Source organism: Lepisma saccharinum, chromosome 3 (genome assembly GCF_977018435.1).
Source record: "Lepisma saccharinum chromosome 3, izLepSacc3.1, whole genome shotgun sequence".
Taxonomy (NCBI): domain Eukaryota; kingdom Metazoa; phylum Arthropoda; class Insecta; order Zygentoma; family Lepismatidae; genus Lepisma; species Lepisma saccharinum.
Window position 1 is genome coordinate 1,916,062 of NC_139231.1, and position 140,553 is coordinate 2,056,614.

At 38.2% G+C, this 140,553-nt stretch overlaps 1 protein-coding gene across 1 annotated transcript; it reads right to left on the bottom strand.

The window, feature by feature from the left end:
- Positions 1 to 41,003: 41,003 nt before the first annotated feature.
- On the bottom strand, positions 41,004 to 116,006 carry LOC145984900 (sodium/potassium-transporting ATPase subunit beta-2-like). Its single transcript, XM_083118273.1, has 7 exons — positions 115,774 to 116,006; positions 66,938 to 67,078; positions 63,333 to 63,452; positions 58,320 to 58,504; positions 53,329 to 53,433; positions 45,966 to 46,143; positions 41,004 to 43,036 (listed from the first exon to the last, which is right to left on the bottom strand). Exons 1-7 carry the CDS (start codon positions 115,904 to 115,906, stop codon positions 42,933 to 42,935), a joined length of 966 nt encoding a protein of 321 aa, XP_082974399.1. The 5' UTR covers positions 115,907 to 116,006; the 3' UTR covers positions 41,004 to 42,932.
- Positions 116,007 to 140,553: the final 24,547 nt, after the last annotated feature.

Genomic DNA, 140,553 nt, shown 5'->3' on the forward strand with positions numbered 1-140,553 from the left:
AGAGTGTGCGTACCTTCACATCTAATTGGAAACATGTTAATTCACTTCCATGACAAATCAGGACACTTTGGAACCACCAAAACAATTAACCAATTATTTAGACATTTCTGGTGGAAAAATATGAAATCTGACGTAAAAGCGTACATCTCGGATTGTGAGATTTGCATCCGTAACAAACCGAATAGGCATCCTGTGAAATGTCTCATGTACATACATTCCAGTCTAAAACCAGGAAAATTGATCTTCGTAGATCTCCAAGGTCCATTTCTTCCAGGTCCAAATAGAGAGAGATTCCTGTTGACCATTTTAGATTCTTTTACACGGTACTTAATGGCATATCCAATACCCAATAGTGATACCAAGTCAATTTTGAAAAAACTAGTGAACATTTACATGCCACATCTAGGAATACCAGACGTCATCATATGTGACAATGGACCACAGTTTAGATCAGCTCAGTTCAGAGAGACTTTAAATCAGTACCACATAAAACTATATTTCACTCCACCTTACCACCCAAGCTCAAATCTGGTGGAAAGGTACCATGCTGAACTAAATCGATTGATGCGAGTTTTATGTCGAGAAAATCATGCAAAGTGGCCACGCTATGTAAATGATGCATTGTCGTTGTTGAACAACTCTATCTCAGACCAGTTTGACTTCACGCCTTCGGAACTACGTCTGAACAGCACCACCCAAGTGGATTATGGAAAGTTGCTAGGCATTACTTCCACAACTTCAGAACCTCCCTGGGAAAATAAGTTGTTGATGGCTAGTTCAAAAAATAAGCAGAAGAGGAGCAAGAAATTAGCCAAGTTGAATGCACTTCAATCCAGCAGGCAAGTGGTAAACATAGGTGATCTTGTGTTCATGAAAAACCATCAGCAGACCACTCCTTGGCATACAAGCATAAAAAAGTACTGCAACTTATATGTGGGCCCTTACTTTTGTATTGCAAGAATAAAGAGTCCACCATAAGTGTAGTCAATTGTCACACTGGGGAAACCATACACAATCAGTCCCTTGATCACATAAAGTTGTGGAGATGTTCGAAGCTAAAGAGAGAGGAGTATCTCTCAAGACTTAAAACTATAAATGAAGATGTATATCAACTACTAACTACATCCATAGGCAACAATACAGACAATCTTGGATCTGAAAACATACACACAAAATTTTTAGTATTGCCTTAATGTCAATAGTGTGGTGCTTTGTGAAATTAACCAGATGTATATATTGTAATTCTTTCAAAAGTGATTTATAGTGAAACATGTTGTTGTCTTGTTCTTTCATATGTCTTTGATAAAAAAAAATAATAATAAAAAAAAATAAAAAGTTAAGTGCAAGGTAATAGGTTAGAAGCTTATGTATATTAACTTAACTACTTTTGTTTTCTCATAAGTGTACCATGAATTATGTTTTAATAATAAGTTGAGTGGTAGGTAGTACTTTTAAAATATTAGAGATGATAAGTGTGTATGCATGTTCATGTATATCTTTATATGTGCATACATCTAGATATGTTGATGTAATGAAAACTGCTTTGCTGGCAAAACCTAAATCAAGTATTTAGAGAATTGAAAAGTATCAGTTTTTAAATATCACTATTTAGTACAGTCAGCTGAAAAATAAATACATTATTTTTATATTCTTCATGTCTGAAAAGAACATTATTATTCATGATGCTAGTCCAGCATTTGTATACCGATGTCTTTGCATTTTATGTTTAATTCTTGAACTCCGAATAATAACAAATAAGTAAATATGGCGAAGTGCAATGTACTTCGTGATACATTTGCAGCCAGCTGTTCACTTTATGCTATTAATCGATCGCAAAGTTCTTCATAACATGACACTAGGAGAACTCTTACCTGAAATTGTATTGGCATTGTAACAACAAAAATTTGTAGAGATCAATTTGGTATCCACACCTCCACTAAAAACAAATATTTCAAAGGCATTATAGTAATTAGGGTAGCATTTGACTTCTAGATAGTGAGTTATATTTACAGTATTCCATTACTTTGGTCAGTATCTCATTCACATGCAAGGTATTTTAGTAGTCTGTCTCATGTGATGTACTGTACTTTGAATATTCAATCTTGAAATTGAGTGGTCAATTAGTTCTAAGTTTTCATTCATGGTTCATGCTCAATTAATACCATATAGATACATGCATATACCGTGCGTCCATTTCGATCTGCAGCCGAGAGATCGGGAGAAGCGTGGCGGGCGGCACTGACGTAGATGCCGACATTTGCGGCCTGAAATGCCCGCTTATTTTTATGGACATATGCAGACATTTATATAAATATTGCAAAACGAGCACTAACCTGTGTTATAAGAGTATGGTTTTAATTTTAGTAGCTTAGTGACTGTATGTGCCGATGATTTTGACACGCCCACCTCTTGTGAAACACGGCGTAGAGGTTTGTTTGGAGAACGTTCTAACGCTGCACCAATATCATCGAGTTTTGCTTCGGTTAGAATCCGTCGTTTTTGCTTAGGTGTTTTAAAATTTAACGATACAGTTTCTCGTAATTTAAGGACAAGATGTCTAACCGTATCTCTGTGTGGAGTTGAAACGCATGGGAATTTCTGTACAAATTACCTACACACGTCTCGACACGAGTTTGTTTTCACGTACGTGTCATACATAAAAAATCTTTGTTCTAACGTGAATCTTGCGGCTGGCATTCCAATCGTCTCACTGACACGTCACACATACACACTACAATAACACAAACAAGTAACTGCAAGTAACCAAGAATAACACTCTTGCGCACAGTACGAAATTAACACGCTCTTGGTTTACATTGCTCGCCACTATATTTACAACTCTGTCTTCATCTAGTCGCGAAGGAACAAAAAACTCGAGCTCGGAGATTTCGGATTGCAAGGAAGCTCACGAACACTATTGACTTTTAACGGTTTCTTCTACAGCGTAATCTTGATACAGTGTTGCACATTCAAAACCTCCAAACGATCCCCATCGGCACAAAACTCTTTCAAGGATATAAACTTAAGCAGGACGTTACTGGTCAAAACTATGATTAAAATGTTTTATTATCTGTGGCTCTTAACATCGTTTCTAAAGCGTATTTTTTTGTGTATATAAGAGCAGAACTTGGATGAATTACAGAAGAACTTTTGCGTGTTATAACACAGGTTACTGATCGTTTTGCAATATTTATATAAATGTCTGCATATGTCTATAAAAATAAGCGGGCATTACAGGCCGCAAATGTCGGCATCTCCGTCAGCGCCGCCCGCCACGCTTCTCCCGATCTCTCGGCTGCAGATCGAAATGAACGCACGGTATATAAAAATTCGATTTTTATAAAGTTGCTGTGGCAGTATTGTAGATACACGGCATTTTACGTAACAAAGTTTATGGTGTAAAAAAAAAAATTGTATTTCTTATTTAGATGGTAATTTGTCTGGTTCATTGAAATAATCACTTTAATCAATGCAATCCCATTTTAGCTTAAGTATACTGACTGTTTAATTTTTCTAATTATTCAGACATAAGTGCATGGTAAAATATATATATATATATTTAATAGTTAAAAAATAGTAAAGTACAAGGTATGCAATATTTTCTCAGTAATGTAAATTTGGTAATATTTTGTAACTTGATATACACATAGACGCGTAAGCTCTGTAGAGTGATATATTAAATGTGATGTAAGTGTATATGTGATACCCTTAGATTTCTCAAGGTAATGTTATAAAATCACATAATATTTATTTTCCAGTATAATGTAAGTTGTACCTAGCTCATCGGAGATAGATTTTCCTTAAATGTTTTGTTCTTTGTGAATAGTTAAGGTATGCAACCTTAATTTTTGAATATTCAATCTTGGTATGCAATGAGCATAAACACTGATGGTATGTGAATAGTCGGAATAACCAGTTAACAAATTTTGTGCTTTCACTCATAGTTAATACTCAGCATAATATATGCAAGAGCAAATAACCAAAATTTTAAATTTGCAAGATTAATAAGGTGGTATTGCGCCGATATGGCATTCCACACACTTACATGTAAAAGAATATGCCCAGTGTTTAATTAGTTACTGCTGAAGGTAAAATTTGTATGCTCCTTCAATATGCTTCTTTTGTCCATGTTCAGGTATAATTGGCATTTGAAGGACATGTGGTGTACACTCGCTCAGTTGAAAATATATTTCATACATAATATTCATTCCTTAAACTTATTTTATTCATGTTGACAATGTGAGGTCAGCAAAAATAAATATATTTATATATATATATATATGCATCTTGCTCACAAATGAAGAGTTTGTACTATTTCTTGTATTGCATTAAGATTGGAAGTAGCAAAGTGCTTCCTGCTGAATTTCGTTAAAAATTTCTTGTAGAACTTACTACTATTTTGTAACATGATTGTTGCATATTGTCATTGCAAATTAGTCATTCACTCAGGTATTATACCATATTTGCTATTCTTGTTTTTATAGCATTATGCTATTAAGCTAGCATATATAAAAAATAAAAAAATATGGGTTCATTTCATAATTTCACATCAAATATCATTTTGCCTTTGTATGTTTCCATATAAACATAGTAAAACTAAAAAATCATTGTGAAATAAATTTATTTAGGTAAATGTTTCAAAACAAAACAGAAAAGTTCAGGATATTCAAAAAACAAATTTTAATTATATCATTTGTACAAGAAAAATTTCATACTTATGTACATTTTAAAATTTCATGTAAAATATCTTGGTTGAGTTGTGCAGTGGATGGTTTGGGACATTCAGGTTCGTGTAGTTCAAACCCTTGTTGAGCGCCATATATCAATATCATCATAATATTGATATAAAAGCCATTCGGCAAGAAAAATTTAGCTTTCTTATTACTTCTATAAAAAGAAATTACATACATTTTTCTTTATGACAATTAGAAATTAAACTTTGTTATCTTCCTACATGTGGTTTATCTTCTTAATTTCAAATAAAATTCTAAATTCTGTAAAAAAAGATCAAGATATTAACTCATTTCCACCACAGTAAAACATTCAGAAACAATAAAGAAAAATGTTATAAAATACTCATAAGTCCAGAGCCATCTATTGTTCACCATAGCAAACATATCCCAACATAGTAGCGATTTTTTTAAAAAACCTATTTTATTTCAAATTATTCAATAATAAGTTATTATCAGACAATATTGTCAAAAAACTATTGAAATTTGTTAATATAAAACTTTGTAGAAATTATGTCCACTTGTATTCAATTCTGGAAAGAAAAAATATCAATAAAGAATGAGGTAAAAAAATTATCATGAGCACTACTAGAAAAAAGATGGTTGAAGCTGAAATCAAAAATTTGTAAGTATCTTATTTCTTTATCCCAGGTTGTGTTTTACCGAAGCAAAGTGACGTGTATTATTGTTGTATTACGCCTAGAGTGCTTAAAAACGTCATAAGACAAATAACAGTTGAGATGAAATGCTTCCGTAGAATAGTTGTAAAACGATAAGAGATAGAGTACGAAATGAAAGAATCAGAGAAGAATTAAATCAGAAGCCAATAGAAGAGAAACTGTGTAACGATCGGATTGATCTTGACTGGTTTATTTGGTATTGTATTAATTAACCGCTGGCCAGCTACAAGGTGTATAAAGTTAATTAATATGTTTTCATATGTGTATTTTTCTATATTAGTGCATGAATGTATATGTACTTGTTTGATTATGCTTTTGCTGGATATTAGATTCCTCTGTTCTTAGCTGCCCAGTTGGGGGAGCTGTCTTTTAAAAAAGACTGTTGCAGTGGAAAATTCCAGTTCTACGGGGTGAACTTCCACGGACTCCCACCCCGACTATGGAAAGGCCAGTTTTGCGCAAAAAAAAAAAGAAGTTTTTTCCCCACTTTTACAAAGACGAGGAACTTCTTGTCCGGGGACAACCGGTATCCCACGGATAGCCCAGTTTGTCTCTACTTTCTTCGGAAGTTTAGTCCACATATGGTGGCTAGACTCATGATGGAAAATAAATGTAGCATTTGGTAAAGTCAACTCCTGTTTGAAATCCCCAAGTTCCCCATTAGCAAAGATTTACATATTTAAGATATTTCCGAGTCGCATCATAATGGCCTAGAGGGATGAGATAAAGATGCTGCGTATGGAAACGCAAATACTCTCTCCCTACTACAGTCCCTACCAAAGGTTTAAGACCACCTTGTCATATGTTTTTCAGACAAACATAAAAAGTACATATGCGAGTGCTTTTCTTTAAATAAACACTTTAATACAAAATTGGAATTATTATGTAATGTTATTGAAAGGTACATCAAGATCAAGATAAGGGCTTATTAATGCTCTTATAACTAATAGATGCAACTAAAGGTACAATTTGTAAAATCATTAAATCTGAACTTTGAAAATATACTTGGAAATAAACATTTCTTCTGAAATTTGATGAATGAAGTGTGAAATTTTAATAGTCAACAGGTCCACCTTTAAGTTTCAAGCACATTTGCACACGTTTTCTCATGCTGCGGACCAATTTCTGTCCTTCTTGGGGCGTAATCTCATTCTATACTTGGGAGATCTGTTAACGAAGTTCCTGGACATTCCTTGGCTGGCGTATGGCTACACGAAGACCAATGGTATTCCATAGGTTTTCTATAGGTTTCAGGTCCGGACTTCGTGCTGGCCAAGGCAACAATCGGATTTACCTCGCTTCAATCCAAGCTATTGTTGCTGCTGACGTGTGGTAAGTCGCGTTGTCCTGCTGGAAGACGAAGTACCCGTTGTGGAGCTTCCGGGCGGACGGGAGCATGTTATCTTTTATTGTTTCGATGTATTCTCGTGAATCCATGGAGCCAGGGATGAATCTCAAAATCCCGATCTCTGCAGCAGACATGCATCCCCAGATCATGACTGATTGACCCCCAACCTGAACAGCTTGCACGAGACATTCGGGGAGAAATTTCTCGGTTTCTGCCCTCCGAACTCTCACTTTTCGGGAGCTGTACAGCACGAATCTCGATTCATCACTGAAAAGGACCTTACCCCAATGTTCCATGGACCAGTTTCTTTTATTTTTGCACCACTTCACACGATTTCTCTTATGTACTACATTGTTGAGCAATGGCTTTTTGAGAGGAGCGTAAAACGGACGTCCACATTCCCCCAGACGACGCGAAATGATCATCTTTGAGACCTTTTATTTGTGAAATCTTCAAATTCCCTCATTATCGATGTAAGAGTGGCTTTACGGTTATTCTTTGCCACTCTCGCGATAATCCGGTCCTCGCGTGCAGACGTTAGCCTGGGGCGGCCGCAGCGTGGTTTATCAACCACTGTACCTTGCGGCTTCAATTTGTTTATTGTGTTCGCCACGCAGGTTTTACTCACATTCAATGCGACTGCAATTTCTCTATGAGACCTATTACATCTGTACATACCAATTATTTGCTATTTCACGGCCACGGGCACAGATTTTTTCCCCATTATCACGTAGCTTGCGATTCAAACAGCCTGTTTATTATAAAGCGTAACGAAAACAGGTTTGGACTTGCACAATGCTGCTACTCGAGATATGTCTTTCTGCGCCATCTATTGACACACATTTCAACCAATGACTGATAACATTTGTTCACTCCAGCGCAGTCACTGAGGAAGACATTGTTATCTGAAGACCTCTCAGTTTTCGCTATATTTTTTTATTTTGCGAATTTAAAATATATATATATATAAAACACGAGACAATTTTTATGGATTCTTTTGCGCCAAAACCTTCGTTCATGTTCCACAATACTGGAAAAAAATTCAGTACTGTCATAACGACGGCGGTTACGTGTATACACGTTCATCTGTACTTCAAAATGCTGGATTTTTCAGTTAAGAAATTTGATTTTACACTTTCGTATCTCAAGAACTACAAGACGTATGCCAATATTTTTTCGGCAATATATGCCTCACACACTATATTACTTCCATACAATTTCACTCCATATTTGTACCAAAAACTTTCGGTCAGGATTCGTTTATATGAAAAAAGTTGGTGATCTCAAACTTTTGGTAGGGACTGTAGTTTGGCTAGAAGGTTGCGTTACGAGCTGGAATATCATCAAGTCGAGGGTAAGCCACAGAGATAGTTAAGCTAACTATGCAATGCACATATGGAAACGCTATGTAAATATGTATATAAAAATAGCGTATAATAAACCCATGTAATCCTTAATCTTTTGTTTTGACGAATTAACTCCAAGAACTATAGTACTGATATTTTTTATGAGTTGTTTATTTACTCTCTGTACATGTTGCATTATATTAAAACCTAGGGACTGAAATATAAATGTTTTCGTTATTATACATCTGCTCTCGAGACACCCAGGAAGAGGTGTGGAAGGAGAGAAATTGGATGAATGCAAGGAAGTAATCAAGGGCCGGATTAAATAAGGGAATCGGGGGTTCACCACAACTGACACAAAGACAATTAAAATGGTTCGGACATGTGGTAAGAATGGACGAAGATAGAAAAGCAAAACAATTAATAAAAACTAGAACAGAGGGAAGGAGAATAAGAAATTCGGGAAAGGAATAGAAGAAATAGGACAAAAGAAAGGCAAAGGAATAAGAGAATTGAAGAGGATGGCAAAGGAACGGGAGAGATGCAAGGAGTGGATAGAGGCAAAAGGAGGAAGAAGAAGAAGAAGACGAAGTAAAAACTCAACTTGTCAGGCCCGTACCCAGGATTTTTTTGAGGGAGGGGCCAGATCCGTACATACAGTAGCGGCTATTTGGGGGGACCTGGGGGCAGTTGTCCTCGACTTTTTTTTTGCCACTTTTGCCCCGGTTTTATGGTCTCTTAATGCTTGTCTACCAAGAGAAAATAACTGTCCTTGCCCTTCTCCTCTTCCCCAGTTTTGACAGTCAGAAGTATTCGGATAGTTCTGAGTTTCGCAAATTAAAGATGTTTTCAAAATTCCTTCATTTTCTTATAAGAGAAAATAATATATTTTTAATTTAAATTATTCGTTTTTGAAATTCTTATTACAATAAATAATTCTAAATGTGATTTAACCTATAGCCCGCTGCAACGATAGCCCTCCCCCAAAAATTGAGAAGAGAGACATTTTTACCTGGTAGAAATTAGCGGCGATTGGGTGCCAAAACTTGGGTGCAAGGACAATTTACTTTCTCTTAGTAGGCAAGTTTTGAGTTTTTGTTTTAGGTCCAATTTTATGCACAGATAGACTAATTGGGACTGGACCTACAGTTTTAAGTGGGATCCGAACCACTGTGCCTCCACCGGGTCTGGGTAGACAAGGCATAGCATTAGGAGGCCACAGTGCAGGAGCAAAGTGGAAATAGTGGGGTGGGGTGTAACTGCACCCCGTGCCCTCCAATCGCAGCCACTGCTGGTAGCCTTGCATCAATGATTATAAAACTAAAAGTACCCAATACCGCAGACTGCAGACTTCTGGAGACTGCCTCTCTACACAAGAAACACATTCATTTATGCAAGGACAAAATTGAAATTTTTACGAGTTTGAAATATCGTCGATGATATTTTCTTACATTTTTATAGGTTCTCATTTAAAAGTATCATGGCTCGAGAAATTTGGGCCATCTTAACTACATGATAAGCTAAATAGTGAGTAAATGCTGTTAGATCTCTATTCCAATACTGTCTTTTTACCAATCTACTAATAACAATACAATATTGGCCTCACCGATGGCACAGTGGTAGCGTCGTCGCCTTGTAATCAAGGGGTCCCGGTGGGGGGCGCATAGTGGTTCGGATCCCACTTTAAACTGTAGGTCCAGTCCTGATTAGCCTTAGGCCCGCTTTAGACGAAAGCATTTCCTTTAACAAATTTGCTAGCATAAATGCTACGAAAATGCTTCCAAAAATCTCACAACAGATAGTACTTTACACGGAAGTATTTTATGTAAAATTTCGGTAAACTTAAACAGCACGAAAGGCACGTCGAGTTACACCATCTATATTGAGTTCACGTTGTTTACAATAGAAACAACTAAATATTCTTCCATAGGTGTACAGTAAATGATATAAAGCATGTATTTAAGCAGCGCCATTGTTTTGTACCTAATACCCTTTTATAGGAAACGTTATTCCTCTCGGTTGAATAGTTATCGTGTCTTAAAAATGTGAAGTGATACATTGTTTACATCTCACGCGGCCGCCATTACTTCACTCGTGACCTAGAGGTCGCTTCTGATTGGTTATGCTACGAAAATAGGACCGACCCTATCCTTGAGAAATGCCATGAAATATGCCATGGCATCTGAAGAGCCATAAGATTTTTCACTTTACACGGTAGTATTTTGGTCATGGCGTAAATATTAAGAAATACGCTAAGGAAAATGCTTTCGGCTAAAGCGGGTCTTACTGTGCATAAAGTGGACTTACAACACCAAATCAATCAATGAATACAATATTAATTGATTTACATATTTAATAAATATTATTTTCAGTTAATTTAATATAATTATTTTAATTTAAACATTATTAATACTATTTCTGAGACAGTTGGTTCGGATCCCCTCGAAATATATTTCTAGATAGACACGTGACTGACCAAAATCTCTAGTCAGGTAACAACCACGTATGCAGCCGTTTGTATTCTGCGAAGGAAAAAATACTATATACTACGTATTATTAAGGATTTTTCTTTGGAATTATTTGGATGTTGTGCAACAATATCTGCAGCCAATACTGGATTAAATACTCAGTGGCGTAGCAACATATCGCGAGGCCCTGGACGAGATTAGAATGCGAGGCCCCTCGGTTCTTTACATTTGAAATCTCAATGTGAATCGATACAAAATATTCAGGGATTCGTCAGCAATTTGTCATATTTAAATTATAATAATAAATTGCCGACGAAAATTGTATTTAATAGTTTTACTCGCCTTAAAAATACCAATGCAACAGCATTTCGGTTCTACAATTTGTTCCACACCCCCCTCCCCAAAAAAATCCTGGGTATGAGGAAGGAAGGAAACAACGCAAGCATTTAAGTGCCTCACACTTGCTTCGTGGTGGTTGGAGGTGCTTTATTCTTAACTTATTAAAAACGGGAGTGGAAGGTGGAGAGAAAGAAGGAAATACAAGACAAAGTGTTTCTTATTGAAGAAAAGATTAAATGGGTAAAATGTCCAAGCAAGCTATCGTGAATATTGCGTAAATGTTTCTCATGAGAATTACGACGATAATTTTACCTTTTTTCGAGCACCTATAGTCTTATGTTAAGTCCGTGATTTCACGCAACGATTCAAATTAGGCAGTGTCTGCTGCCACGTTCTTTTTCTGCTGGAACCTCAAAAAAGATGCGCCTGGCAGTAGACTCGGTCTATGTCTTATCGTGATTTCATCATGCTATGTTTGCAATTACGTATGTAACACATACTGTGAAGTTGTGGCGATTACTTTCACAAAAATGTTTCAAGATTATGTCCCTTAGCATTCTTCTAACCTAAATGCTCTCGTAGTTAGGTTATGTTCTGTTAGCATTAAAAAAATATCGCTAAATGCTTTCTAAAGAAAAAGGTTCTAAATTACCTGTACATTCATTCGCACTAATCATAAACTTGCATTTATCTCGTTTCAATCTGTTCTTAAGATTTGTAACATCCTCTTAGGAGACGAATTACGTGGCAGGAGCAAATTTGAAGCTTATTGTTACTGCTGACACGTGCGTGGCAGCAGACTCGGCCTTCAAATTGTAACGTTTGACTAGAATTTAAAATCAGATAAAAACAGAATGTATTAATCCCATTGCCTTTTCCATATTTTTCTCACTTCTATTGATTACATTTTTCGTATTAACCTCATGGGACGTGAGGCCCCTTTAGGCGCGAGGCCCCGGGCGGTCGCCCACTTCAACTACCCTTTGCTACGCCACTGTATATCACTGCCCACAAGTTGAAGCCTAAGACACATGTGAACGCGGAACTGATAAGTCACGGTATATTACGTAGAATGTATAACTGATAAGATATATGGAATACACTACCTAAAGTCAAGGAGCTCAATGCTCGTCAAGTGCATACGGAAGGAATAGTAGAGACGAGACGAGACTTGACCCTATCTCGGTCCTGTCTCGAGTTGAAAACGCACAGGGATATTCAGTACGATTGGGTTCAAAAATTGGGGGGAGGGGCAAAGTGCCAAAACTGGGGGCAAGGACAGTTTACTTTCTCTTGGTAGAAAAAGTTTAGCAAAGTGCTGGGGCAAAAGGTGAGGGGGCAACTGCCTCCCTCGCCCCCACTGGTATTATAAGTACAGTTCATTTGCCCGTTCGGCAGAAATTAATAGTGTGTATATATACGTCTCTCTCCGACACAGACATTCACGTCGATCAAATGGCGCAAAGGATATATCCTGTGAAGTAATATATGTATACACATAAAAAAAAGTTCCATAAAAAGTCCAAAAGCCACGACCTTGTCCATATTGCAACACAGGAAAGTTACAGATCAGATTACACGTAAAACCTAACGTGACGTCGAAATATTTCACTCGCTTTTTCAAGCAGGATAGATTTTTTTTTAAAGATATAAATCCATGCGAATTAAAGTTGGAGATTCCTTCGATCCAAACGATACAGTTAAGACAATTTATGTACACATAGCGATAGTACATGAATCTCAAGCAAAGAAAGGAAGCAACGACCTTTTTTTTGTTTTCGTATCAACTGGGCGTCATGAATCTCAAGGTCACACGACGTCTGTGTCAGTGTTTCCAGCCGCTAAATCCTTAAAATTTCCCTTAAGTACGTGAAACAATATCCCCTTTTTCACATAATTTTCTTACCGCCATAATCAAGTTATAAGTGACATAAGTTGCTTTAATTCGTTGGTATTATTTTCATATGACATTTTTATTACATGCTGCCTATTAGCGTTATTTTATTTTCTATTTTTTTCTATTTCCATCTAGTTTTGTTTTTTAACTGGCGAAGTCGATGATAGAAAACACACATAGAATAAAATACTTGATAAGAAGAATATTGGCTACATTGTGTAATATGCTAACCACTACAACAGAACTGGCTCCAGTTTTATTTATTTTTATCATTTTTAATTAAAAAATACTAGAAATATGAAAATTGAGAGGCAGTAACCACATATTTAATAATAATAATAATAATAATCCGTTGCGCAACAGCTCATGAAGGGCCTAGCCATACCTACCGACTGCCGGTCTCCCTCCCACACTTCATTTCGTCACCTCTAAGCGTGGAGATCTTCAACCAGTATTGGAATAGTCGGGGGGTCAGCCCGACGTATCCCCAGCCGTTATAGTAGGTCTTCTCGACCGGATTACGCTCACTCACTCGGAGCTCCCCAATTTCCTCACGATGGTGGGTTGCCACCGGCCCTATACGCAGGCCGAATAATTTCCGACCAGAGCCGGATTGGAACCTACGCCGTCCCGCAGCGAACGATCTCAAGACGAGTGAACGCCTTAACCCGCTCGACTACGGAGGAGGACAACCACATATTTAATCAGATGAAATTAACAATAATAATAACAACAACAACAACAATAATAATAATAATAATAATAAATAACAGTATAATAACAAATATAATTATTATTATTATTATTATTGAATAATGTGGGACAAGAAGGACGCACACTTATAATCGGTAAAAATAAATTATGGATATGTAAATAGAAATGAAGAAAGCAACCTTCCAAAATCGTTGTGTTTTAAGCAAGTCAAAAGTCAAAAGTAAAAAGAAAATGTTAATACCGTAACTGCATCACATTCAATGACTTTTGATTGATTGGTTGATTTGCTTTATTTTACTTCGCTTCTTGCGCCACTTTTGGCTAATTTGCGAAGATGAGGATGAGTGATGATATGATGAAATTGATAAATGGACACTCACAAACATCCATGCCCAGACCGAGATTCGAACCCAGGACCTCTGGCGTCGTAGCGTTCAATGACTTTTGTAAATGAGTAGTTGATGTGTGGGGAAAAAATAGTCTGTGGTGTCATAAACGAACAATGGGCGATGTACGTTCAAACAAGCCTAATGAAAAATCACTATTTTATCCCTTTCACAAGAGAAATCCCTCCAGTAGTCTGCTTTGGTCTCTGTTTACAGCCAACGCGCAGGAGTTCTAACGGTTAGCATACATTATTCAACAACCTCATCGATTTTCACTTACGGAAGCCTATGTAGTCGCCCTTCTAGATGTCACGTTGAACATACGTGTGTTTGTTCTGTGGGAGTAGACGTAGGCAAACGTTGACTAATATTGGACACACATGATAGTAGCGACATCTGTTGAGAAATTCAGCTACTAAGTTTGAGACGAGATTTGGAGTCACGGTTTGAATATCAATGTCTGTCTGCAAATTACCAATGGAATGGATGTAGGTCAATCATGTACGTATATTTTATAGTATATACAAACAAGCTCCGCACCTTGTGGCTACTATTGATTAAACTGAAGACGTAGAACATTAAAAAAATGCATTTTCTTCTGTTGAAAGATTCTTACTTTTTTATTTTGGCTATTGGAAGTCGTTTTTGTACCTTCATTGTTAATCGTGATGATGAGTATGGATGAAGAACTAATGAATGGGTGATGGGACAAACGGAATGTCTTAACCACGGTTCGAACCTGGGACCTCTGGCCACGTAGCGCTTTCGCTGACCACTCGGTCCCCCACGAATGATGACGCAAGATTGTAGAAAAGTGGTGCCGTATTTAGAACCTTATAATGCGCGGTGGTCTAGCCGGTGGGGCGTCTGACTGCCACGCGGAAGACCCGGGTTCAATTCCCGGGGTGTGTGATCTAAGATCGGAATTTTTCCGGCCTTGTCTTCTCAAATCAATGGGCACCACCTGGTGGCTACCCTGGGAGGTAAAGGCGGCCGGAGCGTGGTGCTGATCAAATCACCTCCAAAATGGCCGAGATCGAGAATGGGTGTGACCCTACCTCCACATCAAGGGGTCCCGGGTTCGATATCCGGTGGAGGCACATAGTGGTTCGGATTTTACTTTAAACTGTAGGTCCAGTCCCGATTAGCCTTACTGTGCATAAAGTGGACTTAAAACACTAAATCAACCAGCCAACCTACCTACCTACCACATTCTCTACATGTCCCTTCATGACACGGTGCTATATGCACGGGGAACTTTACCTTACCTTCAGCTGCGGCGCCAGGCTTAATCATCTAGGGGTGCTGAGGGTGGTGCGGAAAGAAATTTAGGCGGTGCGATGCTGAAAATAAAGAAAACAACCATAAAACACGCACGCAACCTTTCAAAACTGACGGAGCAAGGTGCCAAAAGGGGGAGGAGGGGCAAGGAGAGTTTACTTCCCCATGGCAGAGAAGATTTAGCGTAGTGCTGGGGCAAACATAGCAAAAAACCGTGGTCAACTGCACCCTAATAGCCGCCACTGATTAGCATAAATTACTGACTGAAATAAAATTATATGTGTGAAATACTTTAGATTAACATTCATTCTCCAGGGAGGCTGTGCCCCGCTTACCCTCCCCCTGGACATCCATGATTAAGTCTTATTAAGTATTATACTTCAAGAAAGTGTTCGTACAATGTAAACATTCAGATACACTTTGCAGTCACCACTATGTAGTGAAATACAAAATTAAATTATCCTTGTCTTTAATAACACAATTTTTGAACCTTTTCAATGTAACCCATGGAGGTGAAAAAAAAAAGGCAGCCACTTCAGAACAAAACGCGAAGCCCACATCAACTTCGCCCTCGTTAAAATACCTTCTGCTTCACTATCCCCAACAACGAACTGTAAAATCTATTCTAGAACATTGGACCTCTTTCTAACAGTTTTTGAAAAAGCCTGAAATCGTACGTTTACTAGACATATTATTTGGAACCAATACACAGAACGTATTATCAACAAAAATACCCTTCACGTTACAACTCGCAGCGTAGCATGGACATTTCGGGTGGGAACGCCAAGTCCGAAGGAAGGGTCGGCCCTTTCTTGCTTAATAATTTACTTAAAGTATTAGTCACCACAGGTATTGTTCATTTGCCTGAAGTCAGCTGGGCTTTCAATAAAACATCATCCATGCATGTTTTAGCTAAAAAATTAGATCCCTCACTATGCCACAAATGTTTTGAACTCTGGTGTTTTATACCTTTTTTATTCCTTTCTGCACGACGCAAGTCATTAAAAACCTACCTCAATCACAAGCGCCTCTGCACAACAGTAGACGTCATTGTTGTGGATGATCCAACTACTGACTGATTTGGTTTATTTTATTTCGCCTTTCTAAAACTTTGGTTAATTGCGAATATGAATATGAGTGATGATATTGATGAAGGGACACTGACAAAGAACACCCGTGTTCACGCCGGGATTCGAACCAGGGACCTCTGTCGTCTTGGTGCACTGTGCAAAGCAGAGTGGATGATCCAAATATCGTACACTCTACTGACGTAACAGTGCCGATTAGTAATTCAGACCACTGTTTATTACATCTTGAGAATGCTGATAAACATTTTAAAATAATTTTCTCCAGAGACCATTCGATGTTAAGAGTTTTCAAATGAATGCTAAACATTTCCATTCACACAATATTATGTAGTTAGATAATAACGAAAAAAAATACAATAAAAAAAATTTAATAGTTTTGCGGGTTAAGTGGTAGAGCAGCCACAGGCTGAATTTCTACCACGATTACTTCACCAACTTACTTGACAAAAACTGTGTTGATATTTTAGTTTCTAATGCACATCGCTGTTTGTGCGATAAATCATACAATGCAGTGGCCATTAAGAAGCAGTATATTTGAGATTGGTAAAGTTACGTCAGTCAATATTGCGTATTGTAGCACCACATAGCACGAGTTGCATGAGCGCGAAGAGCGAAGAACCGGGTAGGAATGCTACCGCTGTCGTCTGCTTCAGAAGGCAGGAAGGGTCACATGAACCAATCACGGTAGACCTCTCTTCTCCGTACGCTGGCGTAAGAGAGAGCATTTACGCGCTTGCTGTAGTAATCGAAGCTTTCCCTCCAGAAAGGCAGCAAGGAATATAGAGTCCTGTACGCCGAACCTGGTCGGCGTCCGGCCGGGAAAGGCATTGAAACGAGGTGCTAGAACGAGTGTTGAGAGTGGAGCGTTGCAAGCGGATCGCGAAAAATAGCTATTATAATGTCATGAAGGTCAAACATATATGAAATTAGTCACGTTTTACTTTATAATCACAGCATTTAAGCATTTTTGAAATTTTAAATCTGGGAACGCCGGGCGTACGGGCGTACTATAACGCTACGCCACTGTCTCTAGCACGACTTGGTGATACCTTGAAAGCAGCTGAAATTTTTGCTCCAGTGTGAGGGAGAACAAGTAGGCGGATAATAAACCGTTTATCAAAAATGCAAAAGAGGAAAAAAACCAGCATAACTCACATTAAGTTGTAGGCAATTATCGAAAACTACAAACAGACCACTTGAAGAAACAAAAGAAGAAAAAATCATAAGAACAATGCTGACGAAAGAAAAAAACAGCCGCTGATCTCTACAGAGGCTTCCGCCAGTACAGGAATGTATATCGGCACCTCATTAAGTGCTTACCTGTTGCATACAATAATAACTGTCTTATTTCAGTACCTAACAATATAACAGTGCTCAATATGACGACATAGCATAATATGACAATCTAAGTAAGGGTTAGTGTTTTCAGTTGAACGTAGGGGGTACTGAAGGGGGTGCGGAAGAAAATTAAGGGGTGCGCAAGCACCCCCTCGCGTCCCCCTGGCGCCGTCCCTGCTTACCTTATCTATAATGGTTTTCTAGTCAGAGGTCATGGGTTCGTCATGGTCAATTTGAATCCAGTCCCGGTCGCACTTTTCACTGCTGTGCACGGCAATAAAATGATAGAACGAACAACACAATGTGAGCCGTCAAATTGGAGCCCAACTACTTTGGCGTGTATCACCGACCAGGCACGTATCCATGAATTCCTTTCGGAGGGGGGGGGGGGGGGCTGAACATCATATCTTTAAGGGGTATAGATAGAACCTCACAATTGTATGTTTAAGGCCTGTGGTGGCGATTGGGTTCCAAAACGGGGAGGAGGGTGCAAGGTAAGTTTACTATCTCTTGGTAGACAAGGCCTAGGATTAAGAGGACATTAATGTTCCATGCATTAACATCGTGTGCCAGAATCATCACAGTGTGTGTTTGTTTGTCCATTTCTTCTCATCCGGCATCAACACATCTATGGTGTCTGAGTGTTTTTACGAAGCCGTTACATATACACGGGATGGACAATTCACTCGACAACGCAAGCTTCGAACTGTGGGCTGCGAGGTGGACGCAGACAGTTCTCGAATATTTATCTGATTCAAGCCTGAACACCACTACTGCATCTTGTCCTCCCATGTTTGCAGCTCTTATAAAAGCCGAAACCCACTAAATTGTTCATATTCAGTCCTCTGAAAACCCTTCCGTTCCCAACACATCTAATGTTTCGTCTCCCAATATATCAAATGCTTACTTATTTATTTCTAGTGACGTGCCCAAGGGAGGATTGGTGGGGTCATAACCCCATTTGATCCAGTATTCCTTAAAAAAGGAACGTCAAACACAGGAAAATATGGTAAAATGAGGACTGACTACCAAAAATAGTATTCATTATCCGTCTCCCTACCGATAATCCTGGGCACGCCATTCTTTATCTCGGGCACATTTTTTAAAAATCAACTCACCAGAAGTTTTTATCATTTCGTATTCGAGACTTAGGTAAAGTGCGTTCTTCCTGCAGGTTTGGATATTATCCTTTAGGGTGCTTTCGCCTGCCTTCGCACCTAACCTTAACAAAGCCCTAATTTTCCATCCTTGTGACTTGGATCTTCAAGACTTAAGTAGATTTCAGACCGAAGGGATACGCGATACATGACGTATGAAATGAGCCAATCAACAAAAACGTTTCACACCGTAGCGACACAAAAGGCCTCACAAACCAACGTTCGACTTGTGAAATCGTCAGGCAATACAGAGTGAAATTCCCCTCAGTAGGCCACGAGCGGCAGCTCGTGTTGACCACCGAAGGAAAATGTCTCCTCAACCGGTGGGAATACCCCTCAGTTTTCTTCTTTCTCCTTTATTTTCTGTGCTTGTTAATAAAACTGGTAACATCTTACAATTTGGCATACACAGAACATGTACTATGTAGCCTATACATTTTAGCGCAAACTCAGTCGAAGTCAATGGTGGCTCGGTGGCTCAGTTGGTAGAGCAATGGCATGGTATGCCAGAGCCCTGATTCGGGTCCTGGTAGAGCCTGCAATTTCCGTTAAAATAACTACATATGCAACATCTTCTTGCTTTCTCTTCTCGACATTCATAAAATTTTCGGCTGTCCCTTCATGGTAGTTAAGTATTTGTGTGTGTGCGAACCCAGTAGGCTTAAACAAAATTATTTCTTTTATGCCATGAAATTCTCGGACTGCATACATGACACACATTTTGTTCGGGCACAACTAAATCATCACTCAAAACTTTGATTTTCAGTTGATTGTGAAGCTTATTTCTGTTTTAATAAACCGCTGAAATATTCACTTTAGAGAGAGATACCTTCGATCTCTTCGGCCCTCGACCTGAACTAGCTGCACTACACTGAGGCTCCGGAAATTCCGCTGTCGTCAATGTCTTCAGCTTTGGACCCGGACTATTAGACTTCTTTACTTTACGATACTCAGTCCTTTTTATTTTCGAATCACTAGATCTTACAGTTTCCAAATTCAAATACTTAGGAGTAATATTAACAAATGAAAATTATATTAAAGAAGAAATAAAAAGTAGGCTTAATTCAGGAAATGCATGTTACTTCTCTCTTCATAAACTTTTGTCTTCTCGTTTAATATCTAAGAAACTAAAAGTTGAAATATACAAAACAGTAATTTTGCCTGTAGTATTATATGGATGTGAAACTTGGTCCCTTACATTGAAAGAGGAACATAAATTGAGAGTATTTGAAAATAAGATCCTTAGGAAAATCTTTGGACCTAAAAGGGATGAGGAAACAGGTGAGTGGAGAAGGTTACATAATTTAGAACTACATAATTTGTACTCATGTCCAGATATTATTAGAATAATTAAATCAAGAAGACTTAGGTGGGCAGGCCATGTGGCACGAATGGGAGAGGAAAGAGGAGTTTACAGGATTCTTGTTGGGAAACCTGATGGTAAGAGACCTGTAGGAAGGCCAAGACGAAGATGGAGGGACAACGTTGAGATGGACCTAAGGGAAATCGGTAGGGATGGAAAAGAGTATATAGAACTTGCTCAAGATAGGGAAAGATGGAAGGCCTGTGTTGCTGCAGCCATGAACCTTCGGGTTTAAGAAGGCTAGGGAGTTAGTTAGTTAGTTAGCTAGATCTTACAAAGCAAGCAATGGACACTCACAGATCACTAATCGACTGTATGAATTGCCATACTCTGAAAATTCTGAAGTCTCATTACCCGATTCTGTTGTACAGATCAACCGGTAAATTGAAGCCGCATATTTATATCCTCATTATATTCTAGAACGTTCCACAGATAAAACGATTCGTTAATATTGCCAGTAGTTCGACTCCTTCTCTTATTCAAGAACGTTCCCTCTCGCGCTTTTCAGAGATTAAAAATTACAATGAATCGTCCTACTTGTGGCGCTACCTTTGTTGTGCAGTTTCCAAAAGGTTCGCTGCGACAACACCGAAAGCGCAACAAAAGTTTACGTGCAATATTATCAACAACATGGTTATATAGAACATTCTCTGTCTTTATAACTATGAATCTCCTTAAATTATCGTCACAGTAATTCAAGTAGACAAAACATAATTTTATGTAGTGGAATCTGAAAATTTCCTGTTTGTGTGTGTGTGTGGGGGGGGGGGGGTGCTCAAGCACCCTGATCCCCACCTTGGATACATGCTATTGACAATAACAGGGCTGTGGAACATTCTCCGTCTTGTCTTTATAATTATGTATCTCCTTAAATTATCGTCACATTGTTCAAGAAGACATAAACATAATTTTATGCAGTGTTAACTGAAAAATTTCCTGAAGGGGCGGTTCGAGCTCTCTGATCCCCACCTTGGATACATGCTATTAACAATAATGAAGTTATAGAACATTCTCCGTCTTGCCTCTATAATTATTACTCTCACATTATCATCATATTATTCAAGCACCAATAACCTAATGTTATCTAACGTAATCTGAAAATTTTCCTGAAGGGGGCTCGAGCCCCCTGATTACCATCTTGGATACGTGCTATTAACAATAACAAGGTTATAGAACATTCTCCGTCTTGCCTCGATAATTATTTATCTCCATAAATCATCGTCACATTATTCAAGAAGCCAAAAGCCTAATTTTATATACTGTAAACTGAAAAATTTCCTGGGGAGGGGGCTCGAGCCCCTGATCCCCACCTTGGATGCGCGCTATTAACAGTAACATGGTTATTGAATATTCCCCGTCTTTCCTCGATAATTATTTATCTACTTAAATTATCCCCATTTTATTTTATTTCACACCACAAGGAACCAAAAACCTCATTTTATCTAGTGTAAAGTGAAAACTTTCGGGGGGCTCGAGCCCCCTAGGCCCCCCTTCGATACGTGGCTGTCACCGACCTTGTATCAATATCCGTCCTCGTACTTGCTCCCCCCGCCCTCCCTCCGTGAAATATCTGGAAATTTTTCATGTAATAGAAATGGTGAAATTGTAGCGATATTTTATTTCATACAATAGTTTTCTGTATATTACACGCTGTAAGTTACAGCTGCAATATCCAACAAAATAACGAGAAAACGTTTTCACCAGAGATATTATGAATCGTGCGGGACGGAAAATTTTTGGTCAGGACGGAATTGGGAAGAGCATATTGTTTTTACTTTTGCGGCGTTCGGGACATAAACAATTCAACAATTCCCAATCAAAATTTCCCGATACGGTGAATTCTACACATTATTATCCCCCCCCCCTCAAGTGGTTGTTTTTAAACTTCTATAGTAAAAACTGTTAATTTCAAAACTTAAGACACTTATAGTACAGAAAATACCAAAACGTAACCACTTTTTAATACGATCCTTTGTAATTCGTTTGGTCGACTGTTCGGGATTCGTCAAAGTCGGGAAATTATTTCTCTGACCTTCTCAACTCACTCGTCGTCATTTTGAATTACTTTTATCAGAGGTATCACGAAGAACAGCAGATTATGTGAACTCTGATATTTGTAATTGATTGATTTGCTTCATTTTACTTCGCTTCTTGTGCCACTTTTGGTTAATTGCGAAGATGAGGATGAGTGATGACAGGAACCTCTGATATTGGTGCATCATGAAAACGTTCAAGAAGTTTCTATGACTGAAGGGCAAGAAATTAAATCTTACTCTGTCTCCAATAGTGAACAAGAGAAAGTTTATTGACTTGTTTTACGAACGTACAGCATTAGACACACACGATTTGTTTGATTGGTTTATTTTACTTCGCTTTTTGTGACACTTTTGGCTAATTTGCGAAGATGAGGATGTTTGATGACATGATGAAATTGATGATAGGGCACTCACAAACATCCATGCCCAAGCCGGGATTCGAACCCAGGACCCCTCGCGTCGTTGGTCAAACGAATTATCACAATCCTAAGCCAGCAAACTTAGGCTTAAAATTACAGGACAACTGCATGGCAAACTACAATTTTTCGTCAATAAAATCAGGCAAAAATTAAAAATTCTTCCAAAATCTCATTAACCCACTCCGTTCACCCTCACCAATAAGGGGGTTTTCGTTGGCCGCATTTCGGTACATTCCGCACACGAAACTCTACCGCCACACTGGCTATTTTCTTAATGCAATATGACCACCACGAGGCCAGAACGTTCGTCAAACACGACAGAACAAGGAAGAATAAAGGTTAGGCCCAGGCCCGTAGCCAGGCAGGGGCCAGGGGGGCCTCCTGCCGTCAACCTCCCCACCGCGGCACCGCCTTCAGCCCCCTGGATATTATTTAAAACTATTTTCTGTAATTCGTTTGCAGTGAAGATTAAAACGTATACAGCAGATATTATTTTGTTCACAACTTTCGTGAAGGATAAATTCACAGAACATGGACAACAGCTAAGACATTTGTTCATCTTATTTATAAGAAGAAGTATAAGTAGCGGCAAGTATTTAGAAGATTCTCTTCTCTAGACTCAAATTCCCTCCGCATCTGCGTCAAAGGTCAACCAACAGTTTCATTGCTTCCCCCGGGGGTGGAAAGTATTGTAGGCAATTCTGTATTTATCTTGTGTGATATAAATATCTGTATCATCAAAAGTAGTATGGGGTGTGGAGTGAGGGATGATGTCAGTAGCAGTCAACACTTCAAAAAAACGATGTTTTAAAAGATATAGGATAAAATGTAGTATTTGTATGATATTTCTAAAATTCATATAACTGAATGACCCCCCCCCCCACACACACACACATAATTTACCTTTATTTAATACTGTTAAACTTTTGAAAATTGGACTTGGTTTACAAAGCCCGCCCCCTATAACCCGTGAGTCCCCCCTGGAGATCAATTCTAGCTACGGGCCTGGTTAGGCCGCAACCGGATCCAAACAAAATGATCACGAGACGAAACATGGATGTTTATGTTTAAATGTTCAACATTGAAGCATAAAAAGTGAAACTTTGATAAACGAGAATAAAGAAAAATAAGAAATAGAAATTAAGTGTTTTAAAATGGCGTCTAACTGTCACGCGGCAGACCCGGTTTCGATTCCTGAGATGGGTGGAATTGTTTCTCCGACCGTACCTCTGCATAGAGGGACAACCAAGCAACTGCTATCATGAGAAGTAAAAGCGGTGGAGCGTGTCTCCTTCCTACATGCCATCGTGGTCACAGTAAGCACCGTGCAATGCACAGGGGAAAGCTTTACTTTTTACTTTTGGTCTTCTACAGGGCGAGCGAAAAGTCACCAGAATGAAAGTTTAAAAAATCATTTTCAGTTTGGTTCCGTTCCGTTGGGCCAAAAAGCGCACGGCTTGTTTGGACAACCCTTGGGAAGGGGAGGAGCCTATTTTGAAAACGAGGCTGGCGTTGTAAAGCTGAAGTCCTGAACGTAACGTAGTGCCAGTTCGCCATCTTTGACACAACCCCAGAGGAAGCTGACAAGAACCGTATCTGGTTTCGAGCCACCACCTGTTTTTCTGTAAAGCGACGTTGTCACTTTTGCCTGCAGTGTTTACACGTCAATTCATTCACTGCCAGGTTATACTCCCAAGGTCTTTATATTGTATAAAAAAGTAGCACAATACGATAACACAACCGCAACTTCGCGTTCAAAAATCTGTAAAGAAACTGAATTAGCAACATCTCATTTAGTCCACGTGGACTTGACGAGAGCTGTCATTTCTTGGACGAACGCTATTGGTGTGAAAGGTTTCAAGGGACGATTTATTGGACTCCACGTGGACCTGACATGTGGTTGTTAGGGGGAAAACTGATCTTTCGGAACTTTCTTTGAAGTAAAGTGAGGTTGGAATTCGGACGAGGAGTATAACTGCAGCAGTGGCTCAAATCAAAGAGAATGGGATTTTTGCAGTGGCTGTTCGTTGACCGCGCAGTGCAAGATGGTTTTTAATCGCAAGAAGCGTGTTGCTTTGTTGGAGGCTTACTTTGAGCTGAAGACCTATACCTTGTGTGTGGAAAATTGGAGAAAACTGTATCCCGATGATCCTGTACAGGATTTCATTTTGTGAATTTGTTTTCTTTATTATCTTATATATTTTAATATCGAACTAAGATCTATGTTAATAATAGTAATAATAAAAAAACAATAAATAGCAAATTTCAGGAAGAAGACATATTATTGAATACAGGAAGATACACCCTACATTGTGCATATTTCAATCTGTTGAATTTATAAATAAATAGCTATGAACACAAAATTCTCAGTTGAGTCCAGCGACTTTTCGCTTGCCCTATAATATGCATACACAGTCGTTTTAGGAATTTTAGTAATAAAAATGTAAGAATTTCTAAGTTTGAAGAAATTATTCAGCACAGCAAATACTAACTCTAAATAACAAATCACTAATACAGCGGGCCCCCGTGGCGGAGTGGTTCTCACATCGCGCTACGACGCCAGGGGTCCCGGGTTCGAATCCCGGCCTGGGCATGGATGTTTGTGAGTTTCCATTCATAAATTTCATCATATCTTCGCAAATTAGCCAAAAAGTGGCACAAAAGGCGAAGTTTAATAAAGCAAATCAATCAATCAATAACTATCACAGTACTTAGGAGTAATATTAACAAATAAAAATTATATTAAAGAGGAAAAAAGCAGACTTCATTCAGGAAATGCGTGTTACTTTTCTCTCCATAAACTTTTATCTTCTCGTATAATATCTAAGAAACTACTCGTAAAAGTTAAAATGCGTATACAAAACCGTAATTTTGCCTGTAGTATTATTGGATGTGAGACTTGGTCCCTTACATTAAAAGAGGATCATAAATTAAGAGTATTTGAAAATAAAATCCTTAGAAAAATATTTGAACCTAGAAGGTATGAGGAGACAGGTGAGTGGAGAAGGTTACATAATTTAGAACTACATAATTTGTATTCATGTCCAGATATTATTAGAATGATTAAATGAAGAAGACTTAGGTGGGCAGGCCATGTGGTACGAAAGGGAGAGGAAAGAAGAGTTTACAGGATTCTTGTTGGGAAACCTGATGGCAAGAGACCTGTAGGAAGGCCAAGACGAAGATGGAGGGATAACGTTGAGATGGACCTAAAGGAAATCGGTAGGGATTGAAAAGATTGGATTAATCTTGCCCAGGATAGGGACAGATGGAAGGCTTGTATTGCTGCAGCCATAAACCTTCGGGTTTAAGAAGGCTAGAGAGTTAGTTAGTTATAATAGTATTATTCAGGGCGTGTGGGGCTCAAGCATTAGAGAACCATCAGTACGTCACTAATATTTTGTTCTAACTTTCTTCTTCTTCGATGCTGCACTACATAATAGAGCCATGGCCTCCATCATGTAGCCCCTCCATACTTCCCTAAAGTCTTGGATCAATATTTAATCCCTACTTCAAACTGTGGGGTGCAAATTAACGGGAGAGGGCTGCCAGCGTTCCCTTATCACTAGACCCAACGTTTCCTGGCAATATGAGTAAATTTCATTTCTGACATCCGTACTTCCAAAACATGAAAAAAGTCACTTTTATAACGCAAATATTTCTTAAATGTAAAGTTGTTCACGAGTTTTAAGTCCACTTTATGCACAGATCAGTTAATCGGGACTGGATGTACAGTGTAAAGTGGGATCCGAACCACTATATAGTTGCCACTAAATTTAAGTTAATAATAATAATAATAATAATAGCAGCAGCAGCAGCAGCAACAACAACAACAACACTAATTGGAGCCGCGGAGTCTCCAGTCGGCTTCGATCTCTGTGGCGAAGAGTTTACCACAGCGCGTTACAACGCGTCCCAGGTAGAGGGAGATTATTTCCGTAACATCTTTGGTAGTAATGCATTTGAAGCTTCGGAACGAGTCACAACTGTCGAAGCAGCCAATTAACAAGCGAGCCACTGACGTCATCTCAACCCAGAACTTATCGCTAAGCCCATTGCTCAGGTTCTATACGCCCATTAGGCTCGCTAGACAGACTCGCGCAGTCCGCTGGAGATGTTCCGAAAGTAATTTGACTTCTAAGTCGTTGATATTTGTGTTTGCTGTGAACGAGGAAATGCAAATTGAGTGATACTGATATGCGAAAACAGAGCGGGAGAATGGCAGGGGGAAAGTACCGCCTAGGGATTTTCCTTTCAATATTTGAAATAGACTGCCGCGCAGGAGACCCAGGTTCGATCAAGGGCACCCGCAGGGGACACTTGCCCCTGAAATTTCTGGAAACGTTTCATATAATTATAGAATGGTGAAAACATGGACGACGGGTGCTCTGAAAGACAGCAGATTAAGTGCCTATGCAAATTATTCTAGTGGTGGGAATGCTTAATGAGAATTTTCTTCACTGGAGGAAAGCATCACTCCACGTTTCTCCCACTTTGAACACTGCTGACCCCAGTGGCGTTGCTAGGTCATATGCTTTGGGGGGGGGGGGGGGGCTGCAACCAGATACATGACTTACTACTATTGTAAATATTTTTTATGTTTGAAAATAGCAAAGTGATTAATAAGACAATAATATATAACAAGCATAAGGAATTAAAACTAACATAGACTTACTGCATTAATTTTTATGAAAACAGATGGATATTCTTGTCCTGTTTTCTAATGCTGGTGAACTATGTCTTTATGTATCAGCTGTACTCTGCGGTTCGAATTTCTTGCAAAATTATCAATAACACAATCCACACACAATTCATGACACTCTTCCTTTTCTATGGCCAGAATTGCAAGTGAGGAAAGTCTGTCTTGGCCCATACTATTACGCAAAAATGTCTTGATTCTCTTCAAACAGCTAAAACTCCTCTCACACGATGCTGATGTCACAGGAATTGTCACTGCAATTTGCAACATTCTGCATAAGTTCGGAAACATGTCTTTTGGAATGGCGTTCATTAAATGTACTATGGATGTGATGGTGTATGTCAAGTTCTTTAGGTAATTTTTTGCAACCATGATTTCAGCGATCGGCACTTGTAATTGAAAATAGTCACAAAAACCACTCAAGAATTGAGGGTTCAAAAATAAGTCAAAATTTGTTGTAAGTAAAGAAGGTGACATTGCTAAATTCCAACCAGAACACTGGAAGTTGCTTTATCTTTGAAACGACTTTCCATCTAATTTATCATTCGATCAACGATAGTGTAAAAAAAAGTCCGCAGAATGCAGGTTTATCGGTATCAGTTTTGTGCCCCAGGGTTTCATTTACAACGTGGTCTTTCAGTGATGATGGTAATGTGTGAACACGTTTCTGAACTTTTGAATAATATTCTACACTTGTTTCATTGAGAGTTACCTTCTGTTTCGCAAATGACTCTGCCTCTTTGTATACAGAGTTAAAATATTCTTCATTTCGCATACCGCGTAAAGTGTCAAGCACTGCATTAACACCTGCAATTGCCTCCGCAATATCAAGGCTTGGTGACTGCAACTTGTTATTGAGAATTTCTGTTAAGGACAGAAGCTCAATGAAAATAAACAGAGACGTCATGGTTGAGAATTTTCTCAAAAATTCATAAAGGCCTAGGGCTGTACATTTATCTGCTGAATCTGATGGTTTCCTCAGATATTTCAAAAGAGCATCATAAGTTTTTCTCACCGCAAGTACAGACCTTATTTGGCAAGCCCATCTAGTGCTACTTAGATTTTTTAGTTCTGCACGAACATTTAACTCTGTCTGCATTTCCACAAACCGGTATGAGCTATTCCGGAAGTAGAAAAGTAGGTATTCAAGCACTTGAGGATATAAAAAAAAATTCCAACTTCAGGAATATCTGTACAAAGGTTAACTACAACCAAATTTAACCTGTGAGCATAGCAATGAACATATAGTGCAAAGGGATGTTCTTCCCTAAATAGCCGTTGAACACCACTATTTTGGCCCCTCATGACAGCGGCACCATCATACCTCTGACCAACACATATTGCATTTTTTATATCATATTCAGACAGCTTTTCACAAAGTCGTGCTTAGCGACGCCACTGGCTGACCCCCCTGAGAAAAATCCTGCGGGCGGCCCTGGGTTCGATTCTCTGGATTGGTGATCCTGTGTAAAGCGGCTCTGGGGCCCATAACATTATAAGGGATTGGAATTAACTGTAAATAGCTGCAATAGTCATGGTAAGAAAACACAAATAGAGGGCATGGATTCGAATTCTGGACAAAATATATGGATATATTGGCAAGGGTAGTGAGGGAGGCACTGTCCGATGGAAGATGAATGTGTCTTAAATTTATATATTTCACACACGTAGTTTCATTTCAGTTATAGAAATTTGTGTTAATTTAAGAGTCTGATCATTGGAAGATATAGAAATTTGTGTTAATTTAAGAGTGATCATTGGAATATATAGAAATTTGTGTTAATTTAAGAGACTGATCATTGGAAGATATAGAAATTTGTGTTAATTTAAGAGACTGATCATTGGAAGATATAGAAATTTGTGTTAATTTAAGAGACTGATCATTGGAAGAAAGATCTATACAGGTTTTTTTTTAAGGATTTTTTTTTTTTTTTTTTGAGAGGGCAGCACTGCGTAAGGAAAAAGCCTCCATTTAACCAAGCGTTAGAAGAGCGTGACTTAACCAATTAAAGAAATAACATTGGAATGACAACTAAACGCAATGAGGGTAATTTCAACTCTAGCCTTCCAAAAGGAAAAAAAAAAGGGAACGTTGATCTTTGCTACAACAATTAGTTTTCTATTGACGCATTACTTGCGTAATATGCTATGTGTTCTAAAAACAAAGACGCTAGAATGTAAAAAAGTGAAAGTTTTCTGTCTTAATTTAACTGTCTACGAATGTTATTTCGCTCATATTCCACATTATTATGTTATGGCAATAATTAACCCACAGCCAATGTACCGTACGCAGTCATTATTTAGCGCCAACACCGCTGCACAGCAAGCCACGCACCAAGCATTTCAAAACACTAAAATAAATATGCATGATTTCCAGCAAAACATAACGGAACCTATTTCGTATCATTTACAGAGGAGAGCATTAACACCAAATGTGTTTTCTCTTCCACCTGTGACTCAGATGTATCTGGCCTTGCTTTCGTGCTTCCTTCAATAGTTCTCCTGGTAGGAAATTTCACTCATAACTCAGGATATGATTACGTCATACGTTTTGTGGAATGTTGTACACACACGTTATTTTACCTTTCCTTAGAATGTGAAAGCAGGCAACTCACAGCGTCTCGTGAAATTATTAAGTGCTGTAGAGAGCTGATAACATTTTTTAAATAATGAACCCATTCACGCGTATCAATCAGTAAGGTTGTTTACATCGTGTATTGTTCATGAATATTCACAAGGGGGGGGGGGGCTGATTTTGAATCCCGTGTGGATGTTTGTCTCTGTGCCCCCTTCATAGTCCGATTTCATTGCCCAGTGGCCTTTCTAGCTGTCACGAACAACTTACAACGGTAGAGTCATTGTGCGAATTAAGCTTTTTGATTTTGGGGGGGATGCCCACTCAGTGGCGTATTTGTGATTTCATTTTGGGAGGCAGTATTGATTTTGGACATGCAAATTTGTCCCTATATAAGATACCAGTCAGTAAACTAAACTATTGCCTTGCTGTTCTAAGCAGGGTTGTTTAAGGCCCAGGAATTTTAAGGAACATTTTGTCCGGACCAATTTCAATACGGTGCGCCTCCCCGATGGCGAAGTGGTAGCTTCATTGCCTTGTAATCAAGGGGTTCCGGGTTCGAACCCGGTGGAGGCACATAGTGGTTCGGATTCCACTTTAAACTGTAGGTCCAGTCCCGATATGCCTTATTGTGCATACAATGGACTTAAAACACCAAATCAATCAATCAATCAATTTAAATACTGTCCAGGAACCTTTTTTTCCGGATCAGTTTAAATAGGATCAAAGTTCCGTACTGAAATGAAACAATACGCAACTTGGACCGAATTTAAACTGTGCGAGATAAAACGTTCCGGTCCTGTTACGGAACGCAATAGAAACAATTAGAATGCACGTGGTCCTGGACCTTTGACAACCCTGGTTCTAAGTCCTGTAGAAAATTGGTTCTAACCTAGGTAATTAAATCTTATGATAACATTTACACGTAATTTAGAAACACTTATTGCGCGACGACGCCAGGGGTCCCGTGTTCGAATCCCGGCCTGGGCATGAGTGTTCTTTGTGATTGTCCCTTAATCAATTTCATCTTGTCACAAGGCCTCTCCGATGGCGCAGTGGTAGCGTCGTCGCCTTGTAATCGAGGGGTCCCGGGTTTGATACTCGGTGTAACATGGTGGTTCAGTAGTATGTAGGTCCAGTCCCGATTAGCCTTACTGTGCATAAAGTTGACTTAAAACACCAAATCAATCAATCAATCATCTTGTCATCACTCATTCTTATCTTCGGGATTAGCCAAAAGTGATAGAAGTGTGAAGTAAAATAAACCAAATCAATCAATCAAAGAAACACTTAGCTACTTACTACTAAGAAACCGAAACTCGTGCACAAAAAGAGCTATCGAACTAAAAAAACCGAAAGCTTGACCTAATTACTATTGCCAAGTTCAAACGTAACGTCCATTTAACCTACCTACAAGTTTCTTGCTAATACACGTGAAATATCAGCACTACGCCATGGAAACTTGAGTGGAAAACAACCTGCTGTTATCTCGACTCGGTGAGGTTCATCAGTTGCATAATGGTGTCCCTCTTTAATCCACAAAGCTGCAGACTTTCCGGCAGGGAGGTCATTGATGACTAGGGCATTAATAGACAAGAATGATTTTTCAATTGTGTTTGTTATATAGTTACGAAATGACGATATGCTTTCAATTCAATTTTCTTTGAGCGGTGACACAGCACTTCCATAAATCGCCTTGCATTTCTAATTCTTGTGGGTGCGGTTTCGATTGCTGCTGCAACCTTCTTGATATACGATACCGGGTGATCCGTTTGAGATGTCAGAAAAGTAAACCGTTGTGTACAATAGGTTAATGTACGTATCTCTAAGCAGTTTGTTGTAATATATGCAGAAAGGATGTAAGTTTTGAGTGTAGTGCAGGTTTACAGATTTCAGCCATGTGGCTGTACTAGTGTGCATAAAACACTCGAAAATTCCACATCCCATACGATACATTGTGCGCTGTTGTGGCGTGACCACTATCTTTATCTACCATGAACGCTAGCGCCACGCGGCTGAAGTCTAAACTTACATCCTTTCTGCACATATTACAACAAACTGCTCAGAGATACGTACCTTTACTCGTATTTTGGTCGATTTTTCGACCATCGAATATAAAGTGCTACTCGTAATACGGTTCAAAAATCGACCATGCAGCTGAATACAAAATTCCTGTTCTTTTATTACCTTGATACCTTTCTGTTATGTCGGAAACACTTACCCCCGACTCCAAAGGTACGTATGGCAGTTGGAGCGAATTTTAAATTCGTACACTTATTTGACAAAAAATGTTATAACACGTACACTATTTGACCAATCTACTTCGGGTAACTTTTGTTTTGCAGCTAGAACATCACGGCATGCAACCGTGCAGAAATCAAAACGCCAAAGCCAATAAGAGGGGTTGGGTGGGCCGCGGCCCCAACTTTCAATGAAAAAATCATAAAATGGGGAGTTTGCCCCCTCTTCCCCCGCTATTTTGAGAAGGGGACGCAAACTTTAGCCTTATTTTCAAAGAATGGTCCTTTCTCAACCGAATGAAAGTCATATCATGTTCCTGGGTGCATTACATTATCGAATATGTGAAACAAACTCCCCATTTTTATGATTTTTGTCATTGAAAGTTGGGGGCCGCGGAACACCTAACCCCTCTTATTGGCTTTGGCGTTTTGATTTCTGCACGGTTGCATGCCCTGATGTTCTAGCTGCAAAACAAAAAGTTACCCGAAGTAGATTGGTCAAATAGTCTAAGAGTTATACCATTTTTTGTCAAATAAGTGTACGAATTTAAAATTCGCGCCGAAGGCCTCTGCGAAACCAGGGTTACTTTCCGAAGACCCCCTCGGCAGAGTAAAGGTTAACCTATTTTACGTACACAACGGTTTACTTTTCTGACATCTCAAACGGATCACCCGATAAATATAAATAAACAAATAAGCCTTGTGAGTTGAAGAAGGTTACTAGCAATCGAGGCTGTGCTCGAGAGAGGGAGAAATGCCCCGCTGTAGCCGAACATGGAAAATGTTCCGCGGTCCGGTGCAGTACATGGGCGGACTTCACCCGGAATGGTACATGAGAATTTTCCACTTGGAGGTTCGGGGTGGCGCGTTTCAGGCGTCTCAGTGGGCGATAACCTAAAGACGTCTCAGGGGGAGGGGGGCCGATCACCCAACGCCGCCTTCCCTCTTAGGTAAAGGTAAAGTTCTCCGTGCATATAGCACCATATGACATGAAGGCACATGTAGGGAATGTGGGGGTAGCGCCCCACACATTACGATCTCGGACATTTTGGAGGTAATGTGATCAGCACTACGTTCAGGGTTGCGCCGGTGCCCATTGATTTCAGGCTGGGTGAGCCCCAGAGCAGCTTTATGCGGGGACAAGGGCAGTGATGTGCCGTAGACTATAAGTTTACGTCTACATGCGTTGTCTACGCGTAATCTATACGAAGATTAGATTGGCTTATAGTTTACATAGTGTACTGTAGACAATGCAAACAACAGGGAAGAAGGAAATCCCAGTGGTCCTTGAAAGAGAAAGTATTTTTTTCTTCAAACATGTCGATAATATGGGCCTATAACCAACTTTAGATCATCCGACGTAATCAAAGTTATCGAATTTTCACTAACGAGGGGAAAACGGACTACTGCAAGAAAAACAAATGACAACTATAGTGAAAACTGACATTATTTTTTACACTGACAAAAGGGAAGGCTAAAAATATTTTTTTGTCTTATTACTGCTTAGGATGGACAGTGGAATACTTCACGCTCTATATATGTCCAATTGCTGACTTCTAGAACGATGCGAGTGTCTTGCACGGAGAACGCCGACCACCATGTTGTCTACGTTGATTACATACGTAGTTTACATTGTCTACACGGACAATGTAGACAATCGTTGCTTACGCGTAGACGCACTTCCAGTGGCGTGCCCAGGATTTTTTAAAGGGAGGGGTTATGTACACTTTTTTTGGTAGTCGGCTCTCATTTTGCCATCTTTTCCTACCTTTCTTTTTTTTTAGGAATACTGGGCTAAAGGGGGGGTTATAACCCCCAACCCCCCTTGGGCACGCCACTGCGCACATCAATGGACAAGGGCCTTCCCTCTTAGCTTCTCATAAAATACTTCTATCATATCTGAAATATCTGAGTGAAGGGTCATTGATCTGTAAAGTTAACAGGGGTGAAAAACACCACCAAATTTTGTTGCATCAACAAATATTCGTTGATAGAAAGTGACAGGTAAATACGTACGTGCCCAATAACATGGAGAGCAAACTATGTGAATGATGATGCATGACTAGAAAGTGTCTTACCAGAGATAGATAAAACTATCCGGAGTTTGATAGAAATTTCATATTTTTCACATCTGTCACCTTCTCGACAATGACAGAGTGCATATCCCTTACCAAAGTACGCCTATAGCATTAACATTTCATATGCTTCGCACGCGTGGTTCGTGCATTCTTTCCCGAGGGTTCACCTGTCATATGACAGATTTTCAGTTTTTTCAAAATTTGAATCAACAAACATATATAATATCTGTCTATAATCGCTTGCCTCCTACGTCAGTCCGCGCTTCGCTACTGATTTATAGTTTTCAATATTTAGTTTATATATATCTAAGCTGTTTTGGGGAAAAGTACTCAAGTCAAAAAAATGCAGTTTTACAAAATATTTTTTCTTTGTTGATTCCTTTAAACGGAAACATTACAGAGATGATATATGTGTTGGATCATCACTGTTTAGAATCTTTACACATGCCCAGCATGAAATTTTAGTTATATTTTCTTTAATCGATTCAAAGCAACAGAAAATCGCAGTTAGTGACTTACATGCACTTAATTTAGCCCGAGACTTGTTCACAGTACCGGATCTACAAGCCGCAAAACCCCGCAGTGCGGGGGGGAGAGACAAGCAAGCCTTTAGGGAGACCTCAGTCATTAACCATTGGCATAGTACAGGTTTCGTATATGCGTATGTAAAAAATAAACTTGCTTACTCATGGGTACAGAACGAATACAATATATACAGGTAAAGGTAAAGTTAAAAGTCCCAGTGCATATAGGTAGTACCCTGCCATGAAGGCACATTTAGGGTATGTGGGGGTAGGGCCATACATATTTTCGATGTCGACCATCTTGGAGGTGATGTGATCAGTACCAAGCTGCGGCTGCCTTTAGTCCCCCCTCCGGGGAGGGGGTACCATTTGATTTGAGGCTGAGTGGGCCCTAGAGCCACTTTATGCTGGAACAAGGCGGGAAAAATCAGACCTTTGATCACCCACCCCGGGTTTCCCACGTTCCAGTCAGACTAGAATTTCACGAGAAATGCAGTGGTGAAGGTTTCTTCAACTTATCTTTAATCAGAAAAAAAAGTTACGACTGCATGATTGTAACAAATGTATAATTTTTCAGGTGTGAGAAAACATGTCCACATCATTCCCCTCCCATTTCAAAATTTTAAGTTGAATTCAATATGGCGGACGTCAGCTTGGAACACATGCATGTGGTTTCTATCATTAAAAATTGTGCCTAACCACTCCTCTTTACATTTTATAAGGGGTGCTAAAGGACTTTTGAATCGCCCTTTAGGCCCTTATATGCGACTTTGTCAACATGAGATCAAGAATTACACATATATATGTGTGTGTAAAGGTAGGTAGGTAGAGTGGGGGGTTTAGTAATATTTTGTGCCTGTTCATTTCCTTTGAAGTCATTTGCCGAGGATACTGATCTAAAGATTTAGTTACTCGTTCAGATATAAGATGGCGAGATAGAAAAGTTGTTATGTCTATAATTACACCATTAGCACAGCAATCGATTCTTTGAGTTTGTTATCCAAAGTCTGTTCTATATAACTTTTCTCGTCCTTTCGATTTGAGTTATCAAACAAACATTTGGTATTAATGTTACATCACCTAATCAAACAAAGAAATGGAAGCTTACCAATTGCTTCACTCTTCTAAAGTAAAGAGCAGATCCACGATTTGAGTCATTTTGTCAAATTGTGATTTAGATACAGCATCTGACATTAGTAAGCCAGAAAGGGATTTGGATTACATGTGGTTTCTCTCGCAATTGCTTAATTCTTTTAGTGTATCTCAGCTTGACTTCCCTGAAGCAGTAGACATACCATCAAGACATTCCTTTATGAGTGCATTGTTGAATCATCCATATCGAATGGACAATCACTGGATTCACTCCAATCCTTCCATACACAGCAACAAAATATGATTACATACATTCAACCATGGTCAACTTGCAAGATGTGTCAGTTGAATCAAGAGGATTTATTATGGCGTGATGAAGAACTATCGCATAGTTGAGGAAATTCAGCTTCTTCACCCGGAAAAAAGTTTTATAATATTTCTCTTGGCCTAGGAGATTTAATTTGCAAAAAGTAGTAACCTCGTTATCAGACTGCATCTCAAAACCAGCGGAAGTTTTGAAATTCTTGTAGAAAATGGAACGATGGGTCCACGTTCAGCTTAAGGAGCTGTAAATGGACATCATTATGTTCAGGTAGTTAGAAACACTTCAGCGGAAAATATTTTTCGATAATTTTCAAGATCAAAATATTCAGGGATTTTTTCAATTATTCACGTGTGTAGTTCTTCCTCAATGCACGAAGAAAAGCAGTTATTGTCCGAAACAAAATATTGTCTATATTCTGGTCAGTAGCACAATAATTTTAGGGACTTCATTCTCAAGCACTTTGTCCTTAGGACCTGTTTGTCTGTATTAGCACCGCTTCTTTGAGACCTCCCTTGAGCAGACAAGACAATAATCGGGACTTCCGTGTATGCAGTATAAAAAGTGCTTACCACTTTTCTTTGCATTTGATAGAATTATGCACATTAGTGTACTACATATTATGATTGCTTAAAACTCAAAGAGGAGCACCCTTTGATCAGTGGCGTAGCATGGACATTTCGGGTGGGAACAACAAGTCCGAAGGAAGGGTCGGCCCTTTTTTGCTTAATAATTTACTTATGGTATTAGTCGCCACAGGTATTGTTTATTTGCCTGAAGTCAGCTGGGTTTTCAATAAAACATCATCCATGCATGTTTTAGCTAGAAAATGAGATGCCTCACTATGCAACAAATGTTTTGAACTCTGTTTTATACTTTTTGGTACAACGCAAATCATTATAAAACCTACCCGAATCACAAGTGCCTCTGAACAACAGTAGCTGTCATTGTTGTGGATGATCCAACTACTGATTGATTTGGTTTATTTTACTTCGCTTTTCTACCACTTTTGGTTAATCGCAAATATGAATATGATTGATGATATTGAAGGGACACTCTCAAAGAACACCCGTGCTCACGCCGGGATTCGAACCAGGGGCCTGTCATCTTTGCGCGCTGTGCAAAATACTCTGACACTGAGGTGGGTGGATGATCCAACTACCGTACACTCTACTGACGTAACAGCGCTGATTAGTAATTCAGACCACTGTTTATTGCATCTTGGAATGGTGATAAACATTTTAAAATAATTTTGTCCACAGACCATTCGATGTTAAGAGTTTTCAAATGAATGCTAAACATTTCCATTGACACAATATTCAATATTAAGCAGTTAGATACTAACGAAAAATAATAATAAAAAAAAGAATAGTTTTGCGGTTTAAGTGGTAGAGCAGCCACAGGCTGAACTTCTACCACGGGGACTTCAACTTATTTAACAAAAACTGTGTTGATCTTTTAGTTTTTAATACACATCGCTGTTTGTGCGATAAATTATACAATGCAATGGTCATTAAGAAATGGTATATTTGAGTTTGGTAAAGTTACGTCAGTCAATATTGCGTATTGTAGCATCACATACCACGAGTGTCACGAGCACGAAGAACCGGGTAGGAATTCTACGGCTGTAGTCAGTTTCAGAAGGCAGGAAGGGTCACCGTAGCCCTCTGCTCCATACGTTGGCGTAAGAGAGAGCATTTGCGTGCGTGCTGTAGAGATCCAAACTTTCCCTCCAGAAAGGCAGCAAGGAATATAGAGTTCTTTACGCCGAACCTGCCCGGCATCCAGGCAGGAAAGGCATTGAAAAGAATGCTGGAACGAGTGTTAGTGGAGCGTTGCACGCGGATCGCGAAAAATAGCTATTATAATGCCATGAAGGTCACACATACATGAAATTAGTCAATATTTACAGATTTTTGAAATTTTAAATCTGGGAACGCCGGGCATATGGGTGTACTATAACGCTACTCCACTGCCTGTGATACATGAAGACTTCAAGACTAAGTCATTTTACTGTTCATTGCAATAAGATATTCAGCAGTATTGCCTTAGGTCAAACAAGAGCAACATTACAAGTCCCAGTTAAGGGACAAGGATGCATAATTGAAATTGGATGATGGTTCAACGTGTAGAACAATTCATTGCAAAGATACTTGCCTCATCTAGATAAACTAGTGACGAAGTGCACTTCCAACAATACATACAACCAAGCAAAAATGTTAACTTTTTGAAATGTTGTCCCCTGTTTTCAAACATGCTCTTCCACACAAAGTGTTCCTACTTTCAGTGCCCTATATAGCTGAATGTACTGGAAAAGAGCCCAACATTGGATCCTTTAATTATGATTATGTAGATAAGACAGTACTTACAATCCTATTATAACAACATTTAAAACCTACTGATTTTAGTCCACCCTGTACATGCCAGAAGTGCCTACGAGCTATGGTATGTCCTTACAGAGTTTGAAACTTCAATTGCTGTAAATTTTTGAAATGCAAAAGAAACCATTTTTGTTTAAAGGTTTGATTGATATGAAAAATAAAGCATGGGGAAACATTACATTTCTCTTCAGTCTTATGTCCCCTCCTTGCTTTTTTTTTTTAAGGTCAGCGTGCTTGAAAACCCATAAAATGACATACTACTCCCCCATATTTCTGCACAAAAAATTAAAAGAAAAACTTTCGAAAAATCAAAATGGCAGAAATTTCTAGAAAATGACAAGTCAGATCATGTGACTTCTTTTTTTTAATGTCTACATGTAGTACAAATCATAAACAAACTTTCTGGCTCTCAAAATTCAAACAGAACTCTTGTAGCTCCTAGACTACTCCCTCAACATACATCACTAATCTACCGAAGTAAATCCAAAATCCTAGTTTTTCTTGACCCCTTTTTTGTTTTTCTTAACCTTAATTTCATTTAGGTATACTTGGAAGAAATTAGCAATTAAGAAAGTAAATATTTTGTATTTAATGAAAAAGCCCCTACCAAAAGGCCGGTTATGATGAAATCTGAAGCTATACTTTAACAACAGAATTAGACTTGATTTATCTGTTAATACATGTAAAATAATGCTTCAGACTTCATCCTGGATGAGGAATGGCTCACTTTATTTAATATTTTTACAAAACCTCACAATACAAGAATGCAATTCTTAAGAAACAAATATGAACAAATCTTAACCACAACTCAATACAGTTTTAAATTTCCAAATATTTATAAATAACAGCCAGGGAAAGCTTGCATGTGATGGGAAAGGTGTAGATCTGAAAAAATAATAAAATCAAAGTAGTCATCACTCAGTCCAATGCTCAAATTATCATCATAAATTAAGAATAAGAGCAATGGTCATTATTGTGATGGTGGGGTTTGAGGGACGGCGACCCCTTCTAAAGACACCCATTTGGGAGAATAGTGAAGCTCTGATATCTGGACGAACAGCCAGTGCAATCGGCTGTGGGGTTCGTATTGTGTCATCAACATAATAATTCGTCCCTTCATCTTACCACCAATAATCCTCATCTTTACGATTAGCCAAAAAGTGGCCGAAAAGCAAATTAAAATACACTAAATCAATAATTCATTGTGATAGCAAAAATTCTTGACCACAAGTATAATTTATTAACTTTCATGATGTACTCATTGATTTCTTTAGTTTTCTGGACTGATAAGATACACTGGAATGACTCCTGAAGTGTGCTATGGAAATTTAAACCACTCTTGGCAGTCAAAATGAGTGGACGTGAGCTGAAAGAGGCTGAACAGGGTATGATTGACACCCACCGATTCGGGCATTCCATTTACAGGATTTCGGACAGATTCCAGATGCAACACACAACAGTCAGTGATGTAGTGGAAACATGAGGCTGTGATAAAACCACAACTGCGACCCTGGAATTCCACAAGAGAGCTGTAGCACATAAGCCAACGATTGCTACCTGGAACATGGCATGACAATTACAGTGGTGGAAAGAAAGTCGCCAATGGTTCTTAGAACAATGGCAAAACATCCTGTGGAATGACGAATCACGCTACACATTGTGGCGGTTTGATGGATGTGGTGAGAGCCTGGGGAGCGGTTCGGTTCTTACCAGTGTGTATTGTCCCCACAGTGAAATTCAGCATGGGTGGAATCATGGTATGGGGCTGCTTTCTGTGGTATGGTGTTGGTACATGAAACCCTGAATGCGGATGCCAATCGTGCAATATCAGACAACTCCGTTGCTCCCCACCTTCTGGCAACAGTTCAGATGTGGCTCTTTCACTTCCAGCATCACAACGCACCTGTCCATAAAGCAAGGGTTATAACTGAGCCGAATACAATTTTTTGTAAAATTTCAATTTTCTTCTTCCTCCTTTAACTTCATTATTGGAAGATACAATTTTTATAAATTTTAACTCCACTAAAAGCCCAGTTATTCAAAAAAAAGAAAGAAAAAGGACCTTCCCGATGGCGCAGTGGTTGCATCGCCACCTTGGTCCCGTGTTCGATACCCGGTGGAGGCACATAGTGGTTAGGATCACACTTTAAACTGGAGGTCCAGTCCCGATTAACTTTACTGTGCATAAAGTGAACTTAAAACACCAACTCAATCAATCAAGAAAGAAAAAAATATTCCATATCTGTATGGCAATTAGTTCTGCTACAATTTTTTTTTCTTCACAGCAAGAAAAGCATGTACCTAAAACGTTTCCGTCCACTAAAGGTTAAAGAGCCAGCAGGGGGAGGCATTCCTTGTTAATTACATGATGGAAGCAGGAAGTATGTATGGCTCGTTAATAAAATTCTAATAAAACATGTATTTTAAGATAAGAACAGCACTGGAAAAAATGCAGGCTTACCTGTACTACTGCAACTGGTGAACGCAATAAAAAATTGAAAATTGGGAAAATTTTCAACTTTATTTTAGCTAAAAGAGCAACACAATGCCTTTTCATAAAAGGACTTTGTATCCAAACAGCATCAATATTTTTTATTTACATTACACGTGAAACTGTGAAACAATGCCACATTAAAACATTTATGAAAAATGGTAAAATTATGAATGAAAAATGACATGTGGAAGCTAACACATTATTGTACAAAACAAAGTCCTAAATTCCTTCATGTGAATAATTAAAGAACTGGTCAAATGCATGAATATTTTGATTCGTTCATTTTTCTTCTTGTCTTTTGAGTTCTTGCAATTCTGTAAATTCAGAGAGAAATACAAATTTGCAACTAAAAGTAAATAATTCACTCCAACAGTCCCAGCACATAAATATATTTCTATCAAGTTTGTTGTTTCCTATTACCTCAAAAAGAAAAATGACAAATTGTTCCATAATCTCTATCAAGGCAACTTTTATTTAGCCAAAATTTAATATTTGACCATAACAGCTATCATATAACATGCCGACGGCATTCCTTCCTTAAAATACACACCCAATGTGTTCTTGGCATATACCTATGTACAGAGCTCAACAGATAAAGACATGTTTATGAAACAATTGTACCACCCGAATAAACCATTACTGATATTTTTAATTGAAGTTAACTGAAGGGAAAGGATATTAATACTTATTGCTTACTTTAATGGGGGGGAGGGGGGACAATAACTGATCTTAAGACCTTAACCCGTCTCAATACCCTTATTGAAGAATATAATACTGAATCCAGCACTAGTGGTGCACTTGAAACACACTGATTCTATCTCCCATGTAGGTTTTTGGAGGAAAATTAAAAAATAGTGCAGAAAGCAAAATTTTAACATTTAAATCCCTTACTCTGCCAGACTCAGACTGATTATATATATTGCACTACTATGTCCCCAGAATTGCCACAATAGAAAATGGCCAATCCCTTATCATGCTTCAAAGATAGTACATCTATATTCATGAAATACACGACTTTCTAATTCTCTTAATGGTTTGATGTATAAACTGTAAGTGTGGCAATACAAAATAAAATGTAGATGATGTTACTATCTTTTATATATACGAGACATTACAATGAAGGTTTCTATCGTTTGCATACCAAAATTAAGGTACAAAGCTACACGATTCATATGAAGAAAATGTGTTAACATGATATACCATACCTGAAAGAAAAAGGGGAAAAAAATGTTAAGTAAAAATTATTGGCATGTTTATTCTAGTCCCATTATTTTTTGGTCACGAACTAACCACTGCTTCTATAAACTGGTTAACGTTAAGTTGGTTACTTCCTTTTTTTTTTGAAAACCACTCAGAAAATGTGACAGCTGCTGTACCCTAAAAATCTACTAACAGTGAATTTTCAATTAGTTTATACAGCACATGTTACAATTTTTTTTTTCTTTTACGCCAGGCCTACCAACAAAGTGTATTGATCGATGCTATAAAATTAACAAGTTTCTCACATAAATGTATCTACAATTTGATATGACAGGAAAAATTGTGTACATATGCAAGATCTAAATGAGGAATACTACCAAATATGTTCGATTAGCTGACTTTTTTTTTTCTCGCGTATGTGTCCATGTGTAGCAGACCTACTACATAACAATCTAGAAAACATGCTGCTACATATCCACAAGCATAATCTTCCAATCAGAGTTCAAGGACAGTGTAGCATGAAAAAAAAAAATATAAACAATCTCATTTTCATTGAAAAGAGGAAGCAAACAGTCACTATTTTTACACTAACAGTTTTTTCTATAGGAAATTCACACCCAACATGTGCAGATGGAAGTAAACAAGATGCATTCTACCCTGTCCCTGTTAGGACCACTTATTGGTTGCCGACTCTTACAACTCTCTTTCAGGTCTTTTAAAATTTCCTATCAACACATTTAGTCGATCATTAGCTCAAAGTGAACTGAACCTCGCCGCTCCATACGGTCATGTTTAATGTTGTGTGCCCAAGCCTTGCACTCAATGTTGATCAATACTCCAACTGGAAGAAAGAAATATTTGTTCTTAATCCCATCATGTAATTCTCTGCTATAGAAACAAACCTGGTAAACAAAAGCACTCGTGCACATAAATGGTACTCTTCTCCAATTGCTTAGTTGTAAAACATTAGGGAATGAATGGACAGGCTCTATTGGTATCAACTAATGTAGACATATCAATGTATCTATAAAATTACTGAAATACAGGATGTACATAAAGTCTGGTAACACACTAAAAAAATTATTGTAAAGAAACTATTAGTATTAAAGTGACAGTACATTAGTTGAATTAGTTCCATTTTTTGCCGCTAGGTGGTGGCAAATTCAATATGGCACATTTTGGAGCTAAAAAAATTGTTTTACATTTTGATAAAACAAAGTGTGCTACAGAAATGTCCAACTGATGGAAATCTAGGAGCAAACGCAGGTAAAGAAGCACCAAGCAGGAAGGTATCTACAATTGGCATCGAAAATTTGTTACAACTGGGTGCTTGTGTACAAAAGAAAGAAGAGGTTGGCCAGGCGTGGCGTGAGTGAAGGTGACATTGAACGACTGAGGGAAGCCTTAACAAGGAGCCCTGGGAAACCTACACACAGAGCTTCATGTGAGCAGGGTGTGTCACTAATGACTGTGTGGAGTGTTTTGCTTACAAATGTGTATGAAACCATTCAGACTGCAGATTGTGTTGGGGATATGACTTTTGCACTAAGAAAGGCAGTAACAGTGTGGCTGTGAATTGCAACAGAGAAAAGATTAATTCGTAGATTTGTTAATTTTCAGTGATGAAGCAACATTAGATTGCCTTCCTTCTTAATGTTTCTTTCCTATATTTGCTCCTAAATTTTCATTGGCCATCTGTAGCACACTTTGTTTTACTAAAACTTAGCACACACATTTTTAGCTCCAGAAAGCACCATCTTGAATTTGCCACCATCTAGCGGCGAGAAATTGAACTACAGGGAACAACTGGAAAGAAAAAAAAAGCACTACGACTTTACTAATTTAACTTATGTGCTGTGTCACTTAGTAATGCTAATAGTTTCTTTACAATAGCATTTTGAAAGTGTTACAGGACATTATGTACAACTTGTATACTATTCTAAGACCTAAATAAATATTCTGCCATTTTGTTATTATTTTACTGAATGTAAATATCTAGGGCCACATATGGTGATTAAAAGATCAAGATTTCGATACAAAAAATAGGCATATTTCAGGATCAAAAATGGTATACAAAATTACATTTCGGTGCTGAAATATGTGTGCCTACTAATTTCGCTTACATGTATTTATTATACAATCTCATCTTTTGTTTCCAAAACATGAATGAATTAATTCATATAACCGACTTTGTAAAGTGAATGTCTAAACATACACAAAGGGAAAAGTTTGTTACATATATTATTCATAAAGTTGAAACTAACTATTCAGGTACTATTTAATTTTATATCATACTGGTTAATATTGTCTTTGTACTTCATGGTACATATTTTAAAAGTTTCACAATAGTCCACATTTTCCAAATATCTTATCAAAAATATTCCCTTTTCTAACTCTAGCTTTCAGAATTCAAATATTTTCAGTTCAGTTACTACCAACCAGTAGTAACCTTGTTCAAATGATATTTTGCAGTGAAAGAGTCTAGGATTCAAAAATATATATTTACAGCTTTAACTACACTAACTATGCTAACACTAATTTTAGCTGCCACCGACATCCTCAAGGATCACTGTGACTACAAAGGAGTACATGTTTAATACAATATATATATAAAGTGTTCGGGGCACGGCACACAGGTCACAAACTGCAATTTTCTTTTGCTTTCATCTAAGTCACACTGAATCAAAGAAAATATTATAAATATAATTTTATATTGGGTGTGTGTAAAGAATCTCAACAGTGATGATCAAACGTGTATTTCATGTCTGTAAGGTTTCATATTGTAAGATTAAACATACAAAACTGCTGTAAAATTTCATATTTTGACTCAAGTGCTTCTTCCAGAACGCCTAGATATACCAGGGTTATACAAAATTTTGATTATCCAAAACTGTGCAGTTTCCTCGAATTCAGATAAACTAGTTTATATGTAAATATTAGTGCTGAGCCAATACAGATGCATCAGTATTGGTCCATAGCAGCAGATACTTTTCTGCAAAATTAGCACCAGGTACTTTCACAGGATGTCTACCAATATTCTAGACTTTTTTCTTGACCTTTTTTTCTATTTTTCATAACATATTTAATCGCCCCCTACTTAGGTATAGTTGCAAAATTATAGATATTTATTCAATGAAAAACCTCCTACCACAAGGCTGGTTAGGATAAAAACAGAAGGTGTACTTTAACAAGAGATTTAGACTTGCTTTATTTTAATAAAATAATTAATAATGCATGTAAAAATTAATGCTTCAAACTTCATCCTGGATGGGGAATGGCTACATTATTTAACATTTTTACAAAAACTTCAAGTGGGCATACAAGAATTTAATTCTTAAGAAACAAAGAGAACAAATCTTAACCACAATTCAATATAAATTTTAGATTTCCAATTATTCAAATTTAACAATCCCAGTACAGGTATATAACAATGTAAGTTCACTATACTGTAAAAAATAGTAAAAATTCTTGACCAAAAGCATAATTTCTTGACTTTTTCTTCACTGGTAGACACCCTGCTTCAGTGTCTCATTATCCTGGAAATTATGCAAAATTGCAAGTTTGCATTAATTGTGCACCAAAACTGATAAATCTATGATAATTGAAAATAGTCTGTTATACACTAATATTAATCAATATTTGGATCAACTTTTAATTATTACAATTTCCGAACATCAGTATCCGAGAATCTGTAAGCATATCCGTTCGGCCCTAGTAAATACAATCCAATCCAATCCAGGTTTTGCATTAGATTTCGATGCCAAGCTTACCTTGAGGTCGTTCGAAATGCACTGCCACCAGAGGGCTCAGGTATCCTTCTGCATTCATGAATGGGAAAAAGTATGAGGGGAATCCTCGCTGGGGAAAGTACTGGATTGGGCCGATGTTCTCAATGTCTGCTGGACTCTCTCCCTCGCAGCTCACCCATGTCACGTCCATCTCGGCAATCTGAAGACAAATGTACCATTTACAGAATGCTCTCTGCCACAGGGTGATAAAATCACTCACATGTGCATAGAATTTGAAGATGCACTACACCAAAAAATGCTGAATAGTTATTATTTATAATACATAAACTGATTATATATACACCTAGGTACGTACAGGGTGGTGCAGAGGTAGTGGGGCAGCCACACACATTTGTGAATTTTAAATTTTCCTGGTTTTTACACTTCACCCTGCTTACCTGAAAAACATAAAATCAGCAATTGCATTGTAGGATCTAGTATTACATTATCTGTATCTGGCCAAATTTTTAGTGTGGGATTATTGATTATCATCTTGTCATTCCATTAAATATGTATTTTAATTTTATTAAATGCGATTCCAACGCTACTACATTACAACATTGTTGCATGCTAACTGACACTAACTGACCGACAAACATTTTACTGAACATAGGACTGGGTAATGAGGACAGACAGTTTTTTAACAAAGTAGAAAATTAAGCAAAATTTCAGTCTCGAACAGGACTTGGACCTGGGCATCTGTTCTACCACAGCATTGCTATACCAACTGAGCTACTAGAGTCAACTTTGGTAATATACAGTACCATGCTCCGAAATTCTAGGTACTGTCAACATTAGAGGGCTGCATGGGACCACTTTCACTTCATTATACTCGTTCAGAGTCTCCCACGTTCGAGTGTAAAGAATCAAATATCATTTGAATGTGACAATAATCGTAGAAATATATGTGTAAAAAGGCACCGTGTTAGTTTGAGCCCATAATAATCTATTCATTTTCATATGTAGCTATGTAATAATTGCTATGTAATGGTAAAATAAACTACACAGATGTTGACTATCTTCACTTAAATGGACCATATTAGCAGTGACTTGACAGCAGGTGGCCGATAATGATTTGAGTCCAAACAAAATGGACACATGGTTTTCTCCTTTGAATTTTCCATAGCATGGGGTAGTATTGTGACAGCAGTTATGATGTGTATCATACATCCATGTAAATATGAGATTTCAGAGAATAAGTCGCTATATAACATATACCTTACAGAGAATAAGGTAAAAAATAACTGGAAAATGGAAATCATGCATTTTTAAACAAAATCCAGCTGTTCTGCTTTCAAACCACTTCTGTACGCAGGCAAGCACAACTCGTAGCCAACAGGAGATGCTGCCCCTAGAGACGATGGGAGTTCAGGAGTCTCACATGACTGCAGCGACGCAGCCTTTTGGCTACCATTTTGGATCGGAAGCCGGTAAGAGCATTTGCTTTACTTGACTTCCGATTCATTTAGTCTTTTTATTATCCTCTGTAACGTACGTGAAATATATTGACTTTTCTCTGAAACATCATATATTGCTGTATGATACATCGCAATTTTGTTTTATAACTTAAAGTTACCCTTTGCAATGGTAAACTCAATGGTTTTGAATAGGCTACAACCATGTCTGGTTTGTTTGTACTCAAGTCTTCAAGCATGACATCACACTAATATGGTCCATTTCAATTACACTTCATCTTTCACTTCACGATCAATATTTGAGGGCCCAATACTGGAGACAAATTATGTTATTCGTTAACTACTGGGGTTCGAGCGAATACTGATCGTTGCGACTGAGCATTCGCTCGAGCAAAGAAGTTGTCAATTCTGTATGCTATCTAGCGTTGTTTGTGTGAATGGTCATGAACTATTTGCCACTCGAGCGAAAACATTTATTGCAGCACTCTAGTCAACATCAACGTTCCACAGGCAACAGATCCCACTGCATATCTGACTGACAATTCCACACAGGTTAAACAGTGAAAGCGAAAAATCAGGCAAAACAGCTCAGTGGCTGTTAGTAGAGCAATGGCACGGTATGACTGACCCAGGTTCCAAACCTTGATGAGCTTGCAATTTTTGATTAAATTTCTACAAAGTACATCTCGTGTGTGTACAAATCATTTCTTTTAACAAATTCTTTCCACCATTAGTAGCTGTCACAACATTACTTGAAAACAGATAGCTGTTTGAAATGCAACACTAGGTGGCGGTAAAGGAATCTGTTGTACAGTCTGCTACTGTTAGCAGGCATCCACGTTTTATGTAACCAAAATGAATTTCTGGGCTTACAAATATTTCAGATCAGTCTGTTCATTTTTTTAGAATTGTTTAACTTTCCCCTCTTATCTTTTGGACAACCACTGACAGGTCAAGTGTGATAACACTTCGACAATAAGCAAGGTGCATAAATAGCCTTTTAGTCACGAAAGGACTTTGATTAAAAAATACTAAAACAGCAACTACAAAAAAAGGGAACAGTGTGTCTCGAATTTTGTAACATCAAAATTCCCTAATTTTTTCTGTTAAGCAAAATTTTTCAGACTAAAGCCATAGGGTAATTTGTGTGATTAAACATGTAATAAGGTCACTATACTTTAGCTACAACAGGGTGGCTATTCTAGGACCATGATAAAATTCCTGGTTTCCAAGGTAAATTTTCAAAAAATTCAAGGCCACAAGTGGATGTTTTCTCTATTTCAACCTTGCGTATTACCGCCTCAACACCCACACACATGCACCAGAGGCGCAACCACGAACTTGTCTGAAGGGGGGGGGGGGGTGCAAGTACCAGGATAAACGTACCAATAATATTAATGACATAATTATGACATTATTATTATTATTAGTAGTAGTAGTAGTAGTGTACAAGATGTTATCATCCTTGTAAATTACACAAAAAGGGGGTAGAAGTTGGTGTTGAAGCATTTGTGTTGGAACAAAAAATTTTAAACAGTTTTTTTTTTAAAAAAACTGTTCAATTTTACATTAATTAATAATGGGAAGCAAGTACACAAACTGTATTTTTGAATGGCAGAAAATGCATGATAAATGCATTTTGAATATTATTCTTTTTGTACATACAACTTGTACAACATATGTTTTACACATTAAAATGGAGTGATGTAAAATAATAAAATACATGCCAACACTAAATTCTGTACGTATTTAAAGTTTCTTTAATACAATTTATATAATTTATATAATTTTTGCAAAAATTATATAAATTGTCTCACATGTGCACACTCCTTTTCCTCCCAACAATTGTTCACACATTTAAGACAAAATCCATTAACAGAAGTCTATTTCCCTCTCTGGTAATTTACAGTGCATTACAGAAAACAATCACATTGAGAGTGGAGCAAACAAGAAAATTTTTAATCCATTTCTTTGCAAACTAAAAACAATATTTGATTTAATAGGGTGCAAATAATTTCACGAGACACCATGGCATTCTCTCTTTTACAACTTTTATCATTTAGATTGTTCGGCGGCCAGGGCAGAATCCTGCCACTCCCAAGCTATGGCTCTGAACTTGAAGAGACTAAGAGAAGCAGGTATTGTGAGCGAAGCGACCAAGAAAATTTTATGGAATTTATTTTTATTTGCATAAAACTTGAAATCAAGGGGGATAATTGCACCTCTGTGCCCTCTGGAGGTGCCCTTGGCCATCAATGTTTGCCCCTTGCCCTCCTTAGAATTGATTTCCATTCAAGGTTGGGGGACAGGGCAATGAACCCCTGCCCCACTGATATGCACACACAAATATAGTAACAATATGAAGGGTCTGTGAGATTCCAATGTATCCAAAATTTCTAATTTAATTTAATTAAATGGTGAAGTACACACAGCAGAACCTTTAGTTCCAGAACCTAACTTGACTGAAGTTATAGATGCTATTAAAAGGATAAAGAATAACAAAGCATCTGGCATTGATTTAATACCAGCTGAGTTAATTAAATATGGTGGAAATTCATTAATATGTCAAATTCATAAATTAATTTGTTTAATATGGAATAAAGAAGAAATCCCTCAACAGTGGAAAGAATCCATAATTGTTCCTGTGTTTAAAAAAGGTGATAAAATGAACTGCAATAATTACTTATTAGGGGATGATATAAATACAATTAAGAATAATGCTAAAATATTTTTCAAAGCAGCTAAAGAGAGAGATTTGGAAGTTAGCAAAGAGAAAACTAAATATATGCTTAGAGGCCGAAACCAAGTGATAGGTAATAATCAAAATCTAATTATTGATAACTCGTTTGAACCAGTTTCCAAATTCAAGTACTTAGGAGTAATACTAACAAATGAAAATGATATTAAAGAGGAAATAAAAAGTAGGCTTAATTCAGGAAATTCATGTTACTTCTCTCTTCATAAACTTTTGTCTTCTCGTTTAATATCTAAGAAACTAAATGTTAAAATATACAAAACAGTAATTTTGCCTGTATTATTATATGGATGCGAAACTTGGTTCCTTACATTGAAAGAGGAACATAAATTGAGAGTATTTGAAAATAAGATCCTTAGAAAAATATTTGGATCTAAAAGGAATGAGGAGACAGGTGAGTGGAGAAGGCTACATAATTTAGAACTACATAATTTGTATTAATGTCCAGATATTATTAGAATGATTAAATCAAGAAGACTTAGGTGGGCAGGCCATGTGGCACGAATGGGAGAGTTTACAGGATTCTTGTTGGGAAACCTGATGGTAAGAGACCTGTAGGAAGGCCAAGACTAAGATGGACAAAGGAAATCGGTAGGGATGGAAAAGAGTATATAGTCTTGCTCAGGATAGGGACAGATGGAAGGCCTGTGTTGCTGCAGCCATGAACCTTCAGGTTTAAGAAGGCTAGAGAGTTAGTTAAGTAGGTAGGTAGGTATATTTAAAACATTTAATTTGTGGTTCTTAGTTTACATTTGCCATTTCACATACTCAGACTCGAAATACATCTACAAACACAAGTCACGCAAATGTTATGGTATATATTCTAACCTGCGAAAAATTGTTAATTGTGTAAAAATTTCAAACTCAAATCTACCTAATCATCTTCAAGAAATCTTATCTTGCAATAATCTTCCGTCTGTCAGATTGCCTTCCTCGATAAAAATAAAAACTCAACTGTGAAAATCTCACCTCAGGGCATTTATCAATATGTATTCAATAGGATTTGGATTAATAAAATTTGCAATTTTTCACGTCTACGGAGAAAAATTCAAGCAGAATTCACGCATAATTACTGGATTCCGTCCAGGAATTCCCGGTGAGTAGCTGCCCTGAACAAGAAAGTGGGAAATTCCAATATTCACCTAATGTTGTATATTTCTTAGGGATGGGACTGATTGATCAGTACTCTATCGGTATCGGCCGATATAGGCATATCGGTGTATCGGTAAAATTACCGATTATTTTACCGATCCGATATATCGATAAATATCGGATAATTTAGTGCAAAATTCTGCCATTTTCTTGTAATTTTTATGAATAATCTCCATACCCTACTTTCTAAAAAGTAAATGTTTAAATATTCAACATCTTTTGCACTGCAGTCACCGAGAAACACACATTTATTAAGGAGGTCAATGAACCTTTCAGGTACTTCCAAGGACCATTTCTAATTTTATATCGGATCTGTAGAATATCGGTTATCGGTAAATTTTATATCGGTACTTTATCGGTATCGGCCAAAATTTCATATCGGCACATCCCTAATATTTCTACATAAATAGTTCAAAACATGACCTTTCCTAGAGTATTTAATTTATACTGTACCTATTTATGCCCCCTCTCCCCCCTCTTGGTAATAATCAGTACAATCAAACTGAAGTATTCTTTGATCACAAGAAATTAAATTTCTTGCTTGTCCTTTTTTATTATTAATTCAAAAACATATTTTTAGTGCACTACCACAAAACTTTGGTTTTTCCAGAAACAGTAAATTTCCTGACATTTACATGACTTTTCCTGAAAAAGAAAATTTTCTGTCTTTTCCAGGTTTTCCAGACTGACAGACATTAAATTATGTGCCCTACCATTGCATTCATACACCCATCAACATTTGTGTGGACTTCACAAAGTGTTTAGTCCAGGTGCAAATCAGTAAATTCACATCCACAACCCCAATTTTACGTTCCCCGGTTTTACATCTTGCCCACATTATACAGGGTGACTGACTCACCTAAAATTATCACTGGAAGTATTTCATGAACAAAAAAAAAATATATTGAAAAACTACTTTTGCAGATATAGAGGTATGAGAGGAGCTCATCAAATTAGTACGATTTTCAACACAAACTTACATTTTTTTAAAATGGAAACCCCATATTATTTTTAGAGCAATTGAAAGTAGGGAAAAATTAAGAATGGTGTTTATCACATTGTAATACATCAAGTAGTTCTCAAGTAATTGTAACGTGAACTTGACACTTGAAACAAACATCTCAGAAGTAGTGTGATATGTCGATATTGTAAAAATATCAATATCGATAATATCAATATCAACATATCTAATATGTAGTTTAAGGTGTGGAGTCCATTTCACATGCTCAGACTCTGAATATATCTGCAAACACAAGTCACAAATGTCACGGGATATACTAATCTACGAGAAATTGTTAATTGTATAAAAATTTCACACTCAAATTTACCTTAACTTCGCGATATATCTTGCAAATATTTTCCGTCTGTCAGATTGTTCTGCAAAGGATACTAGCGAAGTCAACGAATTGAGAGAACTCTCTTATTTTCCATGCAGCTCTCTTCAATCCTCAGTAAAAATGAAAACTAAACTGAAATTCTTGCCTCAGGGCATTTATAAATATGTATAAATTTAATGGGACTTGAATTAATAAAAGGTGCAATTTTTCACATCTATGGAGAAAAATTCGCTCAGAATTCCTGGTGAGTAGCCACCCTGATATCGCTCATGTGCATTAGGGCTTGACCAACAATGACCTTCAGAAATGAAAATGTTTTTTTAAAAACATACTTTTAGATTTTGCATGTAAGGTTCAATGTGACGATTGCTTTCTCATGTCCTTTTTTTATTTTTTACAGATCATATTCCTCGAATAAAATTTACATTTATTTACATCAAAAATATATTTTGCAACATATTTTAAGTATTAATCATGAATACTGAAACTAGAGGCAATATAAATCATATAACTGCCTACTGTATCCCCTATGGTCACCATATGTCCTATTCTTTGAGAATTTTGAGGGCCATATGACGGCAACTGTAAGGAAATAAATATTAGGGCAGGCACAGTTTAGGGTTAAAATCTGGTGAAAACTATCACATGGTCTGCATGTGCCAAGATAAAAAATATTCTTAAATTACCTTTGAACTGTTTTTAAGTGATTTTATGTGTTCTACCAAGTCGTCTGGCATCGAATCAGGCAGGTCTTTGGGATCCTTGTAGTTAACTGGTTTCCAGTCAAAGATCTACAAGAAGAAAACAATTGATGAGTAATAAAAAAATAATTTTAAGTATGAACATTCAGGAAATCTTGAAATTTCTCGCAACATTTGATGCACTGAACATGTACTTACCAGAAGAACAAAAAACAAATTACAATAATATGACAGCAAGTGTGGTTAATGTACGTACGTCGTACATAAGTAATTTTCTCAGACAATGGTTCAATTATTTTTACAATAAAAGCACATTGGATAATCTACTATCAGATGTATTTTGGTGCAGCATCAAGAAATATTATTCCATAGTTATCACAGCACATGGTCAGAATGAACTACTTTTTTGTCAGTTCATATACAAGAGACTTGCTCCTCAACTTAGTAAAAGCATGACTTGCATCTTGTCTCAACAAAATTTGATTGATTTGCTTTATTTTACTTTGCTTTGCTTTTTGTGCCATATTTTGGCTAATTTGCGAAGATGGGGATGAATGATGACGTGATGAAATTAATGAATGGACACTTAAACATCCATGCCTAGGCCAGGATTCAGACCCGGGACCTGTGGCATCATAGCACAATGGGCTAACCACTCATCCACGGTGGGCGGCTCAACAAAATTTGAGTTTTGTTTTTAGTCCAATTTTATGCACAGATAGGCTAATTGGCAGTGGACTGGACTGGACCTAAAGTTGAAAGTGGGATATGAACCACTATGTGCTTCCAGTGGGTTCCGAACCCAGGACCCCTTGATTTCATGGCGACTACATTACCACTATGCCATCGGGGAGGCAACGATTTCAGTTATTTTGTTTTATTGATTTTTCTGGTACATTCCTATTTTGCCCACAAATATTCAAAAACTCTTCATAGTTTCATTTCAATTTCTTATTTTTGCATTCGGAGTGTAATGTTTCACACATTCCAAACATGAAACAGGCATACACCACCCTTCACTATACACTAATATTGTGAATGAACAACAGGCTATATTTGCACTGCATCTCTTGTGCACACGTTTTGTAATAAGTTGTATCAAACTCCAGCAGCTGGATAACATGTGTGTATTGTTTTCATTGCTGCTGAGTTTTACCGGTATTTGTGTTAATTACATTGCATATGCTCTTGAGAATTGCATTGAGCAATTTGTGTGTGCATTGTGGAAATTTGTCACATGTGAGAAAATTAATAAAAAAATTAACTTTTATATATATCTGTGGAAAGAGGACATCATTTACATTAAATAAGTTTGGAAAATAATAACACACTTAGAAACATGCTTTTTGAAATACAGCAAAAGAAGTCTACATGGCAAAACAATATTTTCAAGCCAGTCTGCTACGTGATAAATAAAAATTGAAAGGGATAAATTTATTATTTATTCAATTTTCATGTCAAGTAATGAAGTGTTACTGCTTTTCTCTCCTGTGAATAAGTAATAAATAAGTCACTATTTTATTTCTACTTTTACAGTTTGTTACAGTTTATTCCTATCATATAATAAAAGTTTTTCTTGTATGTACGCATTGCTTGCATTATAGAATTATTTTCCTGTAGTTTACGGTTATTACAATCATAAGAAAACAGTTTTTCTTTGTGACGTTTCAGGAGAACACACGCTCCTTTCATCAGACATTTATTTTCATTTTGATGAAAGACACAGTTATAAGAATGGTTAGTAATTTTTTTTTTAAACAAAAAGAATCTGTTATATAATGGATGTTGTCAATGGTTTTTTTTTTTTTTTAAATTATGAATCCAAAATATCATTAGGTAATTCAAATTCATGTTCAAAAGATTATGTGGGACAAATAGCAAGGAAAATGGCAATAAGATGGCACGAACACGATTTGGACATTATAAATCTAAACCCAAGAACAGGTTTGTCAACTCATATCATCGAAGAGAAGCATTCTATTAAAAAGAGAAGGGTTTTAAAAAGATTAACGGGAAACACAGAGTTGAATGTCGTTCATTGCAGAAGAACACTGGAATAAATTAAATAATGAAAAAGGTAACATAGATCCAGTATGGAGTTTTCTTTTTCACAAATGAAGTAAGCCACCATCTTTAAAATTTAATGTAACAGAAAAATCAAGAGACTTTGTGAAAACAATGATGAATTTGAATTACCTGATGATATTTTGGATTCATAATTTTTTTTAAAAAAAAAACAAACAAAAAAAACTGACAACATCCATTATATAACAGATTCTTTTTGTTTAAAAAAAAAATACTAACCATTGTTATAACTGTCTTTTTAATCAAAATGAAAATAAATGTCTGATGAAAGGAGCGTGTGTTCTCCTGAAACGTCACAAAGAAAAACTGTTTTCTTATGCTTGTAATAACCGTAAACCACAGGAAAATAATCATATAATAAAGCAACAATTGAATTTACATCCATTTTCCACAAAAAAAACTACAAGCAATAATGGAATAAACTTCTATGAAATTAGAGCTGCTGAAAATACTACAGTATACTCACATAAGTTTATACAATCAGGAGCTAAGATAACATTAGGTAAGTTGTCCATTGCTATTATTGATCGTTTTTATGTTGTTTTCGGGAAATGGAATTATGCTGATGCTGCAGTAGACATTGTCATCTGCTTATTGGGTGTGTTCATTTCAATTCATGACCTTCACATTGCAGAAAACAGGGCGATTAACATGGTGATGGGCCATTCATCGTGAACTGCCTCTGATATCAGCTATGTGTTTGGTATTACCTATACGGCGTATGGTTTTTAGAAGCAATATCAGCTGAGCCTGTCCGTGGTGATCAGCAAGTGCAACTTTGTACAGATAGAAAAATACAGAACACTGCATTTATCTTCAGTGCTGCAGTATCCTCACGCGCAAGAAGTTTTCATAAAACTCAACTTTAATGTCCATCATAAGATGGGACAAGAGACATTTTGAACCTGACTATCCAAGTTCCATAAATTTCAGTCGCCCACAGCCAGAGTTATCATTTCTCGAAGAAACGCTGGGAAACAACACATCTCAAAACAAACCGATATTTATTTTTCCTTTCCTTTAATTGCAACCGTGTTGACACAACCGAGTTGTTGTGTCTTGGGAAAACGAGGCATGATAATTTCATCTCAATATGCACAATGACGCCTCATTGTCATGGGCCTTCTCGAACATTGCGAGTCTGTTGCATGTGAGACCAACTCCACTGAAAACCACCCTATGAACTATTCACGAGGCTACAGGACGAATGGAAAAAAAAAATCCATCAGCAATATACCAGAAGTTAGTGGAAAGCCTGCCCCAAAGAATAAATTCTGTAATAAAAGCGACACCTTACTAGTTACCTGGCTATTGTCTTTGGAATGAACGGCACTGGGCATCTGGTGACTTTTGGTTATATAACGTATATCTGTAGTTAGCATGGTAAAAGTAAAACACTACAGGGTGAGTCAGAAATATGGCTACACGTTTGAAGTAAATGATGTGTGTTACTGTACAACGTAGAGGGAAATTGTGAATGATATATTAAAACTTGAAGCTTTCTTTTCTTTCATTTCAGATAAGTGGCAGATTCCAGAGTTTTACGTCATGTCACGATGGCACTGGACATGCGGCAAGCAAGCTACAGTTGCAGCGTGGGCAACTGCATACCAGAATGATCATCAGAGCCGTGAGCACGGCAATAGACAAACTAAACAATTTGATGTAAGCAGTAGTTTACTCCACTTTCCCACACTCATTCAGGTATAGAAGTCCTCACTCTGTAACTATAACTTGCTGCTGCATGTTTAGGACCATCTTGGCTAATGGCATAAGCTCTGGTGCATGACTCTTATATGAAATGAAAAAAATGAAGTTTCAAGTTTAATATACCATTCACCATTTTCCTCTACATTGTAGTTAACACACTACTTCAGACGTGTAGCCATATTTCTGACTCACACTGTACATTGTATACTATGCTCGATTGTTTGCACTTTGAGTACGCATTAGTGAATGACGATCTGTTATGGTCTTTTCATTATGTTTTAACTTGGCAATTCCCTCGAAAGTGGAGAAATTCCACTCACGCATGATGGACATGTGTTCGTGGATATTATATGCCAGGGTTTCTCAAAAAGTAACAGTAAAAGAGGGATGTGTTCATTACTGATTATGTAGAAAATTTTGTGGCTTTGAATGATTGTAAGTTAGGTGTAGGGTATTTGTCTGTTCACCAAAAACTATTTGCAGTGAGCATGTGAACCATGGACATTCAGTCTAAGGCATCATGCTTTGGGCTTTGGCTATGAAGTGCATGCAGATTCGAGTCTCCTGGGTGAAGTGTAACAACTTTTCTCCTGAGATTTCGGCCTGTGTATGGGACCGGTGGCCAGCCCCCATTGTGAGGAAATTGGAGAGCTACGAATGAATAGCCTGTGTATGGGACCGGTGGCCAGCCCCCATTGTGAGGAAATTGGAGAGCTACGAATGAATAGCCTAACCCGGTCACAGAAAACCTACAACAATAACTGGGGGTTCGTCATGCTGACCACATGCCACCCTGTAATTGGTTGAATGATCTCCCACCTCGGTAATTGGATGATGCTGGCAGTTAGTAGGTGGGCCCTGACCCTCAAGGACTGTGGCTGTGCGGGTGATTATTGTTATATTCCTTGGGCTCTGGCAGGTGGTTGTAAAAAAACATTGGTTTGGAAAAAGTGGAGATTTTTAAAGTTTACGATTAGGCTTTTTTGTTGTTGTTGTTTTGTTCTTTTGTGGCAACCATGCCTGAGGCGTTTCCTATAAAGTATAAATGAAACGGTTCCGAAATGTTCTATTATTTTGGTATGATATACTAAAGCACTTCTACCTGCCATTAAGACAGGCAATGGTAGAACAAAATACAAATCTATGAATAATGTTAAAACAAACCACTCCAAGATACAGACCTTATTCAGCTTCAGGAAGATACATGGTGTCCGCAGCTTGAAACCATAATCATTGTCCGATATACAGTTTTCACCGAAGTCTCGAATATTCACGTTGCACACTTTGCCCTCTTCTGGTGGGTTATCGAAGCTGCAGTCGGCAATATTTTGGCCACTGCCAGCAGTCTGTCCACGTGTCCTGTAGTCTGAAAGAAAACATGTGTATAAAATAGCTACAATACACAATCTATAATAGGATTGCATTGCAAAAGCTTGGTCCAATTTAGTACAGGTAAAGTTCCACGTGGCACATTTGGGGTAATGTGGGGGTAGGGACCCCACTCATTCTTGGTCTCTTGCCATTTTGGAGGTGATGTGACCAGCACCATGCTCCAGCTACCTTTTACATCAACCACAGTGACAAATTTTTGCCGATTATGACAGTATATACAGAATGGGTATTGTGGACAGTTACCATGAAGGCTCTTTGGAAACTCAAAATTTGAAATCGAAGAACGTTCACAGTTTAAATTAAGGCTGTGTCCAAAAGGTACAAAGTACAGACTTGAAGTATGGTCTTGACAGAAGTGACTAATCTAGTCCAGTTTAAAAATGTTGAATACACAAGCAATCGAGACCACATCCTGGAGCACGGATCATTGCAGACTTGGTCACATGATTTACACAATTAAGGAGGTAGAAAGCCAGCAACACAGGGTTAAATATATGTTATAGGTCAGCAAGTTGGTTGGAGTTCTAATGTGTGGAAATGTATGAATAATAACATTTCAAAATGTTTTGGGATTTCTATGGTGAAAAATAAGTGTATAAAATGTGGGGGGCAGGGGGAGAGGGGAACAACGTGTCCTCAGTTTTATCTACTGATCGTATTTGGCGCTGCAGTCGAAGTGCAATTCGAAAGACTTTCACTTCCATTCCAAGACTTGAAGACCACACTTCAAAACCATTCTCGGAGGATGCTCACTTCAAGTATGGTCTTGCAAATTTTGGACATTGCCAAATTGAAGAATTTGCTAAAACATGAGAGTGTGACACCAAGCTTAGACCAATTTCTTTCTTAAAGGTTGTCAAGATGAGATTGGAAACAGTTTTGACATTACATTGCCTGCTGCATCTAAGATACTGAAATGTGTCTGCTCTGCAAGCGACATTTACAAAATTAGCATCATCTCCATGTTAAAATGCAGTTTTGTATATCTTACCGATATATATGAAAATGAAATAGAATATTATGGACTGAAAGTACCTAGGCTGACATTTTATGTTTCTACGATTATTGTCACATTGAAATGAAGTTTAATTGAATGTTATAACTGCATTTTATTATTTCGCAGAATATGATCGTCCTTTTCGGTAAGTGAACAATCTGTTGCATTGTGATAAGATATTTGTAATTGCTAAGGCAGGTTTATCAGCATGTGTACCCATTTTACATTTCGGTCTGTAGACAAGCATACTTTCATGTATACCATATTTGGATCTTACATAATACGCAATTATGGTTTAGAAATTTATGGGTTTAGGTTGGTTCTTAGTAGGGAGACAAATTTATGGTAAATAAAAACTGAGGAAAGCGGTAAATAAAATGTTAGATCAGCGGTATATACCAACGGTGAAAAAAAAAATGGCACACACTTTTTCATTATGAGAGGAAACAACATACAAAAGAGCTATAAATTGATAAACTACTTCATTTTTATATACTGTATACATACACAAGTACTTAGCTGTCCAACCAAAAAGACAACATCAACACAAAATCACTTCATTTCTAAATTGCATATCTCAAGTGATTTATTCATTGTATGTATTTAAAGGATATCCTTGCTGTCCAACAAATAAAATAATCACTACTGCACATACACAAACACATGATGATAAACAAAATTCATTCATGACTGAACACAAATGACACCATTGTTTCCCTTGATGTGCGGGAACAGACTAATCTTATCGCTGCTACAGCTAGCAAGTTCAATGAAACTGGAAGTTGAGTACACATTTGGGGAAAGAAAGAATGCAGCTTGACAGGGAGCGAAGTTTTCGAACTGAGATTATGTGCATGGGAAATCCAAATTTGCAGAGTCTTCCTGATGTGATCAAAGATAAAATGTTCTTCATCTGCAAGTGGTAGGAAACTTTAGGCAAACATTTAGTTACAAATTGACAGTTTGCGCGCACAACCTTCATTGCTGGTTTTTGCGTGTTTTCTACTTAATTTGAGGATATTTCACAGTTATTCGCGACAAAGTGTTCATTTCGTGGAAATGCACACATTTCGCATTACTTCGCGAATGAAACTCATGCATATTTCATCATTGGGTGTGTAGTTACGTGCAGAATGTTCAAAATTGCATCTTTTTTTCATTTTTCGAGATTTCGTGCATTGCGAAAATTCAATGTCCCTAGTAATTAGGCTCTGAAATATAGGATGTTGCCAATAATTCAACTCGGTAAGCTCGACCGTAGCATGCTCAAGGGTGGGAGACTTGAGCGAGCAAAGGTGGTCCCATGCAGCACAATACGCCCTGAAGAAACACACATGGAGCATTCTCAAACTGAAATTATGGCACAATCACAGCACTTCATACATTCATTCTTAATAGTATACCTTCCAGGAAGTTGTGGCCCTAGTTTCAGAAGTAAAGCTCTTTATGGGACTAGGTAAGTGGTTCTCAACCTTTTACATTCCAGGACCGACCTTGAAGGATATTACACTGCATGGGACCCATAAGCATGGGCACTGGGAGAATTGCTTGTAGGGGTGTGCACCCAGTTTATAATCATATGTTTGCTAACATAAAGTACTTTAAGACGACTTCTTTACTCTTGCTTAAACAAATTACACATACTTCATTCTAGAAAAGTAAATCTGTAATTTAAAAAACTCTACTAACATTAACTAAACACACATGCTAAAATTGCATTTTTTTTTTTTACTCACCGAACTAATGTGCAATGGTAGAGCGCAAATGACCGAAATGTAGAGTTTAGACTATGTTCAACACAGGTTGAATTTAAATTATTAAAACAATATCTCTTAGTAATTTAAATGTAATAGGTTTTTAAGACTGTAAATAACTTTTTGAACCAGACTTCACAAACCACCAAACACCCCCTTGGGAACCACCTGTGGGTTGTGCCGCATAGGTTGAGAAACGATGGGCTAGATCCATGGCACCATAGCCCTTTGAGCACCACTTCCTGCCAAGGCAAAGCTGTGTTATACGACACGTTGTCAGTGTGTAGTCCCATCACTGCCATTTAAAACCAGAGCAGGTTACTTAATTGCTACATAAAATTTTGAGGTTTCCACCAGAGATCAAATGTGGAAGTAATCCAACCAAAAGTAAAACTTAACTCTCTGCTAGGTAGGAAGGTACTGAACTGGTTTCATCTACTGGCTACTGTACGTGGGGGGACAAAAAAACAGGAATTTTGTACTAGAAAATTGTGCATTTATTTTTAGGTGTTACAAATTTAATCACCTTCAAAGTACTGTCCATTTGATGCAATGCACAGGTTTAAACATGTTTTCCACTTTTTAAAGCAGTCCTGAAACTCTTGCAAAGTGATGCCATTTAATGCTTCCATCGTTTCTTTCTTCAACTCTTCCAAGTCCACAAAACGTTTTCCTTTGAGGCCTTTCTTCATTCGGGAGAATAAAAAGAAGTTGCACGGAGCGAGATCGGGTGAATATAGCAGGTGGAAAAGTTTGTCATGCTGTTTTTAGTTAAAAAATGTTTCACACTTCCTGTGCTGGCTCGTTGTCATTTTAAAGCAGCTACTATCCACTTTGCCACACGTCAGGATGTTTTAGTCTCATCGCATCATGCAAACAGTTTCAGAACTTGTAGGTAAAACGCCTGGTTAACAGTTTGACCATTTCAAACAAACTGAGTGAACAATGAAGTTTGCACCAAAAAAAAAAGAAATCAGCATTGTCTTGACATGTCACCGTGAGCGAGGTTGGTCTGTAAGTGACAATTCACGATTCCTGAAGCGAGAAACCCCTTCAAAATTTTGTCTTCCCAGAGCAGCTTCCTTGTAAGCTGTTTCAAGCATTACAACTGTCCCCCCTTCAGTTTTCCCTAACAGAAGACAGGATTTCACAGCAGCACGTTGTTCAAACTTTTCGGCTATCACAAAAATCTACAAACAAGCGAGATGCACTTAACAAAAAAAAAAAATACTATGTGGCAGCATGACTTCACTCGACACTGCCGCTCTGCAGACTGAAGCAGAAGGGTCCCCGAAAAATATCTAGCCATGGAAGCATGTATTACAATGAGCGTGCCCACCAGAGAACAATTCCAGTCTTTTTAGCCCCCCTCCCCCAAATATTTAATTTTTCAGGACCAGATTCTGAGCACTTAAATTCCACAACAGGAATAATCTTAGACTATTGCAGGCAATGAATGCATGACATTCAAATTATGGTGTACTGTGATTGTCCACCACTCCCTTCACCTAGTTCATTTCAACTTATCTGTACAAGGACCTTCTTCAATCACATTGAAATTTGCTTCTTATACAGAATATCTTTCATCAAGAAGCTGGTTTTAGGGGGAAATGAATTTATAGTCATATCCAAAATCTGGCAATAACAAAACTTTATATTGGACTTCATTTAGATTTCATAATTCTCCAATTTCTTCAAGGTCAGGGGAAAACTTGAAATGGTTAGTAGTAATACAATGTCATTTCTTTGTATCATGTCAAATTAATAAGGCATATCAATTTTTTGTTTATGTATTGTAGGTATTGTAGCAGCTATTTTACACATATCGGAAAGAATAAAATGTACAAGTTTTGAATTCACCCAATAAGAGAGATCTTGGGAAATATGGGAGAATTGGTCACCCTATACTATAGTCAGTACAAATTGTTGAGACAATAAAAATATGCAGTCAAGAAGTATTCCTAGAAAAGACAAAATACCACAGAAGATCATACTTCATTATGAAAACAAATCCAGGACCATCAAAATTGTATTGAGAAATAAATTTATACCTGTGAGGAATTTGTCAAGCTCTTCCTTCCAGTATCTGAAGTTCTCTGGCTGAGTCCCTTTGTACCAGATCAGCGTACTTTCAACATTAGACTCAGGGGGCATAGGACGGAATCCCAAACCTAGAAAGAGAATAGTGTGTAAAATGTAGTAGTCGTTCAGTAATATACTTTAGTATCAAAACAAACATGTATAATTCCAAAAATTTCAGAAATGAGGAAAAATCATATTTAGAGGCTATAAACATACTGTGCACAAATGCATAACTAAATTTTAAACAATTTTTACAAGGTCTTACTGTTAACCCTAAAACAAAAAACCTTCGTACATTTTACAAAACACATAGATGATATAGTTGTCCAAAGTGAACATTTCTAGCTAATTAGTCTTATACCATCCTAAAACTAGGTCCTTAACAGTCTGACAATCCTCTACGCCAGACGTTCTCAAACTGTGGCACGTATACCCCCAGGGGTAATGAATGAATTGAAGGGGGCACACGATCAGCTCGGAAGAGAAATATCAAGAACATGTTTGCTGCACGTGTGTACATCAAACTTTATTGTTTCAGACTTCATAGTATTAACACTCAACAGGAAAATAAGGTTGATTTTTGTCTGTTTCATAAGTTTTGAAATAAAATACTCGTTCAAAATCTTTAATAGACTCAATTTGGAGCCAAAAGTCCGCTTGAAAGTGCACAACCAGACATCAAGTAACCGACAGGCTATGCAGGCACATTCTTCTCACTAGCAACACGTAGGACTTACAATAACAACTCCAAAATTGTACTTGACAGTTTGTTTACAAACTTATTTCTGTTCATTACTTTATTCAACAACTCCGGAAAAAATATATGAAAAAATAGTCATTTTTTTTTAATTCTTAGAATATGTGTGTTTCCCATTTTTATTCTTGTAACTAATAATAAAGATTGTAAACGTAGGAACGCCCAATAAAATAATAAATGTAGGATTCTAATGTTTCTTTTGTTTACCATCTGTCCATACACAGCTCCAATGCCATTTTGCGCTATTGCAGATACACACCTCCAACATATCCAATCGGGCAGCCAAAAAAAAAAAAAAATCCCCAAACTCCACGATTCGGAGAAAACCTATGGTGGGGGTACATTAGATGTTTGGTTATGATTAAAGGGGTACAATGAGAAACAAGTTTCAGAACCACTGACCTACGCTGTTTGTGGGTGGGTGTGTGTATGGGAGGGTTCATTGTAATTTGTAAGAAGGTTTTGAGACAATGAAAGTTCATGATATGTGAACTTAGGTTCTTTGTGTGTTTTTTAGGACATTCTATAGGTCATATATCTATATTTTTTAGGTCATCAACTTCCGCTCCCTACTCATAATCATACTGAACATACATCCTATCCCAGGAAACGTTCCTTCTCCTAGAAATTCTAAATATTCAAACTGTAATATTAAAGTTAGCACCTAACTGATATCTATTTGTAAAATTGGTTTTGGATTAGTATCACAAGGTATTATATATGTTTTATAACATTTAACCATCAAACACATTAAAAGTTTATTTAAAAAAAAATAAAAAAAACATTATTTCTTTCATCCCCCTCAAAGACCAATAAGAAAAATACATATTTTTAATAAATAAAAAGGCTAAAATAACTATGAAAATACATGCTTTTAAAATGATAAGAACATACACTAAGAGCACCAAACATAAAAATTATAAAAAAATTATTAAGTACATTTAAAAAATATATATATATATAAAATTGGGTTTTAAAATTACGAGGGTTTTGTGCTTACGTTTCTCACACAAGGTTTTCTATTCTACAGTTAATATGATGATGGTTGAGTTAAAAAAAATAAACTGCCCACTTTAAAATTGCACGAACATAACTCATTCCATATTATACAACATTGCTTATTACACTACTCTCCACAGTTAAGTAAAGTTTATGCACAGAGGAAGTAGCTCTACACTGGTGTTACGTGCACCTAACAGTTCTCGATCTTGAAACCTCTTAATAAGAGGATTAAATGTGCAAGACTTGAATTATTTCAGCAAAATACGCCTGTCTGAAATATAAGCATTAATTTGTACATTGATTTTTCCTTTGAACCGATCTTTTAAACCAGTGGTTTCCAACTTCAAAAGGTCCGAGGGCCAAAATTATATCCAGCAGTCGATTGGTGGGCCGCATTTTTTTTTGGGGGGGGGGGGGATTAAAAATTACAAAAATTGTAAGTACTGAACTGAAAATGTAGTACTTACGCATGACCTACATTTCTAAAATGAGGCAATAAAAACAATGGAATCACAAATCAAAATTGTATAATTATAATTTGTTTCACAAAAACCCAATACTTACGGATGAATTTAAAGAAATGAAAAACACACCTTCATAGTAAGTGTTCAATATGAAAATTGAGGCTGATCTGCTTCTTTTATTAAAGTTGAAATGTCCACTTAAATTTCTGTATTTGAAATTCTCAGAAGGTGAAGAAGCAGTGAAGAATCTTCCAGTCTGCTTCTGTAACGGTTCTTGATGAACTTCATTGAAGAAAAAACACTTTCACACGTGTATGTGCTGCTGAACATCAATGTCATTCTTTGAACAAAACTACGAAGCTTTGGAAAGCGTTCCTTTGAAAGGTATTTAAAAAACTCTGGCCTCTTTTCTTGGCTAGTTTGAAGGAACACATTGCCTTGCAAATCACACAATTCAAGTTGGAGAGAAGCTTCTTGTTCTTCGATGTTAACGCCAAGAGGATTGCTAAATAGCTGGATGCTGCTTTTAAGTTATTCAAAATCTTTAAATCTGGAGTCAAACTCATCCATTATTTCTTTAATATTTGCACTGAATTCAGAAAAGTCCAGTGTTTCTTCATCTCCTGCTAGCCGGCGACAGCTTGGAAATTGGACCAGGTTATTCCTCTCCAAAGTAACGTTGAAAATCTTCAGTTTATTACGAAACCCATTTAGGTTTCCCATTAAACCTGACACCAGCTGGTTTCTTCCCTGCAGTTTCAAGTTCAGTTCGTTCAGATGACCTGTGATCTGTTATATACGCCAGTTGTTTAAGGAAGTCAATAAATAGAACGTATTTTAATAAAAATGTATTTTGCAAACTGGCTTTGCAGGCCGCCAGATGGAAACCCCTGTTTTAAACAATCGCTAACAGGTCTCTTTGTTAAGTTTCACCAAATTTTAGACAATTTCTCAAATTTTATGATTTTTTAAAATTTATCAATATACACAATGCACATTGTTTATTTTTTTTATCATGTGAAGGGCGCTGGAGTAAAACATGTGATATTTTGGCCATTATTAAGTTCCTTAAGCAAAAAGGTTTTTAGAAGCTATACAGTAGGTAAATTGTTTTGATAATGTGTTTACCAATTTCAGAAGAGTTTAATGAATCCAATGAAAATTGCATAACATGGCAATTACATACTTTGTAACTCGACCAAAATGTCATTATGTTTTACTCCAGAGTCTTCTATAATATAATTGTATCCTCATATTTACAGATCTTCCTGTACTGAAAGTAGGGTCATATATATAAAACTTAAATTAGCAGCAATTAGAAATAAATAAATAAAAAAAAAAGGTTACCTACCTGGGTTACTTCCAATGATGGAGCTATCTAATTTATACTTAGGAATCTTGTAGTCCAATGTTTGGAAAAACACATAAAGCATAAGAGCAAAGAATCCAACTAGAGCTGCATAGAAAATTATGTAGAAGAGGACGATTTTGGCTGTAAAGAAAAAGAAAATTTTATTTTTACTTTTCAGCTCCAATAGCTACTTTACAGTACACATGTACATATATGTTACTAATTCATGTATACGAGGGGTGGTTAGAAAAAAACCGGACTGTTGCTACAAAATCTTTTATTGGTTATATTGTACAATACGAACATTATCCCCTTTAAAGTACTTCCCTGAGCTATCGATACACCGCTCCATACGAATCTTCTATTGCTGGAAGCAGTGCTGGAAATCATTTTCTGAAACCATGTTCATGACCTCAGTCGCTTTTGTTTCCACAGATTCTACGGTCGTAACTCTGGTTCCTATGTATGTGGAGACCCAGAGCTACAGTCCTCAAGTTCACGCTAAATTCTGATCTAATCTTGATCATACCCTGCATAATTTTGAGCCTCCTAAGCCTACCAGTTGCTTTTAATCATGGAAGTATTAATTTGATCACAGTTTTTGTTTCAATAGCTCTATGTGTTGATAATATGTGAATATTTCTAGCATAAATAATATTCACAAGTAAAATATACATGTTATGAACACCAGAATACACTTATATATTGAATCATTCATATATCCCCAAGTATATGTACTTATTGAATTTGATTGGGTGGGCACAGGAATGTTTGGGTGGGTGCTTGCCCACCCCTGTCACCCTCCCTGCAGCGAAGTACCAGAGTGACACCTACTTCAAATATTTGCGGCGGGCACTTCCTACGATCTACAATGTAGTTATAGTTAGCATCAGCAAATTTGTATTTTTCAACACTACGTCAGACCTATAATGTAAGATATAATGTAAACAAATTAAGAACTACAAATTTCAAATGATTAGACATGTCAAGACAGCAAGAATTTCGAGGTCAAGTGGGTGTAAGTTTCAGTGGCTTGGATCATACTTTAAAACTGTAGGACCACAGTCACTTAACCTTTCTGCTGTGCATCTATTTTGTATATTTTTAAAAATCTTTACAATTATACACAATAATTAGAATTATTTCCTTGAACTAGTTCATAAGTTTAATAAAGTCTCAAGAAATTTGAAGTTCGTGGGAACTAGGGGTGTACAGGATCCCGAAAAGTCGGGACCAGGAAAGAAATTTCCCGTCCCGATTCAGACTTCAGGAAATGACTTCCCGAAGTTTTCTGGATCGAAATACCCAATCGTCATTTTAAAAAAGTTGTTAATTCTCGGCGTTTTCTGCACTGCAAGTGTCTTGAACTTATCGTAAATTGTTCGTATTTATTACAGAAATGCAAAAACAATCACTTATGTTGAAAATTGCGTGTAGAATTTCGAACATTTCCCGTTCCGAAAATTTCCCGACTTAGTCGGGAAATGGCGATTTTTTTCCCGTCCCGAATGTCGGGATTAAAAAACATCCCGTCCCGACCAAACTAATTCTGTCCCGCACACCCCTAGTGGGAACAAATAGACAAAAAAAAAAAAAAAAAAAAAAGAAGAAACGTAGGTGACAGAAATGACAATGGTTTTTCCGAATAAACAGTGTATAAAATTAACGTTTAACTGATTTGATCTCAAAAAGTGTTATTCTGAATGCTTATGGAGTTCCCATATGTTATCCTTGCGACAAATGTCCTGTCTGCTGGCAGAGCCAATACATTTTGTACAAAACTATGCAAATGAATAACTTCCCACAGAATTAATAAAGTTTTCCTACGGTTAACCGACTGATATTTATCTTAATTCTAGTTCTCAGCTGAATTATTCTAGCTTTCCGCTGCAATAATCAATGCGACGTTGCCGTCTACGTGACGTCACTTCGCCAAGGTATTGATCTTGCGACTCTGTACTGTAAACGAAATGACCTAGATCTGGCGCCTCTCATCAGATGTAGGCCACGCGAGTTTTCCCCCCAAAAGAAAGAAAAGCGCTACGTGAGGCGTTGGAAAGTAGGTAGAAATGAAACAAATAAATAACTATGCACTTGCAATTTCGATATCGACGGGTTCCATTTACCCTAAGCAATATTTCAATTATGAAAATTTCCACACGAAAAAGGAACAAAAGACGATCAGTTAAGACGGCGGACTGAACATAATACTCTGTTGCGTTTCATACTGATCGTTCGACTTTGTAACTCTCGCTCACGTCCCTATTATCATGATCCCTAGATATCTATCAAAACTGACGTTCAAATGGATGCATGAACACACTTATGCAACAAAAGGAAAATTTAATTGATTAGCTTGCGATTTATTACATCGCATAAGGTGCGATATATATGAGGTAGCTGCCATTTATGACATATTACAGCAGCCAATGGCGGCGATCGGGTGCCGGTGGGGGGGGGGAGGGGGGCAAGGAAACTTTACTTCCTCTCGGTAGACAAGGATTAACATTAACAGGCCACAGCGCGGGATGGGGAGGGGGGGCAAACTCTCACAAATCCTTGAAAAAAAACCGTAGCATTAAAAATAACTTCATTTGTGAGTTTTCAAATCAACAAATACTGTTTATTACAAACATATCCCTGCCACCCCGCCAATCTCCCGGGAAAGTCTTCCCGGTCATATCCCCGGTTCTAATTAAGCGAATAAATAAAAATTCTCGTCAGAATAGCGTTTACAGTAAATGCTGGAGTTTGACCTCAATTTGCAAAACTATGTACAGTGGGATCCATGAGTATTATGGTGCAAATTGTCCATGACTATTTTTATTAATTTTTCCTCTTACATTCTATGCGCTTTTAAGCGATGAATTTTTATGTATGCTGGTGCAGAAGTTGTGACAGCTTGTTTTGAGTTAATTCTTGAAGCTCTTATTGGGTCAAATAAAGTGCACCAACATGGCGATGGACAATTTGCACGGTAATACTCATGGATCCCACTATACAAAAGAACATGAGCATTTTTCTGCCGTATACTTGAAATGCTAAACACAAAATTTATTCGCTGGCAGTAAAAGACATTTTGTGGGCACAGGGCATAGCATTGCATTTTGCATCGCGTTTCTACTACTTTAGATTAATCGCGACGATGTGCATGAAACTGAAGAAGGGGTACACAGATCTCGGGGTAGCATTGAAACTCAACTCAAGCACGTGAGTACTCCGCCCACTCGGTCACGGGGGGTAGCTAGATTTACAATGAGTAGTGACGTAGCCAGGTTGTGTGAGTGCAGTGTCTTCGGAGATCCCCTAACAAAGGAATTCTCAGACATACCAGTCATACTATTCTGACGTCACAAAATAAACGAATTACTCCGTCCCTGTTTTTCATGTGCATTTTTGAGATGTGTGGATACTTGATAAACGATTTGGCATTAAGCATTATTTGCTCAGATTCATTTGTGTACATAAACTTTTGACTGTACTATCATAGTCTTAGGATTTACAGGACCCAAATTTAGCAATTTCTATACAGATCTTGCCAGATCAAATTGAATATGAAAATCACTGGTTGTCATTAATCCAGTTACTGCAAGGCAGTTCTTGTTCCAATACTTGCGCTTGAAAACAGTGCTTCATATTGAATGAGGGCAGGTCTGGGGGGGAGGGGGTTATTTATCCCAAACATCACCCCACTGCACGATAGTGAAACACACTCGAAACCTGTAAGGGGTAATCCTTTTTGAAGGCACTCAAATGTCAACTTCACTTCCACGTACTACACTCAGGACTGCATTTGAACACTAACGACGCTCTGTCGTATGGACCCGTATATAGTATAACCCTCTGTGGGACATGTGTTGTGTGCCGTCCATGCGTTTGTGATTGTCCCTTTATCTACTTCATCTCATGTTATCATTTTTCATCCTCATCTTCGCGATTAACCGAAACTGTTAGAAACGCAAAGTAAAATAAATAAATCAAACGAAACCTTAATGATGTTCTTCAGTTCTTGCAGTAACGTCACCAAGGAATATGTGTGGGGAGGATGTGTGAGTGAGCGAGCATGCAACCCCCCTCCACCATTCGAGTTTAGAACAGGCTACTACATAGCTCTCAATTTTAAAAATAAAATGTGCATGTTGAACTTCCAAAAAATAAATATTAACAAAATAATTTTGAACTATTAAGCAAAACGATTAGCAAGTTTTTAAAACGTGTACAATTCAGGAACAGGTCAGCTGTGTTCATTATTTGCAGATTTCAAATAGTTTTTGCCTGTAATGTTGTCCAAGAGCACAGTTTAAGTGAAGCCATTAGTACCACAATGTAGTACAGTCATGGACAATTCTATATTGTAGTAATCGTATTGAATATCAATGGAATTGTTTATCCAGAAGTGTCCGTGACTGTACAATAGGTTTACGGTGGTTGATTTTTTTCTAGGACAGGAATATACACAAGAACGTTAGGCTACTAAAATGAGATTTTTAAATGGCAGCATCTCGGGTCTATGAAATGATATGGGGGGGGTACAATTTACATCAATCGATTTACAGAACTGGCTTCCTGTACCACGTCACAACGCCACTGGTTAGTAGTAACAATTCCATGACAAACACTAATGAAGCAACCGAAACCATTCTAAGTAATCGCTAAGAAAATACAGACCATAACTTAACAAGAAAACTAAAAGCGGAATTAGGTAACTACGTTAGACTTGCAGCTTTTCTCAAAGTACACAGTGAAATTATGAAAAGTGATCACGATATCCGATCAGCTCCTTTATCATTACTCAAATTACTTGAAGCGTCTCAAAATCCAATTTCTGCATGGAACGTTGCCAAGTTCTAAGAAGATCCTCTTGCAGAAAAACAGCTAAATCCATCTACACCCTTCACGCAATGCAGGCTTGATGGGGCCCAAGGTCCTCAAAAGGCTACAGATTAATGAGTAGAAAAGAGAGTTTCAGCACCAGTACTACTAAACTGGTGAAAAGTTACGTGTATACGCCTGTGTTGTCTGGACGGAAAGTTAGAATACAACCACCAATTTGGACGGCCGAGCCTCTGGCATGGTTCCCTTCAAATTAGAAAATAGCATAAACTTAACTGGTTTTATAGTCTTAAAACTGCACAATAAGTATTCCAACAAAATAAAGAATAAAATATGCGTTAGATCACAAAAAAATACTGTAACATGCAGGAATCTTCATGGTTTCATATCCCACCTAAAACACGCAATAAATTGTCAGAGGAGTTTTCAAAATTCCAAAAACAAGATTTTGATGTGCGAGACAAGACAACGAAAACTTTATTACAAAAAAATCCCCATAACTTTTCAGAATTTTTCTTGATAGATTTGGTTTATTTTACTTCGCTTTTCTGCCTCTTTTGGCATAGAATAACTATGCATTTCATTGTATTAGCTGTATGGACTGTAAAAAAGAAAAAAAAGCTTATGTGGGATTATCACTCATTTGAAGGATCCAGTACAGTTTGCCCAAGGATATAATAATGAATTGGCAATAACTTATTCCAATTTGTCAACGGCCTGCACAGCCCAATTACAAATATCTCTGGCGACGCCTACGACCCGACTTCTGTTTCACATCCTCCGCTTGAGCAGAAAGCTTGGTTGAAAAGGTTATTTCATACCGTCTCGTCAGGGGGGCTATAGTCGACGCGCTGGCTACGTTAACGACCGGCTGGCTTTGAAGTCCACGGCGCGCCCACCAGCTGCAACAATCACATTCAACGCACAGTGTTGCCACACATCTACTCCACGCCACCTTGTCCCTCCGCCTTCCCACGGTCTCCACATTGAAGTTGCAAAGTACGGCAACAGCGTATCCGCAGTCATGTGACTGAGAATCCACGTGGAGTGACGAGCAGAATGACAGCTGCGCCCATTGGCTGAAGGTTGTGTGATTGGACGAAAACAACTCGCCCGTTATTTATCCCCACCCACGTTCGTGGCGGTGGCTTTCTTCAGTTCTTCGACGTTAACGAAGTAAACGCGTGGACTTCGCCACAATTCACATTTAGGCTATAACAGACAGGCAAGTCCACGTAACAGTTCCGAGTTAAATTAAAGTTGCACGCTACTTTTTTTTAAAAAATAAAAGGGCCTCAATATTCCAATGACCTCGTGAAGAAGTTTTCTTTCAATATATGAAGCGTTCAGAGCACAAGTGGTGTAACTCCATTTAACAGTTTGAGAAAAATGGCACAATTAGTCCTTTGTTTAGCTGCTGGAGCACAAACATGGTGGTGCCTCTATGAGCAAGAATTTCAAACTTGAGAGATACTTACTTCTAGCACTGAAAATGTTCAGTTATACATGAAACTTTCATTTTCACGAAAAGTGAAGTTGCGGCACTTGAGTACTGAATCCCTCATATATTCGCAGGAAATGTTTATCGAGCCAATAGCAGCATTTGCCTTATTGACGTTTACTGCTATAGACTTAATAGAGGATGCAGAACCCGGGATTTCTTCTGAATCGATTGGTATTGGTATTTTCTTACTTTACGTCGCTTTTTTCATATTTAGGCTAATCGTGATGAAGATGAATGCTGATTAGATGAAACTGATGAAGGGACGCTCATAAAGAGCACACACAACTCAACCCAAGTGCACCAACCTCCATTTGAGGTATTCGAGTTATCCATGAACCTGGAACGTTGGATGGCGAAATCTGTAGGTTGGACGCTCAATGATTTAGGCCACACTTGATCGAATGGTGATTTTCTGTATCAGTAGGGAGTCTGGTGTATTAATCCAACCTATTTGGAAGTGATTTTGTACACTGTCCACTTTTAAAGATAACCACGTATGGCGAGCCCCATTCCACGTTATACAGGGTGTCTCAGGAGTCACTTACTACCCATTTGTGGTTTTTCTTCAAAAATGCTAAGCTGGCAAAGATCTGTATCTTTTGTGCAAATTTGTGCATTTACAAAATTATATAATTGGTTTGTGTCGAATTTTGTGGAACTGTTCAATTTTCCACTTCAGCCTCATATCAGTGACGATGGAGGAGGAACAAGTGCGGATTTAATCAACAAAATTTTGTTCAATGATTAAGCGACCTTCCACATGTGGAAAGGTTAATTGACACAGCTGTTGCATTTGGGAAGACGAGAAACCAAGAAATTTTCTTGAATGGGATCGAGAAACACCGAAAATGAATGTTTGGTTTATCGCTTTGAGCTCTGTAGACGCACTGATGTCTCGAAGATCACTAATTCTTTTCGGCATATACTTATATTTTTTCATGTCAAACTTGTTTTTCGTAATTCCAATTATTTTCCAAAATAGAGTGACTTTTGAGACACCCTGTATTATTTCGAGCTAATTATATATATTTTTAAATGATGATTAAGGCTATATTTGCAATGCAAGAGAATTGTAGGTCGCTTGTGATCCTTCTTTCAATAGTTTTCTTTTCCGTTCCTGTGTGTGTCTCTCAACCCTCCTTTCTGCAGGGAGAGATGTGTAAACATCACGCCACACTTAACACTTTCTTTTTTAAAGAAAATTTATCGCATCCTCAGAATCTTCTCTGCTGATGCCCTTGCCAGGAGTGTTTAATTAGAAGATAAAGCTTCAAAATAGTGCACGTTCTTTCAATAAACAACGATAGCTCGGACACTATGGAGACGTCAAATGAAGATACTGTATTTCAGGCAACAAGAACTGAAATGTCCGACAGGCCTTCTCGAAGCTGAAGCCCCTGGTCTCGCTTCCCTCGCGGAAACAGGCTTTCATGTTCTGTCTGGGGCTCCAAACCATGAGTCACCGATTTCCTGTTTTGACCGCTGGCCACAAGCATCATACGCTCAAAAGGAAAAAAGGATTATCAGAGAAATAAGGACAACGGTGACACGAACGCATGCCTCGCTCTGTCATTGTGTGTGCGGGCACGCAACGAAGGATCCGAAACCTCAAAATGGCTTCCAGTGTTTTTTATTTGTGCTCCTCTGGTGGCGTCTGTTCAGGCCTTTGCACAGACAGAATGCAAATGACACAGTTGGGTAATATAGGACATGGGCCATTGTAAAGGGTTCATTTCTATGCATGCTGGCCGTTCGAGGATGAGTGGCTTCCTTTCCATCCTGCCCCGCCCCCTCTGGGAGAGGACATCTTCCTCCATTAAGAGCCAGATGAAGAGGGCGTTGTTTGGAATTGCCGTTTACAAAGCCGAAAGGTCCGCAACTTAGATCTGTCTTGAGTAACGACTTAAAGTTTCGGTAGCATGGGCCTTTACTTGTCACTAAAGTGCGATTTACCTAAATGAAACATGCCCCGAGTTCTCTTAAACTGATATTTTTTTTTTTTTTAACTGAAGTGCATTCAGTTTCTACAACACTGGATTATCCCCGTGTACACGCGAACAGATAACTTTATCTATTACAGCTTTTGTTATTCAGCACCCCTTGCTATCACATGGTGGTTACATAATAAAGTGATATACTGGTGGAAAAATGTAATGAAACACACGTAATACTGTAGGGCCTTTTAGGCACACAAGGTTCGATTGTAGCAAGGAGAAGTCGGAATTTGTACGTTTTCTTTCCGAAGTTCTACATTTCTAGACTTGTTCCAACCTAGAGGAAGAACCTCCTTCCTCTGTATATGGTCTACATTGTTAATCAGGACGTATGTCTTAAAGGAGGAATGCAATTATTGAATTAGAAGTATGTGTATGTCAAATCTTTGCTCAAAACCATCTTAGAACTATCGGGTAAGCAATTTCTTAAGGCTTCTTATAAATACACTCGGGCAATGCACACTTGATGCGATGCCTTATTAGTAGAGACCGGATGTTAGGCAAAATGCCTATTCTTTCCTGTTAGAGATATGATGAAAACGAATGTTGCGAAGGCCAGGGGGGAGGGATTAGCTTCATTTAAAGGCAATTTAATTTTGCCTATTTTGCCTATTTCATACGATATTGCCTATATTATTTCATAAATGCCAGATATTGCCTATTTTAGGCATTTTCTTTAAAATTGGGACATGACTGAACTCGGTGCATACAATTTCCTGTCCCCAGGATTAGTTTCAGATGCTCCCAAGAAATTTAAAAATAACAGTTAGCGAGTTATTGCAGCTAATAAGGACTTGGACAAATTAAGGGCAATTCAACAAGTTCTGAAAGGTGAAAATATACAAACTCAGTTAGATCCACAAGTTCTCGCGTGCTTTAAGTATGCTCCGGTAACATCTGTGGAGGTTGAAAGATCTCTTTCAATTCTAAAAAATATGTTGTCCGATCGCAGACATAACTTGTCGGTTGATCACCTGAAGAAATACTCGTACCTTGTTGTGATGTGCAACCGCAATCAGTGCTTCTCATTCAAAGGCTGACAAACCGTACAGTACAAACTTGAAATGCATTTAAACAGTTTCTTAGTCCGAACTGCTGTGTGGAATATATAGTGTAAATTTTTTAACTGGAATGACCCTGTGTGCAGTGATAAAGTGTATATTTAAATAATTTGCGTACTGGTTGGAAGTAGCCAACAATTTCTTTTCAGACTATTGTGTGTAGCCACTATACAATGGAAAATTTTGGGCTCACATGACTCCTGTTTGCAGTGATTTACTAAGTACAATATTGGACTGCTGTCTCTAATGACGAGCTCCTGATTTATTTTAAGCAACTATAAAGAATGTATAGGTATGTTTCTATATTTTTTAAACACCTATTTCTTTTTGTATGTCTATCTTCATTATCTTGAGTTAAATTTCCTTGCCTTTTTTATTGCCTACTTGTATTTTAAGGCCTATTTTCCTGCCTATTTTGAAAATTAAAAGTGCTTATTTGCCTGCCTATTTTATATGTTTTTAGTGCCTAAACATCCGGTCTACTTATTAGAAAGAAACAATTTGAAATAACCTAGTATATTAAATTATTTAAAAAAATACGGAAACTTAAAAAGAGAAAATTCTCTAATTCGACCACTGCTTTGTTGTACAAAACAAACCTTAGGTACCAAAGTTTAACGTTTCCCCTTGCAAAGGTACAACGGACAATAGCTTGTAATGGAAAACGTTCACTCTTTTCTATGTCATGGATCCAACTAATGCTAACTTTCAACTAAAATTAGAGGTTTTAACGATTATCTTGATAAATGAAAAACTGTGCATGTTTCTGCCCTCACTGTTCATTGTTTTGGATGTTCACTTAACGAAAGAAATGAGTGCAAGACGACCCAAGTTTAAAAGTTTGTTTGCCGCTCGTTTAGTGGAAAGTTCAAAATGTACAAGTGTGTAAGGCAAAGACAAAGAAACAATAAAATTTCTAAATAGCATTCAGTTCTACTGCCATTTAAATCCATAGTCAAATGCACCAAAACCGTGTTTATAGTAGATTATATTGCATTACATTATCCTATGGCATTACAGGCTAGAAGTTAGTTAACTGGGTTTTACATAGGAGTTTGAGATACCCGAATAGCCACTCTTCTATCTAACCTGTTGCTAATAAATTGTTTTAGCTTCACAAATAGTATATATTTTGTAAGATTGCTTATCTGCCTTCTGTAAATGGAGGATTTACCTCTGTTGAGACAGTAATCGAATAATTGAATAAATAAATAAATAAATAAATAAATAAAACGAACTAAAGTTCTATTTGATTCACCAACCAGGATAAGTTCATAAACATCGGGCAAATCGGAGGAGAACGTCACGGAAAAGGAATAGAAATTAGTTTTACAAAATAATGTTCAGGATTTTGCATGTTCTTGTAAGGAACTATTAAGGATGTATTAGGGTCTATAGATGTCTGCGTGTATTGTGTAATCGGCACGATAATGACTTCCACATAAAATCGTCAACTGCTGCAAGACTGCCATTGTAGCTTACGGACAAAAAGGGAAGGCCAAGAAGAACGAAGAACTGGATCTCTCCTTGAATACAACCGCCTAAAATCTGTTCCATCATGTGATTCTCTAACTTGCTGAATCACTTCAATTTAAATCTCGTGAAATAATATCTTTATTGCAGGCAATATTTCATAGTTACTGCTACTATAGCCCATTAAATACATATATTTCGTCCGGAATATTCTATGAACATGATTAGATAAAGGAATAGTATTACCTAGGTATAAGCCTTAACTTACATAGAATTACCTGTGCAAAGTCGCCTTGTAATCAAGGGGTCCCGGGTACCATTCCCGGTGGAGACTCATTGCACAGTGGTTCGGATTCCACTTTAAACTGTAGATCCAGTTCCGATTAACCTTTCTGTGCATAAAGTGGACTTAAAAGAACAATTCAATTCTTAATTGGGAAAAGCATTTTAGAACTAATTCGTGAGCCTGCTGAATACAAAAAACATCAGATGGACCCACCTGTATTATTCTACCTTGGATATGTACTAATTATATAAAATATTTTGGAGTCCGAGACCTACAGTTAGAAGACTGAAAACTATTGGTTCTCAAGTGAAGCCGCGCATCTTGCTTGCGCAAGGCAAAAGTACCTAGGTAATTCAAGCATGGAGGTAAAGCACACATTAACCAATAGCAGGCAAGGGTACTTACACTTACAATACGAGGGCCACACAATATGGAACTCTTCGATTTAAAGTTGGCCAATGGTGAAATAAAACAGTTTCTGGTCGAATTAGAAATCTGTGGGTTTGTCTCGCCAAATTAAATAACTAGCTTTAAATTATTGTTTGTTTGATTTTTGTTTTAAGTTCACTTTAATCGGGATTGAATCTACAATTTAAAGTGGGATCCGAACCATTATGTGGCTCCACCGTACATCCCTTGATTACAAGGCGACGACGTTACCACTACGCCATCGGGGAGGCCCCGGTTTGAAATTACTTATTTCTTTTAACATCTCAAGTATGTGAATACTGGACAATCTTAAGTTTTAATTGGTATGATTAAAAAGAACCACACGTAGGAATATAAAATATAACAAATTTTCTGACTTTGAGATCTGTACAATACGAGGAACACCTCGGCATACAGTATTCCCATGCGTCTAACGCCAACGTTTCATCTGCATGAAAACTGACCTCACGCTGTTACCCCCATTTATTCCCAATCGAACTTTGCAGAGTGGATTATTATTATTATTATTTATTATTAAAGTAGGGTTACAATTAAGCTTACATTTTTTTTACATTGATTCCGAACTACAAAAACAGCTTTTTGCCCTACATGAATTAATATACAGTTATGCTATTTGTTTATAAGTATACATAAAATGGAATATTATAAATTTATATAATTGAAAAATATAATAAATAAACTAAAATAAACATTTTTTGCAGCTACGTTTTATGAAGGAGGAAATGAGGTAGAATAGGCACAGTGTCAGTATTCATAGATTAATGTCCTAATCAGTTTCATATCCAAGATGCTTCACGGTTCATTATTTTCTGTAGTACACAACGGCTTATAATGTAGTTTCTACCGTAGATTTGGGCACCCAAGTGGCCACTGTTCTAGCGAAAGTTTTACACAACTGTTTGACCTAGATAGCCTTCTCCTCCCCAAAGCAGTCATAAAAGGGGGGCGATCGATATGTAGCACAATGAAGCCTCGGCACAGGACGGCGCCTCGACCAGTCGGGCTTCGAACGCGGTCATGTCATTCTAGAATGCACTTTTCATGTTACCCTGGCAAAAGGATTAAATATTTTAAAAATGAATTTACCATTCACACTGGGTGATTAGGCAAATTTGTGTCACTTTTTGTTCGAGTGGTCTGAACGGATGGCTAAATTAAGAAACTGACCTAAAGGCAAGATGCGAATTGGCGTGCCCCTCCCCAAATGGACCCAGCATCCTTGACAAGGATAATTTATCATCTCTGCCAGAGATGATATCTCCCCCATAACTATATCATAACTAATAGTTGTAATGTAATACTCTCCCACATATAAACTTGTTCATGAAGGAAGCAAATTTTGTAGTTTGAGGCATCGTAGAACTCTGAAATTTGGTGAATCCACTATGCAGACCATGGGGAAGAGGGTGGCGATAAAAAGTAGTTCGTGCTATATGACAGCGTCAAGCATGTCTAAAGAGTGTCAATTTATACTAAAAAACTGACGAATTCTACAAATTGTACAGCAAATCACGTTCAAACAAACTGTAAAGGAACTCCAACATATTTATGTTCTCAATTTAAACGCAATTTCACTGATAACGTTCTTTCTTCTATATTTATGTTATTAATATTTATATTGCATTGTACGTACTCTGTACGGAAAGCAAATGCATTTATAAATTTACTGCGGACTGCAATAGCCCAGACGCCTCGCCTAATGTGGTAGTATCAACGGCGGTGGTAAGGGTCTGACTGTCACGAATGGTGGAAATCCAGTTCGATTCCCAAGGTTTGGTTATTTTAGGTGAATTTTTCAAGTAATGTCCTGCATGGAGTAGCTCTGGGGGTTCACCCAGCCTCTAACTGGTTACCTGAGAACAACACAGGCGGTAAAGGCGGCCGGGAGCACGATGCTAGTCACACCAGCTCCAGAACTGGAAGGGATTGTGAATGCGAGATTCCACTTTTACACACCCCTATGCTTTCACGGTATGCATAACATTTGTAAAACATAGCTTTACAAATTTTTGGTAAGTCATTATTTGGGCAGTTATATTTCATGTTCTAATAACAGTCAAGCTGCGCTTTAAATTAATTTAGCTATTAAGACACTAAAGATACTATGAATATTTTAACTAGGGTGAAAATTGCAATAATAAAAATTTGTTCAAAATACTGAAATAATTCTTCTCCAATTATGTGCATCAATTTACCAAGAAATTTCCTTTAGAGTATTCAAGAATTGCACTCAGATTATTGAAACAGATGATAACCAAAAAATGCAGTTTTCCGTGCAAAATTGGTGCAAAATAAAGATAGTTTGAATTTTGCATAATTTCTAGGATATTGATTGAATTTTGCATAATTTCTAGGATAATCAGACCCGGCGCGGCATCTTTGCGGACCCCGTGAAAGACCAAAATGCAGGAAAAGTATCTGCTTGTATCGGTAGATGAATTCCAACCGATACTTTCAGATATATCGGCATCGGCTCAACCCTAATTTTAACTCTTTGGTAATAGGACAATCCGGGCATCCCCATGGCTTAATGGTAACGTTACCGTATTGTAATCAATGGATCCCGGATTCGATCCCATGTGGATGCATTTTTAGCCTGATTCAGTTATGAGAGCTTTATTTTACTTCAGGTTCGTTCCTACTGCCCTATCTCAGAGCCCTAGGTATCTATCTGAACACTATCTGGAAGGAACGAAGGAAAACTTTGGAAGCCTTAAGGGAAAGTGAAGGGTATGACATAGGAGGGATAGGGGGACAGCATCCGGGGCAGGAGTGACTTCTGTGATGTCCACCCTGTATAGGTGTACTACGGTAACGTTCTCTGCTGTAGAGTGAACACGAACTCTACCCTGTATATATATATATATATATATATATATGTGTGTGTGTGTGTGTGTATGGATAGAGAGTTATTCATGTAATATTATCTCTTTACATAACTGTAAACTAACACTTGGTATGTATGCGTACAGCCTGAGGGTGCGCATTTCAGAAATAAATATTCTATTCTATTCTACCTGTACATAAAGTAGACGCAAAATAAGATCGACCTATGTTCCACATGCAAGTGAAGAATTTACAAGCAGTTTTACAAAACGCACTTTTTTCATATACTTATTTCAAGACTTTGATCAAACTCAGACATTCGCTGCGAGCAACTGGGTTTTTGTCAGACATTTTGATCGTGGGAAGTTTGCGTCGAGGCCAACAGCTAAATGGGGGAGCTTATTAACAACACAAAAGCTTCAAGTCACTCACGCTCGTCGAAAGCAGAGAAATTTATGTGAAAAAAAATTCTGGAGTTACATCACAATGCTCTTGGAAACGAAGAAAAGTGAGGTGCAATGTTATCAAACATTACGTTTTTCAGTTTACGAACATGCATTATGCGACAGCACTCCAATATATAATTACAACATTCCGTACATGAATGATTGGCATCTCCGATGGCCGTAGTGGTAACGCCGTCGCCCCCCGATCTGTGCACGAAGTGGACTTGAAACAAAAGGAAATCGAACAAGTGAATGCACCGGCGCCGCTTGGTTGACTCACGTTCCGACCACAGAAGTTTTCGGGTTCCAGACCCCCCCACAACCTAATTTTCATTTCGCCTAATCAGTCGTCATAGTTGCGATTCGCCTCAAGTTGGAGACAACAGACGTGAAAAAAATACAGCCAATTGAATAGAAACATACAATCTGTCAATTATGCGCTATTCTCAAGTAAACAAAAAAAGTTATCTACATTTTTCCTATTTTAAGACACCTCCGCATCTTACGTTTTTCAATGTTCGCCATTTATTTATTATTGATGCGTTAGTTTCAAATGTGTTACTTGTAATTTGAATACTGTCGTTATATGACGTAACAAGGGGGATGGGCAAGCATAGATATTTAAACGAGCATTTTAAAAGGAGTTTAACATCGTCACTGTTCTTTCCTGTGATAGGAAAGCAAAAATACCAAGTGTGTAATTCTTTGTACGAGATTTGTATTTGCCACCCAATATTCCGGCACAGTTTCCAACTTCGTAATCCTGGCATTTTCTCCGGAGGATCGGGGCAAAGTCCAATTTCATGCAATTCAAAGAATGTTTTGAGCATATCCTGGTTTATACTGAAACAAACTGGTTGTGTCGGAAATACGTCAATATTTAGGCACCCGTCTGCATTCTTCTATTTATAAAATAGCCGGATGGATATACAGAAAAAAGTACGTATACATCTGTAAATATTGAAGTGCACACGAAAGTTATAAGCAGGGATAAGTAAGAACGAATGACAATCACATTATAAACATGACGTCATTAACATTAAACATATCCGACTAACAGTCACGGGAGGCGTCTGAGAATTTCAAAGGGAAGGACGTATGCAAACTTCTTTCAAAATAAGACAGAAAATTGAGATATCAATACAATACCATCCTAGGATGTGCCACTGATACGTTTTTCAAATATACTGTCTTCGGGAAATTATCCACTTACTAGAAGTGAATCGACAAATGCTCGAAGCTGGTGGAGGGGCAAAGAAACAAAAACGATTCACGTTCAAGATAAACAAAGGTGACGCGGTACACTTGCATAGTAGTAACTACGTCACAGTGGGTCTTCGACCTCTCACGGTTAACAGAGAAATGTGGAAATTATCAGCTGGCGCGTGGTCAGCGCGTCAGGCACAACTCAAACGCCAGAAGGCTTTGCGAAGTGCATCAAGTGTGGTGGTGGTGGTGGTGGGGGGGGGGGGGGAGATCAGATATGAAAGTTAATGAGGTCACCGGAAACCAAACTCCCGGCTGTTCTGATGAGGAAAAAGTGTTTTCCCTTCCCAGAAGCCTTTCCCGTTTCAAGGACAGTGAGCATTCGCTTTGTGTGAATGGCTACTACTTACTTCTACGAGGAAAAGGCCTGCATTTAATTAATACGCAACAGGAATCTAACAGTCAACATCAAAATAACCTACCAACCAGATTTCGGTAATTTATTTATATATATATAAACAATCATGACTACTTTATTGATTGGCTGATTTAGTTTATTTTTCTTAGCTTTTCTGCTACTTTTGGCTAATCGCGAAGACAGTAGCGTACGCAGGATTTTATCAAGGGGGGGGGGGTTATTTCTAAAACTTTCTCCAAATTCACATTACCATTGTTTTATTATACTTTAATTAAATAATAATAATCACAATCAATTAATAATACTTATAATTAATTAATTAGCTGAATTACTACTAATAATACTACTCATACCACTAAAACTATTAAGTACTAGAGATCTACATAAATATAGTATTTACGAAAGCAATAGAACAATATCACTTTCTAGTCATTCGATTTTTATCAAATTCTGGGAGCATTTTTTTGTTTCTTTGTTACGAAATAATTGTCTGGTCAACGAGGTGAGACATTTTAAGTGTGAAGAAAATCCATAAAATCAAGAAAATATATTAAAATAATTAAAGTATAGAACTCATCCAAGGAGCTGCGGTAGTCTGGTCGGTAGAGCGTCTGACAACCACGCGGGAGATCCGGGTTAGATTTCCGGAATTGGTTGGAATTTTTCCGGCTTCTTCTCCTCATAAATGTCCCAATAATTCACATCTGGATTGTCTCTCTGTTCTTGCCAACAAGGTGAGACATTTTAAAAGAGACATTCAAACATGCTGCGGTAAACAATGTGAAGGTTGACTGGCGACTGTTCTTGTCCGCCTAGCCTTTGTCTATACATTAGCCGCTTACAACGAACAAAGAATTTTCTTTAGTTAATTCTCATTGTTCACACAAAAAAATACATGTTCATTGAACGTAGAGGGGTGGTTGATGAGGTTACAGCCCCTACCAAAATTTTGAGAAAATTAGAATTTTCAAATAAAAATTCGTTATGAACTTTAAAAAATCAAAATGTGTAAATGCGAAACCTCTTTTAAAGTGAATACCGATTACCATTTTTGTCTTTGAATACAATTTTAATAGACTGAAAAGCTCCAAAAATACGAAATATTTTATTATGCATCCTGCCCTCCAAAACGAAGGCATGTGCTATCCACATTTACTATTCCAGCCCATCCCGAAAAAAAAAAAATCCTGTGTACGCCAGTGTATTGAACATTGTTGGAACTGAGATACAAAACAAGCTCTCTTTTAAATCATAGTTGCCCTCATATTTTATTTTCAAGAATACATGTTAATTTTCAAGTCTTTCTCTCTGAAAGACGCATGTGTTTAGAATGCTGTGCTATTGTTCGTGCTGCATGGAATTCAAATTATTATTATTATTAGTAGTAGTAGTAGTAGTAGTAATAGTATTGTCCTAGATCTTTGACTGTGGTAAGTTGGCCATTTAATTATTTTTTTCCACAGCATTTTTCATAACATTTCACAGGCTCAAGGGGGGGGGTTAAACCCCGTAACCCCCCCTTGCGTACGCCACTGCGCGAAGATGAGGACTACTGGTGATGAGACGAATGAAGGGGCAATCACAAACATATAGGGGCTACCGACGAGTAAACAGACAAATCGAATCGCACAATCGATTGTGAAACTTTAGCACAACTTCCACTTCGGTCCAAATATTATTGTGGGCGGGTATTTTGAGCTCGATCATGTGTTTTTTTTCTTCTGGTTCTTTGTGCCAGATGAAATAGATAACATAACAGCACTTCACTGTTGTGTTTGGCGATATTTATACATATTTAATTGAAAGTACTTGTGCCCACACAAGGCAGACGCTTAAATCATGAATCATTAGATGCCTTCAATTAGAAGTGTCAGATGTATGGATATCAGGCTAAAAATGAGACGAGGAAAGGGTATTTCTTTTTTACTGGGTTCAATCCGAGCGAATTAGTTATTCTCACTGTTGTTGCTCAAATGGCGGTCTCTATCGAAATTGAGGAGTCACCATCTGCAATGCAAAACGTAGCAAAACCACACCTAGTTTCTTCATTACATAAATATTTATTACATTTCATGTGCTCTTCGAGAACGTAATGTAACCTAACGGTTGCAAGAAAAAGTAAACATTTTAAGTCAAAAGTGTGAGGTGGGTCTATTTCTTTGCACGCAAGTGAAGAGTGTGAGTGTATGTGTGTGTGTGTGTGTGTGTGTGTGTAAATATATATTCAGAAAAAAAAACATCTGGAAAATGTAGAATGGCGTCGGATTTTATCCTGAACATATGTATATATGCAACCACGCACTACAGGCTAGGCATTAATTGCTATGGTACACGGCATTGTCTATAAAGTAATTGGGTCGATTCTGTTTAGAATACTAAAGTATGGAACGATCGATTGATTTAGTTGATTTTACTTCGCGTTTTGTGCCTCTTGGCCAATTTGCGAAGATGGGGATGAGTGATGAAATTGATGAATGGACATTCCGGGAGTATGGAACAAGACCGAGAGTCGAGTCTCGAAGAGTATGGTTTACGTAGTTGTCACGGTTTCAATAAAGGCAGTCTCGGCACCATTCATAGTTCCAAGCAAATAGGCTTGTAAGAAGCCCTGAAATGATTAGTACCCTAGCAAGGTAACACATTCAGAACTGAGCAGTGTACCGAACACATACCATGTCGTCACGGCGATTACCAGCGTACGGCTGTTCGATCAGGCACTCCGTTGTGATGCAAATTCAAATCGCACCGGCTGCTACGTTCGCACGCATAGTTTATTTCACATTTACATCGCAAACAATCGCACCTTCCGCTCGGCATTAGCAAATCGCAGAGCACAGCGCGCGACATACATGCGGCTAACAAACTATGTCGCAACCGCAGACCGCGCTATCTCGACAACATTTTACGGCATACCATTAAGCCATTCAGCGTCATTGTCAAGACTTGCTTGCCGCTTGCGTCATCAACCGCCACAAAATGAGAAATGTAACTAAGGCTAAAAGAATGCACACTGACTGCACGTTTCCTTCGAGCCCGGAATCGAATTTTATCAATACTGGACATGTTTTAACCTTAGCTTACACGTGCCGTACGAGAAACTAACTTACTTGAGGGGGCTCCCTTGCCCACACTATTTTTTGGCACTAAAATTCAAGAAACCACATTTTGTTCTCGAATCACTGCTTCCTTTGTTCATTATGTATGTGCAGTTATATATTAATTACAATACTTACAAATATTATCATCATTAATAAAAAATAATAATCAATTATTGCATGAGTATCTCACATATTTTACCTTGCTCACAAAAATCATAATTTTTCATTAATGCTGTCACTGGCATTAGTGTCTCGAATAACACGTATTCAAAGATGGCCACCCAGTGCATTTTTACCCCTATTTTTATTATATGTATGTTTTTATGAACAAAAGTAATACAGAAATATTGGGATCATCCCAGGGAACAATGTAATTTATTTTCAATTTTTTATAAAAAAAATCAATTTTGAAAATTTGAAAAACTGATATCCCCCACCCAATAAGCTTGGGTTACGACATATTTTTAAGTGAATATTTCTAGGAATGTCTCAATAATCTGGCTTACGTCTATGACAAACAGTTACTTACATATTAAAACTCAAAATCTCCCCCCCCCCCCAAGGATCCCGGGTTCGAATCCCGCTAGGGCTTGGTTGTTTGTGAATGTTCATTCATCAATATCATTTCATCACTCATCCCCATCTTCGCAAATTAGCCAAGAGGCACAAAACCCGAAGTAAAATAAACTAAATCAATCAATCATCCATCCCCCCGAATTTCACCATCCGACGTTTATGGAGCCTTCGTCACGTAGGAAAGCGGTTCGTAAGCAGCGTCAAAACAGCTTTTCCCCCTTCTTCGGAGAACCCACTATACATCATGTCATTGATCTCCACAAACGACACGAATGAATAAGAAAGGGAACGACGATAGAGGATCCGATATTCTAGGAGACATTACAATGACGCTTTCAATAGCCTCCTGGCTGACATACTGTAAAAAAAAAAAAAATTGGAGGCAGTGGAGAACACTCGCCTCGAAACCGGGCTAATGGGAGCTTCATATTTCAAGTATGTATGCAAGCATGTATGTACACAGTGTTTTTCTTTTCACTCATTATGTTGCCAAGAGCGTTCAATATACCACCTGCTCCCTTTCTCTCTTCGACAGGGGTAGCGACAGGTGTTCACCGCTAAACAAAACAAATGATCAACAGAAATTGTTCGGGAGGGGAAACGTTGAGAAGCTCTTCTTCCTGTCCCTCGCGTAAGATGACTAGCTATAAACACATATAGGGTGGCCGGAAGTCACTTTACACTGAATTTGAATTATGTGGTTATGGACGCAGCTTATTCCTATGTATCCAAAACGCCAGTGAGGTTTCCACCATGTTCGTAGCATAGCTTTTGTGACTCCATGTTCTATTAATTATTCATCCGCAACAGCATACACGGGTTAAATTTTGAAACGTGGCAGAAACTCACACTCCGACAACGAGCAGCTGAAAGACGCTGTCCCTGCAACGTTTCAACATGTAACCCGTCGAATGTCGATGCTGATGAACAATAGAACAATAGGAATAATCTGCGTACATAACTGCATAATTCAAATTCAGTGTAAATGGACTTTCCGGTCACCCTGTACATGTTTTTTGCTGACAACAATGCGCCAACACTATTTCATAAGCCGTTGGTAGACATTTATCTACAAGGATGGCCGAATGCCCTTGTTTAGCAAAAATCTTGGACCAATTACTACTAATACTGACAATCGTAACAATCATATGAAATTTGCCTTTCAGTCAGATTTAGCTCACACTGACGATGCCGACGAAAGATGATTACATGAAGTTGAAGGGACACAAAGAACACCAATGCTCAGATTCGAACTTAGAACCTTTGTGGTGAAACGGCGAGTCTAGATTCCAACATTTCACGGTTGGTTAAAAAAAAATGACACTCAAAACACCGAGTAGAATAATATACTTCACCACACCGTCGCCAGTTCAAGGAGGACCAGAATATACGACAAAAATACTCAACCAACTATAAACGCAAAAGAATATAAGAAAATTTCAAAAACCAATTGAGAAATCTCAACTGGATTTTAGTGTAAAATGAATTATCGAAATTCAAACTATGAAAAGTGCTGTACTTAATGATAGATATTACATTGTATTGGAAGGAATCCTCAAGCTACCAATAAACATGCCTTATGAAGTTATATATTCAAATTATCAAAAAAATATGAATGCGTACATACTTGTTCATAGAAATGACACCCCTGATGATTGTTAAATTGTAACAACCGAACCGACCGAATTTTCTGTATTTTAAGTATTTTTGTTATGTGTGTGTTCATGCTGTACGTGCATTTTTACGTTTATTACAGCATATAAGTGTATTGTTGTGTTGTGTTGTCTTTTTCTTCATTTTTGTTTTTTCTCTTGTGTTTTTTTAATTTTATTTGGTATTTTGATCTTTTATATTTCGCAAACTGTTAGATATTTCAACTAAATTTGTAAAATGTGAAGTAGATATGGTTAAGTATAAGAAAAGGCTTGTGCCTTAACTTCGCCATCCAAAAGAAGTAAATAATAATAATACTTTGTTAAGAGACTAATCAACATAATAAATGCCATGTAAAATAAATTTTAAAGAAACTAATACATTCTTCAAGGCGCAAATTGCAATGACCCCAAGGGGTCGAGATTCACGGTGCTAACAGATAGATAGACCAGGAAGGTGTGACGCTCGCGTAAATGTGCATTGTTCTATTTTTGGACGGTGGCAGACGGAAGGTTTTCTAGTATCGTTCACGTGCCTCAAGTTTGGAACGATCCTCGTCGATCGATTAGGAAATCAATATTCGCACTCGGAATCGCTTCTTCAGGGCACGAATCTAGCGTCCCCATCTTGCTTCCACACAGCAGAAGCCAAGACCAGGAAGGAGGCCAGCCAGCCCTTGCACTTGCGCCGAGCACTTCGGCGAATCATGCAAAGCAGAACTTGGCTTACGTAACAGTTGGGAGTGTTTCAAGGAAAGACCACTGTTGCCATCTTGGCTCTTTCGGAGCTACACTCGCACTCGGGTCGTGGAGAACAACTGACCAGTAAAAGTAATAATTATAATGAAAATATTTTACCCTCTCGCATTTCTACTCGATTTACCACATAAGTGATTATACCTAGAACAACGATGTTTTTTTTGTTTTTTTTTTAATTTTCTTCACCTTAAGTAGTCACTGAAATGGATAGATACTTATTTAACATTTAAACAACTCATCCATGAAGACCTATTGAAAGACACATTGTGCGAGCTCAGAGGTGTGTTCATGGGGGATTTTTTCCCCTTAAAATAACAAATTCAACTTATATATATTTTTCTAAAATATAGACAAAAACGTTTACACCTTGGCATCATGCTGCATTTTGTACAATGAGGGGGTAATCATAATAGCTTATTTTAGCTGGTTCCAAGTCAAAACTAGGCACGCCATACTTGATCCGTTCGATGAAGAAAAGTGTTCAGCAAAAAAGCGACATTCAGTAATAGGAGGATTATGACACGATCTAGGGGGAAAGGCGCCATTGGCTTTGGAAGGGGTCATGAGCACTCCTGTATGAGATCCCATATATATATATGGAATTTAAATGACCCATGGAGCCATTGTTTTGTGAATCAAGTGAACATAATGTACAAACCTGAAGTTCCGTTTATAATCCAACACAAGCTACCAAGCACGCCTCTCCGAGAAGTCAGTTTTCTCAAATTCCTGTTACTAACTAAAAGACTAATCTCTTTATGCTACTTCTGCCATGCTCAAAATGTAGGGCATTTACATCTTTTCAAATTTCCTTCCGGACGCCGGGCATAAGAATACAGGATTATCCGGGGAAAAGGAAGATGGCTGGGAACTCCAGCTTTACATAATTAATTTCATTTTCGAGCACGCTGGTCACGTAGAGCTTTATTGCACCTTCGTAAATCTAATCCCATGGAAGAGATTTAAGATGGGATTTAGCTCATTCTAATAAATCGACTTGGCAACACTGTTCTCGACGACCGTTTTTTACAAGCTCTCGATGCACCAGTCGCTTAGCCCATATCAAATGAAGCTCTTCTCACCTGAACGTTAACCCTCAAGAAGCAGTGCAAATGAGTGTACAGTGACACCTCCTCCCCAGGTTCACATGTGGAGGATTCCTTCAGTCACGAGAGTAAAACCCCCTTCTATTGATTCGGTGGCTAGCTGCCAACATCTGCAGGGACTAAATATTTTACGGCCATTTTTCTCCTCCACAATTCTTGGCTGAAGATTGGTTTAACGGCACAGTGGGTGCAAGTACTGCCGATAGCACCCGTGCTCTTGCACATACTCTAACATTAAAATGAGAATAACTATAAGACTGAATAAATTGGTCAAGTACAGGGCCAACGACCTAGTTTTATAGATTCCCTGCTCAGAAACTAATCCCGATGACCTTGAGCTTATATGGAGAACCTCAAAGCCTGTCCCAAAAGCTGTAAGTCTTTTATGTCGCGTTCATGTATTCATGTATGTGTTTTGCAGGGGAAAGTGACAGAGCGACAGATAAGGAGGGGGAGAAAGATAACATGAAATCGTATGGCTCCAGTATATTTTCATTCTTAGCTAACAGTTTTACAACCAATTTCCCTCGAACACAACAAACGAAAGTATCAGTTTTAAACTAAATACAGACTGACAATGAGGCAAGGGTGGGTTAACGATTTTTATTTCGCCAGGGGCACTGGCACACGCAGAGGGGTTCAAGGAACTACAGCCTCCTTCAAAATTTTAAGAAAATCAGTATTCAAATAAAAAGGGCGAAGAACTCGAGAAAACCAGAGTAACAAATGCAAACTCCCTCTTAAAATGACTGCCATATGTGAGTGGAAATGCTAAAAATAAATATCCCATTGCGTATTCCTATCCCCTAGAAAGCAGCTATGTACTATCCACTTTTACAATTCCAGCCCTCCCGAAAAAAATAAAAAAATACTGTGTACGCCAGTGGCGTCAAAAGTTTGTGCTATGTCCATTGTTTTAGAAAGGGCCGATATAAACTCTCTCATTAGAGGTCTAAAAAAGTCAGATTTTGTCCCTTAGTCTGAAGTACAGGTTTTTTTTAAAATAAAACACTCTTACAATTAATGAAAATGTGGGAAGCCAATGAACGTTTCTAAATTACAGTTTCTCTTCATCCCCGATGCACCACAGGTGTGAGGTTCATTACATTAAATTACAAAACTCTGTGCGTTGAATATAAAACTAATATTTTAAATGTCAAAGTGGCAAATTTTAATCATATCCAACAACGTTCTCTATCATAATTTTCTTTTGTTTGCTTTTCACTGAATTTTGACGCTATAGTGAATTTAGATTCTTTCATATGAAATAAATAATATTTTTACTTTATTTCATACCATAATTAAACGAATAGTGCAAATTAACTATTTTTGACAAATATTTGAATACGACCTTTAAGTATTCTTCGTTTAAAATGCGATTTCAGTATATTTTTATATTTTTAAGCATGTCAAAACAATTCCCAAAGTCAGTAAAAACAGATTAGTTGCTTAATTGGAAGCTCCAGCGTCCTATAAACAATTATTTTACCTGGCACGGGGCCTCGGGCGAGTGCCCAAGTTGCCCCTTCCTAGGGCCGGCTCTGGTTTTAGATGTCGTGTAAGGAACTAGCGATACTTACTCGTTTTAAATGAAAACGAAGTATTCTTAGAGCAGTTCTTGCAATTACAACTAATACATTTAAATGGTATTTGGCAGTGCTGGTTTTCCTAATACAAAAACGTCACATGTATACTTACTGATTTATAATCAAATAACAAACATTACACCCTCTCCAGCCAGGTTATCTGTTTGAAAAAGTTATGCAAGAGCAATCCAAAGCTTATCAATTTATTGCGTCAGAAGCTTAGGTAACTCGCTGCTTACGCCCTACTGTGTACCCATTATCTCCCGTCTGACAATTTGCAAATGGCAATGGAGTCCGTGACCCACCTTATCCAACACATTACAATTAATCCACACAATGCAGTAGCATTGGAAGGATGTTTCATACTTTCCCACATTGTCATCAACTGTCCCGCAAAAGTGTACAGTGACTACTGCAGTCTAACATATCGATTTGTTTTATTTTACTTCGCTTTTCTGCCTATTTTGGCTAATTGCGAAGATGAGGATAAATGATAAGGTGAAATGGATGAAAGGACCATCACATCAAAGAGCCTCACGGAAGATTGTACTGGCTGATTCCAGACACCAACTAGTCTCCAAAATGCAGTCCAAGGTGTACTAATGTGGAAGACAGGTTGACACTGACACTTTGGTGCTGAAGGAAGTCACCCCAGAGTAACACATTGTCTGTCAACTAAGTACTGAAACACCCTTTAAATTATTTTATAAATAGGAAAAAGAGCAAACCATTAACTGGGTAAGTATCGGAGCATTATTATTGCTTTATATAAAACACACACGCGCGCGCGCGATTCGAAATACTGTACCTTTATTGGGCACGAAAGAAACCTTAGGAGTAGAAATGATGATTTGATTGATTGAGTTGGTGTTTTAAGTCCACTTTATGCACGGTAAAGCTAATCGGGACTGGACCTACAGTATGAAGTGGGATCCGAACCACCATGTGCCTTCCCCGGGTATAGAACCCGGGACCCCTTGATTATAGAAATGATGAGTCTAGCACTCATCGTGCAGAATACTACGTAGCATGCTTGTAGTGACGTCCTGAAAATGTTCAGGAAACTATGGAATATTAATCTTCCTCTCAATTGGCAATTTCCGTTGGTTAATCCACTGTAATGACCTTGCTAGTTAGTAAAAAACGCGAAAGTTATTACTCATTCGTTAGTGCTGGAAGAGACCCTACAATAAAGTTTTCCGCGGTTGATGAGTTTGAATCAAGTGTGGTGGACAATGCGAGTGTTAAGTAACCACGATGAGGCAGGATAAGAATGAGGAAAAAATGGAAGTCGCCTTCGTTAAAGGTCCCCTCCATCATACGAATGGAAGAGGAGGAAAAGTACTAGGGAATTTTAGCCCGTGTCCTTCCCGAATACCGCTACCCCCTCCAAAGTGGTTCATACAATACGGCGGAGGGCAGTGACCTCAAATAAATGTGAAAGAAAAACACCACCTTAGCCGGAAGACAGGTGAAAGATTTCCTACCGCGCCATTCAGAATGCGAGTAAGGTGTAGCAGACACATTTACATGGATTTCCAAAGAATGCAAAACATATGATACTTTAAAGGCATTTGGTGGAAGTAAGAAAAAGGGGCAGAGTCTGAAAAACGTACCATTACTTTCAGTACTTGGAAGTCGCGCAAAATGGAGAAATCTGAATCGTTCGGTTGGCTCAGAAGAGCACATGGATTACTCGTTCTTAACTGCCGGTTCGACTTTTTCTATTTGTACACAAAGATGCAGACATGGACATTCGCCAACAAATAAGTCCTCGTATTCCCACTTACACCGCGGCCTTGCATATCCCAGACTCAGGTGCCAATGACCACCAATTAGCACGTAGTCTCTCATTCTTTGTATAAACCAATCTACAACCGGCCACGGAAATGCAATGCAGGGAACCCCGTAGGTAGTAGCGTTCTGGTCACGAGCTGCAAATGCCAGTCTCGAATTGCATTTGGTGGTATCGTTCTCGAGATATAAAGAACACACAACTTTTGACATTGTTCTGACGCAACAAATCCTCGAAAATTGCATTTTCTCCCGAATGTACACAACCACGTAACATAAGACTAACAATTGCCACTATTGGCTGATTTTATAACTACTATAAACAAAATAGTAGAGTCATACGTGTATGGATGGAGATACATATATGCTTGTCTGAAGTAGTCACATACAAAGTGATTAGGTTTAGACAAGTTTGTCGTCCAATGTCATACCAGACTCGAAAAATAGGTCTGTCTCGTTTATCTTCTTACATAGCCGTATTGGCCTCTATCACTAACACAAACGTAGTGTTGTTCTCTCGAAAGAGAGATACAAAAATGTAAAACAAAATGCTCATTAAAATAAACTTATGAACAACTGTTTCCACATAAAGGAGAAAACATTCCCCATCTACGTTCGTGGAAGTAAACTTTTTCTAAGTATTCAATCTACGATATGCTCCGTCCCATTTGAAGTTGGATAAAATACTTTCTATATTTATCAAACTAACTAATTATATGTTGAACAATTTCTTCATTAAGGAGTATTAAAACAATGTATTTCCGAGCTCCTTATATACTTAAAGAAGTTATACATATATGTTTGTAATCTGAAATCTCAACTAAATTCACAAGTTCTTGAAATGACGGTACGTCATTAACCTAATTGAGATGGCTAATTGGCTACTCAAATTCCGGCATATTGGTAGCTTTTGAGAGCATTTTCAGGAATCTGCGAGACGTAGGTCGGATGTCATAATAAACTTTGAAACAAATGAAAATTCTACATTATTTTCAATTACGAGTTTACAATGATAATTCAATGTTTATATTTGTATATTTGAACAATTAATAGTATACTTTAAGTACGTATGATAATCTTCAGAATATGGGTATGCGCCATATCGCGGTTACGCGATAAACGTAGCTCTAACGTGTTTACTAACCAGAAAGGTTATTTCAGTCACGTGGCTAACGGAAATTGGCTATTGCTGGGAATATTAGTATTCCATACTGTTTCCAAGACGTCACTTACAAGTATGCTACGTAATATACCTCGCGCTAATGAGGAAACAAAGTAGAAGTAAGGAAGGAAATTACAAGTAAGCGATAACGAGCTTCCAGGAACGCTTACCTCACCTCTTAACTTTACACGAATATGGCACGTGCCATTACTGTACTTTGCAACCGCCCGACACAAAACAAATGAAAGCTTATCTCTGTTCCTCTTCGAGGTGTAGTCTGTTTGGGTAATTGTAAAGTTCGAACGGGTATTTTACATGGAGAAGTGTGTAGGCATTGAAAAATCGGCCAGTGGCATTACGCGAAGGTAAATTTATTTTCTGAGTAACAGTACTACATTAACTTTCTTATGGAATTAACATCCCGTGTCTGTGCTAGGTTCAATATCCTTAATAAAGCATCATGTATAGAATTGCAGCTTCGTGTAAGAAACGTACGTCATAAAATAACAATCCATAATTATCGAGCGGAAAAAACAGTATGTGCAGTGCACATTGTAAATCAAAACACTGCATTTAATACTTGAACTGTAGTAGCGCGCAGAATCATCGTGAGGTGGTTCTCCGTTTAGTGGTGTGCTTAAGGGTTACAAACCCCCACCTTTGCAGCAGCATCTAAAAGAAATAGCTTTGAATACTGGAACATATGGCAGAATATGTTATATATGATACGTACACGTATCAGAAAGTCTGAAGGGAAAAGGGATGACTTAAAAAGAAAAACACCTTTGTCTGGATACTGGATTCTCAAATAAATAAAACTATGGTTAATACAAAATTCCATTGAGTTAACTTCGCTTAAACATAGAATCATGATTTCCAAGTGAGAGTGGATCTCTGGCATACCGGGCCTTTGCGCTATCAACTACGCTACCGAGCCGGCTCTAATTTCGCCCATTTTCTCGCATCCTGATTCAACTGTGTGGAAATTACCTCAGTGATACAATAAAATAAATACGACAATACAAATGTTCTCCGAAACAAGGAGGGGTATTTTTCGGTTGGGTACGAATTTTGAAATTCCGAGCATGGTCCCATCCTCCTTCAATTCGAACACTGTTCAGTCAACAATAACTACAATCAATTTTCGTTCGTTGATAGGAATGTATGCACAAAACAGCTCTATGCGCTTCTTTTTATTTCGAACCTACAACGCACACTTTTCCGACAAACAGACAAAAACACAAGAACCGAAGTTCCTGTTTGAATAACACGCTCTCGATGGGCGTGTCCTCCTAACCAAGACATGAAACGTCATAAACACGCACGTGGTACTTCATCTCATTAGAGTCAATGGTGTCCACCGGGGATGCATTGCGTTCAATTAGGAGGTTCCTTAAGTACAGACAAACTCTCGATACCGTCATATTCGCAGCCTTTCTGCTTCAAGTTAAACATGACGATCAACTGGGGGGGGGGGGTTGCCTTCCCCACTTTTTGGCACTTTTGCCCCCGCATTATGCTAAAACTTAACTACAAAGGGAAATAAATTGTGTTTGCCCCCTCCCCCCAGTTTTGAAATCCAATCTCCGCATTTCATATGATGATTGTATGGAAGACATTCGCAAATATTTATTTAGTTTTTTTTTTACTCCAGTTCCACCTCTCCCCCGCCAAAACACAGCCCCCAAAAAAACCTCTTCGGAAGTACAAAATAGTATTGAAACAGTACAAGGAAAGGCAATCGCATTTGGTGTGCCGTGTACGTGATGCGTTGAATGTGAAAGCGGCGTGGTAAATCTCGTCCAAGGCGTCCTTCAGATGTTGCAAAATTTCATTGGAAAGTATGAAAGACCGTATCTGGTTCCAAGCAGAGGTCATTTTGCATAAAGAAGGAAACTATAAAAGAATGCATGTTTTTTTCTTATAGCACATACGTAGCCTTTTCTGCAACTTTTGGCTGTTCGTGAGAATAACGAAGGTGGGACTTTCAGTCCAGAATCTTCGTTGACGAGATAATTGGGTCGACCACTTGTCCAGAGTATAATTCATCAGAATATTCGAAATTAGTGTGAACTGGGCATTCATTTTCACTTCATATGCATTACGATATTACAACTACGGCATGGAAAAATTGCAGGTATTCAATCACATCACGCTTTTAAAACTCGATGTGGACAATATGGCCTAGCGACACAAAAGAGCTTGCAGTCCAAGAATGACGTATAGGTACCAGCTGCTTGTTTGATTGACTGAATTAGTTCATTTAACGTTGTAATTCTGACTCTTTCGGCTAGTCGCGACAATGGAGATGAATGTGGGGTGGGTGAAGGGAAATCATAAAAACATATGGGCACAACACAAGCCCGACATAGGATCATACTGGCTGCGAGTCCAGGCGCCACATTAGTCTGCAAAATACAGTCAGAGAGTACATGGAAGTGAGGTTGACATCTGAGTGCCTCTCGAAAGGGCACACACCACCATCGCCTTGCAAAACAAGCTACAGTAAAACTAAGGAAGGGGGTCATATATCTTAATGCAATAGACATTAGGCCAACTGTTTCATCGTGCAATTTGACACTTCAACTATTCTTGGGGAGAAATAGCAAAAACAGCAAATTACGAAAACTAGTGCATGAATATTATGCAGTACAAATCGGATGTATTTCACTGACTGGAAATATGCAACACTATTTTCCTACAGAATATTGAGGATCTAATAACAAAGAAGGGGTCAGACAGGCATCTCAAGAGAACTCTCGGAGCTTACTCTAAGGAATAGCGAAACAATAAATGAAGGAAGAATAGTGAGAAAGAAACAGTCGGCTCAACAAATTGCCAGAGGTGCAGAACACAGGACAGTAGAGATTTAGTAGAGAATTGCACGAATATAAGAGAAGTCTGTACAGCGACCGATTTTATAATTAGGAAGGTGCGTGAAGGGGACAAAGAGAAAGGACTATGATTGGGGAAAGTCAACTTTTTCCACAGACTACACCATCGAAGCTGCATTATTGCAGGCTAACAAGCCTCTGCCACCTGGCCCCACAATCGGCACAAACCTCAGTGGAGCTTGTCCTGTCAATGTGTTCGTTCTTTCTGTAACCCTATGTGCACAGAAAAACTGATTTGTTTCACTTAACAAAAACAGGCTAGGTTAATTTATTTTGGCAACTATAAACAAACAATTTAGTAGCATTTACTAAAATAATTTGGTTTCGGCGAACAATCATTAGTTTGCCGCCTATTTAAACAAATGTTTGGTCTGTTGGTGTTTCAAATAAACTTCGTCGGCGTAACATCTCATTATCGTCGCAATTGGCCAAAATCGGAAGAAAAGCGACGTAAAACGAATACACGAAATAACTATTCTCGGGGAAAGAATTATAAGTAGTGTAAGGAAATCAAAATCTGGGATGAGCACTCAAGAAGACGCATGTATCAAAGAGAGAAGTTTGAATCTGCATTAAATCCTTCACCTGGCTCTTGTCAGGGTTTCTACGATTTTTTTTAATGAAATTCTCTTGACATTTCCCGATTTTCCAGTCCAAAAATGAATTTTTTCCAGGCATGCATATCATCATGACCTTTGATTTTGAACCTTGAGTTTTTTCAATTAAACATATAATCCGTTAATTATGAATATTCACTTCACAACTTTTTTCTTTAGCAAATTTCATGATACCCACACAAGAACATGTGAAAATTCGAAGAGTAAAACGTAAAATTACAATCGGCATCAAATGTATTGGGCTAAGGTAACAGAGGTACATTATTTCACCACAACAGATCTCCAATATGCTGCTTTTTGCTTACATTTATAAGTACACAGCACCTGGAGAATTTTTGTTGCATATAGGAATTCTATAGGAAATGCCAACAAGACCAAGATATATAAAACAATAGACTATAACCTCATCTTCACCAACCTTTCCGATAATTGATAATATTGTCAATGTACTTTTATTTATCAATCAGATATGTGGTCTGCAAGTTTTACTTTGATATTCTTTCTAATATCTAGTATTGTAAAAGGGAATATTTATTGCAGAAATTCGAAGGAACCATAATTTTGCACTGAGAATCATAAGAAGTTTCTAAACTGGATCTTTTTCGGGAGTGGAATCACAAGAACCGAATCCAGGAGTGGAATTGTACTGCTTGTTCATTTTGAAACTTTTTCTCATGCAGACTCCAAAATGCACGTAAATTCCAGATGATCTGCAAAATTCCCTGACACTTCCCTGTCTTCCAAGTTTTCCAAACGCGTAGCAACCCTGCTTGTGTGTTATCGCGGACATCCCCCACCAAGGAGACATCTCTTTTTATCTAAATTCCTGTGCAAAGCTCGTTATCTGACGCAACCGAGGCTGCAAACCTTAAGAAGCGGCCTTGGTTCTTAACGAGACAGCCATAAGGCCTTACGCAATGATATTCGATTCATTAGTTCTCTCTACCACGGTTCATCTCCTCTCACGCAAAATCTCAGCAAGACTTTTATGTTCATCGAGTCTAATTCGAAAAGAAGCACCGACGATGTGGGAATATATGTTCCCAGAACCATGTCGATAATTTCTCACCTGCCAACAATATGTGTGTGTATGACGGTTGTACATGCATGTAGGAACACCCCTTAAAACCTCAAGGTCTAACGCCGCCTACCATTTCCCCCCAAAACGTACTAATTTCCTGTAAATTGCTGAAAACAGTATATGGCCGACTACCATATCGCTGCAGGTTTGAAAATTCGGCTAGCAACAGTAAAAATGCATAATGGCACTTATTATTGTGGCTTAATGATACATGTGACACAGAAACACACACAAACATTACTAGACACATACTGCACTCATTACTTAAAAAAAAAATGAAAGTAATGAACATTTCCGTACCTAAACTAGACTCGAAAAAAAAACAACAGCTGAATTGAAAAATTCATGCGCTCGGTAAAAATTTTTAAGCGCCATGGCGATCGGACGCCCTTTATTTTTCTATCCCAGAGCGTTGTGCTGATCCCCACCCCTTACGTGCCGTTATGGTGTGCTTCAATGCGCATTTTCATCACTTCCTGGATATTTGATGTACCCTGTTCCCAAATATGACCCACTTGTTACTTATTAAATTTTACCTTCCATCATTTCTACTCGACGGTTGCCACATCCAAGCATCATTCTTAGGTTCTCAAATAACTCCTCTGATGCCTTGGTCATTTCTTGATCGTCAATTCACCAGTCAACAAACTATGCATCTTTTCAAGCTTTTCTCTGCAGGACAACCCAACTGCACAATAGATATGCATTTTATCAGTTCCAATCAAGCGGACAGCCACTTGAAGTGCAAGTACTCGTACTTGAACTTACACGTAGAAAATTATTCTAAATGTTTATAAATTACTTTCAGGTTGACGAGACACTTGTAGCTATCGCATACATCTCTCATCTATAGCCAGATAAAGTCAATGAGTTTCAATTATTGAAACGTTTTGTATTGCTATTTTTAGTATCTCTTCTGCTGCTTTTGGCCAGTTGCGACCATGAGGGTGAGTGATGAAGGGGGGATGAAAAAGAGCAACCTTGCCCAGACCGGAATTATTACAACCTTGCATGGTACGAGGGTGGATAAAAAAAGAGCGAGTTGTGGTGCGCGTTCTTAGAAGAGGGAGTGAAACCAGTATAAATTCACCATCGGATGAATGAATTGATATACAGTGGACTCTTCGAACTTTGGTAATTTACATTACCCGGTAAATCGAGCATAAGTTTATTCTCCTTGAAATCATCTTTAATGATGTGGTGTTTTGGTTACCGAATTCTGGATAATTTATCTTTTGTGTGTCCCCTTTGAGTTCGAAATTAACGAGAGTCCACTGAATCGAGTTCCTGCCACTTTTCCCTAATTGCGAACATGAAGAATGGTGATAAGATAAAGTGGATGACGAGAATCACAAATACACATGGACAACACAATTAATACACATTATACTGGCTGCAGGGAAAAGCGCGCGAGCCTCGATAGCCTGAAACAATTCAGTCCACGGGGGCGCGGGTGTACTACGATGAAGTGAAGTTGACAACTGGGTGTGTAAATCGTAACGAACTGCTGCTCGTTGGGATCTTACTAAGAATCTTAACCATTATGCTTGGGTGATGTAGCTTTGTCATTCATTCATTCTCACTGGTGAGCACTCGCTCTTGGCAAATTCACCATCGGATCAGGGGCGGCGCCAGAAATGTTCGACCGGGTGGGCAGTATAAATATAAGACCATATATAGTATATATGTGTATGTAAGACGTATGTATACCTCTCTCTTACACTCCCGATTTTTCTCTTACTTATTTTCCCTTTCCTTTTCCTGTTTATTCTTCTCTAATCTATTCTCACATCTTCTTTCATTTCCTTTCGCTTTGTCTCTGATGGACACGATTATTTCAAGGAAACTTATGTTGCAAATACAAGGCACATACTTGATTTTATGTATTCGGCAACAGTGAGAGAAAATGCGATGGTAGACAATCGTGAAGTTTCTCGTAATTTAAATGCATGTTCCTGAGCATAGTATTTTCATGGTACGAGTTTTTCACTGAAAGAGTTTTCTTACTCGTTGGGGTCACTTTTTTTAACTTACAAGGTTTGTACAACTAACAAATATAAATGTATCTGAATGTTTGTAGTAGCGGCGATTGGGGGCCAACATTTGAGGGGCAAGGACAATATACTTTTTCTTGGTAGAAAAGGTTTAGCATAAAGAGGCTATAGTCCGGGGGCAAAAAGTGGCGGGGGAACTGAATCCCTTACTTCCCGCTCCTCCTAATCGCCGCCACTGAATGTTTGGATTAGAATGAACGTCTTATTAGGAATGATTAAAAACGCACATGGAAATCCAATTCTTTGTTCATTGTCCATGAAGTATTCCTAGGCCAATGAAAAGGATATTTTGACAAAATATCACTCATAAGTAATAAACAAGTAAGATTGAAAAATCTGGTCAGAATTGAAGAGATTATTAGCTAAGTTACTATTCGTTTTCTGAACTGTCATGTTACTAATGCGGGAGAAGCAATATACGTATGGTTACATGAACATATTTTTTGAGGTAACAAAATTATTTAGGACACAAGGAATTCATCGAAGTTGATCACCGTACCAGTAATAATTCATCTATTTTTCGTAGATGACATGGGTTGTATGACGTGACCATTTCGAACACACTAGAATGTCAACCTCTAACCTGTGCAGCATACCCTGGAAACTTTGTTCTTTCAGGGCAACGAGTCCCAGGCGCCTGGAACTCCTCTCAAAGTAATAATTTATGAGGGTTTGTATTTTGAGTGTCAGCATGTGTTTGTTTTCGCCCTTCGTTACTTACATCTAATCACCATTGAACTTTATCGTCGTCATTATCAAAATTAGCAGAAAAATAACAAATAAAAATAAAAAAAATCAAGCACAACTTACTTTTCCAAAAATGGAATCTCATTAGTTCATACCTCTTAGAAAGTTGAGGTGGTAGTTTCAATTGCACAACGTTTCATTAGTGGATTCCGTGAACAATGACGTTGTTTTCCGAAAGTCTCAAATATTTGTATCAGGCAATCATCCTCTTAAAATGGACGCATCTTCTGTGGTGATAAAATGCCACGTTTGGTGCGAGTTCTTTCTGTATATTTTTCCCCAATGGCATAACGCTGTCGCATTATAATGAAGAGGTCATGTGTTCGACTCCCCCCTTCTCTGGTGGAAGCACAATTCACACTGCTTCGGACTACACGTTAAACTGCAGGTTTAGTCCCGATTAGCCTATCTGAGCATAAAAACAAACTCACAAAACGTCTTCTGGATACTTCGTGACATAACTTCTTTCTTCACTTCAGCTGCATCTACAGATTCTGTCGACATTTTAGGCTGATTCATATGGCAAAATTTGTGTGGAACGAGGATTTCTAAATAGGATAAGCCACTCATTAGCAATTGAATAATTGTGTCGCTTTTTCCATACATCACTGGTTTATTAAACTTTATTCACTTCGGTATTGTGGTGATTATTGTGATTCCCTCTTATTAGTAGAACGAATATAAACTTGATATTCCACATACCATATTGATATTTGAAGATGACAGGTAGTATATAAAAATTGTAATGAAATATAAAAAAGGGACACACTTCTGGAATTTCAATGCAGAGTTAATTAAACCTATACTACACTCTTTAGCATACTTATACCCGAAGGTTTGTGGCTGGAGCAACACAAGCCTTCCATCTGTCCCTATCCGGGGCAAGGTCAATCAAATCTTTCCCATCCTTACCGATTTCCTTTAGGTCCATCTCAACGTTATCCCTCCATCTCTGTCTTGGCCTTCCTATTGGTCTCTTACCATCAGGTTTCCCAACAAGAATCCTGTAAACTAGCTATTCTTCCTCTGCCATTCATGTCAAATGGCCTTCCCATCTAAGTCTTCTTGATTAAATTATTCTAATAATAATTAAACAGTCGAAATAATTTATTGTGTTGCTGGAGGAACTAACGCTAAGATGATGTTTTTATTTGTTTATTTGCAGATTATTTTAACCATACCCAGGCTGGGATTTATATACGTATGTGGAGGCCCGGAGCTTACAGCACCAAGACCTCACTCCAATCTCCTCTTCACAGTTTCAGTTATAACTTCTCGCCAAGTTACATTGTGTGGTTTGTTGTTATATATTTTACCACATCCGAAGTACCTAATTTTTTTCATTACTATGTAATACTTTTCAAAGCAGTCTTTCGCAGTGAAGGCTTGGAGCTGCAGTCCTCAAGATCACCCTAAATTCTGATCTAATCGTGATCGTACCTTGCATAATGTTGAGCCTCCTAATCCTACTAGCTGCTTTTAATCATGGAAGTGTTTATTTGATCACAGTTGTTGTTTCAATAGCTCTAGTAATTACTTTCACTTTCTAATGACAAAAATGACTTTTTATGGGTTGATAATATGTGAACATTTGTAGCATAGATAATATTCACAAGTAAAATATACATGTTGTGAACACCAGAATACACATATTTATTGAATCATTCATATATCCCCAAGTATGTGTACTTACTGAATTTGATTGGGTGGGCACAGGAATATTTGGGTGGGCGCTTGCCCATCCCTGTCGCCGTCCCTGCATCGGATGTTGGCTCAACACGAAAGTGGAAGCACCATGAATCAAGGAAAGGTTCCAGGTGGAAAGGACAAGTGTAACGGAAGACGGTTGCCAACCATGGGGCCCGCATGAAAGTGTTTTGGGGGTAGAACTGATACAGGCAATGATGGCACCATCACTAAGAACCGGAGATAAAGAAGCAAATACTAGAATGGAAAGACACGTGAATAAGACTGCACACCTAGCTTCGTGAGAAGCCGGAAATAAAATCTCTGCAGAAATGCATGGTAGAATGACAAGTACATAGTCCTGTATGGAGACTACGTGGAAGAAAATTACGTTCACAATAAAAGTGCTCAATTGATTTGTCTTCACCTTTTTATTTACCCACGAATATTGCTCCTTCACTTTTAGTCATTTGTGGCATCTACCAGTAAATAGTTTGGATCAGAGCAAGTTTAGGTGTTCCATAAAAACGCCACATTTTGCATTTTCCCCTCACTGCGCAGATACTAACACCACCTAGCGTCAACATGGGAAGTTTTGAGAGGACCGAAAACGTTTGTAATGCTATTAAAACTTTCTGGACACCTCTGAGCTTTCATCAATCTTGCAAAGATAAGCATTATGATAAAATCCTTAACATATCCAAGAGTGTCATTACATAACGATAAAGCATCAATAAAAAATGAAAATAGCAGCGTTGGGGCAAACGGGCATTAGAGTTGTTCCTCGGGAAAAGCATTTCAGTAGTGACTATGGAGAAGCAAGCAGTCCGATTAGGCAGGTAGTCAAGGGGAGGGTTCGGGGGTTGAAGCCCGCCCACGAAATCCTACAAATAGCCATCTTAGTTGTATTTAAATAGCTTATTGTGGTAATTAAATTTACTTCCTTAACAGGATTGAACATCTTGTGTAATAAGTTTTAATATACTGAAAAATTCATCTTCAGGGTTTCTACTTCCGCACTTCGGACCCCATTTTAAACCGTAGGTCCAGTCCCGATTAGCCTATCTGCGCATAAAGTGGACATCAATTCAATCTAATGAAAAGCTTAGACACGTGCATTAGTGTCGAGGAGTTTACATCGAGAAATAAAAGTATTCCCTGTATGTCTGACTTGAACGCCCCTCGCATATAACTTCAGGCTTACAACCTTCAACGCAAAGTGTATCAAACTCAAAAAACCACAGTTATTTGTGCCGGAAAACTAGCATGTATCGCTTCTCATCTATACAACATAACCTGCCACGCTCAGAAGGAAGACAGAACAAAAGCAGGCGACAAGGAAGCGAGGAATATCACCGATTCCCCTTCAACACCGTCCTTCGACCCAATACAGAAGTGTAAAGCGCCCTTGCGTAACGCAGGAGGCTATGTCGAGACCCCCTCCCCCCCCGGTACCAATGTTAAACGTCAATTTCAACTCGGAAATAAAGGCAAGCCCTTGAAGGAAATTCTCAGGAAATAAACACCTTTGGACAATTTCGTGTAAGGTTTTTCTGAACGTCACAAGGCCATCTCGCTAAATTTCCAGACGCAGCCAGTTTTCTCTCGACAAAAGTTTCACCTCATAAAATGAACGCCGGAAACCCTTTTCTATTTTATCACCTTGCAGGTTAAGTGAATTGATATTGTAATTAATTTCTTACGTCCTATCAGTAGAGGACAACTTCCGCGTGTGTCAATTAACAGTTAAGCAAGTGAACAATGAAAGAATATCATGACGTACTGCCACTGGCCTCATCGTCAATTGTCCATGTTCCATAGTATTTGGTAATTGGTTATTTCACATTGTAACAAGGACAAAACCTACAGTTTTAAGTGGAATCCGAATCACCGGGAGAGCGTAAAAGTATAAACCGTGCATATTAATTTATTTAGTTGGCGGTATACCTTTAGGATGAACACCCTGTACATCGCCAGAAGAAGGGAAAGATTCTAGTTGTATTGTATCTTTGGCATCTGTCTGAATTTTTCTCGTATTGTCCCCGTATAAAGAAGCTCCGGGTCACCCAGTCTCAAATGAATGCGCACTTGGGGGGGGGGGGTAAAAGGCAGCCGGAGCGTGGTATTGACCACATTACGTGCCTAATATGCATATAAGCTGCTTTAAGTACCTACGCAAACGCCCTATCCCCAGCTCGAACTTGTTTCTTCAATACGTGCACCGAATCCACCTTAAACATTTGTGCAAACTTTCCACTGGTAACGCGTAGTAACCATTATTATTCAGTGCAAGGAAATATCTATATTTCACATTGCCAGCCCTGACCCAAATTCGCGGCCAGACTCGCGTTCACCTAGGCGGCAGCAGCGTCGGTTCGGTGGGTGGCCCCGAGGAAAAATCACTACAGCTGCGATACCTGTGCTAATGCGAAATCAAACATATCTGAAAGATCCTGCCTTGTACTTGGATCACGGTTGTATCAGCTGAGATATGGATGGGCTTAAAATATATGTTATCAACCTTCAATATATAATCCACAAAAATGATGGAATGAAATCTACATACGTATCTGAAGAAATATCTATTACGAAACAAGATTTAACACCTCAGATGAATGAAACTAATCTGGCAGTCGTTGCTTCAAAATAAATCCAAATTTCGTGACTTAATGACTTTATTCCCTGTTTTCTTAACTTTCATTTATACGAGCCCACCAAGGTAAAATTGGAAATTAGCACATAAGAAAATAAATATTCATTTAATGAAAAAAACTAGCAAAAGTCAGTAAATGTAAACTGGAGTTGTATTTAACAAGAGAATTACACTTGTCTTATTTATTACTGCCTCCTGTACTGCATTTGGCAGACTAGCGAGGCTCTGGCGTCTGGTCTCGCAGCTAGATTAATCTCATGTGAGGCTCGTGTTGTCGTGCCTACACATATGTGATTTTTCCTTCATCCATCAAACCACCACTCATCATCATCTTCGCGATTAGCCAAAAGGGCAGAAAAGTGAAGTAAAATAAACTAAATCAATCAGTCATTTTTTCTTTCTCTTGAGTGGTAGATACCCTGATTCGAAATTTCGTAGCGATTAGTTGTGACAAGCAAATACTTTTACAATTCTTAAGACTGCCAAAATGTTACGTTGAACAATGCTATTTTTTATAGGAGTTAACTTATCAGTTCGACACCTCCCTTCGCGACGTCCAAAGACCCTAGTAATTACATTATTGTCTTAAATTCTCCGAGGGGGGGGGGGGAGGACGCGTTCAAAGCACATTACAAATAACGATCTGATGTTCGCTTGCCAAGATTCTTGAAACAAATGCACAGATCCACTCTACTGCGCACGCACGGCGACCATCCTTCCCCGCAGGCATTCTGAACTGCGGTTTACCTGCGATACAAGTTTCACGAATTTGCCATGTCGCAACTTTCAGAACACATAGCGAGGACATTGGGCCGCCAGCCAACTCCCCATCTAGGGCAGCAAGATGTCACGTTCATTTGTGACGTCAGAAATTCTGGCTTAGTCCCGCTTCATCCGGACACCCTAAATCAGTGTTGTCAGGTGCGATAAATATTGTCGGGAATCGACGTTCACCTGTCGCTAATCCGGCTTCCAGAAGCCGCGCCAGGTGAGGATTAAAATATGTGTATAACTCTACTGGGACTTGCAACATATGTTTCTAATGCCACTCATCTGGTGAGAGGCGTCAACGGAAAGAAAAGAAGGTAAATTCCGTAGGTGGTTATCTTCATACACCTGCAGCGTGACGGATAAAAACGAAGTTGCGGCAACCCTGATTGCAGCGGATCGCCTTCGAGACACCACAATTACGTAACACGCAGGGACTGACGCTTACGATACGTAAGGAGCCGAGGGAGAAGGAGCGGCGGTTCGGTATAATCAAATAGATACATAAAATATAAAAAAATACAGCTTCCAATTTCTTGCCATGGCAATTAGCAAGGACGTATTTAGAAGACCCCCCAAACTACTTATAAAGTTCCCCGTGCATATATAATCGAGTCCTGAACGCACATTTAGGGGGTGTGGGGGTAGAGTCCACACATTCTCGATCTCAGCCACTTTGGAGGTGATGTGATCAGCACTACGCTCCGGTCGCTTTTACTCCTAGGTACCCACTAATTTTAGGCTGGGTGAGCCACAGAGCCGCTTTATGCGGGAACAAGACCAGAAAAATCCCGACCTTTGATCACCCACCGCGGTCAGACGCCCTACAGATTCGACTGCCGCGGCTCCCTTATCAAGTAATAAAATAAAATAATCAAAATACATTTGTTAGACTTGCACGAAGGCTAGGATTAGATTGGAATCGTATGCCTTTGAATTTACATATCCGAGAAGATTTATGCACATTACTACTTGGAACAATATGCATAAAATATTAATCAGGAACATTACTTTCATCAACTGGACATAACATTCTTCTTTGTTATTAAATAAATATTCCATTTTTTAATGTTTTCACATCAATTACCCTGCCACGACGATTGTTTCCGTAAAAACTACCTGTTAGCTCGATAATGAACACACAATGTTACACCTCTATCTTTATACAGTCTTTTTACCTATCCATGTAATATTGATTTATCTATTTTGATTATTATGAATAGACATATGAATTATATTGCCGTATTAATTATAAACATTTATATTTTTATTATTTGTGACATATGTAGTTCGGACCCCTCCCGAAATATTTTTTCTATATATGTCACTGGCTATTAGTGTTTGCCTTATAACCAATACTAAATTAGTATAAAACTTAATTTACTTATATGAGTGAATTCAATTTTATACTAATTTAGTATTGATTAACACGCACCATACGCAAATATGTTAGTATTTGCATTACACACCAATCCAACAGCTTACAACGTCGATCTGCATTAAATGAATCAATGCTTCGCAACCTGGTGAAAAAGAAATGTGGATACACACAGACTAGAGGCACACTCACATGCAAGATACTACCAACTATGTCAAAAATGCATGCTTGAGCTAACAGAAAATGTTTCTAGTTTGCTGGTAGAGGCGGAATTAATGACTGCCCGGGGCCCCCTTTTCCTTGGGGATTTACCCCTTCATGTTCACTGTGCAATCTGTGGCAGAGATGTTCGACCACTGTGGCACGCCTGCATCCTCACAACCCCCTCCCCCTTGCAAAAATTAAAGAGGTAAATGTAAATTAGGATTGGACGCACAGTATTTTTTATGCAAGTCAAACCCCCATGGCAGAGTGGTTAGCCCATCCTGCTACGATGCCAGGGATTGCTGGCCTGGGCATGGATGTTTGCAAGAGCCCATTCATCAATTTCATCATGTTATCAATCATCCCCATCTTTGTCAATTAGCCAAAAGTGGCACAAAAACTGAAGTAAAATAAAGCAAATCAATTAATCAACCTAACAGGTGCCACCAAAGCATTTGTGACAATTTGTCCAATCCAGGAGACAACTGGGTTTAAGATAGAAGAAAATATAAAATATACTGATTCAAAATGCAAGTGTGTACAATAACAAACATCCAGAAGAAATGTATGTCAAAATAAAATTACCACCACCAAGATGCCCAATGATTGGTTCAATGTAGGACAAAAGTACCTATTAACACCTACAACAGACAACAAGGGTCTAGTGAAGATCCAGTCCTCATACTGTACAACTTCAAGAAGATTATGTGACCTGACACCACAATACAATGCAGATACAGTTCTTTGAAAAACACTAAATTCTTGCACAAAAGAACACTGGTAATAAAACATTTACCATCTTAATGAGTGGTGGAGGCACATAGTGGTTCCCATACCACTAACCGTCGGCCGAGTCTCGATTGACCTATGCACAAAGTGGACTTAACACCCAAATCAAACTATACCAACTTACCAGGAAGCTACTCTGAACATGGCAGTCAATGTTCCAACACAGACACAATGTTTGACACATCATTGTCAAAATTCAGCAGTGCTGACAAGTCCAAAAAAGTGTCATGTTCAATGCAGATTATCTGGAACACAATTCCGATGCAATTGCAGAAAAAAATGTCAGAAAAATTAAAATAATTATTAACCTGTCAGGCTAGATGACAGGATTGGATATGAACAGTGTTACTGCACATGTGTGCTCTATGCATTATTAACATAAATTTTAAAATGTATGCCCACATCCGATACAATAAATTGGAATGAAATTCACAAATTTGCATTCATCAGCAAGATGAAAAGTAAAAGTTAACAGTTGTACATAATACCATGTTACAAAGGCTTGTAGGAAGCATGATCAGCATCATGTTCCTCCTCTAACCTGTATCCACTGATGAAGAGGAGCAGACATCCTGTGTCCAAGGCACAGGAAGTGACTACTTCAATTCCTTGACAATCTAGTTCACTACAATTTTTGACTACACTTGCGCATCTAGTTGGTTACACGATGCAACTTGTCTACTTCGACGATTTGGTGACAAGTAGTGTATGGTGTCTACACCATGTTGTGGAGTGGTGTAATGTGTGCTGTATTGTCACGTGCATGCTAACTAATCAAATCAATGAACGTTTAAAGCAGCAGACAGGCATTTGTTGAATCTTCTGAACTTGAACAGCTATCAGTCTACTTAATTTCCTTGTACCAGGCCGACACTGGGATGCACCTGCACTATACCTGGTGTCAAAAAGTGTAATGAACTAGACGGGGCGGGGCTATTATGCAGACATAAATGCATGCGAGATCTAGTATCAATGTTGCAATATGTGCATGTTAATTTCCTGAGAAACTTTTACACTGAAGCACAAGTACTGTACTAAAATAAAAATTACATTAATTGATGATCTCTAGTGTAGACAAATTGTTTGACCTCTCGCCTTTAGTGAAAGAAGTCCCGGGGTTCGATCCCATATTTTCATGTCAACCCAGCATCATAAGGTCAATTGAGAGCTACTTGGCAAAAATAGGAGCAGACTCTGGTCTCATAAGCAAGAAAACACCAGCGATGGGGCTCCACATGCTGAACATGTATCAACCAATGAAAACCCACATGGCCCATTCTTTTTTTCATTTACATTAAGTAATAAATTATAAATGAGGCTATACAGGAGTTCTGTACTTGAAAATTAGCATTCCTGTATGTGATTTTGTGCATTCAGTTAACATGGTTACTTAGGGTGACCAGATTTTCTGAAAGGAAAAACTTGATATTCATGGATGTGTACGAGGAGGATTGCAGCTATCATTAAAAGAGCACAGTGTCAAGTTGACCCCCCCCCCATCTCTTTGGCAAAAGTAATGATCCTTACATGTCTGCAGAAATATTACACAATTCTCCTTAAGCTGGTTTCTTATTGATTTGACTTTTGTTATTTAACATAGCCTTCCTCTCACTTTTGGCTAATTGCATCAATGAATATGAGTGATGATATACACTCACAAAGAGCACCTATGCCCAGGCCGGGATTCAACCCCAGGACCCAGCGTTCAACCTCTCCGCCACGAAGGTCTTCCCTTCCTATACCTGTATTTCCCTTTTCATTTCTCTCATTTTGTTCCTCCTTTTGCTAATCTTTTTAACTTTACAGATTAACCTTCCTGTCTCTTCTTCTTACTACACGTTTTTTTTTTTTTGTATTCCTTACTTTCTTACCATAAAACAGTAATACATTGTGAAATAATATAAAAATATTAATCAATACTGAGAATATATTTGTCTCTTGCCGCAGCTGTAGTAATCATCTCATCAATGCATCAAATTTGCAAATCCCCAGAAAGGGGCCATTTTAAATTTTCAAAGCACCCTTGCATATACTTTTAGTCATCACTTGGTACCTTGCATATCATGAGAAACAGACTGCATGCAATATCTGCTTCTAAGCAATAAGTACGAGATAAGCTTTACAGTAAGAATAAGACCGCGAGTGATTACCCAATCGTTTAGGGTTGTGTCCTACGGTCTGATGCTACTACAAATATATATATATATATATATACACCCTATTTTTAAATACAGTCCTGCAAGACATCCAGACGAATTGTTTACTTTCGTGAAGCTGTTAGTGTGTTTTAAATGAATAGTATTGTTAATTTGTAAAGAAATCATTGTAATCTAAGCATTTTCACACTTGTTTCATTCGCTGTCTTACCACTATCAATTATTTGTGAAAAAATCATCAAATACACGTCACCGTATATCAACACAGCACAACATGGTTTTCATCCAGGCAGCACTTGCCGAACAAATCTTTCCGTCTTACTTTTGCATGCTGCCAGAGCTATTGATAATAACTCCCAACTTGACACTATATATTTGGATATTTCGAAAGCCTCTTTACAAAATTAATCATACATTTCTTCTACATAAATTAACATCCAGATTTAACATCCATGGAAAATTTCTCTCATTACTCCAGGACTACCTCCATGAGCGTGAACAACATGTTCTTTCAGGTACCCTTTCTAACTTTCTTCCCGTTATGTCTGGAGTTCCCCAGGGGAGTGTCTTAGGGCTGCTCCTACTCCTTTTGTACATGGATGACCTCCCTGAAAAACTGTCCTCCCTCTCTATCAATATTCTTTTGTTTGCGGATGACTGTAAACTCTTCAAGGAGATCTCATCGCATCATGACTATTCTTCCAAATGCTCTCACAGAACTTGTTAAGTGGTGTCATCAGAGGAATCTAGAATTAAACCCTCCTAAATGAACTTTCCTTAACTTTTCCCTAACAAAGAACAAAGTGATGTCTGTGTATGCTATTGAAAACAATTTAATCCAAAAACTTTCCACTCAAAAGGACCTAGGTATTATCATGGATGAAAAACTCACTTTTAATTATCATATTACAGCTACCACTAAAAAAGCCATGCACCTTCTTGGTCTTCTAAACAGATTTAGTCAAAACCCATCATTTCTTGCCTTATTCTTTAAATCTTTCATCTCGCCCATCCTTGAATACTACAACCCAATTTGGGCAATGACCTCAAAAACCATTCTTACCAGAATAGATTCTGTTCTCAGTTTCTTTCTTGCCATTGTTCGTCATAGAATACCATCTTTCCGACATGTATCCAAATCAGACACCATGGCTGCTCTAAATATTCACTCTTCATCCTTTCGTCGTGATCTAGCCGACATGAAATTTTTATACAAGATAATAAATGGCAATATCAGAACAGATCTCCTAATCAGTGAATTCACACTTAGGGTACCCCAAAAGCAACAACCCGACCACTAGGCTATCCCTTCTACAACGCTCCCTGTTTTACAGGCTGCCAGAAATCTAAAACAAACTTCGGAGCAAATTTACAATATCAGAAGTTTCTTCAATTGCTTTTAAATTCGGCACACTCACTAATTTTGGCCTCATAATCACGAATCTGCAGTTAAAATTTGGCGGCCACATCCAGAAATTACAAAATATGTATTAAAAAAAAAATTTAAAAAAGTGTGTCCGTGAACGGAGTACACACCCTTGATTTATGAAGCAAACTACTATTTTTTTGTGCAATGATTAGCATTTCAAAACTATGTTTATGATGACCCTTAATATTAACTGCTTGCCTAACCTAACCTCACCACGAATGGTTCATGGGGCAAACATGTTTTCCACCTTTATGCAAGATGCCATTCTCAACGCTCCATGCAACGGGTCTCACTTACTACACAACACTTGAGCAACATTGGCAGCAAGACCGTTGTGCAGAAAGGAAGACTTCTTTATATCAGAGTATGGAGAACCCCAGCGGTAATTGACAAGGTTATTTTGCAATTTCTAGACGTGACCGCCAAATTTTAACTGCAGATTTGTGATTACGAGGCCAAAATTAGTGGGTATGCCAAATTTGAAAACAATTGGAGAAACTTCCGGTATTGTACATTTATACCCAAACTTCCCCTGGATGTAGATATTTTCTTTCCAGAATGTAATTTTTATGTATTACTGACCAAGAACATTTAAATCTATACAATCTTGTCATTGTTTTTATCTTGTTATTTTTTGGGTAACAGTTCGTTATATCGGACACACATTAAAATCTGATATTTTGTGTTTCGCATGGTTCGTACTTACCAATTGTGTATTGCGGAACATAGTTCAAGGTGTCATTATGCTTTTTACACGAAAAGAAACAATTTTTCACATAGGGAGTATATTTGTTATTCCTTTTTTCTCTTGTAACACACAATATGGTGTGCAGAGGTTGACTACTGTTTAGGTATGCAGTGTTTCCAACTTTCTTCACCGAAAAACACCTACTACCGTGTTCGTCACGTGTGCAAATTGTACATTATGCATGGGTAGCTGACGGATAGCCCCACAAACCATTTGTGATAAGGTTAGGTTAAGCAAGCGGTTAAAAAAAAGGGGGTTGGAAACACTGACAGGGGGTTACGTCATCATCCTGTTCACGTAGTGAAAGCAATGGCACTTGTGCGTCTGTGAGATATTTCTCTTGAAAAATACATGTTTTCTCGGTCAAATATATTCCACGATGAAAGAAAATACCTCGACGAACGTTGGAAACCTTAGAGAAACTCATTTCCGTAAGTAGTTTCTTCTGTAAAAATGAAGAAATGTGACTCCGATATAACGAACTGTTACCATTTTTTGTTCCAACTTTATGTTGTTTCAGTGTAAAATGGCCAAATAAGACTATCTGAAACTGAGTAAATAAATAAAAAAATGCTTTGTATAGTGGGATCCATGAGTATTACTGTGTAAATTGTCCATCACCATGTTCGTGCACATTATTTGAATCAATAAGACCCCCAAGAATTGAAAGAAAACTCAAAACAAGCTGTTGACAACTTCTGCACCGGCATACACAAAAATCGATCGCTTAAAAAACACGTAGAAAAATTAATGAAAATAGCCACGGACAATTTGCAGGGACCCCACTGTACATAAAAGTGTCTTATGTAATTACACAGAAATCAGTCACAAAAACACGAAATAAAACAGCAAATTACCTGCATCAAAATTTCAAATGAAAATAATTTGGTATAAGATTTTTTTTAAATGTTTGTAGCATACAGTTCATTTCAGAATATTCTACATAATTTAAATCATCCTCACGTATCCCTACATGATGGATCGTCCGAGGGTCGAATTGTTACTATCCAATCCACTTCAACAAAATATTCATTCCAGAATTAGCTATTAGTAAAACCACAGAGAAATTAATTAATTTCTATGTGGTATAACTCTCTCAGCGATAAATTTAGCAAATTGATAGGGCGAATGGAAATTCCCCCAAGCTCTCTCAGCTGGTTACCTCACTCCCATAAATCGATGGTGGTTTGACGACTCCGTGCAGCCAGTGTCCATCATAATGCGACGAAATACAATTAATCGTCATTGAAATACAGCCTGTATTTATTAAAGCCAAATATCCTGACCTTAAGTCCCCAATCTCTGTACGCGGATAATTTTGAAACATTGATGCAATAAAAAATATATAGAAAGAGAGAAAAAAATCTTTGCGTTACAGGGCGGGTGACGCCCAGGTACTCACCCCAGCTTAAGCCAGTTCTTCCTAAAATTTGACGCGTGTTTGGATTCCATATAAATAGCTTGAAAGATTCCCAATTCCCAAGTTTAGGTGGTGGGGTGTAGAATTCCTCGGCCGTCTTCTCTGCTATCACCATTTTGCCACACACTGAGTACTGTTCCTTCCAATGCAGATGCCTAAGAAGAATGAAACTTTCACTGGCCCCTGGATATATCTCGTGCTAGCGAGAGAGCCTAGGTATCGATTGTGGCGCGGTGTAGCGGAAAGCGAGCTTCTCACAGGATTCAGTGTTGTCAGGTCGTGTATAAAAAATGAGCACTTTAATCCTCCCGTAACCACCACCCAGAATTTGATTTGCGAGTTCATTCTTTTTGTCTTTCTTCATTTTGGACGTATTTTCCCACAGTCATCTTTATTCGTCTAATTTTCTGAGAGGATGGGATTTCAGTGGTTTAAATATAACTTCGCACTTGGACAAACCTTTTTGATAATTGGATGACTGAAATTAATATTAGAGATTCATCATATGGACTTAAGTGTTAGGAAATAAAGAGCTGCAATGAGCGTTTTTCGCTCGAGCGGCAAATAGTTCGCACGGGCAACGATAGATGGCACACATCATTGATAGTTCTTCCTCTCCAGCAAAAAACGACCATGAAGAGGTAATAGGATCTGGGCTGATTATGTCCTTTGCGATTAGTCCACTTAGAATTAATTCACTTCATCAAATGATTTACTAAATCTCATCAATTTACATTGTCGAGTACATTATTTGTGTTCCTTTTGGTTTAGGTTTAACATCTTCTCCGAAAAGAAAATTATGCTCATTTCTTTGTTTTCCTTGTCCCTGTACATCCAGAGTCAAGGAAGTCAGTAATAAGGTGTGTTTTATACAGTGTACACCTATAGATTGAATTGTATCTTCTCCAAATATGATGTACCAAGAAACAAACTGCCGGAGAACTAAGTGAGATGAGTGTACATTTTATTTTATTACTATTATAGTGGAACCACAAGCAAAGAAACCTGCGCAGACTCGCGAGTCCTGTGCACCGTACTCCAGTGTGGAGGGGAGGGGGAGAGTGGAGCATGCTCATTTATTGCCCGAGTTGAAAGGAAGAGGAGGAAGGTGCGCGGGGACTTTTCGACGAACGTTCTTTTTCTTGTGGTCGCTCATATAAGTAAGGGGAACTGTGATTGGTCATTCATCTATTTTATCACTTCTTCATCATCTCAATTGACTTAAATGGTCGGAAGAGTAAAGTAAATTTATCAAATATAAATGCAAACACGTACAGTGTACGTACGAGAGAGAATTGTACACCAATGGCAAAAGAAATGGTAGGCGAATTGCCCATCACCATTTTCCTCCAGTCTGTTTTTCCCGATGTGGTGATCACAAATTGAAATAAGCAGAGGACAACATCTGCTTTCCATTATTTAAAACAACACAGGATGTAGAACAAAAAAATGAAAATAGCGATGGACAATTTGCCTATTATTATCCATCTATCTCTTCAAGAACAAAAATACATCTAAATTTAGAACCACACTAAAGAGCTTGCTAATGTAACATATGTTTTATAGAAGATTATTTGTATCACATTTTCCATTAATGGACATTAACTTTAAAACTTTTTCTTATTATTACAAAATACACTACATTACTTCTTAACTTTCTTAAAGTATTATTATTTTTACTAATTTAATAGATATAACTAGACTATAGGTTAATTTCCTCGTATTCAAAATTAGACATTAATATTATTGACATATCCCATATCATAGAGAAACTTATACGTACTTGTATGATCAAGTGAATGGAAATCAATGAATTAATCTTTGTATTTGGCTGTACGCCTTTAATTTTGTTTTAAATTAATGTTTTAAGAAAACTATACTTCTGCCCTGAAGGAAAAAGTATTGACGGATTGAAAGTATTCCAGAAAAATTTATGTGTCTTTACTCTTTACAATTCGTTTAACTCCATTACATGCCCGGCCATGAGTAATTATCCTTAGGAGGGCACAATTCCTCCACCTTTCTCCAATTCATATTTCATATTTCACTGCTGCGAGGCTTCATATCGCAAATTATTCACGCTCTCTATTGTCACGATTAATACTCCTGTTCATTTTCATTAATTTATACATATTTCCCACATAGGTATGAGGATGAGTTTAAATAAATATACCTTGTATCATCTTAAACTTATCTTCTGACATGCAAATGAATGATACTATCATTGCTTCAAATGTTCAAGGTATATGTTCAAGTTATGAAATATCAAATGTTTTGCTTATTTGCACGGCATAAATATATGATTAGCGGATGAGAATGTGAATATATTTTACATTTTATAACAATTAACAGTTTGTCAGAAACATAAGTGGAATGCAAGTATCATCATTTGTTAAAATAAAAACAAAGAAACAAACATGGCACAGTGAATTTGTCTTTGCTGTGAAATGTATTTAATCACTTCATCGTTCATCCTCATCGTCGAGCGTAAACTAAAGAAGGGGCGTAAGGGATAACCCTTGCACATAGTATACCCAATTCTCAACCCAACGTCCACGGAGTACATCCTGGACTGCATTTTGCAGACTAACAAGGCTCTGGTGTCTGGACCTACGGCCAGTATAATCCTCGTAGGACTGTTTGTGTGCTGTCCTGTGTTTTGTTCTTATGTGATGCACACAAAATTTTAGAATCACTCTCACTCACTCTAAACTAAAGAAATATCACAGTGTAAAATAACATAACAACACAACTTAAACAGCAAAAATACAACTTTTCTGGATCCCGAGCAGCCGGGAAATACCGAAGGGTCATTTTAAAACTGTATTAATTCTTGACGTTTTCTACATTGCAAGTGACTGGAACTTATCGGAAATTGTTAGTTTTCATTCCAGAGATGCAAAGACAATCACTTAAGATGAATGACGTGTAGAATTTAAGATTTTCAGAGCCTCGGGAAATTTCGGAAATGTCCCGTCCCGAAAATTTCCCGACTAGTCGAGAAATGACGAATATTTCCCGTCCCGAATGTCGGGATTTAAAAAAAAAATTACCGTTCTGATCAATAATATTCTGTCCCGCATAATAGACTGGGACAATTTTCGAAAATTCTGACTGTAGGAAGCATTTTTGAGGAAAAGCGGGCAAACAACATTTTCTGAATGTAATTGATGTGCTGATTCCGAATATTTTGTTTGCCACTCTCGATTTTGGTGTTATATGCTTCAAATCGCTAAAAAACAAAATGGCGGCCATACGAAATGAGTTCCTATTAACTTTTGAAGGAGCAGAATCAAAATAGTGATCTTCGTGTCAAACATTATGTTTTTGGGTATGCTGAATCCAAATATTATGTTTTCTAATCTGAAATTTTAAGCTATGTGCTCCAAATCGCTAAAAAAAGAAAATGGCGGCAATACGAAATGAGGTCCTAATAACTTTTGAGGGAGCAGAAAGAAAATAGTGATCTTGGTGTCAAACATTATGTTTTTGGGCATGCTGAATCCAAATATTATGTTTTCCAATCTGAAATTTCAAGCTATATGCTACAAATCGCTAAAAAACAAAATGGTGGCCATACGAAATGAGTTCCTATTAACTTTTGAAGGAGCAGAAAGAAAATAGTGATCCTTGGTGTCAAACATTATGTTTTTGGGTATGCTGAATCCAAATATTATGTTTTCTAATGTGAAATTTTAAGCTGTTTGTTCCAAATCGCTAAAAAACAAAATGGCGGCTATGTGCATCCATGCAATGTTTCGTATCCATACTTTTGAACTAGGAATAAAACAGTGTAACAGTACTTTTTAATACAGAAAAAAGTATAGAACATTTCTGAAGTAAAGATGCAAAATAATAATATTATTCAAAGCATAAGACCATATTGAAATATTAACAGTACCAGTGTATGATAAATCTGCACGTTATCCTTATTCAACCTTATTTTGCCTACGAAAATAGTATAACATTTTTCTAGTCACGGATATTCATGCACTCCTTAGTGCCAGTATCTGCACATTTGCAAGCTGCAGTACATACAAGCTGGCCTTTCCTGCAGGAAGATGTAGCGGATATACAACCACCCAAACATCCAGAGGTCACAATGTCGTAGCAGGGTTGTGGAATTGGTGGAAGCGATTGAAGTTTTGGAACGAGCTGTCCATTAACCATTTTTCATCCCAAGATAGTAGGAGGTGGTAACACAGGTTTTGGTATGACGGACTGCCTCCACACCATGGCTTGATAGTGAACCCGTTGTACATGTCACCGTAGAGCATCGGTAGTGGGGGTGGGGGGGGTGCAGTGCTTGTGGTGTTTTTCCTTTGCTGAACAGCTTTACTCTGGCTTCATCACAGCTGCTTGCATCCGGTACACCATACAATTTGCATATGAACTTCTCTGCCTTGTGTGCTGTTTCTTGTTTCAATTCGTCAACACCAAGATTCAGTAGATCATTATTATTAGTGTTAAATATTTTCCATGCTGTCTTCTTACTGATCCCAGCAATGTAGGATACTATGTCGCATCCTGTTATGGCGTGGAATTGGATGAGAGTTTCGAATACAGGATCCGTAAATGAAAGCTTCTGCCTGACTTCATGTACTGGAATGTAATTTTTATATATATATATGTTCCTGCTCGCAACCACAATTTCGTACATTTAATCTTGTGAAATAACGCTACCAATTGCACTAATACATCTGCATCACGTGCTGAGACAACAATGTTATCAGCACCATAATTAAGACAGTGAACTATAGTGCAGGAGGCCTTAGAAAGAGCGTTTCGCGGGCTAAAAGCAGACGTCGCTCGCACACTATTGCCGATACTCTCGTGTCGTCTGCTCCTCAGCCGAACAAACAGGCCGAGGTAGCAAGAGGCAGAGGTCACTCACCCTTCCAGAAGGGTGCAGCGAGCTAGCTGTGGCAACCGGGCTTGCTCATTCGCAGACCTGATTGGTTCTCGCAGACACCCCCCCCCCCCCATATTGTCGTCTGCTGTAAGCCCGCGAAGCGATCTTTATAAGGCCTCCTGCACTATACAATGCGCGTGCCCGCCTCTTCGTGGTTTGCCTGCAATCCTTCAATAGACAAATCACGATTGTTTATTCGTACGTCATCCTCCTTGTGAAATCCACCGGAAACCACAAATATTTTGTCTTCAGGAGCATTGTTGATCAAATGATTTGAGAGAAAACAGGCTAAATCTTTTTTATTCTCCGAGTTAGCAAGAAAGTCACTGAATTTGTTGGGGATTGTAACGGATTCATTTTCTATTACTCTCCTTACTAAATGAGCATGTTTCAAGCCCCTATCCCTTGTTCCAGCCTTGATTGAAGTTGCGTTATACCGATCAAAGTTGACATCAATCTTCTTAAAGCTTCTTCCCATAGAAACAACAAGGTTAAGAAATGCATCTGCCAGTTGACCAAAGTTTAAAACTCCTGCAGGCTTTCCAAGTGCAACAACTAATGCTTGACCATCTATTATAAGGCATGACGCAGACGGAATTGATACATCAGGTGGACAAATTGGTCATCACATCAGCTAGAATGGCTTTGTTTCCTGTTCTCAGACTTTCGTTTGTGTTTGCAAGGGAGATTGGAATTGGCATTAGTTCATGACACAAAATGCGATTTAGATCCACATTACGACCTGCCTCATAGGCAGTTACGAGGCGCTGGAGAATATTCCTGTCAGTTTTCAAAATGGTTTCCTTGCCACTTACTACCAATTTAACTTCATAGAGGGACTTAAAGGTCCTTGCATTTGAATTATGTAGAGGATCACTTAACTTGACTTGTGTGTGACTTTTAACAGGGGCCATCATCCTTTTCTTCACGAAGGTGTCTAGCTTTACCTGACCCAGTGTTTCGGCTTTGAGGAGAATATCTTGAATATCTGAAGTAGCTAAATCCTTTGTTTGTAGCAATGTTCTGGAGGAACTGATAAGAAACATCTTAAGATTATGGATCACAGGTGCAGGTCTTTTCAAATTTATAAGTGGATCCATGGTTCTATGTTTCTATCATTCTGAAATTAAGTAAAAAAAGAAAAAAAATCTGTCATAGATTTAGTCATTTTTGTGGCACTTTTGTTTAAAAAAGAGGAAAAGAATTACAATTTTCAAACATGTCAGATTAGAAAACATAATATTTGGATTCAGCATACCCAAAAACATAATGTTTGACACCAAGATCACTATTTTCTTTCTGCTCCTTCAGAAGTTATTTGGAGCTCATTTCGTATAGCAGCCATTTTGTTTTTTAGCGATTTGGAGCACATAGCTTAAACTTTCAGATTGGAAAACATAATATTTGGATTCAGCATGCCCAGAAACATATTGTTTGACACCAAGATCACTATTTTCTTTCTGCTCCCTCAAAAGTTATTTGGAACTCATTTCGTATGGCCGCCATTTTGTTTTTTTAGCAATTTGGAACACATAGCTTAAAATTTCAGATTGGATAACATAATATTTGGATTCAGCATGCCCAAAACATAATGTTTGACACCAAGATCACTAATTTCTTTCTGCTCCTTCAAAAGTTATTAGGACCTCATTTCATATTGCCGCCATTTTGTTTTTTAGCGATTTGGAGCAAATAACTTCAAATTTCAGATTGGAAAACATAATATTGGGATTCAGCATACCCAAAAACATAATGTTTGACACCAAGATCACTATTTTGTTTCTGTTCCTTCAAAATATATTTGGAGATCATTTCGTATGGCGGCCATTTTGTTTTTTAGCGATTTGAAGCACATAACATCAAAATCGAGAGTGGCAAACAAAATATTCGGAATCAGCAGATCAATTACATTCAGAAAATGTTGTTTGTCCGCTTTTCCTCAAAAATGCTTCCTACACTTTTTACAGCCACATTTCTGAGAATTTGCACCAGGCTATAACAATAAGTACCCATCGATATTTATTTTCAATTTGTCTGAAGCCACAAAATGTAAATGGGTGTAAATGCTCATTTGTGTACTCGATTTCGTGTGTTCAGTTTCTGGCATGGTTTCCTATCTGCATAGTGCAACACTAGCGCATAGATTTGGAATTCATTTCATGGATAAATTCACCTCTTACCGTCGTTTCGTCATCACGAGTAAACAACGGATTGGCCCAACCTATACTTCTAACAACCTTGGCTAGTAGCCCTCTAAGTAGTTCAAAGGGCGTGTAAAGAGGTCATTAGTGTGCACGTTCTTACGGGCTGATGTGCGGAACGATGCGATTTCCCAACTCTTTCGCTTTTAGAACTTACCACTTTTAGTCATCAATTAATATACCCAGAAAGGTTTTAGTTTTAATACTAAGATTGAGATCAGGTCACATAGTATAAATCACCATTTATATAAAATTAATTTAGTTAATTCACCGATGTGCAAGTGCAATCTAGATTAGGAAGATACTCATCATGTTATACAATATTTCAATGTCCACTTTATCCCACTCAAAGGGAGATCTTATTCAAGAATTTAATAAAAAAAGGAATACCTCTCCCAACTTCTTTATCCTCTTTAATATCGTCACCAGACGTAACAATTGTATTTATCATGTTTAGATTTTTTCCATGATATTAATATAGACATATGAAAATTGTAAATATATAAAATGTGTAACTTGATAGTCACCAGATATAACATTTGTATTTATTATCAATTTCAGATTTTGTATTGATGTAGATATATGATGTATATGAAAACTGTATATATGCAAAATTTGTAATTTGATGTAACAGTATCATGTTACATGCATGACTTATGTTTAGGACACTTGGTGTAGAGCTAAATTTTATATACGGCTAAAACCAATAAAGTATGAATGAATGTTATAATTGCATTTTATTATTTTGCAGAATATTATTATCCTTTCCGGTAAGTGAAAAATTATGTACACGTACTTCCAGGGACGTCGGAACCGTGGGGGAGGGGGGGACAGAGGCGCGCGACTTGGTGTGCAGATTAGAATTACAGCCACGTCTCCACAAATCAAGTGTAACGTGGCATTATTCCCTTAGGAATTAGGTGCTTCCGTTTGCAGGTTTTCATTGAATGTACCAGGTTTTGTACGTACAGGTGAGGTCGGTGTGAAACAATTAACCCAGTGTACCCTGGTGGGAAAGGAGAGGGGGCAGAGGGCAGCTTAATTTTAAATCTCTTCTTTTCCATCTACGATAAGACGAGACTAGATCCTCCAAGACTTGTAGACACGAGACCAAGAATGAGACAGACCTCTGTAAGATCTAGAAGGAGAAGCGAACACTTCAAGACGAGACCCAGCACAAGATAGGCATTTATTTAGAAGTGGACACAAGACCGAGAACGTAAACCTCTCCTTCCAGACAAGACGAGAGAATGACAAATACCGTCTCGATCATATCGGTCCTGTTCCCTCAGTGGCGGAATAACAACTTTACGGCGCCCACTTCCCAACATAACAGAAAAAATATATTCTCCTGTCCTCAATTATCGCAGTGTTCGATCTCTCGCTTCCCAACCCCTCCTCACAAAATTCAGCACCTATGTATGCCTCTTAACTACAGACCTACTATGCGTGTCGTAAAATGTCACAGTATATTTGCTATTATTCAATCTGGCTGTGCAAATTATTTATCAATATCAGAGAAATTTGAATTAGCCGCCCCCTGTGAATGATATCCAAGCAAACACACACATACACAAGATCCTCAGGTGAAAGTTGACGCCCCACAGCCTGCCCCAATCTGCTCTTGCAGCTAGTTTGGCAATAACTTCTCTCGAAATTACTTATCTTTCAGCGCCCCAGTTAAGCCAGGATTCCCCGGACCAACGCTTTTCCGAATATTTTCTGGAAATTGCGATCGATGCATTGAGGATATTTTTTATGCGTCCTTGCATGTGTCTTAAAAGGTTATAACTTTGCACATGCACATGCCATGTAGGCACATTTAAGGCATTTCTGCCATTTTGGAGGTGATGTGAGCACCACGTTCCGGTCGACTTTACCCCCCCTTCCCACCGCAGGGTTGTCCTAGTAGCTTCCGCTTTATGCGGAAAGAAAATTTGCCACCCTAGGAATCGAACTCGGGTCTCCTGCGTGGCAGTCAGATTAGACCAGCGCGGCTCCGGGAAGTTGGCATTTCATTCCAACTGTGCAAATTATTTTCCAAAATTTGAGAAAGAAAAATTAGGCTCTCGGCGGAAGACGCTCACGACGCCTCCTCAACAAGCTTCAGAGGGAAGGGGTTAGTCTATTTTGAAACATACAGCAATGAGAAGGTGAAGATCCCAACTTCCCCCCCCCCCCCTTTTACTAGTGTACAGTTTCTTGACATAAACCAACATTCCAACCTGAAGTAAGAGACGACGTAGGTCAGGAAGCTGCATTCAGTCTGCCAACAAAGTAGCCAACGAGTCGTTCAGGAACAGAGCACTTTCAGTTTCGGATTCATTTGCAAATATCCTGACCGCTACTTTGGTCTTTGTGGAAATAATACCTCGTTAGGAAACTCCGCAGTCAAGAAGGTCATTGGCCGTGCGAGAAAGAGTGCCCGCCTCAGACATATTACATTGCATATTCTTGGGAATTCCAGTCCCTTCCCTTTCCCCCCTTATCTTTTGGTCAGGTGGTAGGTACACTTATTGTCCAGAGAACAGGAGCATTTTGAATGGTCGAAAGTACAGGAAAAGTCACGTCGGAAGATAACTGTACAGAAGTCAGTCGCCTGATATAGAAGCAATAGACTGGTAAGTTGTACTTCTCCTTGCATTTTATTGACTAATTTGTTTTCTGTGTTGAAGGACAGATAATGACGAGATGAAGTACCGTCTCAATATATCATCCCATCTTCGCGCTCTCGGTTTTTAGTGTTGCAAACTTTGAAGTGTGTATATTTTGTTGTTTATATTCCAACCTCTCGTAGTAACGAGAAATAGAAAATTAGGATTTGAAAAAATATTGTCATTCAGTTGTTTTTTTTTGTTTTTTTTACAACATACCAATCACTTGTGACGTAGGAAGGGAAGAGCGGATGATTTTTTTAGTTCTCGCCTGCTTGTTCTGTTAGTTTTGAACGTCGTGTCTAAACGTGGCTGATTGATCGCTTAGTTTTAGAAGTATCGTAATTTATTCTTATGTTCACGGGTAATTTAATTTTACTTCGAGAGGGTGATTTGGTTTTAGATGTCGACAAGCCATGATTTCCATCTTTAACATCTCAGTTGAAAGGGGGGGGGGGGGGTTAATCGCTCCCTCCGCCTTCCATATGATTCTCATGAAAAAATTATTTCAAATCTGAAATATCTGACCGAAGAGTTATTGATTTGTCAAGACTTGTGAAGTTGAGAGGGATGAGAAACAAATTTATTTTATCACACTAAGCAATGTGTTTCATAGCTAAAATATTGTTAATATTTTATATGATTTTGTGTGGATAAATTGGAGAAGTGATGTAAATATATGACCTATGAAAGCGAAATGTGACTGGGAATAATGCATACTACAGAGGACGTTCTACCAGAGATAGTTGAAAATATACGTAGTTTGATAGTGATTAATTTCATATTTTTAGATCGTTCTCATGGCACCTTCACGACGACGACGGATTTTTGAGTGCAAATATTTTCATCAATTTACGCGTATAGTACCCTTTCGGCGCGGATAACGTATATATATACGTTCTTCGTTTTTGAGTGCTAATGAAAATTCTTGCTTGTTTCTATGGGCCTCGGCGATTGTTTCGCTGCAAAGCCTGGATATTTTAGTACATAGCTTGACCGGTAGGTGCAGCACAAGTGTGGTTTCTTTGTTTTTATCATTTGTTAACAAGTGACGCCTGTTCTGTGCTTTTTGGTGGGTTTGCGCAATGGCCGACAATGCCGTCCCAGGTTGTTCCTGACGGATATATGTGTAAAAAATGTAATTTGATCGATACAGAGCAAAGGTATTCTGCCAAAGAGACATCTAGCGTGATTTTCATTAGAAAGAAAACCAGCTAAAACTAATCAGCCGTAAGTGTATGCCACCTAATGGCGCCCAACAAGGGCTGAACACATTCACATATACACCACCTTTCACAATATATATCAAACGTCTAGACACTTACATTAGACATCAGAAACTTCATACACTATGGTACCACTATTTACCAACATAATATTTTGACAATTTACACTATTTACATTTCTTCTTCTTAAATTTCACAAATCATTTACCTAGTACTAGTTCCTTTGTGCCTCATAGGTAGGCTTACCATACGTCTGGGATTAGCCCGGACAGTTCTGGTTTTAATTTCCCGGTTGATCTGTATAACAGAATAGGTGGAGACTTCAGAGGTAAGTATGACAATTCATACAGTCGATTATTGATCAGTCAGTGCCCATTGGTTGCTTTATAAGATCTAGTGATTCGAAAATGAAATGGACTAAATACCGTAAAGTAACGAAGTCTACCACTAGTTCCAGTTCGGTCCCAAAGCTAAAGACATTGACGACAGCGGAACTTCGAGTAGTGCTACGAGTAGTTCGGGTGGAAAGACGAAGAGATCGAAGGTCTCTCTCTCTCTCTCTCTCTCTAAAGTGAATATTTCGGCAGTATCGGGCTGGGCATTGGAGCGATTTATTAAAAAAGAAATAAGCTGCACAGATCAACTGAAAATCAAAGTTTTGAGTGATGATTTGGTTGTGCCAGGACCAAATTTTGTGTATGCAGTCCGAGAATTTCATGGCATAAAAAAATACTTTTGTTTAAGGCTACTGGGTTCGACACACACTCAACAGACAATTTTGGACACTTGCGAGTGCTTAGTCATGAATATGAACAATTTGGTGGGTTTCGGCTTTTATAAGAGCTGCAAACATGGGAGGACAAGACATATTAGTGGTGTTCAGGCTCGAATGAGAGAGAAATATTCGTGAACTGTCTGATTCCAGTTCCCTGCACACAGTTTGAATCTTGCGTTGTCGAGTGGATTGTGCATTCCGTGCATGTGTAACACCTTCGTAAAAACACTTCTGGTACATAGATGTTTTGATGCCTGATGAGAAGAAATGGACAAACATACATACTGAGATGGTTCGGCACACAATATTAATGCATGGAAACAGAGGAGTTGAGTGGTAGAAAATGTCCCGATTTCACGTTCTGATTAAAATGACAGCCTTAAACAGTGGCGACGATTTAGGAGATAGTTGCTCCCCATTCTTTTGCCTCCACACTATCACACTATGGCCTCTTAATGCTTGTCTCCTTGGCCACCCCCCACACACATTTTGGAACCCAATTGCCACCACTGGCCTTAAACATACAATTGTGATACCCCTTTAAAAAATGGTGTTCAGCCGCCGCCCCGAAAGGAATTCCTGGATACGTGCCTGCTGCTTCCTGTAAAATATCACTGCACTCTGCACGTTTCTCTTCTGTCTTTTCTTTGGCGCCGTCAATAGCTTCAACACGTTGTTTTTTTTATATATATTTGTCACATATTTGTTTTAATTAGTATTCAGCTCGTTCCGCCACCTGAACGCAGCAGCTACGGCTCAAAGGGCAGTGCAGTTACACCGGAAGAAGGCTCGGAAATGGCAGGCTTCAGAAGTTAACTCATCCAAATTAAATTAAACAGGTATGTGATCTCTCTAATTTTAAATCATAGTTCACAAATAATTTGATTAAAAGTTTTAAAAGTATCTGTTTTAATTAATAGCGTATTAATTGGTGCATTCTTCTCCAGCATAGCCATATTCAGTCACCACACTACGGGGGGGGGGGGGGGCAGGAACGCTCCCCAATTCTCGTTCGACAATTTCTCTCTCTCTCTTATCTGCCCCCAGTAAAACGACAAAATAGATAAATGAATGAATGCTCTTTTAGCCAAAATGTGCATTTTTGTGTCGTATGTAACGGAATAATAAAAATGATTGGCCCGGGAAAATATGATTTACCCCTCCATCTTTACTGTTGCGCCGTCACTAGCTACAACATATTTTGATTTCTATTGTTCCCACATATTTATTTAAATTTTAGTATTGTGAATCATATTCCACTGTGTTACCTCACGTAGCCACCCCCCCCCCACACACACACACGTACGACTTCAGTTGTAAGTTTTAGACTAAGCTTGTCAAATATTCACTTATATCTTTGTATTCTTGAGCCATTTAAAAAAATCATTTCGCCCCTTCTTCTGGACTATTTCATAGGAATGTTTTCCCACTGGAAGCCCCTTTGCAGATCGAGATCCGGGGCTATAGCCTTCCTAAGCCAGCGTCCCCTCCAAATACTCTCTTGGCCTCATGAAAGACAAATATATGTATTTCTAAGAAATATTAATTTGACTTGGCAGCAGGGTTGGCAAAATTTGTGTTTTTTTTAAAAAGAACAAAACAAACTGGTTTTTTTGTTTAAAACATGTTTTTTTTGTTTTAAACATAGTTTTAAACATGAGTTAAAAAAAACATGTTTTAAACAAAACAAATTCAACCTTTTCCCAGTAAATTATACTTAAAATCGTTAAAGAGAAAAAATACTCATTTTTATGAGTTCAATGGCGACAAGGACAGTTTATTTACCTTTGGAGATAAGGTTTACCATACTGCAGGGAAGGGGTGTGCGGGACAGAATTTTTTGGGTCGAGACGGGAAATTCTTTAAATCCCGACATTCGGGACGGGGAAAATTCTCAATTTCCCGAAAAAGTCGGAAAATTTTGGGACGGGAAGTATTCGGAATTTCCCAAAGCTCTTGAAATCTCGAATTCTACCCGTAATTTCCATCTTAAGTGCTTGTTTTTGCACTTCTGGTACAACACCACAATGCAGAGAACGTCTAGAATTGACGAAGTTTTAAAATGACCATTCGGAATTTCCAAACTGCTTGGGATCCCAAAAAGTCGGGAAGTCATTTCCGGAAGTCGGGATCGGGACATAAATTTTCTTTCCCGATCCCGGTCCCGACTTTTCGGGATACCGCACACCTCTAGTGCAGGCATAGGCGCCAACTCCATGGGGCTTGGGGGGCTCTAGCCCCCCAATATTAACAATGTAGGGGCAGATCCTCCCAAATAATTTTGCTTAAGAGGATCTAATGTATTATTTTGCTTCTCTTGTAAAGTTTACTCTGAATTGTGCCACATGAACTTAACTTTTAATACACATTTAAAATTTTCTAGACCATCAACTTTGGGGGTTGAAACCGCTAAACCATCAACTTTGGGGAGGCTATGACCAGAGACAGCAAAACGCATGATTTATTACTAGTATATACTAAGTATGTAATTATGAGTATTGTTAAAATTTTTACTAAAAAAGATTTTCAAAAGACGATGTGCATGAACTAGGGTAGTGGATGGGACGTTCGGGCTACAAATGGCTCTCGCATGACATTCAGAACGAGATCATTGATATATTAGGGAGATCTCTTTTACGCTCCGTGGTAGCAGATAATAAAAGTCGGGAATATTTTGCTATTATGGTTGACGGTTGACGAAACTTGTGACATATCCATCCGTAGACAATTAATATTCTGCATTCAAACTGTGAATAAAAAAATGATATTTTTGAGGAATTCATGGGCTTTTATTAATGGTGTGCGGGACGGGATCGGGACGGGAAAAATTTTCAATTTCCCTACTGAGTCGGGAAATATTTTTTAAAAATTTCCCGAAACTCTGAAAATCTCGAATTATACACGTCATTATCATTTTAAGTGATTTCTGGATTAAAAACTAACAATTACGGTAAGTTCCAGAAATTGACACTGCAGAAAACGTCGAGAAATAACGACACTTTCAAATGAGCATTCGGTATTTCCCCACTGCACGGGATCCCGAAAATTCGGGAAATCATTTCCCGAAGTCCGGATCGGAACGGGAATTTTTTTCCCAATCCCGGTCCTGACTTCTCGGGATCCCGCACACCCCTAGCTTTTATGAGATTCCGAACACTGAGGCCAAAACTTAAAAAAGGGAGAGAGTGAGTCATTCATTAATTTATTTCAGTGATCAGAGCCCCCCCAATAATTTTGACAAGTCGGCGCCCGTGTCTGCAGGTACAAAAGTTGTGGGTAATAGCACCCCCTTTTTCCGCCACTACTGAAGTAGGTTACGATTTATATTCATCTAAATTTCAAGAAACTAAATATTTTAGAATTACTATCTTCGTCCTGAAAAAATCACGGTGAAATATTTCCTGCTGCCTGAACAGTTTATATAGCAGAAAACAACCTGCAGTGTCATAATAGATTCTTCAGATGAATTTATCTTTCAAAGTACAAAATTATGTTACCAAAAGTAAGCATCTGCGCTTCATTCAGTTATACAGACCAATGAATCGTATCGCAAAAGAAAAAAAAATCACGTCATGATCAAAATCACGCATTGTGTATTTAGATAATTAGTTTCCATTTCAAGCTTCCACCAGTCTCAAACTTACAGGACGATACGAAACAAGGAACTGAGAGGTTTCGATTTCTACAGTAAAGAACGGGTCTTTCTTGTCGCACAACAATTTTGCTACCTTGTGCATACATAGCTAGCTTGCCTAACCTAACAACATAGGCATTTAGCCTAAAATTAAAAAGCTTTCTCCCGTAACGTCAGAAGAAAGGTTGCTCAAGTGTTGTGCGATAAGTGAGACCTGCAAAGCACGGATTAATTGACACAGATTAAATGAAAAATAGGGTTGCCAAACAAAAAAAAATATCACAGACTATAAAATATCTACCACCAAAATGTGTTTTAAACACTTGTAAAAAAAACATGTTTAAAACACATTGTTTTAAACGTTTAAAACATTTGTAAAAAAAACAAAGCCGTGTGTTTTAAACGTTTAAAACAAAGTGTTTTAAACACTTTTGTTTTAAACATGCCAACCCTGCTTGGCAGTTTCTCTTTTCGAACAGGAATAAGTTTTAAATTTTAATAGCTTATAAATTTACACTATCAATTTTGAGTAAAGGTTTTGCGTAACCCTAAAAGTACATTTAGAGACTGCAAGGTCAACTTTCGATATTTCAAATATATCAATAATTTTCATCACAACGTCTTGTAATAATTATTTGGTACTTCAATAACCTCCTCGCAAAGGTTTCTCGCATATTAAAACATAGAAGCCAATTTCTGTTTATTTCCTTGTAATGCTGACCTCCGTGGCGAAGTGGTTAGCACAACGCTTTACGATGCCAAGGGCCCCCAGGTTCGAATCCCCGCCCGGGCATGGGTCTACTTTCCTTTCTTCAATTTCATCATATCATCACGCATCCTCATCTTTGCGATTAGCCATATGTGACAGATAGCGAAGTAAAATAAACTAAGTCTATTAATCAATTATTTTTTAAACTCTTTAATTCTTTAGTATGCCACGTTTTTGTTAAAATTATATTACGATTTGTAAAATGACGAAATTCTAAAGGAGAACACGCAACTTTCTTTGTAGCGCATCGGTCAGAAAGTTTCAGGAATATGGATTTTCAAAATACATTTTTTCACATGTACTTTGCCCCCTTTTAAAAGTAGCGCGTTTTCAATTATGTTACTAATCATTAAGAGGATGCCTCAATACCATCTTGGAGGATGACAATTATTATTTTCCCCCTCCTAAAAGTAATAATATACTTTCGCTCTCTGAATCTCCCATATAAATGCTAGGGGCCGTCTGCTTCAGCCGAGCTCACTGCTTCTCCGGTGACGTCACGCGTTCGTGCAAGATCGGCAATCTTCGGATGGCTTTACCTAATCTCTATATTCCTTGGCTAATAAGGTGCCAGGACCGCCTTTAGCTTCCAAAACGACTTGCAGTCTCCGAGGAATGGACAAATACAAGTCCTGGATGGTGGATAATGGGATCTTGCACCATTCTTCATGCAAAACATGTTCACAATCCTCCTCAGTGTTCTTCTGTCTCTGTCACACAGTGTACATTTTCGTCCACGCGGGTGTTTATCTGATGATGTCTTTCCGGACACGCTATTATGTCATCATGATCTTGGATAGGGTCCCTCTCGATACGCCACATAATATGGCTACTTTGGCACCAGAGGCGCCACAAGGCGGGCACCAACGATTTGCCCTCTTTGAAACACTGTCAGATCGGACAGGGTCACGGCGCAAAACAAAAGAATGTCACACCGCGTCCGATTTCAAGTGGAAAATTTGCGTCGATATCACCCGTTCCGATGTCGTGGTGTTTCCATATTTTTGTCCATCCCCTGTATATTCAGCTTCAAAGTACTTTCTCTAACTCTTACTATCAACCCCTATTGCTAACCAAAGGCGTTTAAAATATTTGGGTGTTGAAAAATGTTTACTTATTTCCAACATAAAAGTGTTCACTAAGTTCCTACATTTTCTCCCAGATGGCTCTGACTGTATGGGAAACCAGGGCAAAAGTGAACATTTTGAAGACGAATTGTGAATTAAATATGTAGAATAAAGATATCACAATAGTATCACATAAAGAAAGTACACGTTTCTAGTATCATAGTAATAACATGTTTATGAAATTAGACAAAAACTAGAAATGTGTCGCAGGGAATATTTTTAAAACTTTATACAAAATTTACTCTTATCTCGGTAGGTGAGGTAAGAAAGAGTAAGGGAGAATTCACATCGAAGAAACACGCGACATGCAACATGCGACATGCAACACGCGACACGAGTGTTTCACACCGAAGAGACAAGATGCACGCGGCAAGCGACACTGGTTTCTTTGCTCAGTTTGCATGGTGGTACCGACATAATTGCATTAATCAGTTTATTAATAATCCTTTGCGCAACAGCCCTGAAGGGCCTTGGCTTACCTACCGACTGCCGGTCTCCCTCCCACGCTTTCCTTCGTCACGTCTAAGCGTGGAGATCTTCAACCAGGATTGGAATAGTCGGGGGGTCAGCCCGACGTATCCCCAGCCGTTGTAGGTCTTCTCGACCGGATTACAGTTTATTAGTCACCCGAAAATAACGTAACAAGAGACATTGTTACATGTAAATTGCGTTGCAAAATTTGTGCAAGTTATTGAAACTTAGGAGAGGCATGTTGTGTACGAGAAAACTGAGAAATAATATGCACTAACCTCAAACTGTATACGCTAGACTTTTCAGCCTGAATAAAGCGAATACCTAAACACTAGAGAAATGGTTCTCAACTTTCGTGAAACCATGTCACGGTATTTTTTTTAAAGTCAATGCCCTTAGCCGAAGAATTTTCCTCGTAAATCCATACAGTATTTAATATTTTATGCATGAATGCACATGTACCTATGAAGTTAAATATTGATAAATAAATTCTAGCATAATCATAAGAGTAATAATAGTTTGATTACGTGTGTAGGATTGTTGACAAATATAAAAATATGGAAGACAAAGTGGTAACGTCGTCTCCTTATAATTAAGTTACCCGGGTTCGATAACCGGGGAGGCACCGGCAGATCCAGTTCTGATTAGTCTATTTGTGCATAAAATAGACTTAAAAAACGTAAACTCACAACTCGAATATGATATTGGGATTTTGATAGTTGTCAACCAGTTTCAGCAGAACATAGTTGATACGAGGGCATGGTATATCGGGTCGCGGCACGGCGGTTGAAAAACAATGCACTAGAGTACTTTACCATGTTGACATATATATTTTGGACTAAAGTGCCTCCATAAGCTGACTTTTTCAAATAAAAGCAGTCAGGTAAATGGCCAAAACACGGCCTCTTTTCACGATGTTGAAGGCAAATTACAGCCGATAGATAACTGCATCAAAAAACTTGATAAAGCGAAATGAACGTTGTGTTTAAATCTTAAAACATTGTTAAAACATTGTACATATCGATACTTTATTATATCAACAAATTAGAGGTTCAAACATAATGCCGGTTGGGCTCTCTGCTAGAGTCTAAATACAGCTCGTTTCAATGAAGCATTCGCTGCGCATGCGCGAACAACAAACTGAAGCAACACGATGCACGGTATTGAGATAACGGCACAGTCCGAGAGGCACGTAAGCGACACGCGACACGTGTATCTTGCCTTGTCTCTTCGGTTCGAAAGGTTGCATTGATTACTGAGTGTTGGCTTCCAAGAGACACGTGTTGCGTGTCGCATGTCGCGTGTCGCGTGTTTCTTCGGTGTGAATTCTCCCGAAACAATGCACAGGACAAGAAGAAACACGCAAGTAAATATTGTGTATTTAATGGAATACAAAAACTGTTACATCACAATGAACTCAAATATTATATTTGGAACTTATATTTTTTAAAGAAAAATTAATTGATTTAATTTGATTTGATTTATTTTACTTCGTTTCTTGTGTCACTTTTGGCTAATTTGCGTAGATGGGGATGAGTGATGATATGATGAAATTGATGAATAGACATTACAAACGTCCATGCCCAAGCCAGGATTAGAACCCGGGACCCCGGGTTGATGCATGATTATTATTGTCTATGAAATAATTGGAACGTAACTTGTGGTAGCTCTTCTTAATCTTCTTAATATACGTGAAAATATAAACACAAACAATTATAAAAAAAACTTAAAAGTATCAATAGAACACAAAATATCACTTGCAGTAGTCGCACACATACAGAGGTTGTGAAGGATTAAGTTTGCAAATGGCACAACCCACATTTCACCTTCGCCGTTTATGTTATTCTCATGTTCCTTTCTTTGCCCTGTGCGCTCTAGACCCGGCCCTATTGTCCTTAGCCATCCTGGTTTCAACCTCTCTCTCGGCTAGGAACATTTCTTTTGTACCATGTCAACATAATACTTAGGAATGAAGCCTCTCGCATGAAAATTTACAATCTTCAACTTATCATATATACCTAGGTACTACACTATCAAATGTAAGACATACCTGCAAAAACATTGCTCATGTAGGAGTCTTTTACGATATGACATTTTCCTAAACATCACAGTTCAAACCGAACATTCTGCTACTTTGAACACTCGGTAGCTATTGTTTTTTTTGTTTTTTTTAAATTTTTGCTATTCACTTGTTTTGTGGTGTTGTCAAATCTATGGAAATTCTGTTTATTCTTGACCCCGATGTTTATTTTTAAAACAAAGAGATGCTTTTGTCTCTACTTCTGTTTAATTTAGCTTTAACCATAACCCACAGCGCTACAGCCCTTGGAGGGCCTTGGCTTACCTACCGACTGCTGGTCTCCCTCCCACACTGTACCGCCGTCACCTGTTACAGCGTGGAGGTCTTAGACCAGTATTGGGGTGACGGGTGATCAGCCCGACGAACCCCCAGCCGTTGTTGTAGGTCTTCTCGACCGGGTTACGCTCACTCACTCGGAGCTCCCCAATTTCCTCACGATGGTGGGTTGCCACCGGCCCTATACGTAGGCCGAATAAATTCCGACCAGAGCCGGATTCGAACCTACGCCGTCCCGCAGCGAACGATCTCAAGACGAGTGAACGCCTTAACCCGCTCGAAAAAATATGCGGTGGGAAAAAGGTAAAAAGTAAAAAAAAATGGTTTAAGATGAGTAACACAAAATGTTGGCATGGGATTGGAGATATTATAAATACAGTTAAGCATAATACAACAACAACAAAAAATATTTGTTTTTGTTTGATTTGTTTAAATTCACTTTGTGCACAGAAGACTAATCGGGACTAGACTTACAGTTTAAAGTGATATCCGAACTACTACGTGCCTCCACTACGTATCGAACCCGCGAGCTCTTGATTAGATTGATTTAGTGTTTTAAGTCCATTTTATGAACAGTGGAATCCGAACTGCTATGTGCCTCCACCGGGTACCGAACCCGGGACTCCTTGATTACAAGGTAACGACGCTACCACTGCTCCATCGGGAAGGCCCCCGTGAACTCTTGATTATAAGGCAATATTGTTACCATTATATTTGTAGATTTGCGGAAAATTTGCATTATTATTTTTCTTATTTTATCTATTCGCAGTGATTTTTTTTAAATTTTGCTGCTTGTTGCCTATAAAGTTGCAGTTTAGAAGAATAACTCTTTCAACTCTATAGTTTTACATAGAAGACATTCAAAATGCTGTTAAGGTAAGTCATGTCTCTTTGTTTCCCTTTCTATTTTTTTATTATTTGTTTTGTTTGTTATTGCTTGACAACGACTATCATAATAAATAACATGGCATTTATTGCTTGAATTTCAAAAACAGTTCCTGATTTTGGATTGATTGATTTGGCGTTTTAAGTCCACTGTAAGCTCAGTAAGGCAAATCGGGACTGGACCTACAGTTTAAAGTGATACCTGAACTACTATATGCCTCCACTAGGTATCGAACCCTCGACCTCTTGATTATAATGCAATGATGTTACCACTGTATTTGTAGATTTGCAAATTTCCCCAATTTGCATTATTCTTTTCCTTCTTCTTCGTCTATTTGCAGTGATTCTTTGATATTTTGCTGCTTGTTGCCTATGAAGTTGTAGTTTACAAGAAGAACTGTTTCAATTTTATAGTTTTGCATAGGAGAAATTCAAAGACCGTTAAGGTTTTGTTTCCCCCTTTCTATTTTTTCATTATTTGTTTTGCTTGTTATTGCTTGACAAGGACTATAAAAATAAATACCATGATATTTATTGCTTGATTTAAAAAACGGCGACTGTTTTTTGGATTCATTGATTTGGCGTTTTAAGTCCACTTTATGCACAGTAAGATTAATCGGGACTGGACCTACAGTTTAAAGTTATATCCGAACCGTTATGTGCCTCCACTGGATATCGAGCCTGCGAGCTCTTGATTATAAGGTAACGATGCTACCACTGCGGGGAGGCCAAATGAGTTACGAGACCAAATGTCCGTAAAAACCTGCGTGCCTGCATTCGTAAAGGAGGTGCCCAGTTTGAGCAAGACGTGTAATGTTCTTTATTTGTATTGTAATTGATTCCATTCACATGAAGATGAATGAAGTATTATTTCTTGTACACAAATGTGAATGTTAGCAACATTTGTACCTTGTTGGATAGCAGATGACACAAGGAAGTAATTTAAGTAATTTGTACGCTTCGTGTCATACCATTTTTGTTATTAATACGTTGCCAAGTAAACCAAGAGTGCACTTGTAAGTTTAGACCCACCATATTCTTACATGTAATTGTTATTTGGGAAAAACTTTTTTTCAACGAACGACTTATTTGTTAGCTATCAGAAAACGCTGAAATATGTGCCATACAATGAGCTGCTTTTTTTTCAATTCGTATTTTTATGTGGAAAATTGTCATTTAAAAAAAACAAATGAAATTCGATTATCTCGAAAACTACTTATTTTCGGACGGGGTATCCTATGGTAAAATTTATTGCAAATTGCCTCTACTTTAACCCCTTTCAGGGAATACATCTAATTACAGGTCACCCTGTATATTTGTAGATTCACAAATTACCCTCGGTTTATATTATGTTTTCTTATTCTTTTTCCCCTCACTTTCTTCTATTGCAGTTTGATTCTCTTGTTGCTTGCGGTCATAGAAGATTGTTGTTTGATTTGATTTGATTTGCTTTATTTTACTTCGTTTCTTCTTGTGCCACTTTTGGCTAATTTGCGAAGATGGGAATGAGTGATGATATGATGAAATTGATGAATGGACACTCACAAATATCCATGGCGAGGCCAGGATTCGAACCCGGGACCCCTGGCGTCGTAGCGCGATGTGCTAACCACTCCGCCACAGGTCGAAGATTGTTGTGTTTCTGTAAATTGCATATAAATAACACGTATGAAATTTTAGCACGGAGCCGAAAGCTAGCGCCTCTGGTCTTACCCCGAAAGAGGCTACGAAGCCCTGTGATCAATGTGGGGGAAAAATCACAGTCTCTAGGCAAGACGCCAAGGGTTCCGGGTTCGAATCCCGTTCGGGCTGGTTGTTTGTGAATCGGAAATTATCGATAAAATTCGGGTATTCTGCCATCAAAATTCATTTGCGGCTTACTTACTCTTCTTTACCATAAAATGGCAGGTGAGGAGTTATCTTACACTTTCTATGCTGGGCTAGAAACTTTACATTTTGCTGACGGTGATAATCTAAAAGAAATAATAACAGAGCAATATAAGAAGCTTGTCCAGATGCAGGTAGTGTTCGAGGGACGTGGTAGTGGACCGAGTCTGTGTGGTCGCAATCATTTTTTAGAATGAAAATGGCTAAATACAAGCCACTGCGTAGCAGCACAGACAATGCACCTCTAAAACAAAAGGTGACAAACCGAGTCCAAAGAAAAAAATACCCCATCACATTGAGAATAAAAGAGCTGTGCTCGAGCTGTCAAAGCTCTTAATGTACGAATCTTACTATGATCATTTTCAACCACGTTATGGAAAAAACATTAAGATTTGCTAGATGGACACAGACAGTTTGTGTTTCTGATACGCACCCCTGACCTCGACGCTGATCTGTTGTTCATGAAAAAATTGTTTCACTTTAGTAACTTGCCTCTGGAACATCCTCTTCACTGCTGGGACAACAAGATGGTGATAGGCAAGTTCAAAGATGAAGCAGCCGGCAACCTGCTCACGGAATTCGCGGGGTTACAAGTTAAAATGTATTGTTTGAAGATCGAGGAGAAAGGGGATGTTAAAGAAATTAAGAGGGTTGGACGAAGCAGCACAGCCAAGTTCACCATCAAGGACTTCAAAAACTGTCTATTTCCAACAGAGCACGAAACGGGTCACTGAGCATCGCATTGCTAGCACTTCGCACTAGCTCCATACAACACATGTGACCAAGGTGACGCTAAATGCTGCCGATAATAAGCTTCGTGTGCTGAACTGCCCAATTCACACTCGGGAGTGGGGGCATAACAATGACAGCGACAAATGCGACTTTAGCAATCAGTAAAAGAGACCTCGTAGACTTTTTGGAAAATTACAAGATCACGTTATAGTGCACAGCGAGGGATAGAAGGTGGGTTAACTGCGAGATTCACAAACATATAACCATGTCTATGAATTTGTTCGGGTTCAGAAAGCAAGCTATGGAAGCACCCATCCAGACTGCATCGCCATCGCCGAGCTCGGAGAACCTGCTACCTTCTATATTATCTAAACTCAATGGCCTGTTGATCATTAACCTGAACAGCATTCTGCCCGAATACGACGTAAACGTTGGCAAAACGTTTTATGTTCTCAATAACAACTTAAATTTTTACAAGTTCCCGATCTCCGGCAAACTACAATTCAACATGAATCCCGAAAGCAAAGGGGAGGTCAAAGTTTCTGCGGGCAAGAACATTTATCGCATCAATCATGATAGGATGGATACTGCCACCATGTACGAAGTGTCTGCCGACGATTGCCTGTACATCGAGCTTCTGGGTGATTACGACAAACTCATCTCTCTCTTCGTGGAGATGCGAATCACCTATCCTATAATAAATAACCATAGTAGCAATGCCTAACGACATCTTCGGTCACACGAAACGTAACGACCACGGCGACGAGCTACTCATTCTCGACGTCACGGTCAAGAAGTTGCGGAGCGACCTCTGCAGTCCACGCTCAATTCCAGCCTCCAAACCGAGATAGCAGTCTCAGTGCCTGGACCCCATCCTCAAAATCAACGCTGAACTCAAATTCCTGCTGCAAAAGTACATCGACAACCTCGGAAACTTGGAGGTGAAGGTCGGCAAGTTGGAAAACGAACTCAAGGCACGGACCAACTACGTGAAACAACTGAAACAGCGATTAGAGGTTCAAACGAGCAGCATCCAGAGCGAACTGCAATCCATCGTTCAGAATATCAAGACTCAGGATGATTACGTAGGCATCCCTGATTTACGCGAGCAGTTTCAATCCTTGGAGATTCCC

Bases quoted from the DNA above. Each gene is read 5' to 3' on its own strand.
- LOC145984900 (XM_083118273.1), bottom strand. From the start codon at position 115,906: ATGGTGATAGCAGAGAAGACGGCCGAGGAATTCTACACCCCACCACCT. The intron at 67,079-115,773 runs GTGAGTACCTGG...TTTTCTTTACAG, and splicing joins AAGAACTGGCTTAAGCTGGG to CCAAAATCGTCCTCTTCTAC. The intron at 63,453-66,937 runs GTAGGTAACCTT...TTCTCTTTCTAG, and splicing joins CATCATTGGAAGTAACCCAG to GTTTGGGATTCCGTCCTATG.